This window comes from Phodopus roborovskii, unplaced genomic scaffold, assembly GCF_943737965.1.
Source record: "Phodopus roborovskii unplaced genomic scaffold, PHOROB, whole genome shotgun sequence".
NCBI classification, from domain to species: Eukaryota; Metazoa; Chordata; class Mammalia; order Rodentia; family Cricetidae; genus Phodopus; species Phodopus roborovskii.
In genome coordinates, this window is record NW_026126547.1 from 12722134 (window position 1) to 12866312 (window position 144179).

At 44.1% G+C, this 144179-nt stretch overlaps 3 protein-coding genes and 1 non-coding gene across 4 annotated transcripts in view; 1 reads left to right on the forward strand and 3 right to left on the reverse strand.

Annotated features, from left to right (window-relative positions):
• Positions 1-44731: 44731 nt before the first annotated feature.
• Positions 44732-74819, forward strand: Rab1a (RAB1A, member RAS oncogene family). The gene is made up of 6 exons (XM_051200485.1): positions 44732-44969; positions 59692-59764; positions 62357-62452; positions 70760-70855; positions 72096-72227; positions 72552-74819. Exons 1-6 carry the CDS (start codon positions 44947-44949, stop codon positions 72747-72749), a joined length of 618 nt encoding a protein of 205 aa, XP_051056442.1. The 5' UTR covers positions 44732-44946; the 3' UTR covers positions 72750-74819.
• A 2040-nt stretch (positions 74820-76859) lies between these two features.
• Cep68 (centrosomal protein 68) lies at positions 76860-104627 on the reverse strand. The gene is made up of 7 exons (XM_051200486.1): positions 104519-104627; positions 89877-90207; positions 86626-88101; positions 85945-86067; positions 83689-83785; positions 78304-78468; positions 76860-77397 (listed from the first exon to the last, which is right to left on the reverse strand). Exons 2-6 carry the CDS (start codon positions 90162-90164, stop codon positions 78308-78310), a joined length of 2145 nt encoding a protein of 714 aa, XP_051056443.1. The 5' UTR covers positions 90165-90207; positions 104519-104627; the 3' UTR covers positions 76860-77397; positions 78304-78307.
• Positions 104628-114515: 9888 nt separating this feature from the next.
• Positions 114516-114679, reverse strand: LOC127234004 (U1 spliceosomal RNA). The gene has a single exon (XR_007835546.1). It is a non-coding gene; the product is annotated as a U1 spliceosomal RNA (small nuclear RNA).
• Positions 114680-138460: 23781 nt separating this feature from the next.
• Slc1a4 (solute carrier family 1 member 4) overlaps positions 138461-144179 on the reverse strand; it is a 29166-nt gene continuing 23447 nt past the window's right edge. The window contains exons 7-8 of the mRNA XM_051200492.1: positions 143052-143186; positions 138461-140715 (exon numbers count right to left, since the gene is read on the reverse strand). Of these exons, the coding sequence (XP_051056449.1) occupies positions 140481-140715; positions 143052-143186 (370 nt within the window). The 3' untranslated portion in view covers positions 138461-140480. The remainder of the gene's footprint in view (positions 140716-143051; positions 143187-144179) is intronic.

The following is a 144179-nucleotide window of genomic DNA, read 5'->3' on the forward strand; positions in this document are numbered from 1 at the left end:
CTCAGCCACCCAGTCCTGCACTTCCCAGCCATCTATATAGAAGTCTACCCTGATTAAACATGGGCTTATGATCTTGGGAGGTACCAGAAAATGTAGATCACGGAAGGTGCTATGAGACAGTAATCATCAGTACTAGGGTAAGATTGTCCTGGGGGTTGGCTCTTTGGAGTGTCTAGTGCTTCAACAAGTGACCCCCAACCCATGATATGTAAGTTCTCCGAACTGGACTTTAGTGGAATCCTACTTTTGTTCCTCCTTGGTGTACTATGAGGGGTAGATGTTTACGTCTTAATAGAGAAAGTTCTCACAACATCCCTCACCACACACAAACACACACACATACACAAAAAGCTATGAATATCAGTAAGTTATAGCCAGATTAAATGTAGAACATTATTTTATCTATTTACATTTATGGTGCTGGATATCAAACCCAGGCACCAAGGATACTACACAAGTGTCCTACCACTGTACCACACCTCTCATCCCTCAGAATAAAAGAACCACATTTTAAGCAGAATTTCTGCTTCATCTTCTGTACTGTTCTCTGAGCCTCTTGAGAATGGATACAGATGTCCCATTTAGGACTGAACACTCAAAAGTCACTTATTCTAAACTCTCTGACCAGTTACAAGTCTCTGCATTAACTGATCCCCATAGCCAAAGAAGGTTCTCCAACATAAGTTGAGGACAGAACTAATCTATAGTATACACATAAATATCTGGAAAGCAGTTTGACAACCTGTCCATCTGGAAGATGGGAAGGGATGCTGTGAAACACTGTGTTCTGAATAGGACGTGGCTGCTGCACTTCTGAATTCACAGTACCTGTGGTTACCTCTTCAAGACCTGCACAAAGACCAGGTCAGTCAAAACTCCATCATGGCTCAGTATAGTGGTGCACGGAGATCTCTGTGAATTTGAGGCCAGCATGGTCTATATACTAACTTCCAGGCTATCTTGGGCTACATAGAAAGACCCTGGCTCAAAATAAGTAAATGTATAGAAGATAAATGATAGATCAATGGATGGATAGAAGATAGATAGATGATAGATAGATGAGAAAGGCAGACATCCAAGTGGCCAAAAAATAAAATGAACGATACACAATTTCATTTTCCCCAGTTATCAGGGGAAAGCATATTTAATGTATAATGTTAGACTAGAAAATCAGGATGCAATACATTCTGCACTGGCCAGAGTAACAACAGAAAAGAGCACGTGTTAGTGAACTAGGGGAACAAGAAGAACACTCCTGTGATGCTGGTGTTGAGCAGTAGCACTCACAAAGCAACTTTTTAATCATTTCATTTGTATAAAGTACAAAAACCAAACAAAACTAATCTGTGAGTTTGAAATTAACATAGAGGTTACTCTGTGAGAGAAAGAATAGTGATTAAAAGGGATAAGGAGGTTTTGAGACTACTGTGTCTAGATAAGGTATTCCTGACAGTTCATTTCATGGTAACCACCTGATAGTTTGTATATTTTCATGTTTCATGTGTGTATAATATACTTTAAAAAAAAAAAGCTTTTAGTGTAGCAAGTCTTTTCTGTCCTGGCAGCCAGCTCCCAAATCACACTATAAATTATGAAAGCTTGGCCAATAGCTTAGGCTTGTTTCTAACTAGCTCTTATAACTTAAATGAACTGAAATCAATCTACATTCTTTTATGTGTCATGGTTACCTTTGCTTTGCTTTGTAATGCCCATGCTGCTTGCTCTGCATCTCTGGCATCTCCTTGCTACTCACCCTTCTTCCCAGAGTTCTCTCTGCTCTGAAAATCCTGCCTACCTATTGGCTGTTTAACTTTTTATTAAACCCATCATAGTGACATATCTTCACACAGTGTAAAGGAATATTCCACAACATTTTAGTGCTTGTCTTATGGTTTCTATTGCTGTGAAGAGACACCATGACCACAGCAAATCTTAGAAAGGATAACATGTAATTGGGGTGGCTTAAATTTTCAGAATTTTTGCCCATTATAATTATGGTGCAACATAGCAGTGTGCAGGCAGACATGGTGTTGCAGAGGAGCTGAGATTCCTACATCTTGATCTAACAGGAAGTGGTCTGAAACACTGGGCATGGCTTGAGCATATGAGATCTCAAAGCCCACCTCCACAGTGACGCACTTCCTCCAACAAAGCCACACCTCCTGATAATGCCACTCTCCATAAGTTTATGGGATCAATTACATTCAGACTACCACAGGGCTAGAAACATGGTTTAGCAGTTCAGAATGTGTACTGCTCTTGCAGAGTACCCAAGTTCATTCCCAGGACCCACCCTGGGCAGCTTACAACTGCCAGTAATTCAAGCTGTGGGGGATGTGATTTCCTCTTCTGACCTCCAAGAACAGTGCACAAACCCACGCACATATGCACAGACTTAAAGAAAATTTAAATTTTTTTCTGGTCAGTGGTGGCACAACGTTTAATCTTGGCACTCAGGAGGCAGAGGCGGGTGGATCTCCCAGTTTCAGGCCTACCTAGTCTGCAGAGAAAATTCTATGTCAGCCAGGGCTACACAGAGAAGCCCTGTCTTGAAAAACCAGTAAATACATAAATAATAAAAACAACTTTTTAAAATATGTTAAAAAAACCAAAACACCAAAACCCAGGGTACTAGGCTTTCTTTGGGCCACCAACCAGAGACTTATTATTAGTTATGAATGCTCCCACTAACTCTTAAAACTTAATTTAACCTGCTTCTCTTGATCTATGTTTTACCTTAGGACTTTATGCCTTTCTTTCATTCTCTATGTCCTATTTCTCTTCTTCTTGCATATCTGGCTGGCTGATGGCTGCCTAGCTGGCTGGCCCTGGGTGTCTCCCTCTCTTTCTCCCTGGTTCTCTTCTCGTTTACATTCTCTCAAGTCTTAATTCCTCCTCCTACTTATTCTCTCTGCCTGCCAGTCCTGCCTATCCTCTGCCTAGCAACTGGCCGCTTGGCTTTTTGTTAGACCAATCAGGTGCCTTGGGCAGGCAAGGTAAAACAGCAACACATCTTTATATAATTAAAGTAATATTCTGCAACATAAACAAACGTAACACATCTTTACATAGTTCAAGGAATTTTCCACCACAACCCAGGGCTGGAGAATTGGCTTAACAGTTAAGAGCACTTGTTCTTGCAGAGGACCCAGGTTCAATTCCCAGTACCCACATGGCAGCTCACAACTGTAACTCTAGTCCCAGGGGATCCTATCCCCTCTTCTAACCTCTTTGGGCAAGCATGTGGTGCACACACACACATATGCAGGAAACACATTCAAACACATAAAATAAAAATAAACAAGGCATGGTGGCACACTGTTGACAGAGGTTTCCCTCCCGCCTGGTCCTGCAGCCCTTTAATCCCAAATAAACACATGGAGGCTAATGTTAATTATAAACTGTTTGGCCGATGGCTCAGACTTCTTATTGACTAGCTCTCTCTTAATTATTAACCCATTTCTATTAATCTGTGTATTCCCACATGGTCTTGTCTTACCAGTGATGCCCAGACCTCTGTCTTCCTCAGATGCTCCATAGCATCTCTATCATGACTCATTCCCAGAATATCCTAGTCAGGTAGCCCTGCCTATACCTGGCTACATCCTGCCTCTCCATTGGCCAAAACAGCTTTACTCATCAACCAATAAAAGAAACATATATTCGCAGCATACAGAAGGACGTCCTCCATCAGCACATTCCTGTTATTCCAGCATTTAGGAGGCAGAGACAGGCAAATCCATGAATTCAAGGCCAGCCTGGTCTATATAGTGAGTTCCTAGATAGCCAAAGCTAGGTACAGAGACCCTATCTCAAACACATACACACACACGCTAAAATTAATAAATCTTAAAAGCCTAAAAGTAAATAAATAATACTACATACAATGCATACAATGCTGACCTGGGCCTGCAGCTCAGAGGCAATGCACCTCCCTAGCATATAATGTGAGGGAAGAAATGGTTAGGAGCGTGTGATGGGGATGTGTCCAGAGAGCAGCCAGGCAGTGGTGTCATTCTGTTTCATGGCCTCTGAGCATTATGAACTGTGTATCTTTCAGAAACGCATCAAGCTGAACACTAGAAGTGGTATTTGTGGTCAACACAGCCCTCTCTGGCTGACTGCCTTAGAACTCACTCTGTTTTTGAATTTTTATTTTTGTTTTTTAAGACAGGGTCTCACTGTGTATCTCTGGCTAACATTCATTATGTAGACCAGCCTGGCCCCGAACTTGATGAGATTTACCTGTGCCTGTCTCCCAAGTGCTGGGATTAAATGTGTGTGCCAGCATGCCCAACCTCTACCATGTTCTTTTGAGTATCTACATACTTAGATAAAAATCCACTTTAAAATGGCCCAACCCCAGTGCTTGCCTAGCTTTCTTGGGGGCCTGGGTTCGATCCCTAGCCATGGGGAAGAAAAGCCTACATGAAAATCTCAGTTTTGAGATACATATAATCTGTCTAAACACCACTCGAGTATAACCTTGTCTCTTTGGGTCCCTTTCTTCTTTTTTCTAGTCAGGCCTATCAGAAAGATTATAGTGTTGTCCCCACAGAGGTTATCTGCTGCTGCCTGGAGCACTATGAACAACACACTTATTTTCTAGAATGATCTGGTGACACAGCATAGAGCCATATTATCGGTGTGCAATAACTAAGTCCTTTGCAAAAATAAAATAGGATGCATCGTGGCAAAGGAACATGGATTTTACCCTGGTCAGATCAATTATTAACCTGGGGACTATGCTGTACAAAGTATTTAGTTAACCTTGTAAGTGAAGCCACAAAACAGGGGTTGTGGTTGCCATTGTTCCTGGAGGAGCAGAGGACAGAGATTATTTGGTGGTGAGTTTCAGTCATCCTGTATTCCTGGTCCAGATTTTGGTTCTAGATATTAAAAATCTGTACAAGAAAAAACACCTTTAAAAAAACGATTTAAGCTGGGCAGTGGTGGTATATGCCTTTAATCTCAGCACTTGGGAAGCTGGTGCAGGTGGATCTCTGTGAATTGAGGCCAGTCTGGTCTACAAAGTGTTACAGGACAGCCAGGGCTACACAGAGAAACTCTGTCTCAAAAAACAAAACAAAACAAAACAAAAACCAAAAAGAAACTTTGGTCTTTTCTTCAAAATGTGCTCCTATCTACCACCATCACCATGGCCAGTGACAGAAATTTTTGCCCAAGTCTGCTTTTGGGCAGCTGTGAGTAATTAAATGGATAATTTAGTCATAAGCGCTCTCAGCTGGAAACAGGCAAGCTGAGCCAGAAACACAAGTTTCGTCTTGTTTCTAGTCCATTTGTGGCCACATCCACCCTAAGTACAAACTCTGTTCAGGAATGTAAGTTTAGGGTCTGTAGATGAACTCAGTGGCCTCATGTGCTTTCTGCCAAGCCTGAATGCCTGGTCCAAAGAACCAGCATGGTAGGAGAAAACCAGCACTTGCTAGCTATCCTCTGACCTCCACACTTGTGCCAGGACATGTACATCACACACACACACCCCAAAATCAGATTAGTTAAATGTTCTCTTTTAGTTTTTTTGACACTGGGTTTCTCTGTGTATCCCTGGCTGTCTTGGAACTTACCTTGTAGACCAGGCTGGCCTCAGACTCACGGTTTTTCCGCACGCAGCCTGGTCTTGTCCCGTCGCCACGCCAGCCCCAAATAACACACAGAGACTTTGTATTTGATATAATTCGGTTGGCCCATTACTAGTTTCTTATCGGCTAGCTCTGTCTTAAGTATTAACCCATTTCTATGTATTTCCACGTGGTCTTACCGAGAGCGGAGGAATGACGGTTCTGCTTTCTCCAGACTCTCCATCTTGACTCCTCCTTACTACTTCCTCTTTCCTCCTTGTCTCCTAGTCCCTCCTATCTTGCTTTCCTATTGGCCAACAGTACTTTATTCATTAACCAGTATGAGAAACATATACAGAATGACATCTCCCATCATGTTCTCTCTTAGTTTTTTTGACACTGGGTTTCTCTGTGTATCCCTGGCTGTCCTGGAGCTCGTCTTGTAGACCAGGCTGGCCTCAGACTCAGAGATCCACCAGTCTTTGCCACCTGAGCATTGGGATCAAAGGTGTGCACCACTGCTTCCCAGCTTAATTTTTTCTTTTCTTTTAAAACAATTTTCTTATTTTATACACCAAATTCAGTTCCCACCCCCTCCCTCCTCCTGCTCTCCCCACCCCACCCCCATAAATTTTTTTCTTAATTTAACAAAAAAGAATTCAGGCTTTGCTCAAAGGGACTTTCAGCCTAAGGATGATGGTGATGTTGGTCCTTGCAGGGAAACTTGGAAGTCAGGCACCCAAAACTGCAGGAGTGGGACATAGGAGCAGTGACAACTCTTGTCTTCCAAATCCTGGCCGCAGTCAGAGTACATGGCACTTCAGGGCATGCTTGGTGTTGTTCGGCCCAGAGGTGGGGTGGGGGGGTGGGGAGATGGAGGGGTGGGTGTGGGGGGGTGCTAAGAAGAACAAAGTAGGAAAGCAAAAAAGCTTTAACACCATGCACTGCTTTCATCTGTATTCTGTTTGATTTGATTCTGGATCCTAAGGCCTTACACATGCTAGACAAAACAAAACAAAACAAAACAAAACAAAACAAAAAAACAACCAAACAAATCAAACTCATCACAGAGCTACAGCCCTAGCCCGTTTTTATGCTTGTTGATTTTGAAACAGGATCTTACTTAGTAGCTCAAGATGGCCTGGAACTTTGTATATATCTCCGTGTGGCCTTGAACGGGTGATCTTCCAACTTCAGACTCCAGTGTGACATCATGGGTTTGGGCCACAATGCCTGGCTGCTCTCAGCTCTTCACCCCAGTTTCTAAGCCATGTCAACACGTGGGAAGATACAGGAATAATTTTTCAGGACTACATCTCTCTCTTTTTTTAAATTTATTAATTTTTATTTTTTATGCATTGGTGCTTTGCAATGGATGTCAGGTCCCTTGGAACTGGTCTTACAGACAGTTGGGAGCTGCCATATGGGTGGTAGGAATTGAACCCAGTTTCCTCTGAAAGAGCAGCCAATGCTCTTAACCACTGAGCCATCTCTCCAGACCCCAGGACTACATTTTTCAAGAAACATTGGGAAAAAAACCCACAGAATTAATTTTTTGTCTTGTTTTTTGTTTTTGAGACAGGGTCTCATGTAGTCCAGGTTGCCTCAAAATTACCATGTGCTAGAATGTTGTTGAACTTATGATCTGTCTTTTAATGCTGGGATTGTAGTCCTGTGCCACCACACCAGCCTTAAATGGGTTTTATAGCGTTCATTCTGGGCTGGGGATTGAACCTAGGACCTCATGTATACTTAGGTAGGTGCCACATACTCAGGTCTTTAAAAAAAAATTGTTCAACCCAATTTGTATTTTAAAATAGTTTATTTTTTAAAAGTGTCTGCTTCTTGCTAACTGCTGAACGTATCTTTGTTAGTTATATTATGTCAGCTTTTCCTGGGGAAGCATGAACAAACATCTATTCACTGCAGATAAGAACAAGTCAAGCTGGGTGGACACTTCCCTGTGGTTACTTACAGAAGCGTGAGTTCAAAGCAACCATATCACCAGAAAGCCCACCCCAGCATAGATGACAACTCACAAAAGCTGCCGCCCTGGAGGCTCCCACCTAGACGCTGTTCCCTGCTCACCCACCGCCCCTTTCCATGGGCCTTGTGGAGCTTGTAACTTTCTGAGCTGGAGCCTGTCAGTTTTGTTAGCGCCTTGAGTCTGTGAGCCTCCCTCCATCTTCAGGAAGGAATGTCCTCATTTGGAGGAAATAGCTACACAACACGCATTTATGTTTCTTTTTCATCAATTGTATAGACAAAATTGAAGTCAAAACAGTCTCCAGCCGGATGGTGGTAGTACACACCTTTAGTCCCAGCACTTGGGAAATGGAGCTAGACAGATATCTATGAGTTCAAGCCCAGACTGGACTACAGAGTGAGCTCTGGAATAGCCAGGGCTGTGATTATGCAGAGATTCTACCCAAGACAGAAAATCCAAACAAGTTGTAAAGTATAAAGTAGACAAGTTAGATACATGCAAAATATTTTTTCTTTTTCTCTTTCTTCCCTTTCTTTCTTTCTTCCTTTCTTTCATAAAAATCACCATAAAAGCCAAAGCAGTGGTACATGCCTGTAATTCTAGCACTTTGAAGACATGGGCAGGAGGATCAGAAGCTCAGGGCCAGCCTGGATTTTGCCAGACTCTGTCTCAAAAAACAACCAAACAAACAAACAAAAACATGGTTGCTGAGGGGAACAGATGATGAATATGTGAGGGCAGGTGTTGTTTGTTTGTTCATTTGCTTTGTTTTGTTTTGTTTTTTCCAGACAGGGTTTCTCTGTATAGCCTGGAACTAGCTCTGTAGACCAGGCTGGCCTTGAACTCACAGGGATATGCCTGCCTCTGTCTCCCAAGTGCTGCGATTAAAGGAGTGCACCACCACCACCCAGTCAGTTAGAGCAATTAATGGGATGGGGATGGGAAGGCAAAAGAAGCTTCAAGTTTAATTTAATACTTCATTTCTTTCATTAAAACATAGAGGGTGTGGCTGGAGAGATGGTTTATCTGTTAAGAGTACTGACTTCTCCTCTAGAGGACCCAGGTTCAGTTCCTAATACCCACATGGTCACTTACAACAATTTGTAACTCTTGTTCCAGGGGATCTGATGCCTTCTTCTGCTCTCCAAGGATACCAGGCATGCACACACAGTGCACAGACATACAGGGCAAGCAAAACACCGTATATACATGTGGTGGTTTGAAATAAAAATGGCCCTACAGGCTCATTCGTTTGACTGCTTAGTCATCTGAAAAGTGGCACCACTTGGGAGGGGTTAGGAGGTGTGGCCTTGTTAGAGTGGGTATGGCCTTGCTGGAGGAAGTGTGTTTGTTACTCAGGGTTGGGCTTTGAGGTTTGCAAAAGCCAAGCCAGTTCCAGTGTTTCTCTCTTCCTGTTGCCTTTGGATCTGGATGTAGAATCCTCAGCTACTTCTCCAGACCATGTCTTCCTGTGTGCTATCACGCTTTTCTGCCATGATGATAATGGACTAAACTTCTGAAATTGTAAGTGAGCCCTAATTAGATGCTTTTTTCATAAGAGTTGCAGTGGTCATGGTGTCTCTTCACAGCAATAGAACACTGATGACCAAGGCAGAAGTTAGTTCCAGGAGTTGGGTATTGGTATGACAGCCCTCACTATGCTGCTTGAACACTTTAAGTGTGTATGGGGGGGAGGTGCTTAATGAGCCAGACTAGTAGGAGAATGGAAAAGTGATGCTGAGAGTAATGGACATTATGATAGACTGGCTCAAAAGATTTCAGAGGAGAAGAATATTAGTAAGTGGCCTAGAGACATTTCTGGTAATATTTTGGCAAAACATGTGTCTGCTTTTTGCACTTGCCCCCCCAAAAAAATCTGCTTGAGGCTAAAGAATTTTGGTTTAATGACATTAGCATGGGAGGTTTCAAGGCAGTATTGTTATTTGATTTGTGTGATTGTGTTGTGTGATTATTAGTAATCACTCTTATGTAGATAATGAAAAGGAGCAAGCTGAGCAAGGAAAAAACAAAATGCACAGTTTGAGGAGAAAAGGAGCACCAGGAAGTGTAGTGGAGCTAAGTCCAACGTGCTGAGAGATAAAACGTTTAAGGAAAATCCTGATGCTGAATGGAATAAAGGCAGTGGTGGCCTCAGGACAAGACCCGATCCAGCCAAGCTTCCAACTTGTGAAGGCAATGAAGGAAACCATCAAAAACATGAAAATGTATTTGAATGAGGGGTCCATGTTCCAGCTCCAGTAAGCAGGAGAACTTGGCAGCTTCAGCTGTGGTTCTGACTTTAGAGTCAAGGATATAAGAAAGGGGCCGTGGACTCTTCCTCCAGGGCTGAGGAAAGCTGCTGAGGCCAGGTGTATGTCAAGGCCTAGAGAGGCCATTGTGTGAAGCTGCGAAGGTGAAGCCCAGCTGGTGTTGGAGATCCCAAGATATTGGAAGTTTGTGATCTGCTTTTTTATTTCAATTTTAAAAGGGTTATAGTTAAGAGATTGGCATGGGTGTCAGAAGAAATTATGAACTTTGGACTTTTAAACAGTTTTGAGAAAGACTGTGATAGACTATGGGGACTTTTGAAGTTGGACTGAATGCATTTTTGCATTATGATGGCTGCATGCCTGTGGGGGCCAGAACATGTAGTATGGTGGTTTGAATAAAATGGCCCTATAGGCTCATGTTTGAATGCTTAGTCATCAGGGAGTAGCACTGCCCAGGAGATATTAGGAGGTGTTTCCAGTTTCACCTAGGGTATGCAGATGTCCTTATAATAAACAAATGAACAAATACCCTCAACCTACCAATCCAGTGAAATCACAAACTCTTCAGTGATGGTTGAGATGCTGAGTCAGGAAATGCTGCCCAGGTTAGTGGGGAAAGACCAGAAAGAAAGAGCCTGTGTCAATCGCATTGTAGCTATGTCTTTGCAAGGATTCTCCCAAGGTGGATGTGTGAGCCTTCACAAGAAACAGACATTTCCCATCTATGTTGGAAGTTTTGCTACCAGGGAAAAGCTTCAGGAAAGGGAACCATCACCGTTGCAGCTACAAGGAGGACTCACTAGATGATGGCCAAAACAAGGGAAAACCAACACTGGGAAGGAACAGCCAGGTTCTCTTCTAACTGGTACCTCCGTTTCAAGGGAAGCATTGGGCTCAAGAGGGGGAGTGCCTTCTGAGCCCACATGCTTTCTGTTTGTTTTTGTGTGTGATATGCATGCGTGTACATATTTGGACATATGTGTGAGTGTATGGAAGCCCCAGGTTGATGTCAGGTATCTTTCTCAAAGTTTTTCCACCTCATTTATTGAGGAAGAGTCTCTCACTGAATCTGGAGCTTGCTATTTTGGCTAGTCTGGCTAGCCAACTTGATTTTAGGAGTCCCTGTCTCGGCCTTCCCACGGTGGGATTATAGGCAGGCTGCCACACCCACTATTTTTGTGGTTTGTGGAGATCCAAACTCTGATGTTCATGCTTTACACACTGGACCATGTCCTCAGCCAACTAACTATTTTATTTTCTTTGGTGCTGCAGACTGGAGGCAGTCTTTGTAGAGGCTAAGAAAATGCTGTGCCTTTGGGCTATAACCTCTGCCCGACTTTCTGAGAAAGGATTTCAGCTTTGCACTTTTGATGTTCCACCTCAGCCTCCTAGATGCTGGTTACAGGCCAAGGCATCAAGTCTGGTTCTTAGTTCTCAGCATCACCACTCTGCCTTCTGCTCCCAGGTTCTCAAAGCTGCTTGTCACCTTCTTTCCAGCTGCAAGGATGGTTTTCCACCTCCCTACAGGGTGGTAAATGCCTCTAATCCTAGTACTTGTGGGATTGAGGCAAGAGGATTACAAGTTTGAGTCCAGCCTGAGCTACATAGTGAGACTCTCTCTGGAAGTGAAAGCAAAGAAAGCAAGACAAACAAAACACAGCGATGCCAAGCAGTTGGCTTCTTCCTAGATTGAGTTTTTCCAGTACCCAGATGAAGTTAGGGCAGGCAGTCTGCAGGATAGGAAAGGCAGGGCCCTTCCACAGCTCTGTTCCTGGTGGCCCTGGGGGAGGTCCCTGAACAAAACCTAACATATGCAGTCTCCCAAGAGAGGCGGCAAAAGGAAGCTAGTGTCAAAGAAAGCAAATCTGCAAAGGTTTGCCTGGCCTCTGAGGTCATGCCTCTCCACAACTTCCTACTTCTGCACAGGCTGTAGACCCACCCTGCATAACCGGGCCCATTTGGTGTCCTTCCAGCAAGACGCATCCCTTGGCAGTCCTCCTGGAATGGAGGAAGCAGCTCATTTTAAAATCAGCCCTCCTTTCTCCTGTCCTGCAACCCTTAGGGTACACTGTGCTAAGGAAAGACAGTCCTGAGAGTCGGTGCCCCCCCCCCGCGTGTCCGTGTCCCCCACCCCCACCCCCTTTTCCTCTCTTTTTATTGTCTTCTTCCACTTAATTTTTAAGATCTCTCAGAATGGAACTGACCCTGTCCTGGACTTGATACTGACCTAAAAAAAAAGTAGAAATCTGGGGTGGAGGGGTAGGTGGAGGGGGCATAACTTTTGGGGGGTGGTTTCAGTTTTGAACTGAATGTTTGGCTGCAAAGTAAGAAAGGAGATCCCCACAGGGTAAGGAGATGACTGTAGGAAAGGCTTACAGACATTCCTCAAGCTAATTAGGTTTCTCACTGTGTTTTTTTTCCTTGATTTTTCAGACAAGAGTCTCATTGTACAGCCCCAGCTCAGTTGCCCTCCTGTCTCAGCCTCCCCAGCAGTGGGATCACAGGTACCTAAGAAAGAACTAGGTTCTTTCCCAGAGCAGCCCCTCTGCAGTGGCCAAGTGGCTAGACTCAGTTTCTCTCAGACTCAGACCAAAAACACACACTGCGTGAGCCAGACCTCTCTCCCTGGCCTGCTATCTGGAGTTTCTCATCTTTCTGTATCTGGCTGTGGTCAGGGCCAACTGTTTTATTACTTGTTGCAAAGTGCCCATCTGAACTTGGTTTCACACCTGCTTTGCTATGTGTGTTATTTCCTGAGGTATGAAGGGAGTTGTCCCAGTGTTCAGAAAGCCCAAGAACTTGACTGCCTAGCAACCTCCAGTTTAAAAGTTAGTCCCAAACTTAGGCTGTTGGAGCATGTTTGTAACCCCAGAACTTTGCAGGTGGAGGCAGAAGGATGCAAAGTTCAGGAGTAGCTCTGTCTGACCAGTGAGATTCTTTTTCAACAATTAATCTTTGAGTTTGGTCCAAGGAATAGACACAGGGTGTGAACTTTCTTGGAGTATGTAGACTCTGTTAGACTTGAAAGAGAAGGGGTGTGTGTGTGTGTGTGTGTGTGTGTGTGTGTGTGTGTGTGTGTGTGTGTGTTTTGAGATAGGGTCTCTCTGTACTGCTTTGGAGCCTGTCCTAGAACTCCCTCTATAGACCAGTCTGGTCTCGAACTCACAGAGATCCGCCTGCCTCTGCCTCCTGAGTGCTGGGATTAAAGGTGTGTGCTGCTGCCGCCACCACCTAGCTCTTTTTTCCCCCTTTGGTGGCACACACTCATAATCCCAGAACATAGGAAGACCACCAGATGTTCAAGGCTAGTCTCTGCTATCCTTTAAGGCTATCCTAGGCTATAGTATGAGACCCTGTTTGTTAGGTTTCTTTTTTTATTTTACTTTTAATGATTCTTTGTAGATTTCACATAATGCATCGGATCCCACTTATCTATCTCTCTGCCCCTCTGTCCTTACAACCCCCCCAAACAAAACCAAATTTAAAAGAAAGACCAAAGACCAAACAAAACAAAATAAAAACAAAAACAGCAACAAAGAAAAAAGAATCTTATCATGGAGTGTAGGCGAACCCATGATACCCATAAAAGGGTATGAAAGATTTATACCTTGATACACTCACAGATACACAACATAGATTGCTGCTATGGTCTTCCATTCTGCCCAGCAGGAGCCTGATCTCCAAGCACCTCATGAGACAGCAAACAACTGCCCCTGTCTTTCCTTTTAAGAGGTCACATCCACTTCTATCAGACCAGGCAGTCCAAGGTCATGGGCAGAGCAAATACCCACTATCCTTTCCCCCTTTGTCTAAATAAGAAGATTCTAACCCTAATACAACCCTATATACAATAAGAGCAATTACCAAGTATTGTCCAAGAGAAAGAAAGGGTAATAATATACACAGAAATAGAACTACAACCAACTAGAACAATGTCAAGCAAGAAACACATGTCTGTGCTATAGGTAATTGACAAATAAGAGAGATTATTCCAATAAGTGTTCTATCCTGAAGAGTCTAAGTTTTGTACCTAATATACCTTAGCAAAGATAAGAGATAATAATAACTCTGACAATCTAGTCTTTGACCCCATCAAAGACCTGAGAAAGAAATAATATTATCCAAATAATCAGGAAGTGCAAACAAGTGACTTCCAAAAGATGCAAGAAATGACAGAAACAGCTGTCTACCTGAACAGTCACCCTAAGTCTCTCTACAACATTGGCATAACCAGCTCTGGCTGTGGGCCTAGAATATCTGACAGACCATTTTCAGAAGCAGGAAAATTCGAAAGACTGTCCTACCCTGTCTTGGAAAGCTAAACAGGGTAGAGGCAGCAGCCAAAACTGCCACTTTAGTCCTAGCCATGTCTACTTAGCATTTTAAAAACTCTCCAGGTCAGAAAAGGATTACAGAAACATAATAAGGACATATTCAGGGGAAAAAAAAAAAGGCCTCTAAATGGGTCACATTGTGTTTGATAACTGCAACATAATATGGCATTCAAAATGTTTTAAAAACGTAGACTCTTCTCGACAGTGAGACATGTCTGCTCCTGGCAGTACCAATTACTTCAAGTGGATGATGGGAACAGAAGAAACTTCTTATGGAGTTTACTTTCAATGTGGCAAGAATAGCCATTTGAGCAAGAAATTGCTCTTGCCTGGACTGCTTGACTATATGCTGTATAAACTGGACATACAGACCCACAGGAAAATGATTGCTGACCTTGCCAAAATGACAGCCCTTCAGGGTTCCTGCTTCATAAAAGAGTCTGCCAGAAATTCTGCAGGACACAGTAGAAAGCAACTGATGAACTTTGCCAGTACAGGACAGAACAGTTCTTCAAATTTCCTGCTTCATCAAAAAGCCTGCCAGTTACTATGGGCCTGTAGGTTGAAGATGGTTGCCCCAATGTTACAGAAGAACTTTGGATGATTGTTCAGGCAGCCAGATATCTCTGTCAATTTTAGAATTTTGGAAGTTGCTTACAATGTACTTCTAATTTACTTAGGTAATATTATATCCTTCTGGGGTCTTTGATGGAGTTAAAGACAGATAGCTACAATTACAGTTTTCCTTAGTTATGATAAAAGAGAAATTAGATATAAAACTTTAGATTCACAAAGATAGCATAGATGATAGAGTATTTTCTTTAATTTTGCCAAGTGCAAATGGACTAAATAACTATAATTATTCCTTGATAACTGTCTTGCTATATATAATTTTATTATGTTAAAGTTAAAACCTTTTTAATTAGACAGAAAAAGGGAGATGACATGGGATGTCCTTCTGTATGCTGCAAATACGTGTTGCTTTTATTGGCTGATGAATAAAACTGTTTCGACCAACGGCCAGGCAGAATAGAGTCAAGTGAGAAATCCAAACAAAGATGCAGAGAGAAAGAAGGTGGAGTCAGGGGACACCATGTAGCTAAGTAAGATGCCTGAACATTACTGGTAAGCCATGGCCATGTGGTGATACACAGATTAGTAAAAATGAGTTCATTTAATTGTAAGAGCTAGTCAGTAATAAGCCTAAGCCATCGGTCAAACAATACAACTAATATTAAGCCTCTGCATGATTATTGGGGAACTGGCAGGTGCAACAGAAGACAGCCAACTACATGGAGGCTGCAGTGTGGCGTCTTGAGTCACACAGTTTATTTTTCAGGCCATTCATCTTTTCTTGGAAGTGTTCATTGCTATGAGCCATTGGTCTGTCTCCAGACCCCTGGTTTCTCCTGCATCACTGGTAATGGACCAAATTCCCAAATATCATTTATAAATGTTTGTTTTCCTTTAAAGGGTGTTGATTATAAATGGCTAATGATCCACATCACACACACTTACGAAAATAGTAGTGAAAATGGGATCAACAAGAAGAGCACTGAAGACAGCTTACAGGCTCATGTGATAGTTAAACATGTGCTAGGCAACCAATTGGGTACCTAATAGCCATTTGTCTCTGACTCAAGTTCCTGGAAGATAAGTCCCCGGCAACCCTGATTCCTTGACTCCTGCCCAGAAATGTGCAGCTGTGACCACTGTGCTACGACTAACTGCTGGTTTTGGCTTCTGTAATTTGCTTAGGCAGACATTTGAGTTCTTTGTTGAGGTCACCTTGACCATCTAATCTTAGCAGAGCAGAACCGGTCATGTGGTTTCTGCCTTTAAAAGCCCTTTCTTCACTCACCTCTAGGCGACAGTCTCTAATTCAGTCAGAGACTGTGGCCCTGCTAGCAGCTTTAATCAATTTGGCTGATTATAATCTGAATTGAGTCTGAGGGTCTTTTCCCAGTGGTCTCGAACTCTGTAACAGAGGATATGTGTTTGGTTCACAGACATGCATAGTGGCTCACAGCCATCTATAACTCTAGCTTTCGTGGGGAAATGGCACATGGTGACTATCCATACAAGCAGGCAAATATTCATGTTAGGGTTTGGGGGCAGGAGGAAGAGTACCTGGGCAGATTGGTTGGGGGCCAAGGGATGCTGAGAAGATCACTCCACACAACAGGCCTCTTGCATGGGGCAGGGGCCTTTGGACCCAGGAGTGAGTGAGTGAGAGTTAGACACTGAGATGGAGACGGAGAGGTGAATGGTGAGGACCTTTTAAAGGGATATAGAGCGTGTGCATAGGGAGGCTATAGGATTCCTGGGGACTGGGAAATGTGTTGAATTTGGCGGCGGTGGGTATGGGGATTCACATGTGATGACAGTGACTGCTGGCCCCGAGTGTCCGAAGGGAGGTTGCAGGGAACACCTGGTTTCTAACAATTCATGTGCATAAGTAAAAATAAAATTTTATGAAAAATAATAAATGGATAAATAAATAACAGAAGATGGGTCAGGCGCAGGAGACATGGTTTGTGAGTTATGAATATATGGATAATATTTGAGTATTTTAATTTTTTTTAAGGTCTCATTGCTCTTCATGGAGCTCCAGGGTCTTACTAAGTTACCTAGGCTGCTGTTGAACTCTGTAACTCAGACAAACTGTGAATTTACAATCCTCCTGCCTCAGCTTCCTGAGCAGTTGTGATTACAGGTTATGTCGCCAGACCTGGCTCCTATTTCTATTCTTTATGTTGGGTCCCAAAGAAACCCCAGGATAAATGGCCAACTGTGGTGCCTGTTAGCATGCCAAGTGCAAATGGCTCCTCCCGGCTCTACTCACAGCGCCCCCTACCTTGAATAACTCCAGCCCAAGAGCTTCCCTTCCCTCCCCCAGCTTCTGGTCCTGTGCGCACCCGCACCAGCCCCCCCCCCCCCCGCCGCCATTCTGGACCTCTTACACTCTTGGCTCCTTTCTTGGAGTGTGGCAGTGATGTCTCCCCACCCGTCTTCCTGTGTCTATTTCTGCATTGTCCCCTTCTGTTTATTCTCAGTAAAGAAGCAAGAGAGACTCTTAACATGTAAAATGAGGTGGGGTGGTGGAGATGCGCACCATCCCAGCACCGGGAGGCAGGGGCCGAGGATCTGTGAGTTCAAGGTCAGCCTGGTCGACAGAGCATGTTCCTGCAGCCAGGGCTACTACACCAAGAAACCCGTCCTTGTTTGTTTGTTTGTTTGAGACAGGGTTTCTTTGTGTAGCTTTGAGCCTGTTCTGGAACTTGCTCTGTGGACCAGGCTAGTCTCGAACTCACTGAGATCTGCCTATCTCTGCCTCCCCACGTGCTGGGATTAAAGGCATGTGCCCACTCTCCTCCCGTCTTGAAAAGAAAACAAAAGAAAAGAAAAAGGGAAAGTTAATTCTGAAACAAGGCCCTCGGGTAAGAAGGGAAAAAAGAAGCTGAAACCCTTCTACAGCCATATCCCCATCCCCACCTGCGTACCCTCGCCTACTCCCATTCCCCCTCCTACATACCCACCCCCTTCCCACCCTGCCCCAACCCCTCTTCCTTTCCGGCCTGGCTCACTGCTCCATCCATTCACTGTGGTCTCTGTATTTCTGGAATAAGCTAAGTTGTTCCTTGGAACTCGGTACCAAATGCTACCTCTTCCTCTTCCTGGAATGCTCTTCACACAAATAGTTACTTTTTTTCCCTAAAGATACTGTCACATGGCCTCTGCCACCACCTTGGACATGCTGCTATTACAGCCCTGCACCTTCAGCTGTGCCTAAATATTAGCATTTTTTTTTCAAAACTCCTCTCAGTCTCTTTGTAGAATTTTAAAACATAAATGAACTTTTTTTTTTTTTTTAGACTTATCTCTTTTCTATTTTGGGTATCAGTGTTTTGCTTGTATGTGCATATGTGTACCTCATGTGTGCCTGGTGCATGTGGCAGTTAGAAGAGACTGCCAGATCCCTTGGAACTGGAGTCACAAGTGGTTGTGAGCCACCATGGTGGTGCTGGGAATTGAACCTGGGTCCTCAAGAGCTAATAGGTGCTCTCAACTATAGAGCCTCCTCTCCAGTCCCTATCACTTATTTTTGAGATGGGGATCTTGCTGTGTTGTCTCAGCTGATCTTAAACTCCTGTGCTCAAGTGATCCTCCTGCCTTCGTCCGCGACATCAGGACAAGTCACTGTGCTCAGTGTCAAGTCTGGAAGTCACTTCTCAATAAAGCCTACCCTAGAGACTGCAGCTCTCCTCACATATTTGCTCCTGCTAACCGCTCTTTCTCCTGAATGTTCCTATCTCCTCCAACACATGACCTCACTTCCTTACAGGTGAGTTTGTCTTCTGTCTTCCTTACCTGAGCATCAGCAAGGATGGTGGGATCTTCTTCCTGTTATGTGCTCTGGGCTTACACCTGCACCTCGATGGGTTAATATATATTTGTGGAATGAATGAATGAAGTGAATGGTGACACTTCAGTTCCACCCCCACCCCACCCCCTTTTTTTTGTTTTTGCTGCAGCACTGAGGACTGAGAGACAAGATCAGGCACGCTCAGGGTGGTATGAGGATTGAATATACAACCTCACACACAGTAGGCAAGTACTCTAGCCCTGAACTACATATGCCCTCAGCTTCTTTTGTATAGTTATGGTTTTTTAAAAATTACTGACATTTATTTAGTATATGCCCATGAGCATGTGGGATGTCAGCAACAGAACTGCCTGGATACTTACTTTGAGACAAGAGTTTATGAAGTTGCCCAGGCTGGCTTTAAACTTACTTTGTAGCCAAGTTGTAAAGAACTTGCTATCACCCTGCCTCAACCTCCTAAGTAGCTGATATTCCAGGCTTCCAAACCAGCGAAGTGGTGTTTCTTTCCTTGTTCGTTTGTTTGTTGTTTTTTGAGACAGGGTTTCTCTTTATTGCTTTGGAGGCTGTCCTGGAACTAGCTCTGTAGACCAGGCTGTCCTGGAACTGAGATTAAAGTCAGGCGCCATTAACACCTGGCTTAAATGGTGTTTCCTCAGCAAAATAATCTAAAATGTGAACCTTTGTATTATTATTATTATTATTGTTATTATTATTATTATTAAAAATTAGCTGGGCATGGTGACATCATTAATCCTAGCATTTGGGAGGCAGAAGCAGGCAAATCTTTCTGAGTTCAAGCCTAGCCAAGTTGCATGGAGAGTTCCAAGACAATCAAGGCTACACAGTAAGACCCTGTCTGAAAAAACAAATAAACAAATCCACAAAAAACATAACATGACATAAAATGAAAAAGACATCATTGTTTATGTTATCACTTATTTATTGGGGGTGTGGTGTTAGTGTGTGTGTGGGCACAGTTGTGCTTTAACACACATGGAGGTCAGAGAACAAATTTCAGGTGTCAGATTTCTGCTATCATTGGGGATTCAGAGATAAACCCAGGCTGTTGGGCTTGGTAGTAACTACTGAGCCATCTGCCCTGCCACAAACCTTCCTTTTTTTTTTTTTTTTTTTTTTTTTTTTTTTTTTGTTTCTTTTCTTTTCTTTTTTGTTGTTGTTTTTGTTTTGTTGTTGTTGTTGTTGTTTTGTTTCTTTCTTCTTTCAGTTTTGTTTTTTGCCCCCTGAGACAGGACTTCTCTGTGTAACAGTCCTGGCTGTCTTAGGACTCTGCCAGGCCTCTCTCCCCAGCTTTCTCTCCCTCCCCTAGCCCTGCCTATCTTTCTGCCTGGCCAATCAGTGTTTTATTCATCAACCAATAAGAGAAACATATATACAGAAGAACATCCCCAACAGTTTCTGATTAATGAGAACTCATCCCTCAGCCTTCAAAATACTAGATGGGAAGACATAGAGTATCATGATAATTAACTGGGTTAATGAAATCAGGAGTCTGCATTAAGTCCAGGTCAGACTCCAAAGGCAGGAGCTGTGACTGTCAGAGGACCCGTATAGGATCTTTAATTCCATTCTGAATGTGTTCATGTGGTATTTGAGTAAAAATGACCCCATAGACTCATAAGGAGCAGCATTATTGGAGTGTGGCCTTGTTGGAGTAGGTGTGGAGTTGGAGGAAGTGTGTCACTGTGGGGGTGGGCTTTGAGGTTTCAGAAGCTCAAGCCAGGCCCAGTGTTGCTCTCTCTTCCTGCTGCCTGCTGACCCAGATGTAGAACTCTCAGCTACCTCTCCAGCACCATGTCTGCCTACACTCCTCCATGCTCTCTGACATGACAATTAATGGACAAAATCTCTGAACTGGAAGCCAGCCTCTATTAAATGTTTTCCCTTATAAGAATTGCTGTGGTCATGGTGTCTCTTCACAGCAATGGAAACACTAACTAAGACAGTCCACAACATCTCTTTCCATTCATATAATCTGTTATGAAAAGACAAAATAACAACAAATATGGTAGTGTAGACACAATATTTAGACTATTTCACCCCACCATTGGGGCAGGCGATATTAACAGCCTGAAGAAAAAATTATATGGCAGGAAAAAATGAGGAGCTGGGGAAAGAACTGGGTTGGTAATTGTGATAGAGATTATTACAGGAGTCAAAGTAACAAGTTCTTCAGTGAAGGGTTTAGCTTCATCATTAACTTGACCAGATTTAGAATAGCCTAGGAGACCAAGGAAGTATCTTCCGGTGTATCTGCGAAGTTATTCCAAAGGACTAATTGGGGTGGAGGAGGTAGGGTTGTGGGGACTGAGTGTTGGTGACATCACCTTGTGAACTGAGAGTCAAGGTGGAGTAAAAGAGGCAAAAAGAGCAAAGTAAAGAGAGAGCAGGTTCCCCCCTTGCTTCCGAGCCCCACCCCCATTACACAGCTACTCCACTCTGCCGGAATGATTTGAAACATGGGTCAAGACAAGTTTTTCTTCCTCAAGTTGTTTCTATTATGTATTTTGATCATAAGCTCAAAAAAGTAATGCACACAGTAACAACTGGTTTTTGTGAACCATTGTACTCATAAAAAAGAGTCACCCCCTTCTTCCAGAGTGAGCCCGTGTCACTATTGGGAGCAACAAAAGGCAAGGTGTCACAGGTGCCATCATGATGCCACCCCTGCATCTTCTCCAGATTGGCTCCCTTTGGAACACAACTGCTGCCTGTGGCCTAACCCCCTGCCTCCCAGCTGTCCAGCTGTAGTCTCTGAGTATTCTCACAAGAACAGAAGCAGAGGAAGAGAGCCTTTGCTTCCCACTCCAGCTGGCAGCTACCTCAAAGCTCCCCTTCAACAGTCCATCAAGTTCTGCTTCTAACTCATGCGGATGAGTTAAAACCGTTCGATGAATGAGAAGAATGTCTTGGTCCCTTCCATCTCCTTCCATTTTCTAAGTCCTTAGCCCCAACTAATTCTCTTTTCCCCCAAATAATCCTCTCTTCCATCTCAATTGCAATATAAATGTACAGATGAGTCCATGCTGATGCATTCTGGTCTGGTTTTAGCTCGCATGGTGCCAGAAGGGTTTCTGAGCTGTCCATAGCAACCAGACAGCAAATGCTCTTGTTCATTTGTATTGCTTGTATTTCATTTAGTTGCATAGTATAGTTATACAATGTATATTATGAACGGCAGATGTTGCTTTTATATTGTATTCCCAGGGATGAGAGAGAGAGAAAAAAAACATTCATTTCCACGTGTTTGTGATGGCATACACCTGTAATCCCAGCACTTGGAAGGTGGTGTCGGAAGGATCAGAAGTCATCCTCCACCACATATCAAGTTTGAGGCTGTATTAGTTTGCTTTTTGCTTATGAGATAAACACCATGACCTAAAGCAACTCAGAGATAAAGGGGTTCATTTCATCTTACAGTTTAAAGCCCATCATCCAGGGAAGTCAGGGCAGTACTCAAGGCAGGAACTGAAGCAAGGATTGTGAATGGGTGCTGCTTACTGGCTTGCTCCTGATGGCTTGCTCAACTTGCTTTCTTAAAGAACCCAGTACCACCTGCCAAGGTGTGCCACTGTTCACAGTGGGCTGGCCCTCCCACATCAACCATCAATCAAGGCTTGCCTGCAGGGCTAGCTGATGGAGGCAGTTCCTAAGTTGAGGTTCCCTTTCCCAGATAACTCTAGCTTGTGTCCAGTTGAGAAAAAAACTAGCCAGTATAGAAAAACAACCTGAGATACATGGAAACCCATCTGCAAAAAAAAAAAAAAAAAAAAAAAAAAAAATGAATGCATGAATAAATGCCTTGTGTATGTCTGATGACTTAAAGTTTTAACTATTTGTGGTATGTCTGATGACCATCTGATGGTGAATGCGGCTGTGCCTGTTCCCCTTGCTGGGTGTGGAAGCCACAGGACAACTTTTGGAGATCAGTTTTCTCATGGGACTTGGGTACCTAGTCTTACCAACGAGCCCATCTTATTAACAGGCCTAAATGAGTTTTGAGGCTAACGAACTGAATTCAAGGTTGGGGCTCTGAGAAGAAAATCATAGCTTGGTTATGTGCACTGATAATCACCATATTCTGGAGGTGGAGGCAGGGAATCAGATTAAGATTATCCTTCACTGTAACACCAAATTTGAAGCCAGTCTGGGCTGACAGAAATGCTGTCTCAAAAAACAAAACAAAACAAAACAAACAAACAAACAAACAAACAAAAACCAAAAACCAAAACGGAAGCCAAAAATCAGTCCAAGAAACCCTGAACTAGAAGAATAAATCAGAGTTTATTCAACCCAGAAAAATATTGGCATTTCATTTTTGTTTATTTGTTTTTTATTTTAAGACAGGGTCCCTCTATGTAGCCTTTGCTGTTTTGACCGTCGACACATGGATCACACTGGCCTTGAACTCAGAGACTCACTGGTTTCTGCCTAAAATATATTGGCAATTGTAGCCAGGCAGGGAAGCTTATGCCTGTAGTTCCAGCACTCTTGAAGGTATGATTGCCATGAGTTCAAGGCCAACCTGGGCTATAGCCTAAGAACCTGTCTAGAACAAATAAACACAAAATAACCATAACTAGAATTTGAAAACAGTTACTGATAATGGAGCTTCTTCCTCAACTTCATCCCTCACTTTTTCCTTTCTTTTCTTCTTGTTTTAATATGAAAAAAAAAAAAAAAAAAAAAAAAAAACTTCTCTTCTTATTCTGGAGTTGCATCTTTTTTACCTTTTGTTTTTCAAGGCAAGAATTTTCTGTGTAGTCCTGGCTGTCCTGAAACTTCCTCTGTACACCAGGCTGGTAAACCAGAGATGTGCCTGCCTCTGCCTCCCAAGTGCTGGGATTAAAGGCGTGCACCACGACTTCTTGGATGGAGTTACTTCATAGGTTACAGTGTGTAAAGGTCAGGCAGCCAGGACCGAGTCCCGCCACCTTGGTAGGAGAGAGTATTGACTAAAGGCCAAGAAGTCCCGCAGGGGCAGATTTCATCATGCACTCCGCTCCGGCTTCATTGGATTGCAGGGCGGGCACTGCTTGTTGTTGCACTTGGAATGGTTGGCGCCTAGGTCAAATTGTTGGTTCTCACTACGTGGCCCTGGCTGGCCTGGAACTCACTGACATCTGTTTGCCTCTGCTTTCCCAGTGCTGGTATTAGAGATATAGACCACCATGCCAGGCTCTATTTCCAAGCCAAATATTTGTTTGTGGTACCACGTAATTAGAGGGGAGGAAGAGTGGAACAAAGGCCATTATGTTCTTGAATTTTATGTACAAGCAGTTAAATCCTTTTGTAGTCACTGGAGAGCAGATTGTGATGGCAAAGAAAAATACCTAAATAATTGGATCATCTTCACTGGGACCCATGTGAAATCTTTTGGGACAAGTTTTAATGACTTCATAAATTGCCTGATTATTGTGTTATGCATTGAGATCCTCCATGTCTCATTAAACCCCAAATGCCACTTGGAAACTGGTTCCTTCTCTTGCCAGCCTGACTACATACTTGTCTTTGAAGTTGTGTCCTGGGCAACAGGAACACCTGGCTCAGTGTTCAGCTGGTGCCAGATCTCTAGAGCAGTGACATTGTCTGATCATATAATTTTGATAATCCATGCTCTAGACTAACTGATCAGTTAATAAAAAATACCCCACCGGAAAAAGAGCTTGGCTTCTGAGATTTGAGACAGCCCATTTTACTCTTATATAAGACAACAGTCTTAATTTATCCCACCAAAACCAAGGAAATATATTGACCTAGCATGAGCCAATCCTCTCTGATGAGTAATAGAAAATGAATCATAGGAGACGGATGGCTTTTCTTTTAATACTAAAGAATGGATTAAGTGTTGGGTCCCAGAGGAACTCAGGACAAATGACTAACTGTGGTGTCTATTGACATGTCACAGTGGACTCTGGCCACAGGGCTCTCTCAGTATTACAAGTACCTGGCCCTTTCCCTGGCTTCTGATCCCTATATAACCCAGCCGTTTGTGTCTGCACACTCTCTTGGTTCCTTTTCTCCTCTCCAGGCTCGCTTGCCCTCTCTCCTTTTCTTTCCCTCTTCTCTTCCTCTCTCTCTTCTCTCATGACCACATGTACTCTGTGGGGCATGTTCAGTCTGTGCTCTTCCAGAGGCCTCTCATATCTACAGTGGAAACTTCCTCCTCAACCACACGCAGGAGCAGTCATGTCCTCATTGGCATTCGATAAGGAATTCCTGCCTTTATGTCGCTGACATTTACAAAATACCCAAGCAGTAAGATGTTTGTTGCCTTCAGAGCCTCACAGGACAGCACTGCTCAAGGTGAATACACTAACTACCCCCACAAACAAGCTATAACTGGTCCCTGGCCATAAAGGCCCAGAAAGTGACAGTACCCTTCTGGGAAGCTCTATAGCAATTCAAACATGTGATTTTTTTCTAGCACTTTCTTTTCATTTCATTCAGCAATGATAGTTGATAGTTGCTGTTGGATTGGAAGTGAAAGAAGCTACCCCTGGCTGAGCTAGTTTGAGCCAGGCTGCTGAGGGGACAGCCATAGTGTCCTGTCTTCTAGTTCAGCTGTCCTGTCAGATGTTGTGAGCAGTAGATGGTGATGTAGTGCTCAGTTGCTCTGCTTCCAAATGTCAGGACGCCCAGAACTGCTCTGCCTGACTTCCTTCTGCTCTGTCAGTGTGCTGCGTTCTTTTCATGTCCATTGAGATCCATGCACTGTGTGAAGTCTCAGTCACACTCTGGCCGGTTCCTGCATTTAGAAGGCAGCTAAAGAGTATGTATCTTCCTTCTCTGGTGTTTCCACATTCCTGTCTCCCAATTCAGGCCATGCTGTGTTACTATCATTCTTGCATCAGAGGTGAGTCGGCTTAGTTGAGATATGATAGGAGGTAACCTTCCTGCTCCACAGTAAAGCCGAGCACTAACCCAGACACCTTCCTGACCTCTTGGATAATGCCCTTGCTCCTCAGATGCTCCTTCATTCTGACAAACACCCAGGAGTGCCTCTCACTCCTCCAGGGCCCCTCTAACCAACCAGAGGCATAGATCTGAACAATTGATTGGCTTAGAGTCCTTTTGATTAAAGACATTTGTCCATTTGGGGCTAGTATTTACAAAATTTCAAGCCCAGGCCAGACATAATAATAAATGCCTTTAGTCCTAGCTCTCTGGAGATTGAGTGGAAGCCTAGACTGTATAATGAATTCAAGGTCAATTTGGGCTATATCGTTAAACCTGTGTCAAAACAAAACAAAAATTCAAGGGCATAATCCACAGACGCTGGCTTTATCTCTTTCTTTCCTCCAATAGCTGTGTCAATGGAAAGAATTGGCACTTGGGCTAAAAATGTAACCCAGTGGTACAGCACTGGCCTGTGTACTTGAGGACCTAGTTTTAATCTCCAGTATCACAAAATGAGCAGCAATAGCCCATCTTAAATGGCCTTTACTGTCAGACTTTCAGGTCCTTTACTGTAATTGTCAGGGACAGTCCCTGATCTGTTTTCATTTAACAGCACTTAGAGCTGGGATGTAGCTCAGCTCTAAGCATCCCCAGTGTGCATAAAGATTTAGTGGCCCTTGTCTGTAATCCCAGCATTTGGGGAGGTGGAGGCAGGAGGATCAGAAATTTAAGGCCAGCCTGGGCTACACGTGACCCCATCTCAACTGAAAACAAAGTCTCTTTCTCTTGAATCTGGGAAGACCCTGTGACTGCTCTGAGCAATGTAACAGTGGAAGCTCCTCCTGACCCGACCCTCTTGCTGGCTGGGCACCTCCCCCTCCTATCTCTTGGAATGCTCACTTTCAGACGTTTCCTCTCCAAATTCAGCTTGCCTATGGAAAAGCCCAGAGTGCATAGTATGCGCCTAGTATGCGCCTTTGACCCACATTTAGCATGCATGGCAGGATTCTACAAGCCTTCTTTGATGTCTGATTCAGTTGAGCCTTCCATTAACTACAGTCCCAGCTAGCACATAACTGATGTTGCATTACACGTGCCAAGCAAAAGCCTCTGATTGATCCCAGGAAGCCTATAGAGACGCGAGAAGTAATAAAGTGTTGTTTTACATGACTGTATTTTGGGGTGGCTTTTTACATGATTATAGACAATCTGTACAAAGAGGCCCATGAGACGGTTTGGTGGTTAAGAGCGAAGAGGCCAGATCCTCACCCCCAGCCCTCTGCTTTAGCAGCCATGACAGGCTGAAGAAAAGACCCAGCTAGGAAAAAGGCCTCTGACTCAGCACTGTTACTTAGTTCTGACCTTGTAGGATCTGCAGTAGTCACTAGGTTACATACCCTCCAAATGGCAAGGAACCAATCAAAAGTTAGCTGGTAGGCTCTGGGCGTGCATTTCAGTGACCCTAAATACTCTGCCAGGGAACTCCTAAAGCTGATAAACACCTTCAGCAAAGTGGCAGGATACAAGATTAACTAAAAAAAAAAAAAAAAAAAAAAAAAATTCAGTAGCCCCACTATATACAGACTATAAATAGGCTGAAAAAGAAATCAGGGAAACATCACCCTTTACAATAGCCTCAAACAACATAAAATATCTTGGGGGTAATTAATGCTAACCAAAAAAGGAAAGACCAGTAAAACAAGAACTTTTAGTCTTTAAAGAAAGAAATTAAAGAAGATACCAGAAAATGGAAATATCTCCCATGCTCTTGGATAGGTAGGATCAACATAGTAAAAATGGCGATCTCGCCAAAGCAATCTACAGATTCAGTGCAATCCCATCAAAATCCCAGAACAATTCTTCACAGACCTTGAAAGTACAATACTCAACTTTATATGGAAAAACAAAAAACCCAGCATTGCCAAAACAACCCTGTATGATAAAGGAACTTCTGGGGCATCACTATCCCTGACTTCAAGCTCTACTATAGAACTACAGCCCTGAACAGCTTGGTATTGGCACAAAAATAGACAGGAAAACCAATGGAATGGAATTGAAAACCCTGATATTAACCCACACAACTACAAACACCTGATCTTTAACAAAGAAGCTAAATTTATACAATGGAAAAAAAGAAAGAATCTTCAACAAATTTTGCTGGCATAACTGGATGATGGTGTGTAGAAGACTGCAGATAGACCCATGTCTATCACCATGCACAAAACTCAAGTCCAAATGGATCAAAGACCTCAACATAAATCCAGCTACACTGAACCTCTTAGAAGAGAAAGTGGGAGGTACTCTTGACCAAATTGGTACAGGAGACTGCTTCCTGAACATAACACCAGTAGCACAGACAGAGATCGACAATTAATAAATGGGACCTCCTCAAACTGAGAAGCTTCTGTAAGGCAAATGACACAGTCAACAAGAAAAAAGGGCAGCCCACAGACTGGGAAAAGATCTTCACCAATCCTACATCTGACAGAGGGTTGATCTCCAAAATATGCAAAGAACTCAAGAAGCTAGTCACCAAAACACCAAACAATCCAATTAAGAAAGTGTTCAACATCCTAAGCCATCAGGGAAATGCAAATGAAAACAACTCTGAGATACCATCTTTATTCCTGTCAGAATGGCTAAAATCAAAAACACCAATTACAGCTTATGCTGGAGAGAATGTGGAGAAAGGGGAACTCCTGCACTGCTGGTGGAAATGCAAACTCGAACAATCACTTTGGAGATCAGTATGGCGGTTCCTCAGGAAAATGAGAATCAGTCTACCTCAAGATCCAGCAATACCAATCTTAGGCATATACCCAAAGGATGCACATTCATACAACTAGGACATCTGTTCAACTATGTTCATAGCAGCATTATTTGTAATAGCCAGAACTGGAAGTAACCTAGATGCCCCTCAACTGAAGAATGGATAAAGAAAATGTAGTACATTTTCTACTGAGTATTACTCAGTAGAAAAAAAAAAAACAAAACAATGGAATCTTGAAATTCACAGGTAAATGGATGGAACTAGAAGAAACCATCCTGAGTGAGGTAACACAATCACAAAAAGACAAACATGGTATGTACTCACTCATCTATGAGTGTTAGACATAGAGCAAAGGATTACAAGCCTATAATTCATACCTCCAGAGAAACTAGGAAACAAGGAGGACTATTGTGGTTTAATAAGGATAAGGAGAAACAAAAAGGCCAAATAGATGTTTATTCAGGGATAAATAACTTATAACATAACAGATGAACACCAGCAGGTTCCTCCGGACACTCTTCTGTCTGTGTCCACCAGCAAGAGAGTGCTCCCTGGGCTCCTCCTGAGATCTAGTTCCCCAGGTCACTTCCACCCCTGTCTCCACCCCCCAATGGGCGTGGTCAGTGCAACAGATCAGATGCAGACAAAGTGAATATCTCACTACAGAGGACCCTAAGAGAGACAAGCGTGGTCCCCCAGAGAAGGGGAAAGGGACAAGATCTCCTGAGCAAATTGGGAGCAGGGGGAGAGGAAAGGGAGGCAGGAGGAAGAGAAGGGGAGAAGGGAAGGGAGGGAGGAGAACATGAGGGAGCAGAAAGATTGAGTCGGGGAAGAATAGAGGAGAGCAAGAGAAGAGATACCATAATAGAGGAAGCCATTATAGGTTTAAAGAGAAATCTGGCACTAGGGAAATGTGCAGAGATACACTACGATGACCCCCAATTAAGAATCTAAGCAATAGGGGAGAGGCTACCTTAAATGCCCTTCCCCTATAAAGAGATGGAGCCTCATGGTGGTCGGCTTCCCTTACGCCCCTCATGACCTCAGGGCAGCTGCTAAGGCTCAGGCTTACAGCATGGCCTTCTGTTGTAGCCTCATGTGTGGGGAGGCCTCGGCTGCCTCTCCTTGGCCATTGAAAACTTTAAAAGCCATCATTACCAATGCCTATGTGGGAAATTGGGGGCCCTCCTCAGTCTTTTTCATTTCTTTCTAATATCTGGCACTGACAAAGAAATACAATGGGCGGCTAGGACTGTGGCTCCTGTTGGGGAGGCTAGGTCATGTGCAGGCCAATGTGTAGAGGGGCACAAGGAGGAGTCATGGAAGGACAGAGAGGGGCAGTAGGGGGGAGGGGAAAGAGGAGGCTGGGTAGGGAGTAGGAAGTTGTTACTCCACTGACCTTTGTCCTGGAGGGGAAGGAGGGGGTGAGAGGCGGATGGGAAGGGATGAGAGGAATGTGGGCCCAAAGGAGAGGGTTGGGCAGCCAGGAGTAGGGGAGGGGCCAGTGTCTTGGGCAGTGAGGTCAGGGGGGAATTTTCAGGGTCCCAGTTCCCTGATAGGGGATATCTGGAGGCGCCTTGAGCTTAGCCAACAAGACCAGTTCTGTAAGACACTGGCTACCGAGGGAAGGGCAGGAGCACAGTATCCAGAAACCGCACACATATGGGGGTTCTGTTCACTTGTCCCCATGCCGGCAAAAAATTTCAAGATCTCAGACGATGGGAAGTTTAAAAGTTCCCCCTGGTGGCCATCATGTCCCATTGTCAAGAGCATATTGAGGCCAGGCCATAGAGTACAGAGAAACCAGGCCTTCGGGACATACGGTGTCAGATAAAAAGATTTTGTAAAAAGCAGCCCGTGGCATTTGGGATCTGGCTTTGAAGGGCAGGTGCCCATTTCACAGTCTATGCCTGAACCCAAAGCCTAACACAATTGGTCCTTTGTGGTAGGCTTTGGGTCAAAAACAGAAGGGGTATGGGAGAATTCCTTGAGCAGAATGTCTTCTGAAGAAGGCTTCCCACTGGACAAGGCAAAGCTGGGGGCTTTGTCTTTGGCAGGGTATCTGAAAATTGCAGGAGGCCCTGGGCCTCTAAGGCAATGACTTAGAACGGACAACTTACCCAGTCAAAAGCCAATGGGGGACAGCAGGTGTCAGGGAGAAGGGTGTTTTCCCATCACTTAACCCTGGACTGGTGTGAGCGTGTGTGTGCGCGCGTGCGTGCGTGCATGCGTGTGGGGGGGGGGGCGGGGGAGTAGCCATCTTGGTGGGCCCTCCAGATGAAAAGTTTCTACACCAATAAGCCTCTGCAAGGATGCAGCAATACAAATCAGACCAAATGAAACCAAATTAGAAAAGGCCCACGTTTAATGGATACAATTCTCCCAGATGGCCTTCCAGTCCCCCAGAGAGGAGATGGGGGAGACTGGAAAAACCATGAGTCTGTTTTCTGGGGGGCAGTTTAAGTATCCCACGAGAGCTGGCCAAACGATGACTCCACCCCTAGAGATGCTCAAGAGCACTCCCACAGGGTATTTCAACTGTCCCCCCAGAAATCAAAGGTGTGGTTTTTCCAGTCTCTCTTTCCCAGCTCCTCTCTGGGGACTGGAAGGCTATCCAGGAGCATTGTACCCATTAAGACTGGGCTTTTTCTAATTCAGTTTGATTTGGTCTGATTTGGATTGCTGCCATCGGTGGAGACAATTGGGAAAAACTGCCCCCTGCCTCACCTGATGCCTGGCCCTTGCCCAAACCACGGGCACTATTGGGTTGACTGCTCTAGTCTGCCTTACCACAGTAGGTCAGTTTTCCTCATCCACAGGAAAATCTCTCAGACCTTTTGGGTCTGGCAGTCAGAGGCCTATGATGCCTCGGACAGCAGCTAAAGATGTAATGGTTCCCTGTGTTACAGTTGAAGACCAATCTCTGCCCCAGTGAAATCATCTAGGAGCCTAGGGTAACTGTCCAGGTAGCAGTAAGTCTCTGTCATTTTAATTCATACATAGGCCATTTGGATTATACTTCCTGATATAATTTATCCTTCTCAGATCTCTGATGGTGTTGATGGCTAACAGTAGTTTTGTCAGTCTGGCAAGTGGCAGGCAGACACAGAGGCCTGGCCAGTTCATTTCATATGTAAAATCAGGCTTCACCTTTCTAGAGCACTAGGTCTCCTGCTGAGAAAGGAAACACAGTTTACCTGGCTGACTGGTTTAACATTGAAAGAGATAAAATAACAAAATAAGTTTCAATGTAACTTTTTACTATTCCTTTATTCAAAGGGTGTCTCATGGTAAATAATTAGAAAAAAGAAAAAGGTTTGTCCTGGCTTTGGTAGCCCACGCCTTTAGTCCCAGCACTAAGGCAGAGGAAGGTGGATCTCTGTGAGTTCAAGGACACCCTGGTCTTCAGAGGTAGTTACAGGACAGGCTCCAAAGTAATACAGAGAAACCCTGCCTCAAAAAAGAAAAAGGTTTGAAGTTTCTCTAAGCTGTGATGGTCTAAGAAAGTAATTTAAGGTATGTAAATGCTAGTTGTAGAGTCACAGGATGTGAAAGCTTAAAACTTAAGGAAGTAATGAGGGTCTAAAAAAGTGATTTAAGGTATGTAAATGCAAGTTGTAAAACTCTAAGAAAGTGAGTTAAAGTATGTGAAAAATTAAAAATGTTTCAGATTTCTTACCCTCTCTCTGCTATTATTATAGTAAGATTTCAAAGTTTAGAGTTTTTTGTTTTCTGGTTTTTTTTTTTTTTTTTTTTTAACATCAATCAATGGATTTCTGGTAAAGCACTGACTACTATTATCTTAGTCATAAACTTTTGAGTGTTTTATTTCCTTTGGTTGTCTTCTAAGTATAGATTTAAAATTGCTTCTCATCATGCTGAAAACCTTCCTGTTCAATCTATACATCTAGCCCTCTGGACAGAGGAAAGAGTGTTCATGCGGTAAACCCCATGACTCTAAGGCACAAGTCTATTGCATTTTCAACAGTGTGGATTTCAGTGCCGATTACAAACAGGTATCTAAAACTTTTATCTCTTTTTGTAAACTTATGCTTCAGGGAGTTTCGACTTGTATCCAGCTGTTAAAGTTCAAACAGAATCCAGATAAGTATTCCTGTCAATCAACAACTTAAGCTTTCCCTCTACTGCCTACCCCTGATGTGTGGACTCCATCTTCCCTGCCTTGGGACTCTTCCCCTCCCCTAATTACCAAGACCATCACCCAAGTGTACACCCAAGGTAAAGATTTTCCCTTGTTCTGTAACTTCACCTTCTGTTCCTAGTCTATTCTGTCCCAGTAGGTGCCTACAACATGCCAACCTCAAGCACCTTCAGAACCTGCATCCCAGATTGCTCCAAAGCAACCTGTTCTTCACTAGCCCCAGGTGGTCCCACAGAACTTGGGCAATGAGCAAAACAGACGACCCCCAGCCTGCACTCCTACCTCCCTTCTCACCTTTGGTCAACGTTCCAGCCCTCCTGCCCTACCCTACACACAAGAATGCCCTAATTTCAGCTAAGAAGCAGTTACAGAAGGGATTAGTTGACCCTTATGAACACAAAAGCTGGCATGTCAAGTTGCAAAGAAACCCAGGACAAATGGCTAACTGTGGTATCTATCAGTATATCAAGACCATTGCTGCAGAGCAATCTTTGCTTTCATTGTTAATAAAAAGCTGATTGGCCAGTGGGTGGGCAGGATTTTCAGGGCAGAAAGAATGCTGGGCAGAAGAAGGGCAGAGTCTCAGGAGTTGAGAGCATATGCAGAGAAACAAGATGAATTCAATGTGTTGAAAGAAGGTATCAAGCCGGGTTTGGTGGCACATGCCTTTAATCTCAGTATTCAGGAAGCAGAGGCAGGCAGATCTCTGTGCGCTTGGGGCCAGCCTGGAACTACAGAGCTAGTTCCAGGACTGGATCCAAAACAATACAGAGAAACCCTGTCTGGAAAAACAAACAAACAAACAAAAAGAAAGAAAGAAAAAGAAAAAAAAGAAAGTACCAAAGATAACACATGACAGAGGGGAGATAAGGGGTATGGGTTAATTTAAAATGAAAGTTAGCTAGTAACAATCCTGAGTTGTCAGCTAAGCTTTAATAGTTAATAGTAAGTCTTGGGCTCAGCGGTTGAGAGCACTGGTGTTCCAACAGTGGACCTGGGTTTAATTCCCAGCACCCACATGGCAGCTCACAACTGTCTGTAACTCCAAGATTTGACATGCTCACACAGACATGCAGGGCAGTCAAAGCACCAATGCACATTGACCGAAGTACCAACAAGAAACTCTGCCTACAGAATGTGCTCAGCTCTAGGCTTACTCAGTGCCTGTGGGTTTTCTCTCATCACTTCTCACCACTCCCTTCCCAAAACCTCTCCAGCCCAGGGGCTTCCTTCCCTCCCCCCAGCTTCTCTTTCTAATTAATCCTGTCAGTGCTCTCTTGGTTCATCTCTTTGTCCTTTTGTGTCCTCTGCCCTTAGCTCCTGGTCCCCCCATTGACCCTCTCTCTTCATCCCCCCCCCCAGTTCTGCCCAGTCTTTTCTGCTGACCATGTTCAATTCCCCATTTTCTCTCTGCTCTAGACTATTCTAAATACCTCTGGCTGACTTCTCTATTATATCATATCTACAATAAAAATCTTCTACTCAACCATACATGAGTGATGTGCTCATTTTCATTCAGGAGGCAGATGTGGGCAGATCTCTGTGATGTCAAGGCCAGCCTAGACTGTCTACATACCCAGTTCTGAAGGGACCAGACCATCACCCAGCCCCCTGCTTCAGCAGCCATGACAGGCTGCAGAAAAGACCCAGCAAGATGTAGGTCTCTGACTCAGCGCATGCTGTTGAGTTTCTGGCCTTCTGACCTTCCTGGACCTGCCCCAGTCACTAGGAGGTCAGATACCCTTCATAAGGCAAGAAACCCATCAGAAGTTAGCTGGCAGGCTCTGGATGTGATTTATGATAACAGTGGCTAGCATGCAGAGCACAGCAACTGCCCTGGGCGGGCCTACAGACCATAGCAACTAGATCACCAATCAACACAAGACAGGTCGTCCAAGCCCAAAAGTGCACCAATCCTGAAACTATTGCAGACCCCTAAACAATATATTCCCTGCCTCACCCCAATATATTCCCTTGCTCACCCCAATATATTCCCTGCCTCACAGCTCCTTTGGGTCCTTCTCGAGTTAACCACTGTGTTGGTCGGTCGGAGGAACTGAGTTAATACAGTTAACTTGCTAAATAATAAAAGACTCTTTGCTTTTGCATTGAAACAGGTCTCTTGGTGATTTGGGAGTTCAAAACTTGGGCACAACAGCTCCAGGGGCTGTGTCAAAGTAAATTAAGAATAATGATAAATTATTTAAATAATAAAAAAGAGGCCTTTGAATGAAGCATTTCACTTGATCATACAGTACTAGACCCATCTATTTCTGCTTAGAATATTTCAAGATAGGAAACATGTTAAATAAAATTTATAGAAGACTGCTGTTTGTGCTAATTCCTGTACTAGGTCTTAACTGATTTAGAAAATCCAAGTAGTATCCTTCAAGTTGTAGTTCCTGCTTCCAACTGGATCTCCTTATCTGAGAAATCAACCAGATAACTGAATTTCCAGTACAAACTCACTTTAATTGGCATGATAATGAATTACACCTTTGCCCCAATCTAGCTCTAATCTCTCCCAAGAAGGCAACACCTGAAAAGAAGTTTCTCCCTGCCCTGGGCAGGCAGGGAGAGTCAGTTCTTTGTCTCTTGTATTTGTCTTCATCCCTTTTCTATCTATAAAAACCAACAATTCTGCTCACCAGGTGTGTGTGTGTGTGTGTGTGTATGGTTGTGGGTAGGTGTGTGGGTGGTGGTGGTGGGTGGTGGGATGTCTCCTTCCAGTTTACTGGATGAAGCATGCTTGTTTACAAAGAACATAAAGGCAGCCAAGATTAAACTTAGCTGTAATCATGGCCTTAGACACAGTTTTACCCAAAGTTCCATCAGAGAAGCTTGAACCTCAGAGACATCAGGGAGGTGCTGGCTGGCAGGAGCTAATGAATGACTATGTGTCAAACTCATCAAAGCACGTATTAAACCCAAACAGTTAAATCTCTGACTTGCCCTTTTCCAGCTAAAGAATTGCTGTGGCTTCTTTTCGTTTCCTTTTGGGCACAGCCACATTTCCAAACCAGAATCCAGACAACCTGTTTGACCACAGCTGAGCTCAGGCAGGAGGATATTCTAGAACTGGTTTTGCTGTTGTTAGGCAAGAATTTTAATCTGATATTGTAAAGGCTGCTGGACATGGATGCTTATTCATCCTGCTTTTTAAAAATTTATGTATTTAAGAAGAAAACAGGTTTGTAGGAAGAATACTGTGTCTATTACCAATTTTTAGGGTTTTAGTCATGATTCTGAGAGTGAAATATTTAGATCTTAGAGCAGAATATATAGGTGTGTGTGTTGTTGTTGTTGTTGCTGTTTTGTTTTGTTTATTTTGTTTGTTTTTGTTTTTGAGACAAGGTCTTGCTATGTAGTCCTGGCTTGTTTTGAACCTGTGGCAATCCTGCCTCAGTCCTGGTGGTGAACACTTGTAATGCCAGTACTCAAGAGGCAGAGGCAGGAGGATCAGGAGATCAAGGCTAGCTTCAGCTACATGAGAACCTGTGAAGAAAGAGGAAAAAAAAAAAAAAAAAAAAAAAGAAGGAAGGAAGGAAGACAGGAGGAATGGAGGGAGAGAGGGAGATCATGGTAAATCACAGCAGTAATTAACAATAAGGTTCTGCCCTCCATTAACCCTCATAGTATCTGTTCCCTTTCCTCTTTCTTTCTTTCTTTTGTTTGTTTTTCAAAACAGGGTTTCTCTGTGTAGTCCTTACTGTCCTGGAACTAGCTCTGTTCCAGACAAGCCTGGAACTCACAGAGATCTGCCTGCTTCTGCCTTCCAAGTGCTGGGATTAAAGGGGTATGCCACCACTGCCAGCCTCCCTTTCCTATCTTGCTGATCCTCAACAAGTTCTCAAACATTCTAACAAGATTCCTTTCTGCCCCAGGATCTTTGCACATACTCTTTTGTCCTCCCACCCCCACTGCTCCATTCCTTCATCTAAGCAAACTTGTTTCTGCCTCAGTTCTAACACAAGTTCTTCACAGATGTTGTTGACCTCTGCAGAGGACATGAGGTGTCCAGTTGTATATTTCCATAGCTCCTTACTTACTTCATAATTTTGTAATCATAATTGCGTACCTTCAGTTGGGCAGTTACGTCATTTCTCTCAAGGAGGGCATTTTTCATGTGCTCATGGGGCCATCTTCATGGTTAGTTTAACACAGATCTATTATCTGTTGCTTTCATCAAGATAAACACTGTTCTAGGAAACTCCAACCCAGGTAGATAAAAGTTATGAATAACTTTATTGTTGATTCCAAGGACTTATAGGAAGACCTACCAACTCTTCAAAATAAGGCATCAAGATGACAATTTGTTTACCAAGATTCTTAGAATCTCCTTATTTAGTTTCTTCCCAGTCCTACCAGTCCATAAGCGATCCTTAACCAAGGCTTCTCTGGCCTCTCTCTTTTCCTGTGTGTGTGTGTGTGTGTGTGTGTGTGTGTGTGTGTGTGTGTGTGTGTGAGTGAGTGAGTGCATGTTTGTGATATGCTTTCCCTCATAGCCTAGGCCAAGCCAGTCTTACACTGACTGTGAGGCCAGGCTGGTCTTTAACTCATCATGATCCTTCTATCTCCACTTTCCAAGTACTGAGATTAGAAACATGCACTACCATGCCACACCATTCTGTACCCTCATTAGAACGCTTAACCTTAAACTCTAGTTTTGAAGAATAGCCCAAGCTTGCCTTTACCTGTTCTGAGCTGCTGCAAAGACTGTCTAGACAACGTTCTATCTTGACACATAAGCAATAAACTGAATCCTAGCCAACAAACTGCGTTGGTGAAATCTAAGGAACTAGCTAACTTTCTTTCTTTCTTTTTTGATGCAGGGTCTAACCAGGTTTCCCTGGCTGTTCTGGAACTCACTCTGCAGACCAGACTGGCCTTGAACTCAGAGATTCACTTGCCTCTGCCTACCAACTGCTAGGGTTAAGGCACACACCATCACACCCAGGCCATAGGGGAAGATATTTTTACTACTAACATCTAACCACTATGCATATTTAGTGTTCCTCCTTGGCCTCCTTTTTTTGCCCTTCCTGGAAAGTTATAATTGAGCCCATGGTGGAGGTCAGTGACACTCTGGGTTTGAAGAAATAATTGAAACTTATAGACAATTCTTTGTCATCAATTTATGTTCTCCAGGAGAACATAGACCTGGTCAGCTTTGATCGCTGGTACATGTCAATGTCTGGGAAGAACAGACACTTATGGTAGGGTGGATGAATGAATAGGTGAGCAAATTCTTGGGTGATGCAAACAGAAGCTCTTCCTGATAATGTTTCTGGCTGAGGCTCTTGAAGCCAAGTAGAGGAGTGGGACATTAATACCAACACTTAGGAGCCAGAGGCAGGCCAAGCTCTGTGAGTCTGAGTCCAGCCTAGTGAGTTCTAGGTCAATCAGGGTTACTTAGTGAGATCTTGTCTTAACAAAAAACAAAACAAACAAACAAACAAAACAAAAAAAAATGGGGGTGGGGTGGGGCTGAAGAGATGGCTCAGTGGTTAAGAGCACTGGCTGCTCTTCCAGAGGACCTGGGTTCAGCTCCCAGCACCCACATGTCAGCTAACAACTGTCTGTAACTCCAAGATCTGACTCTTTCACACAGACATACATGCAGGCAAAACACAAATTAAAAAAAAAAGAATAGGAAAAACAATTTCTGCCTTTGTCATGTAGTCCAGATTGGCCTTGAACTCACCTTGTAGCTAAGAATGGCTTTGCATTCTGATCCTCTTGCCTTTGTGTCCCAAGTGCTAGAATCACAGAAATGTGTTAGTAAGCCTGGCTGACACTTGTTCAGCACACACCTTAACCACTGAGATGAGATATCTATCTACTCAGCCCCTGGTTGTTTTTATTTGAGACAAGGTCTCAAGATGTAGTCTTGACTGGCCTGGAACACTTTGTGGTCCATACTGGCCTCAAACTTGCAGTGGTACCCCTACCTCAGTCTCCCAGGTATTGGTTCCAGGCATGGCCACCACGTCTGGCAAATTCTCTCTCCTCAGTGCCTTGGGATACTTCCTTTATAAAGCAATGGGAAGAGCATGGGAGCCAGGACACAAGACCATTAACTCCCATTGGGGTCGGTTTCCTGTCTGGATGCTTTCCAAGTTACTGTGCTGCACCTGTGTTCTGTTCTGTCTTGGGCATTTGAGGGTACAGGCTAGTGCAGCCCCACCTTGCTCCATGTGCAGGGGTCTCTGCTGAAGGGATCCAGGGATGGCAGAGCCACAGGGGCTCTACCTTACTGTCTTTAGGAAGCAGAAGTGAAGCACACTTCACCTCCCTAGGGCAACAGAAGAGTGCCTGCGAGTTTGGAGAGGTGAAAGGCAGTCCAGTGTGGAGAAGAGAGTGGAGTGTGTAAAGGTGGTTCAGAGTGTATGGTTGGGGTAAGGCTGGGGATGGGAGGGGCGATGTGCAGAAACTGGGTGGTGGTGACTAGGACATTTGAGTCCTGAGAACATCTTTCAGCTTCCATGCCCTGACAGGGTTTTTCCTATTATTTACTAGTCACAAATCAAATATTGTATCTTAGAGTTATTGACATAAAAATAACTTGATTTGTAACCATTACTACGAGCTAGAAGAGGAAGGGGTTGCCTCTCCTCAAATGACATTTATTTTTTATCTGGACACATTTTATTTTTTAATTTTTAAAATTAAATTTCTATATTTTATTTTATGTAAAGTTTTATCTATATGTGTGTATGTGTAACATGTGTGTGCCCGATGCCCATGGAAGTCAGAAGAGGGCATCAGATCCCCTGGAACTGGAATTATGAATGGCTGTGAACTACCTTGTGGGTGCTGGGAATCAAACTGGCCTTTGCAAGAGCAATATGTGTTCTTACCAGTGAGCCATATCTCCTGACACAGTTTTTCATGGTGGCAGAAATAACTTAAGTGGTGGGAATGGGTACCATGTATGCATTTATATATGTATATATATATAAATATATGTTCTGATATGATATCAGCAACAGCTTTCCCAGGTTTCACAGTTATCCGAGCAAAATTGCACAGACAAAAGTATATGGAACACTTTCCAGATTTTCATGTCATCCCTGTGCAAGGACCTTGCTAATCTCTGTAATTTTATGTGCTGCCAAAGCAAGTCTGTGACGTGGAACCTGATCCTCTTGAATCAACCTCTCAAGTTGGGAGATTTACATACTTATGAGCTGGCTACCAACCCTTCTCACTGAGCTGTCAATCCTATCACACTGAGGCTTGGACTCCAAGGCCTCTCCCAAGTGGGGCAAGCTCTTCACACTGCTGCATCCCCAGCCTGAGAGCTTCTCTCTGAAACACAACTAGACATTTAGGAATGAACTCTTGTTCTCACTCCCAGCTCAGTGTGTGCTTAACTTCTATCAGTGGCTGCAGTTGCAGAGATTCAAAGAGTTTGTTTAGGGGGTGGAGAGGTGGCTCAGCAAGCAGTTAAGAGCACTTCTGCTCTTCCACAGGACTTAAATTTGGTCCCGAGCACCCATGATCAGCAGCTTATAGCTCCAGTTCCCGGGGATCCAAAACTCTCTTCCGGCGGCTGTAACACCCAAATACACAAATAATACACTCATAAACACATACAGAAAATTACAAAGAAAAGCATTAGTAATAAAAAGTTTGCTTCTCCTCCAAATAAACCCAGACGAACAAACTTAGTTGGCCTGGTTAGATGAGCCAACCCTAGCTCACCACAAAGTAATCCCCAAGACCCTAAGTTAGCTTGAAAGTATGTCCTACCTCATGCTTCCAGGCAGGTAGGTTCAACACCCAAGTGTAGCTTTGTTCACCTTTGACAGACTTCTTTTTTGTCAGGCTTTTATTTTGGGGGGAGGGGTGGTGTAAGGTGGGGGTGGTATTGAGCAGGCCCTTGCACATGCTAGTAAGAGTTTTCTCTCCCATTGAATCACATCCCTAGCATCCAGGGTTTTTTGTTTGCTTGCTTTTGATAGTTTCTAGTACTCCTGATGTCCCAAAGCAGCCAGCTCTAAGTCTAACCTCAGAGAACAAAGCACATAGCCTTCCTTCTCTACTCCATTTCTTTCCTGGGGCCTTGCTTCCCTGTTGGCAGGTAACGCTGGCTACTTCTGTTATCTTTAGTTCCTCCCTCCCCTCCAAACTTGCAGAGTCTATCTTAGGAATCTCTTGTCCTTTCTATTCCTGGGAGATTGCCCTTTGACTGGACACACAAGCTCTTACCTTAAGGAGTCTAATTACTTTTTAACAGTTAAACTTATCTTCCTACCTGCAGGCTCCGATCAGCTAAGTGCTGAGCTCACCAACTCACATTCCTCCACTTGGCATTGCTTGTTGCTGCCTACTGAGTAGTCATTTTAGCAGGCACCCAGGGGCTCCCCATGATCTCATCTAAGCCCAGACGTCTCCCACTTTAGCTCCCAAACAGCCCATAGCCAGTAATCCTCAAATCGGTGTGCATGTTCCATGCTAAGTGGATTCTCTCCAATTTCTGTCAAGGTTCGAAATGTCAGCCCGGGCCTCGTTTGTAATAGTGACCTAGCTGAGAATACTAAGACTGTTTTCTTTTGTACCTTAACTCACCTCTCACCATTGTCTAAATGCCTGAATTAGTATTGGAATTCTTCCTGTGGGGAAACTAGGCAGTGTCCACCCCTACTCTATCTCTAAGGCCCCACTGACAAACAGAAGTTAGATTCTGTTTCCTGGATTTAGTGAGCATGGGTGAGTGGTTATTGACAGGAGAGCAGATGCAAAGCTACACTGTAATGTCTTCAGCTAACATGGATGATGGCTCCCCACTAGCCACATGGATGGAACCCTACTCTACTCTTTCCCAGCTTATGCACTTTAGGCCCTCCCTGAGGTCACCCAGGTCATGTGCAATTGCATTCAAGTAGCTGAAAAGTGTCTGGATAGTTAGGCTAGAGTCCCATGATCCTCTCCACCCACTCCTATGAAGGAATGTCAGTCAACAACGCCAGCTGTGATGATCTTTTGCAAACAGGCCCAGCTGAACTCATGGAGATGGCTTTTTGGCTTTGAGGTTAATGCTATACAATACATATAATTTATATATAAATAATGATTTTAATTAATCTTGGTTTTGTTGTAGTAGTAGTTGTGTGTGTGTGTGTGTGTGTGTGTGTGTGTGTGTGTGTGTGTGTCACAGCACACCTATGGCAGTCAGGATAACTCTGAGGAGCCAGATCTTTCTTCCCAGCTTTAGATGGTTTGGGAGAACAAACTCAGGATATCAGGCTTTCACAGCAACTGCCTTTACCCTGAGCCATCTTGCTGGTCCTAATTTATATCTTTTGGATGTATAGGACTGTGAGTCTTTTGGCAATGGTGGGACTCAAACCCAAGAGACCGGAGTTTTGACAAACACGGATGGTCATGTAACTGGCCACCAGCACAAAGAAGATTCAGGATATTTCCATCAAATCAAAGACACAGCCTTTGTGTCTCTTTTCAGAAAATCCCTTCCTCCCATCCCTGGTTTCTGACAATCAGTGTACAAGTGACAACTTTTAAAAGTATTTTTACATTTCCCCCTGTGGGCCTTGTCTATATTCTCAGATCTTTCCAGCTTAAAGAAAAATAATTGTCTTTTTTATATTCATTTTTTTCCCTTCAATTTTGTGTTGCTTAAGCTTAAGTTCCAAGTGTGGCTGGGCATGGAAAGGTATGCTAGAAATCACAGCACAGGGAAGCTAAGACAGGAGGACCAGAGGAGTTCAAAACCATCCTCAAGTACATAGTGAATTTGAGCCCTGCCAGGGTTATATGAAACTATCTCAAAACAGCAAAACGCACCTACCCCTCCCGCAAACCCAGAACAAGTTCCACAGACATGTACTAAGTGTCAGGTCATTTGTATCTGAAAAACAGAATGGAAAGAAGGGAGGAAAAAAGAAAAGGAAAGAGCGGGAATAACAAAAGATGGGAGGGTCCGGGGGCTCAGCAGGGAAAGGGGGCTGCTGCCAAGCCTGGCACCCTGAGTTAAATCCCAGACCCACTCAGTGAGATAACTGAGTCCTGAAAATTGTTCTCTGCCCTCACGTGTGCCCTGACATGTGTCCCATGCATGTGTGTGTCCTGACATGTACCATCCCTATTCACCCACATACAAAATATAACACATGTAAAGGAGGACGAGGAGGGTCAGGGGAGCTGGAGAGACAGTTCAGTGGTTAAAAGTAATCCTTGCCCTTGCAGAGGGCCTTTCTTATACTCGAATCCTTGTCAGGCAGCTCACAACCCCTCTGGGTCTACAGCTCCCCTATAGGGGATTCAATGCCTTTCTGGTCTCCTCTAGGTATCTGCACACATGTGCAAATACCCCCACACACAGACAGAGACTCACATATGTAAAAATAAGTCTTTTTTCTTTTCCTTTCTTTTTTAAAGAAAAAGCTAACAGCCTAGAAGAGCCATTTTGTTGTCTCTGGCAGAGAATAACCAACCCCCAAGCTCACTCATGGTGTGTCTGCTACTGATCCTACCTCCACCCTCTAGAAAGGTTCTGATTCAACAATAGGGCAGCCTAGAAGAGGACATGGCATTTTAATGATTTATTCTGTTTTAAAAGGATTTTTTGTTTGAGTCAGTTTCATATGTAGCTTAAGTTAGAACTCACTATGTAGCTCAGACTGTCCTCAGATTTTCACCAATCCACCTGTCTCAGCCTTTCCCGTGTAGGGGAGCCACCAATGCTTGGTTTATTTTGAGTTATTAATCTGAACCATTGGTAAACATTAACATGAACTATATTAAAGTTTGAGCCAGCAAAACTTGTTAAAGGTATGGTTACGGGGCTGGAGAGACAGCTCAGTGGGCAAAGAGTTGCATGAACATTAGGACCTGAGGTTTCTTAGTCCCATGTAAAAACACGTGATGAACTTCCATAACATCTCATAGGACTACAGGCAGAAGGACCCAGGAGTGAGTTCCAGGATAGCCAGAGCTACACAGAAGAATCCCTGTCTCAAAAAAACAAAAACCAACAACAATAAAAACAATATATAATCTGATGAGGTTGTCAATCAAGGTACATGAAGGAACTGTGTGTGTGTGTGGGGGGCTTTAAAGAGGTACTGAGTATCTGGTTAGAAATGAGAACAGCCTCTTTTGCATATTCTGATGTCACAGAAATTTAAAGTGGCTTCAGGAGATAATATGCTTGCTCAGAACAAGTTGGAAGATAAACTTTGGACAGTGTATTATTATACTGTGCCCTTTGTAATAAATAACCGAAGATAATGTGTTAAAGTTTAGTCCCCATTTAAATTCCTGAGCTGATTAAAGTTAAGACCATAAGGTCTAAAAATGTATTAATATTAGTTCTGGAATCTGTAGTGAAGAAATGCATGGCTTGAAAAAAATCACTTATTATTGTCCAATTTTGCAGACCGATGCAGAATTAAGTACTAACTAATAAAATAAGCAAAAACAACAGCAAAAACCAAAAACAAAACCTCCAACAATTCAACTTTAAGCCTAGGCCTCAAGTAGGCAGACTGGTTTAGGCTGTTTTAGCCTGTGTCTCAACCTCACAATGCTGAGCCTCTGAAGGTGGGGAGGTCACGATGGAGGTGCAGTTTCAGAAAGATAAATCTGGCTGCGTGTGCAAGTGCCCCCGGCCGGGGCAGAAAAGAGAATGAAGCAGGGTCCATTTGTAGCTACTGCAATTTCAAGTTGCTGGAGTAAAATGGTTATAAAAAATGAGAAAAGAACGGGAGGGGTCGGGAGAATGAGAAGCGCAAGGTCTTCAGAGGCGTCCTGACGTTCCTTCTGTTGGCAGAGCTGTCGGGAGGCTCGTGTGGATGCCCCCACCCCGGGTCGCACCTGAGCAGGGGGGCTGTGGTTAAACCTCCCTTCCAGCCCCAATGGCCCCTCCTCACTCTGTCCTGGAGTCCCGAGGAGCCCCCACCCCTTCGGATGCGGCACCGCCCTCGCCGGGTTCCTTCCCCTCCCCTTCCCGTGGGACGCCGACTCGCCCAGCTGCCACGTCTCACTGATGACATCAACACAGCCCGCTCGGCCTTAGCCAATCCGCTAGGGGGAGTCCGAGCGAAGTCCTGGCCAGCAAGCCAGCGGGGAGGGGAGCAGGAAGGGCGGGGTGTGGGGTGAGGGAATCGGGACGGGGCGGGCGACAAGCTCGCGGGTGCGCATGCGTGCGGGGCGCGGGGCCTAGTGGGAAGTTGAGTGCAAGCTGTCCTCGGCCCCGTCAGGCTGCCCTGAGTGCGGCGCGCTCTCGACTCTGTTTCCCGGCGTGCCGCGCGACGCGGCCGCCCTCTGGGCCGCGACAGGCCCCTTGGCCTAGGCTTCCCTAGTTCCTGGTTCGCCGGCGGCCATTTTGGGTGGAAGCGATCCCTGAGTGGCGGCGGCTGCTGATTGTGTTCTAAGGGTCGGAGTGGGGTCGACGTTTGCTCTACCGGAACAGCTTAGCTCATTCCTTCCCTTCCATTACCCGTGGCGCGGAGAGTCGGGGCGGCGGCTGCGTCAGCAAGGGCGGTGGCGGCGGCGGCAGCTGCAGTGACATGTCCAGCATGAATCCCGAATAGTGAGTGCAGGAGAGCCGGGGGTGAGGGCGTCCGGCCGGGGGGTGAAGGCCGCCGGGAGGCTCGCTGCGCGGCAGTGGGAAGGTCGGCCGGGCGAGCGAGGCGGAGCGGCCCCAGGGCCCCATTGTCTGACGGCCGAGGGCCGCGGCGGGGCGGGGAGGGGTCGGGCCTCCGGGGCAGGGGCCGGGAGCCGGCGGGGAGCTGTGTGCCGCGGCCGGGCGTTGGGGAGTCGGCCTCGGACGGCGGCCAGGAGGGCGCGTCTCTGGAAGGCAGTGACGGCTGGAGGAGGACTTGTTTTTAAGGGAGGTAGGTGGGAGAGCTCTGCTAGAGGGCACTGTCAGACCCTGCGCCGGCTCTGCGGAGCTGTCAGCCTGGGCAGGGAGGAAACCAGCTTTCCTTGTAAATCCCGAGCTTGATAGTGCTCTCTCCCCGGCGGGTTTCAGGTAATATGGATGCTTCTCGGGACTGCGTGGGCTTGAGGGGAATGAGGAGATGGTGAGGAGCTATTTACAATGTTTAGTTTCCTTTTTGGGCTTGTCTCCTGAAGAGTTCTTTAAGGACTGTGAGCCATGGTCCTTCTTCTATAATCCTGGGCATTTGTGAAATTTTTGTGTTAGAGGACACCTAAGTCTCCAAGTCACCTTTTGTCTTCAGTAGGTCAACAACAACAACAACTAAAATGAAAAATATCTTCCTGGTGCCATCAACTTAAAGTACGAGTTTGCTCACAAATTGGAAAAGAAACGGATGGGACCTTTGATAGAGCTGTAGGTTTTAGATTACCTAGTTGAAAGCCTGTAGATAGGGAATGAGGTTCCATGACGTGTCATGAAAAGTTAATGCATTCCTTTTTCTTGCTTACTCAAGAAGTCACTATAGCAGATCTGACACACCTGGCACCTTTCATGGGAACTGGTGATCTCTTTTCTTGTTGGGATCTTTTGAATGGCACATAAAATCATCCTATAGTTTTCATATATGATAGTCGATAACTTGAAGAGATGTCATTTTTTTTTCCTCTTTAGTATCAGAAATCTTTAAGGGAAGGGGATTTTTTATTTTTTGATAAGAGAAGCCAGTATTGCCTTAAAGCTGAATTTATTCGTTGCTTGATCAATTACCGCTAAGTGTTTCCCCATGAAAGGTCCATCCATCAATTTAGCTGACTTGTCGTCATGTGTGTGTCACATGGCTCTTGCAAAATGCATTCTAAGTTCCAAGTTTTGTAAGACTGTGGTTTTGTGCTGAGATGTTCTTTTTTATTTATGCTAAGCAGAAGTCATAGTAATTTTACATTAATTTTGTTGTGTGTGTGTAGTGTCTGGGATTGCAGGTGCACAGGTGCTACAGTACTTGTGTGATAAAGATCAGGGGACAAATTTTAGGTTCTACCTTCCTTTGTGGCTTCTGGAAATTGAACTTGGACAAGATCTCTAACCGTAGTGCCATCTCACTGGCCCAGACTTTTGTACTTCTTAAAGAAGTTGGGAACAGGTTCATAAGGTGACATGCTTGCTGTGTTGGCAGCTCCTCCCCCAAGTCACAACTCTGTAGGACAAAATTGGTTTAGTTGAGCAAGGTTGAATTAGGTTCCTAGTTAGTTTTCCTGGGATCAGTAAAGACCATGGATTTGGTAGAGTAGGGAGGTTTGTAAACCTGCATTATTTGAGGAATTTCCTTTATTTGTTATATATACTTAAATATTATTTATTTGTTTGTGTGCTTGAGATTAGAGCAGTGGTTCTCAATCTTCCTAATGCTGTGACCCTTTAATACAATTCCTCATGTTGTGGTGACCCCCAGCTGTAGAATTATTTTTGTTGCCTCTTCATAACTGAACTACTGTTATGAACGGTAGGGTTGTGACCCACAGAGTGAGAACCACTGGGTTAGAGCCATTGCCTGGAGCTGAAGTTACAAAAAGGCGTGAGCCACTGATGTGGGTGCTGGGAATTGAACTCCAGTTTTCTGCAAAAATGATACATGTTCTTAACTACTAATCAATCTCTCCAGCCAGTGTAGCTTATATTTTTTAATTCTGTGAGGAGACCTTGAAGATTAATTAGATGACAAAAGTTTGATGTTTCTCAGACTTTTAATTTGTTTCTCCTTTTGTCAGTAGTTTAAAAAGCAGTCATTTTTACTACCTATTAAGGTAGTAGTTTGGCTCATGAGTGTGTAAAAAAACTCGGACAGCTAACCAGAGAACATGCAGATGTTGTAAATCATTTTTAAGTAAGCATTTTAGTTATGCTGGGACTTGGGAATGTAAGCCTTAACCTCAAGGGGCCTGTGATATAATATACAAAATGAATTTTATTCATGTCAAATGCTAGTAGATGCAGCTGCATGGGTCAGAACAGTGCGATCGATTTCAGGGGAGAGCCACTTGTTGTGGCTGTTGTGGATTACTACTATAGAAGAGACATGTAAAAAAGTGACAGTGCACCAGTGAGGTGGCGCGGCTGCCCCCTTGATGATGAGTTCCATCCCTGAGACCTACATATTCTTAGGTCTGCACACGTGTGACCCTCAGAATCTAAATGAGTATTATAAAAAAGAGAGTTATTAGCACAGAAGAGAGCCAGAGAAGACTTCAGAAGGGAGAAGGAAGGGAGAGGAATGGCTAGTAAATGGCAAGGAAAATAATTTTTTAAATCCATTTTCTTGACTGGTGTTGGTGGTACGCCTTTAATCTAGGCAGAGGCAGGAGGGTCTTTGAGTTTGAGGCCAGCCTGGTCTACAGAACTAGTTCCAGGATAGGCTTCAAAGCAATACAGAGAAACCCTGCCTTGAGAAACAAAAAACAAACAAACAAACTCCCTTTTCTTAGTTTTTATTTTTTCCCCTTTTCTTAGTTTTAAGACAAGATTTCTCTGTGATGTAATCCTGGCTATCCTGAAACACACTTGTGTAGATGAGGCTGGCCTTGTATTTGCCCCAGTATTCCTGTTTCTGCCTCCCAAGTGCTGACGTTACAGATTCAATTCACCATGGTCCTGTATGGACAATTATTTATTCATTCTTTTTTTTTTTTTTTGAGGTCTCCAGTATGCCAATATCCGGCCTATATTTGCATTCTAGATTGTATAATAAAATAGTCCAGGAGTTTGGGGAAAGGATTTATGAAATTTTAAGATGAGAGGTGATGATATCTTATTAGTGAATATCACAAGTATAACTACTATATCAATAATGATTAAGTTATAATCTCTCTCATTGCTCTCAATCTCTGTGTGTGTGTGTGTGTGTCTTTATGATCTAAATAAAAAATAATTATTAGGCTGATTTGAGAGAAACAAAATCCTGTATCTTAAAGCAGGAATTAAGGGTAATGACTGAGTCACTTGGATTCAGCTACCAACAAAGACCACTGAAAGTGTGACTTGACATGGGAAAGTAGGTGGAAAGGGTCAAAGCTGCCTTTTTTCTGCCTGTAAGCACTGAGCTGTGGCCAAGATTTGATTTCTCAGAGTTAGGTATTGAAGCAGGCAGTGATTATTCCAGCACACTGATTGAAAATACTACACAGTACTGGGGTGAAGGGGCCATACTCTGAGCTCTTGAGGCAGGGGCAAGAGGGTCACTGAAGATTCTAGGCCACCTTGGCCTACATTAATGAATGCCATACTATCTAGGGCTACATAGGGACCGTGTGTGTGTGTGTGTGTGTGTGTGTGTGTGTGTGTGTGTGTATCTCACACACAATTAACATTATCCTCATACAAGAAATAGTTGTCATAATCTATTAGCTTTATTTTTGTTCTGAGACAGGGTCTCAAGGATTCCAAGCTGGCCTCAGGCTCACTTTACAACTGAGGATGACCTTCAGCTTCCCATCCTTCTCTGTCTCTGCCTGATGAGTGCAAAGATGTGAGGTGCTGGGGATTGAACCCATAGCTCACTACCACCTGAGAGCTCTATTACTAGCCTTGAACTTTTTGTGTGCATGAAGGTCTGTGAGTTTTGGGTCTGTGCATATATGTGTGCATGCATTTGGTGCTAAAGGTCAACCTCGGGTTTCATGCCTTGGGAGCTATCCACTTTCTTACATGTTTTTCTTCTTAGCCTGATTTTATGTGTTTGCCTGTATTGTGCCTGTGCACCATGTTCATGTTGCATGCAGTGACCTCAGAGGTCAGAAGAGTCTCTCTGCATTACAAATGGTTGAGGGCTGTCAGTCCCTATTTGTTTGTTTGTTTATTTATTTATTTATTCTTTTTGAGACAAGGTTTCTTATGGGAACCTGGGTTTCACAGAAATGGCTAGGTTGCTGGCCAGCTATCCCAGGGGTCTTTCTGGTTCTATTTTCATGGTGCTGAGATTACAAGTATGGGACAGGACATCAATTTTGTTTTTGTTGCTGTTTTGGTTTGATTTTTACTTTTTGGTGGGTTCTTGGGATCTAACTCTGGTCCCCGTGATTATCAGATAAGAACATTTCATATGTGTGTGTGTGTTAAAGAGAGAGAGAACGTGCATGTGTGTGTGTGTGTGTGTGTGTGTGTGTGTGTGTGTGTGAGTGTGTCAGAGAGAGAGAGAGGGAGGGAATCCATGGATGTATGTGTGTATGTGTGATAACATGTGGTATGTGGAGGATAGCCTGTGAGAGTAAGTTCTTTCCTTCTACCATGTGGGTCCCAGGGATTGACTGAAGTCATCAGACTTATTTGGCTATTAAAGTGACAAAAAAGCATGGTGGCTCATGCTTGTAATTCCAGCACTTGGGAGGTGGAGGTGGGAAGACTGCCTGAAGTTTGAGGCCACCCTGGGTTATAGTGAATTCCAGACCAGCCTGGGCTATGTAAGGCTTTATTTCAAAAAGCTAAAGCAAACCAAACCTCACTGTGTAGATGGGGATGATTGAATTGCCTATCTTCCAGCTTCCATTTCCTAGATGCTCAGATTACAAACGAGCAGCATCTTTCCTGGCTTCTTCAGAGCAGTCAGTGATGTTCTCTCCCTCCCTCCTTCACAATTAAAACAAGACTCTAGACTCTCTGAACATGTTGGCAGTCTTTCATACTTTGCTTTTCTGTAATGGTCAGAGCTGTTTCAAGTAAGTGTCCCCACCCCCAGCTTAAGTGTTTGAAAATAAAAGTGAGTTAATCAATTGTCTGTCTGACAGTATATTATTAATATCATTCTTGGCTTTCATTTAGTTTGCCATTAGAATTTTTGGGGTGTGTGTGTGTTGGTAATCAAATCCAGAATTTGGCACATGCCAGGCAGAAGTCCTCTGTCACGCTATACTCCAACCGTTCTAGAAAACTTGGAGGAGGAAAATAATTAGTTCTCTTAGTGTATAGAATATTATTTTTAATATTCTTGGAGAATCAGATTTGTTATTGTCAGATTGAAGGTAACTGTGTAGAATAGCCATAAAATGATTAGGCTTGCAAATCCAAGTACCCAAGAAGTGGAAGCTGGAACATCAGAAGTGTAAGGCAGTCTTGGCTCCAGGCAGCCTGGCAGACTTGTCTCAGAGAAAGGGTAGAAGGGAGAAGGCACTTAAAACAGCAAAAACCTGGTGTCATCCCATGAGCTATTTTAGATTTGACATAACTTTTTATCACCCTCTGTCTGAATTTTACTTTCTAGTTTTTGTAAGAGATACTGGCAGATTGCCTCTCCCTTTGGAGGAGAAGGGAGTGGTTAGGGAGTGCTCATTCCTGTTTTCCTGTAGAAGTTGGGGCTGAAATTGCCGCTTTAATACCTAGAATATGACTAAAAATTTTAAAATTAGTGTTTTGTGTTTATGGGTGTTTTGCCTTCATGTATGTCGTGTACCTGATGCATGCCTGGTGCCAGAGGAAGCCAGAAGAGGGATCCGAATCCTCTAGAACTGGAGTTAGGGGAACTGAACCTGGATCCTCTGGAACATTTTGCTGTTAACTGCAGCTGTCTCTCCATCCCCTTAGTATAGAAATGAAGGAAGAAAACTTAAATCTTATTTTTTCCTTTGTAACCAGCCTAGATTCTGCAACAAGCAACAAGCGGACCAATAAAAGCAACAAAGCAAACTCAGACCCAGAGGAGCCAGAGAATGTGTTTGCTGTGTTATTTGCTGACTTAACCATGTCAGAGATACAGCACCAAAGTAGGCAAGAAAACTTGTTCGTGGTGTTTTTAACTTGCTATTGTGTATGTGAACTTTTCTTCCATTTTTATGTGGATTTTGGCTTTTAACTCACATTTTCAGGTTTTTGTAGCAAGTGCTTTCACCTGCTGAGCTTTCTTGTTGCCTAACTTAGTGAGTTTTTTAAGGAACTAGTGTTCATAATTGAATCTTTTTAAGAACAGTGATAGATGTAATTTCGGATTGATTGAATTTCTTGTATATAGCAGTAGCTTGCTTATTTATTTATTTATTTATTTATTTATTTATTTATTTATTTATTTGTGAGGTGGATTCTCTGTGGCTTTGGAGGCTGTCCTGTAACTAGGAAGGTGTACGCTACCAACGCCCGGCTTAGTAGTAGCTCTTAAAAGTAGAATTATTCCCTGTTCCTTCTACTCTGGATATTCTTATATTCCTTTTTTATTTATTTATTTATTTTTTTAACTTAGGACAACTGTTTTGTGTTGTTTTTGATACATTGTCTCACACACACTGTGTACATGCTTTCCCTTTGCATTCCTTTGGCACATGTGTGTGCTGGCCCCTCTCATGGGAATGTCTATGGAGGCCTATAGAGAGGCTTTGGATCCCCTGGAGCTGGAGTTACAGGGATTTGTAAGGCTCTTGGCTTAGGTTCTGGGAACTAAATTCCTGACTTCTGGAAAGGTAGTTAGCACTTAGCCGGCCCCTCACTCAGGTGAAACAACAAAACTGCCCCCATGGCCCTGACTTGTTTTTACAGAAAACTTTAATTAAAGTTGACTATTAACTGGAGAAAACTAGAACATTGAGGAACACACTTTAGAACTCATCTTGGGATGAGATAAATAATGGGTAATTCAGATTTGTGCCACCTGCCCTAAAATTAATTAATGTATAGACATTTATAGTTCCCTTAATCCTTCTAGTAATTCTATAAAGAAAGAATCCTAGTTTTGTTTATGTTTGTTTGGCTGTTGGGGGTTGAACTCTTGGCCTCACTCCCAGCATAGAAGTCTTGGTTTTAAAGACTAAGAAAACACACAGGGAAGAGTTAAATGGCTTGCACAGGGTGTTTAGAGTAAGCAGCATAACTGGAATTGTAACTAAAGGGCTTCTGATTTTCATTCACTGGATACATACCACCATGCACCTGTGGAGCTCACAGGATGGCTTAGAGGATGGGCAAGTTCAGCTCTTCAGGCTTGGCACCAGGGGCCTTTACTTCTGAGCCATCTTGCTGGCTATCTCTTAAAATTTTTTTATTGCCGGAAGGTGGTGGCACAGGCCTTTAATCCCAGCACGCAGGAGGCAGAGACAGGTGGATCTCTATGAGTTCGAGGCCACAGAGTTCTGGTCTACAGAGCAAGTGCCAGGACTGGCTCCAAAGCTACACAGAGAAACCCTATCTCGAGAAACAAAAAAACAAAACAAAAAAATCTATTATTATTGTGTTGTATGGTGTGTGTGTGTATGAGTGAGTGTGTGATCCATCATTCATTTGTGGAGTTGATTTTCTTTTTCCACTTTTCCATGGGTCCCAGGGATCAAACTCGGGTTCTCAGGCTTATGAAGCCAGTGCTTTACCTGGTAAACCATATGGCTAGGCAGGACTTGTATTTTGACCTCCCAGGTATGTTACCACTTTCTATATGTGGTTACTGATTTTTGTGCCACTTGGGCTTGAATTTATGGCCTCTAGGTGAATCCCCCTCAAAATTTAAAATTTAAATTTAAGCCAGATAACATTTGGATGTACAGCTACTTTAGACATTTATGGAGAGATTTTTTTTTTCATACATGCATGCATGCATGCACACGCACCTGCACATACACACACACACACACACACACACACCACACACTTTTTTGTTTTGTTTTGTTTTTTGAGACAGGGTTTCTCTGGCTTTGGAGACTGTCTTAGAACTAGCTCTTGTACACCAGGCTGGCCTGGAACTCAGAGATCCACCTGCCTCTGCCTCCCAAGTGTTGGGATTAAAGGCATGAGCCACCACTGCCTGGCCCACACACTTTTTGTACTGGCGATATTTGTTTAGGTCATTTTTCATGCTAGGCATATACTTTACCACTGAGCTTTCTCTAAGTTTGACACAGGATTAAAAGGAGAGTTGAGGCTGACCTTGAGCTCCCTCTGAATTTGGGTAGGCCTTGAACTTGTAGTCCTCCTGCCTCAGCTTTCTGAGTGATTAGAGATTAAAGGCCTGCCTCCAGGCTCCAGTGGAGAGACTTCGAAACAGCAGAGTGGGTGTGTTGAGCAGGGAATAGTGTGTTCCTGTACTCATGGGAGTTGAGGCTAGTCTCAGCTACATAGTGAGTTGTTAACAAGAAGTGTTTATGAAGTTTGCATGGTGGTCCATGCCTGTTATTGTCCCAGCTCAGAAGGCTGAGGCAGGAGAATCAAAAGTTTCAGTTCTAAGTCTTAAAATTTAGAGACACCCTTCTTCAGCAGCAACAAACTAACAAGTATATAGTTAGGTCTTGTGGGCTTTTGATTCCTGTTTTAAGTACTTTATTGGGTTGATCTTTAAAAGCTTCTCAAATGTTGAAATTAAACATATCTATTCAGTTTTTATCTTTCTTGGCTATTCTTGGATATTATTGCTGAGGCTTTAGAAGTTGTGAACATCTTTCTGAGAATGAGAAGGCATCGAAGGAAGAAAGCTGTTACAGTCCTGAGCTCAGAGCAGCTGTGTGCACTTGCACAAGACCTTCACAAGATGGGCTGGTAGACATCGTGCCGTGGGGGAGGGAGACACATTTTCCTCAGTGGTGTAGCCACTGGTAAGGTGCCCATGCTCCTGTAAATAACCCTAAAGAACTTCATTGTCACCTCCCACCTGCCCTCGTGAAAGTAGAAGGGGAATTGCATGAAGAGGAAAGAGATCGGTGATGGTTGGGAGTAGACAAGAGAGGGCACTGTGAGTGTGACCACAATACATTCATGTAGGAAATGCTATGCTTAAACCCAGTTTCAGTCTCACAGACCTAATGTCACCTTAGTATTCCGAGAGTTCTTTAAAGAAAAGAATGATTTGATTAGACTGGCTGGCAGGAAGTGCTAGAATCCTGTTTGTCTTCCCATTGCTGGGATTACAATATTTTTGTGCTGTGTCCAGCTTTTTGTTTCTTTGTCTTTTTTTTTTTTTTTTTTCCCCAAGACTGGTTTCTCTGTGTGGAATTCACTGTGTAGACCAGGCTGGCCTTGAACTCAGATCCGCCTGCCTCTGCCTCTGCCTCCAGAATGCTGGGACTAAAGGTGTGCGCCACCATCACCTGTCTATTTTTTGTAATTTAAAATTGAATTTTTTTTTCATAAAATACATTCTGATTGCTCATTTCCCCTCAGTCCAACTCTTCGCACATCCATGTCCTCTCCAACTCCATGTCCTCTCTCTCTAAAAAGCAAGCAAACAAAAAAGCCCAAGAAACCCTCTCTTTCTGTCCCTGTCCTGTGTCCCCTGTCCCCCTCCCCACAGGAAACCAAAACATAGAAGAAACAAAAGACCAGTAAGACAGAAATGCCCAAACAAAGCACTTTGAGACAAAGTCTACAAAAACCCCCATTGGGTTGGTTTTGTGTTGTGACCAGCTTTTTATGTGAGTGCTGGGAATCTGAACTCAGTGTCCCATGTTTGCACAGCAAGCACTTTACTGACTGAGCCATCCCCCTAGTACAAGCTTAAGTCACTATTTTCTGGCATACTCAGGATGACTGCAGTGTGCTAAGCAGACAGTGTGTCCTTGAGCAATAGCTCCATCCTTGGTGTGTGTTTTGTTGTTGTTGTTGTTGGTTTTTTTTTTTTTTTTTTCCTGGCTGGCTCAGTGCTTACTGCTGTTGTTCAGTTCCCGGCCCCCACATGGCAGCTTACAACCCAGCACCTGAAACTCTAGCTCCTCCCCTTCCCTCCTCTCTGTCCTCTTCTCTCCTCAAGATAGCCTTAAATGCTTGATTCTCCTGCCTTAGCTTCCTGGATGCTGGATTATAGTTATAGTTGTGCGCTACTATACCTAACTAGGATTTAGTTTTTTAATTTTTTAAAATTCAATTTTTGTCTTGGCATTTTGCTTGCGTGAATGTGTGTGCATCAAGTGCTTGCCTGGAGCCAGAAGATCTCTTGCAACTAGAATTACAGATGAGCTGCCATGTAAATGTTGGAATTTGAACCCTGATCCTTTGAAAAAGCAATAGTTTTTTTTTTAACTCCTGAGCCATCTCTCCTGAAATGATATTTTATTATTATTTTTATGTGTCCTGAAAGCCTTTTTTTTTTCATTAATTTTTTTAAAGGATTAATCTCTGCCATTTTGCTGATTTCTTCTTCATTAGTTTTTCTTTAAACCATTTTTTGGTCCAGATTTTGTTGTTGCTTTGATTTTTTTTTTTTTTTTGGAGACATCTCTCTTTGTGGTCCTACCTATCCTGGAACTCACTCTGTAGACCAGGTTGGTCTTGAACTCACAAGAGATCCACCTACCTCTGACTCCTGACTGCTAAACCTTTTTTTAAAATAAAATTTGAACTACATTTAGATTTACTGAAGAGTTAGAAAAATAGTGTACAGAATCCTAGTGCACTCTTCATTCAGCTTTCTCAAATATTAGCACCTTGAATTCATGACATTTATCACATTAAAACATGGAAGCTTCTCAGTCCTCCAAAAGAGCAGTCTTTTTGTCTTAATTGTCAGGCCACCTTCCAGCCTTGCCACCCCCCTTTTTTTTTTTTTTTTTTTTTTTTTTTTTTTGAGACAGGGTCTTACTGTGTAGTCCTTGCTGATCTGGAGCTAATTTTGTAGATCAGGTTGCCTTTAACTTACACTCATCTTTGTCTCTGCCTCTCAAGTGCTAAAAATACACGTGTAATTCATCTACTTAGTTCATTATTACATTAGGGGATAGATTTGGGGAAAGTGCCACAAAAACCACAGAAGTCAGTGGTCTATTCATTGCTTTGTGTCAGAAGGCATATAATACCCTATATGATATTTTACTCATCATTCTGGTTTCTCTTTGCTTGTTGCTGGATTTATAACTGGCCCTTCTTGTGGTGGGAGAATTACTAGTCCCTTTTAACATTAGTGTCTTTCTGACGTTGCCTTTTCCCTCTTTCTCTGCTTTATTAGACATTAACCACCAGATTCTTAATGTTCAGCCCACACTCAAGGGCAAGATGGAAATTTAAGACTTAAAACAATTACTGGATGCATTTTAAAACCACCAGGTTTGGTGCATGGCTCCAACACTGGCTGGGTGATCAAAAGTTCTTGGGCAGGCTTTGCTGCATAGAGACCAGCCTAGGCTACATGAGATCCTGTTTCATAGACGTTCCTCCCAAACAACAACAGAACTTACCTATGCAATAAATACTGGGGAAATGATAAATTGAGACCACACAGAGAGCTTATTTTTCTCTTGAAGTTCATCTGCAGTTTTTCCTCACTTGGTGATCTGTACCTTTTATGTTTTTCTTCTATATGTACTTGGAAATACTATAAGGAAAAATTATTTCTCTAATTTACCTAACCATCTATACCAGAATGCAATAATTTATATATTTATTGTTTGAGTTCTAGTCTAAAATGTGGTTATTTGTGGCTCAAATTTTCCGGCTTTGCCTTTGAGAGAACCTTAAGGTTGACTCTTTGAATTTTTTTTTTTCTTCTTCATCTTCTTCCCCTTTTCTCTTCTTTTAAAACCAGAGTAAAGATGATTGTAAATTTTATTACTCATTGCCACTGTTTGGCTAGTAAAGCTGATCGCATAGCATAGGAGCTAGGCTCTTTATTTAGTATTACCTCCAGTTTTGGTTGGTTGGCTGATTGGTTTTTGTTTTGTTTTCTTGAGAAGGCAGTCTCCAAGGTAACTCAAACTGGCCTTAAATTGGTGACAGTCTTGCTACCGAAGTCTCCGGAGGGCAAGATTATGGGCATATATCACCAATCCTAGCTTCTGTAATGATTTTGAATTACTTGAAACTCCATGCTCAAAAATAACATTTGCAAAACTTTAGAAAATGTTAAATTTCTTAAAAGGTTGACTTTTAATTTCTTTTTTAAAAATTATTTTTATTTATGTGCCTTGGGGTTTTGCCTACATGTGTGTCTGTGTGAGGATGTCAGATCCCCTGGAACAGGAGTTACAGGCAGTTGTGAACTGCCATGTAGGTGCTGGGAATTGAACCCAGGTCCTCTAGAAGAGCAGCCAGCACTCTTAACCGCTGAGCTGTTATTTCTCCAGTCCAATTCTTAAATTCTTGGTACTACAACTAAAACCCCAGTTAGGAGGGTTTATGTATGTTCCATTCTTATGATTGTGTTGAAATAAACCAGAGTAGCTGACCTTTAAGGCAGTGATAACTCAGTTCATCTGTGGCCTAGTTGAGTCCTTTATGGTCACAGCACTCAGAACAGCTGGGGGAGGGTGTGCTTATTCACAGATCTCAAATTGGAAATTTCAACTTAGCAACTTGTGTTTCTTTTTCTTTTGTAAAAGGCCTGGACATGAAACTTATCGTCTGGCATGTGCCAGGCAAGTACTCTCTTTATTGGGTAGTACATATCCAGCCCTCCTTTACTGGTGAAAACAATCTATTATTTTTATGTATGTTGGTGTTTTGTTTGCATGAATGCCTGTGTACCATGTGCATGCAGTACCCAGAAGTCCAGAAGACAGTGTCAGATCCCCTGGGTCTGCAGTCACAGAGGGCTGTGAGCTGCCATGTGGGTGCTGGGAACTAGTGCTCTTAATCACTGAGCTATCTCCAGCCCTGGATTTTTTTGACTTTTCTTTTTTTTCTTTCTTTCTTTTTTTTTTTTTTCTTTAAATCTTCTTACCTCCACCTCAAAAGTGCAGGGATTATAGGCATGTGCAACTATGTATGCTTGCTGGGGATTGAACACAGGATATATTATATGTGCTAGACATGTGCTCTGCCAACTGAACTATAATGCCCGCAGTCCTGATTTATTTGTTTAAAAAACTGTTTTGTTCTGTGACTTTTCTAATGCTGACTAGTAGTTTGAATAGTTTGGATGTATCTTATTTTTTTGGGGGGGTGAGCTTTTCCAGACAGGGTTTCTCTATGTGTAGCCTTGGCTGTTCTGGACTGGAGCTCACTCTGTAGACCAGGATGACTTCAAACTCACAAAGATCCTCCTGCCTCTGCCTCCTGAGTCTGGGATAAAAGGTGTGCACCACCACTGCCTGGCTGGATTTATTTTTTTTAATTCTTTTGTTCAGATACATTTACGAGTGATTAATTTGGTAAAACAAAAAAGGTGTTTTAAGTAATGCCACTGCAAATAGAGATAGGTAGTAACAAATTATAGTCACAAAGATAACTATCTCTAAAAGTCTTGCTTACATTTAAATTATACCTTCTGTAATAAAAAATTTAATAGATTAGTAGATACTTGATTTTGAAATTAAATCACTAAGTTAAAAAATTAATTGTGCCTTCAAGAAGTATATGTAAAGTCTTGATGGGGAGCACTTAGATTATGGAAGTAGTCAGAATAGGCAGGACTGAGAGAGTCCTTTACGAAACAGTGGGCAGATTATCTGTTGTCTTCAGATGGTTGAAGACATCTTTTAGTGATGGGTTTTGAGTTAGTGCTAGTAGAGGTGGTGCTGGAATCAGAGTCAGAATCTGTCCTGGGTAGATCCAACAAGCCAGGTTCAGCCATTCATCTTTGGTAAGCCAGTTAAAGGAGCCAAATTAATAGCAAAAGCATAAAGGGAGACATTTATTCAATGTGACCACATTGGGAAGAGGGTCAGATATCCAGCAACACTTTTAGATGCCTGTACACCATGTGATACAGTGCCCTAAAAGGCCATTAGAGGGCATCAGATCTCCTGAGACTGAATGGAGTACAGTGGTTGTGAGCCTCTTGGCAGTGTTGGGAATCAAACCTGGATCCTCTGCCCAAGAAGTCAGTGCTTTTCACCTTTGAGCCATTTTTCTAGCCCACAGTGCTTTTGTGTTAAAAAGAGGGGATGTTAGACTTCGATTCTAGGAAAGGATCATAGAAATTATTTCCCTGAAGGATTGCTCTGCATAGTGAATAATTAGGTCTGAATTTGAAGGAGAGGCTTTTGCTGTTGTTGAGAGAGGGCCACATGTATTTCAGGCTGGCCCTGTCATGTAGCTGAGTCTAGCCTTAAACTCAAGATTTTTTTGCCTCCACTTCTCAAGAGCTTGCTGAGATTACAGGCATGGACCACTAAGCCAGGAAGGCTAATTCTACTACTGGCTGGAGCATAACCTTCTCTAGTCTCATAGGGTAGAGGACTGGGATTTAATTAGCACAAGTCTTCTCAGCCCTCAGGATAGGAATCACATGTTTGCTGTCACTCTTTCCTTAGAAGAGGGAGTTCACTCCTGAGAGCTCTTGGTTGGCACTGCCTGCCTTACTTGAGTGGGTAATTAACATGTTGCGTTCTGCACTCAAGGGCTGCTGTTGGATCTAGTTTTGGCTCTGCTAAGCCACACAGGCCTTTTCAGGAGCTGTAGTCTTCATAACACGCTGTTAGCTGTTTCTTGAAGAACCTAACAGTACAATGTACTTTTTACTAATGTGATTTTCCTTCTCTCTTTACAGTGATTATTTATTCAAGTTACTTCTGATTGGCGATTCTGGGGTTGGAAAGTCTTGCCTCCTCCTTAGGTTTGCAGTAAGTTGAAATCAAAATACTTCTTTTCAGTCAATGATGCACTTAGTTGTACAATTAGTAGTGTGTTTTCTGGTTAGATAAAAATCAAACAGTTTTATGTAGAATGAGTTAATTCTTTCAGAATTTATGCATCTAAGGCCTCCCAAACCTCACCCCCAGTGGTATCTTGGACTGTTAAATAAATGTTCTTAAAAGAAATTCGTGGGGAAACTGGGTGTGGTACTGCATGCTTGTGAAAGAGGATTGATCACTCTGGGCTTGAAGTCAGGCAGTCCAAAAAAAATAAGAAGAAAGAAAAGAGGAAAGAAACTGAGTGAGGCATTGGAGTTGGTTGGTAAAGTTAGTGTTTATTGCTTGCTTAGAATGCTGATGGACTCTTACAGAGGTAGAGAGGCAATGTGGGTTACTCGGCTTTATTGACATGAAAAGAAATCCTCATCACATTTTAATAGAAACATCACCAGCCACAGCGCATGTTGTCATGTGTGCTGACGGTCTCATGTACATCCTGTAACTCAAACTAAGCTCTACAGTTCTCTGGTTTTTGTTTTGCTTTAATTGAAATTTGAAAATGATCTTTACATTTTAGTTCCTCATTCACAAGCTACTTGGGCTAGCAGTTTGTGTCATAGAAAGTTGTTAGATTCCCCTCCACTACACCAAGGTTTACCTTTTTGGCAGAAGACTTCCCAGGGGTGGCTTTGCAGTTCAGGGGTGGCTAGTGTCCATTCCTATGTTTTTTTTTTTTTTTTTTTTTTTTCATGAAAGTTTTTTTTAAAAGTTACTTGTTTCTATGTGTTTGTATACATGGGTTGGGTGTGCACTCAAGCACAACAGCAGAGGTGGGTCCCAGAGGACAAAGTGCATGACTTGGTCCCTCCTTGCACCATGTGGGTCCTAGAGGCTGGACTCAAGTCTACTTATTAGCTTGAGGGCAGGCACTTTTATTCTCTGAGCCATCTTAAGAGCCCTCATGAGTTCGTTCCTTTATTTGTTTTGTTTTGTTTGTTTGAGACAGGGTTTCTCTCTATTGATTTGGAGCCTGTCCTGGAACTCGCTTTGTAGACCAGGCTGGCCTGGAACTCACAGAGATCCATCTGCTTCTGGCTTCCAGTACTGGGATTAAAGGTGTATACCACCACCCCTCGAGTTCTTTCTTTTGGGACAGAGCCTCACTATGTGTCTATGGCTAGCCATTAATTCCCCAGACCAGGCTCACCTCAGCCCCCCAAGTACCAAAAGAGGGAAACATTGGGTTAAAAAAATTGTCAAGTAACATAATGATAAGGAAAAGATCATGCATTATTATAATGACCCCCAAATGTAAACTACCCAATTCCCTCATAAATAAAATACATAAATGGGATTTTATTCAGCTGCAAAAAAAAATAATGTAGTTTAAAAAAAAAAAAAAGAAAAAAAGAAGTAGGGCTGGTGTAATGAATCAGTAGGTAAAAATGCCTACTGCCAAGCTTGATGACCTGAGTTTGATCCCCAGGACCAACTTGGTGGAAGGAGAAAAAGCTGACTGTCAGATTGTCCTATAACCTCTTTATGCACATACGTGGCATGCACATGTCCACACACATACATACAGTAAATTTTAAAAAAAATGATACAGAATCTCACTATGTGGCTGACCTCACTGTTATAGATCAGGCTGGCCTTGAATTTATATAGATCTGCCTACCCCTGCCTCCTGAGTGCTGGGATTAAAAGTGTGTGCCGCCATGCCCAACCTAATAAAGTAATTAAAAACAAAATAAGTATTTATCTGAGTAAGGTGGAGCCTGCCTATAATCCCAGCATTCCAAAGCCTGAACAGGCTCATGTTTGAGGCCAGCCTGAGCTACATAGCAAGACCCTGTCTAAAAGAAAAGAATGAAGTGCTCATTCATGCTCCAGTGTGGAAGAGCATTGAAAACATAAGCGAGAGAGGCCACTTGTAGTGGTTTTGTCTATGAAATGTTCCCATAGGCAAAGCTTCAGGGAGAGTAACTAGATTGATGGTTGCCATGATCTGCAGGAGAAAAGGGAGTAGTGACTGCAAGGGAGTACAGAGTTCCTTTGGGATAATGAAACACTGGAATTCAGTAGTGGTGGTAGTTCTATGACCTTACGTGTTTACTAAAAACCACTGAGTTGCACACTGAAAGAGGGACTCTTATGTGTATTTTATTTCAATTAAAAACTTCAACCAGGGTGTAAAACAGACGTTGGAATACATCCCTAAGAGGAAAATGAAATGAGCACTGTTTGGTGGTAATGGATTGGGTGTATGAGGAGCAAGAGTTTTACTTATTGGAGGTTAGGAAAATGCATGTATTCGGGTGGGGGAGCTCTGACAATTACACACAATCTTCCTGACATATGTAAAGAATTTACCAAGAGATGTATACCCAAAAGAAAAAAAAAAAAAAAATTAAAGAACACTTGAAAAATAGCTCAAGAAAAAAGAAACTCTTTTGCTTTAGAACACAAAGCAAGATGGAGTCAGATGTTGAAAAACTTCGTTTACAAACTTTGACTATAATGTGAGCAAAATTGAAATCCTTTCTCTGTTGAACATTGACATCATTACTCTTCCCTCAGGATGACACGTACACGGAAAGCTACATCAGCACAATTGGTGTGGATTTCAAGATCCGAACTATAGAGTTAGATGGGAAGACAATCAAGCTTCAAATAGTAAGTGGTCAACGCACAGTGTATTTATATATATTTATTGTGCTGACAAAGTTGAATATGAAGTTTAAGAGTCATGCATTGCCGAGTTTTTAGATGAGAGGGTATTTCCTAGGTTCATTTTTTTCAATGAAATGCCTGCCTTCTTCCTCTTTATGTGCATTGGTGTTTTGCCTGCATGCATATCTGTGAGGGTGTCAGATCCCCTAGAACTGGAGTTATAGACAGTTATGAGCTGCCATGTGTGTGCTGGGAATTGAACCTGGGTACTCTGGAAGAGCAGCCAGTGTTCTTAACCACTGAGCCAGCCCTCAGAGCCCCCTCCTCCTTCCCCTTGTTTGTCACCTGTGTTGAGGATTGAGCCCAAGGTCTCCTATTTGCTAAGTCTGCACTATTTGTATGGAGCTATGTTCCAGGTCCTCCTTGTTGAAATTCTATTGTAAAGCAGAGATACTAACATTGTCAGCCTTGGGCCTGGCTTTCTCCTCCAGTAGAGGGTCAGTAGTTTGGAGGGTCAGAAGTTTGAATTTCCTTGCATCACAGTGGCTGTTTACTTGGCATCTTCTGTCTTTGACTGCTGAGCGCTATAGCATGTTAGAAAGGACCTAGGATAGGCTCTTCACACATGCATTAAATGAAGGCAACTATTTACTCAGTTCTCTGGGTGTTTTTCCTTTAAGATCATATATTTCAACTCTGTAGAGACACAGAATTTTATTGGAAAGAAACTTAATTTTTTATAATATTTTTCTTTTACTCTCAGAACATAGGTGCTAAGAGAATTGATTTGCCTAAAGTTACTGGCAGAACCAAGTGATCTCCATCTTCAACATGTGTCTTTGTGTTAACTACCTTATCCATTCTTAACCCCTACCTCAAATTAAATGTTTATTTCTTTAATATGGGTCTGGGTACTGTCGGCTTTTTGTGGTCTTTTGTTGTTGTTGTTTTTTGTTTTGTTTTTGTTTTTCTTTTTTTAATTTATTTAATATTTCTTATTTTACATGTCAATCCCAATTCCCTCTCCCGCCCATCTTCCCATGCCCCCCCTCACAGCCCTCCCCATCCCATCCCCTATCCACTCCCCAAGGAGGATGAGGCCTTCCATGAGGGATCATCAAAGTCTGTCAGGTCATTTGGGGTAGGGCCTAGGCCCTTCCCCATGTCTCTAGGATAAGGGAGTAACTCTCCATGGGAAATGGGCTCCCAAAGTTCATTTGCACTAGGGCTACATCCTGGTTCCACTGCCAAAAGTCCCATAGCCTGCCCTAGCTGACACCCGTGTTCAGGGGGCCTGGTATGATCCTGTGTTGGTTCCTCAGCTGTCAGACTGGGGTCCATGAGTTCCTACTTGTTCAGATCAGCTGTTTCTGTGGGTTTCTGTGCATGGTCTTGACCCATTTGTTCGTCACTGCTCCCTCTCTGAAACTGGATTCCAGGAGTTTGGCTCAGTGTTTAGCTGTGGGTGTGTGCTTATGCTCCCGTCAGCTACTGGATAAGATAGTCATCAATCTCATTATAGGGGAAGGGCATTTAAGGCAGCCTCGCCACTGTTGCTTAGATTCCTAGTTGGGGTCATCCTTGTGGATCTCTGTACAATTCCCTAGTGCCAGATTTCTCTTTAAACCTATAATGGCTCCCTTTATTGATGTGTCTCTTTTCTTGCTCTCCTCTTTCATCTCCCCATTCAATCTTCCTGATTCTTCATGTTCTCCTCCCCATCCTCTTCTCCCTCCTCTTTCTCTTGGTTTTGATTTTTCAAAACAGGGTTTCTCTAGCTTTGGAACCTGTTCTGGACCCTTTGTAGACCAGGCTGGCCTGGAACACACAGAGATCCGCCTGTCTGCCACCCAAGTGCTGGGATTAAAGGTGTGTGCCACCAAGACCCAGCTTTTGTGTGATCTTAAAAAAGAAAAAAATTCATGGGGTCAGCAAGATCGTTTAGCAGGTAAAGGTGTTTAATGTCAATCAAGCCTGATGACCTAAATTCCATCTCCAGGATCTATGTGGTGGTAGGAGATGACTAACTCCTGCAAGCTGTTCTCTGACCTCCATGCATGTGCTATGACAAGGGTGTCCTTGGTGTGATTGTCACCGCACGGGGGGGGGGGGGGGACACGGACATGGAAGGACGGACAGAGAAAGTAAATTGTTTTTTAAGTTGGGTTTTAGTTTTTAAAAGTCAGTATGTTGTAGAGTAGGCTTAGAATGAAGTAACACTGAAGACTAGTCATTGCTTTTTTCATGGAATTGTGTGTTGCTCTGAGCTAAAGTCCTGAATTTTGATTCAAAATTACTATTTTGATTCTGGTATTTTTTTCTTTTCCTCTTCTTTTTTGCTTTTCTTTTTTTGAGGCAGGGATTTCTCTATGTATTCCTGGCTGTCTTGGAAATTGTTCTATAAACCAAGCTGGCTTTCAACTCAAGAGATCAACCTACATCAGCCTGCCAGGGTAAAAGGTTGTAGACAGAGTTTCTTTTCCACCTGGTCTTGTTTAGCCCCAAATAAACACACAATGATTGATAATAATTATAAACTGTTTGGCCAATGGCTCAGGATTCTTAATGGCTACTTTCTCTTAATTATTAACCCATAACTATTAACCTATATATTTCTACATATATTTCTACATAGTCTTGCCAGAGAACGTTCGGTGCGTCCTATCTTCCCCATAGCTACATGGCATCTCCTTGCGGCCTCTCTGTCTGTCCCCAGCGTTCTCATTCTCGCCTATACGTACTTCCTGTCTGGCTACTAGCCAATCAGTGTTTTATTCATCAACCAATAAGAGAAACATATATATAGAAGGATATCCCCCATCATGTCCTCTTTTTTGTCTAAAGAAGAAGAAAGGTTGTTGGGCGTTGGTGGCACACGCCTTTAATCCTAGCACTCGGGAGGCAGAGGCAAGTGGATTTCTGTGAGTTAGAGGCCAGTCTGGTCTACAGAGCTAGTTCCAGGACAGGCTCCAAAGCAATACAGAGAAACTCTGTCTTGAAAAACAACAACAAAAACTTACCTTTTATCATAATTAAGGAAAACCATAACTATTTGTCTTCAATTCTTTTAAAGACCTCAGAAAGCTAATATATAAACTATAGAATTGACAGTCGTCTGGTTGCCTAGACAGTCATCCAAAGTTCCTCTGTAATGTTGGGGCATTCATCTTCAGCCCATAGGCCATATTGTGTCTGGCAGACTTCTGAGCGAAGCAGAAAATATGAAACTGTCCCACCTGTATTAACAGTTTGACAGTCATTTTTCTCTTTGTCCTAAAGAATGTCTTGCAGACCCTCCTTGAAGCAGGAAGCTGCAGGACTATCCCATCTTGTTTTGGCAAGTTCAGCAGTCACTTTTCCTGTGGGTCTTTCATGTCCAGTTTATACTGTCAATCAATCCAGGCAAGAGCAGTTTCTTGCCCAAATGGCTAGTCCCGCCATGTTGAAGGCAACTCCATAACGAGTTTCTTCGATGCCCATTTTCCTCTCTGACATAATAAGTGTTGACAGGAGCGGTTTTGTCTTACTGTCTTGAAAACCCTAAAGCATTTAAATGCCATATTCTTTAGGTCTTTGAAAGGTTTGAAGAATATCCATTTGAAATATATCTCTGTATATCTAGAAAATCTAACATAACTAAGTTTTGGCTATTATAGGTGACTATAATCTGTTTTAATTATACATTTTTAATGAGCTGTGTAAACACAATATCTAAACAAGAACATAAATATATCTCTAATAAAATTGAGCCTTTTGATGTTCACTTAGAGGAATAACAAGTTTGCTCAGCCCCAACCCCAGCACTGTTCCTGGTTTCCTAGTTTATGAGGTGGTTTTTGAGGATCACATGACACTTGCTATATGTTTCCCTTTGTGACTTTGGAGACAGCATATTAGTGGGTTCTGTGATGTGTCCTATGCAGGCAACAAGTCAACCCTGTTGTGAAAAGACCCACTCAAGCCTGCAGCCTGGGTACCCAGTTGCATAGGTGGTGATTACTCTCTACAGGGTTTAGATACTTGAAACATTTAAATTTGTCACTTCCTTTGTCTGGAAAGGATCTTGCAAATAAATTGCTCTCGGTTGGCCTTTCATTTTCAGTAGGAATTTTCTGATGCTGTTAATGTAAACGTATTTGGGGAACTCACCAATTTCAAAAGCAGCTGCTTCCATTTACAGTGGCTCTAGCTATCCTTTCTTTATACTGGGCTGGAGTCATTGTCCCTTAACTTCTCTGGAATGCCTTTGCGTTTTGAAGCTGTGTGAATCAGAGTAATTCCTTTCTGATGGCATGTGCCCTTCAGATTGATATGATCATACCCTTCTTTCTGCTCAGTTGCTCTTTTCCTTTTTGGAGTTATTTTTAGAAACTTTTGAATTTGGGTTACTCTTGCATTTTAAAGTGCATTTTCTGAAATGAGATTCCTAAAATAAAATATGATACAGGGTATGAGATAAACTTTGGAATTAATTTCTTCAAAATTTTCTCCTTTCGTGTGTGGGGAGATGGCTCAGTGCAGTGGTTAAGAGACTGGGTGCTCAATTCCCAGCTCACCATACCACACAGCTCTGTTGATTTCAGCCACATGAGATCCAATGCCACCTTCTTGCTTCTGTGGCCAACAGGCACGCATGTAGTACAGGCATTTGTGCAGGCAAAACACTCAGATACATAAAATAAAATTTCTCCCTTGGACTTTAGGAACTGGTGCATATTGTTAATCTTCAGAGAATACAAAAGCAAAGCATGAGTTCACATTTGCTGTTGCAATAACCACATTATCTAGCAGTATATTTACTAAGGCTGAGGTTTGCTTGTTTTTAATTTTGGGAATGTGTGTAAAAAGGTACATATGGGCCGGGGAGATGGTTCAGAAGATAAAGTACTTGTAAATGTGAGGACCACAATTCAATCAAAATGCCATGTAGTCTCGGGGACCCACCTCTAATTCCAGTTCATGGAAGGCAGAGCCAGTGGATCACTGAAGCTCATAAGACATATCAATGAGCTCTGGGTTCAAGTGAGAGATCTTGCCTCAATGAATAAGGTGAATAGTGATCTAGGGAGACTTTACTTCAGCCTCAGATCTCCACAGACACATCCCCATACTCACACACAAAGAAAAGGTGCACATGTGTGTGTGTGTGTGTGAGAGAGAGAGAGAGGGGGGGGGGGAGGGAGGGAGGGAGGGAAGGAGGAGGGAAAGAGGGAGGGAGGGGAGAAGGGAGGGAGGGGAAGTTGGGGGGAAGAGACTTCTGTGAATTGATGTTTTAAAATTTTAAATGCAAAATTGTGCTTTTAAGCCATTGCATTTCAACTTGCTGGGCTTTGTTTTTTTCCTTCCAGGTGTTGTAAGTCTTTTCCTCTCACTTTTTATGTTTAGTGGTGATGGTCAGGTCTTCATTAAAGTTAGTGATTATAACACTGAGTAAGAGAGGTGCATTGATAGGAATCATGTCAGAACAGTAGATCGTCATAGTCTTTGGAGTCCCAGTCTAGTTTGGACCAGAAAGGAAGGAATGAAGCCTGCATTGGTTCTGTTTCTGGTTTTAGATAAGCAGCTGCCATTGTATTTTTTAAAAAAAATTTTTAAAGACTGAATTTCTCTGTGTAACATCCCTGGCTGTCCTAGAACTCTCTTGAACTCAGATCTGCCTGCCTCTCTCTCCAAATGCTGGAGTTAAAGATAAACACTACCATCATGCCTGGCTGCTTGCTTTTTCATCTGTAAGAATGTTAATGTTAGAGCCTTTGGGGGTATTTTGAGACAAAGCTAACTGTGTAGCTTCCTGACTGCTGTTGGGACTACAAGTGTATACCACCATGCCCAGTTTTAACCAAAAAAAAAAAAAAAAAAAAAAAAAAAAAAAACATGACTTGCTACAGAATAATTCATTGCATCTACATTTTATTATCTATTAAACCATTGTCATATTTAACAGAACTAACATTAATGACTTATGTCTAGTCCTTACATTTCCTCAACAGAGAAGAGAGGGAGAGAGAGTGAATGTTTTGCTGGGGATTGAACTCATGACCTTGGAGTGCAAGATAATCTACTATTACTACCACTGAGCTATGCACACAGCCCTACCATTATCTTTTAGTGGAATAATTAAGTCATCTAGTTAGACAAACTTTTCTTAGCAAGAGGTCATTGGGGGCTAGAGAGATGGCTCAGAGGCTGCTCGCTGGCATTTATTTTAATTAATTAATTATGTATACAGTGTTCTTTCTGTGTGTATGAAGGCTGGAAGAGGCCACAAGATCTCGTTACAGATGTTTGTGAGCCATCATGTGGTTGCTGGGTATTGGGCTGCTCTTTGAGAGGACACTGATTTAATTCCCAGCACCCGTGTGGCGACTCACTAATGTCCAACTCTAGTTCTAGGGGATCCAGCATCCTCTTCTGACCTCCAAGGGTAGTGCACATACATGGTACTCAGATACATGTACAGGCAAAACACCCATATACATAAAGTGTAGTGTAGTGTGTGTGTATGTGTGTGAGAGAGAGACAGACCATTGCTTAGGAAAAATTAAATGTAATTGTCATCCTCTCTTTTCTTGAGCTATGTTCTCAGCTCTAGTTGTCTTTATTAAAACTAAGTTTATTTTAAAATTAATTTGACTCTTGATATTTAATAGTTTTTTAAAACTCAACAATAATATAGTGATGTAAGTATTTTTTTTGGTATTAGAACCTAAGTGGTAAGGTGTCCTTAAAATGAGTTAGCTTTTAAAAAAGTATTACTATTATCAGCCAGGCATGGTGGAGCACCCCTTTAATCCCAGCACTTGGGAGGCAGTGGCAGGTGGATCTCTTTGAGTTTGAGGCCAGCCTGGTCTACAGGACAGACTCTGAAGCTACACAGAGAACTCGAAAAACAAAAACAAACAAAAGTGGGTTTCTTACTGCCTTAGCTGGATTTCTTGTGTAGATAAGGCTAACTTGAACCCACAGAGCTGCACCTGCTTTTACCTCCTCGGTGCTGGGATTATAGGCATGAATTACCATACCTGTCCAGCGGACAACTTTTGATAATCTTTTTCCTTTTATGTGTTCCAAGGATTGATTTCAGGTTGTCAGGTTTGCAAATCTTTTGCTGAACTTTCTTGCCTGCCTTTTCCCACTTAAAAAAAAATATTTTTATTGTTATTAACTATGTATGTATGAATTCATGTGCCTAAAGGACCCACAGACATTGGATGCCCCTGAAACTGGAGTTAAAGGCAGTTGTGAACCACTTAATGTGGGTGATGGGAATTGAATTCAGGTTGTTGGAAGACTATTGTGTGCTCTTAACCATTAAGCCATCTGTCCAGGCTCCTTCCCCACTTTAAAAAAGTGACTTTTATTTTAGAGATGTTTAGAAACATCTTCCTTACATTACTTTTGCTCAGATTAAGATAGTACTTACTTGAAGTGGGTAAGTGTCATTCTGACTGGTAGTTAACATTAGATTTTTCTGGTATTGTAAACTACATTATCGATGAATAACACTCTTAATGGAGGAATCTCCTCTGTCATATTTGGGACACTTTTCCCAAACCTGACAACTGGTCTTTTATTCTCTCTCTCTCTCTCTCTCTTTCTCTCTCTCTCTCTTTCTCTCTCTCTCTCTTTGTGTGTGTGTGTGTGTGTGTGTGTGTGTGTGTGTGTGTGTGTGTGTGTGTGTGTGTTGGGGGCGTTTGGAGGCTTCCAAAGGTAGTTCAGGTTTGAGGACCTAAAGGGCTCCTGGGGGACCCTGGTGGGGTAAGGCCTGGCATGTGCCCTGTAGGTGGGGAGGTTTCCACAACCTGGTGTAATTGAAAATGTGGCTTGCAGCTTTACCTTTCCCAAAGTCTTTGGGGTCAAACATAGCAGCAGTAGGACTTGCCTGCCTGCTCAGCATGGCCCCTGCAAGTCGTCATCTTTTCACATTCCCAGGGTCAGTGCCATGCTCATTAGCTCTCATTTAGTGAAGTACAGTCCTTGACCCACTAGGGCATGGCAGAACAACCTGGTTTGGAATGAGTGGCTGCAGCCAGGAAGGAGTAGGCTGTGGACTCTGAATTCTAATTTCTACCAACTGCCTAGCACAGCTTCTGTTCCTAAAGAATTTAGAATTTGTTATCAGTACCACCAGCCAAATTGTAGACATTGTCTTCTGTTCTGGGTTTTAACGTATTTGATACTTGCAATGCAGTTTAATAATGTAAGCATTATATACTGTTGTGTCAAATCCTAATAATCTATGTTTCCTCTTGAACTTTCCCAAGTCTGTTTTAATGGAATTGTTTGCCTTTTCTGATTGTTTTGTAATAGTGGGACACAGCAGGCCAGGAAAGATTTCGAACAATCACCTCCAGTTACTACAGAGGAGCCCATGGCATCATAGTTGTGTATGATGTGACAGATCAGGTGAGTTCCTAGAGAATATTGTATGTGTGTACATTTTCGACATAGGCTCACTGTTCGATTACCTGGAACTCAATCTGTAAACAGAATGCCCTTGAATACTTTTGATCAGAAATTTGTTTTTGCCATTTGAGAAATATAAAAAAATGAATTAGAACTCATTTTTGTTGCAAGTGTTAACTCTCAACTATGACTTACTGACAATTTGGAAACAACTGAAGACTAGAAGCAAAAGATGGGTGAATATGAGTAGAAAAAAAATGCCACGTTAGCATGATGTTGTCATATGCCTGAGTTCTTGCTCCTTGGGAGGCTGGGTTAGGCTTTCAGGAGCTCAGAAAGCTGAGACCAGCCTAGACAGCACAACACAGCTTAACAAGATTACATCTCAAAAAAAAGACCAACACCCAGAGCAAACAGTACTTGTTACTTTTAAACATGTCTAGTCTATCACCATTATTTTGTTTGTTTTTTGAGACAGGGTTTCTCTGAGTAGCCTAGGCTGTCCTGGAACTCTATAGACAAAACTGACCTTAAACTCAGAGATCTGCCTACCTCCGCCCTCCAAGCACTGGGAACAAAGGCATGGGCCACCACTCCTGGCCTACTATAAAATATTTTTGAGAAAATAAAAGGGAAAGTCTCACCAAAAGTTTTTTTTTTTTTTTTTAAACTAGTTTTCTCCTCCTCGACCACTATCTTGTAGTGGGGTTTTAGCTCAGGGATTTCTGCATGCCAGGCAAGTTGTCAGTCCCTGAATTGTACCCCCAGGCCAAACAGTATGGTAGTAAGATTGCTGTTATTTATAACCAGGTTTTGTTTTTAATTTTTGTTTGTTTTTGTTCTGAGACAGGATCTCACTTAAGGTAGTCCTAACTGACCTGCAACTAACTGGCTTTGTAGCCTGGACAGGCCTAAAACTCAGAGATCTACCTGCCTCTGCCTCCCTAGTTCTGGGATTTAAGCTGTGTCTACTAGATTTCAGAAACTAGGTTTTGTTAATACTTAAATTTCAATATAAAGTTGGATTTGCCTGTCATTAAATATTAAACGATTTCTCTTCCAAATAAGCTGTTTTCACTTTAAGCTTGTCAGTCCTCCTTATCATTCACAGGTGAGAACATTGTCTGTGTAATAGATTTCTTTCCTTTCATTATAGCTATAGCTAGAGTTGCCACACAAGCTGTTTATCAGTTGATCATTGGTTGCATCCAAAGCTGTATCATCATTCTTGTCTTTTTAGGAGTCCTTCAATAATGTTAAACAATGGCTGCAGGAGATAGATCGCTATGCCAGTGAAAATGTCAACAAGTTGTTGGTAGGGAACAAATGTGATTTGACCACAAAGAAAGTAGTAGACTACACAACAGCGAAGGTATGTATGAGGTTTTTTTTTTTTTTTTTTTTTTTAAGGGTTTCTCTGTGTAACAGCCCTGGAACTCACTCTGTAGACTAGGCTGGCCCCAAACTCACAGAGATCCTCCTGCCTCTGTCTCCCGAGTGCTGGGATTAAAGGCGTGTGCCACCAGCGCCTGTCAAGGTTTGATTCAAATTGAATTTTAATTGTGGGGACAGGAGTCATACAGTGGCTAAGTCTTTAAAAGCTAGTAAATTAGTCCTTCATTCCCATTTCAGAAAGCATTAACAGAGCAAGTTAGAAAGATTTTCCAGTGTTCATTGTTCCTTATTACTCTTTCAGGAATTTGCAGATTCCCTTGGAATTCCATTTTTGGAAACCAGTGCTAAGAATGCAACGAATGTAGAACAGTCTTTCATGACGATGGCAGCTGAGATTAAAAAGCGAATGGGCCCTGGAGCAACAGCTGGTGGTGCAGAGAAGTCCAATGTTAAAATCCAGAGCACTCCAGTCAAGCAGTCAGGTGGAGGTTGCTGCTAAAATTTGCCTCCGTCCTTTTCTCACAGCAATGAATTCGCAATCTGAACCCAAGTGAAAAAACAAAATTGCCTGAATTGTACTGTATGTAGCTGCACTACAACAGATTCTTACCGTTTCCACAAGGTCAGAGATTGTAAATGGTCAATACTGACTTTTTTTTTATTCCCTTGACTCAAGACAGCTAACTTCATTTTCAGAACTGTTTTAAACCTTTGTGTGCTGGTTTATAAAATAATGTGTGTAATCCTTGTTGCTTTCCTGATACCAGATTGTTTCCCGTGGTTGGTTAGAATATATTTTGTTTTGATGTTTATATTGGCATGTTTAGATGTTGGGTTTAGTCTTCTGAAGATGAAGTTCAGCCATTTTGTATCAAACAGCACAACCAGTGTCTGTCAATTTCCATGCATAAAGTTTAGTGAGACGTTATATGTAAGATCTGATTTGCTAGTTCTTCCTTGTAGAGTTATAAATGGAAAGATTACACTATCTGATTAATAGTTTCTTCATACTCTGCATATAATTTGTGGCTGCAGAATATTGTAATTTGTTGCACACTATGTAACAAAACTGAAGATATGTTTAATAAATATTGTACTTATTGGAAGTAATATCAAACTGTATGGTGATAAGTATTGTTTTAATTCTTATGGTTAAAGGGAAATAGAGATTTGCATTATACTCAACAACCAATTTATGTGTGCAACAAGAGCACTGTAGACCTATCTAATAGCACAGCATCCAGTATTTGCTTTCTAGTAATAGACCTGCTAAGTGACCTAGAGAAGCTTCTGTGCTGTGTAGACTGAACCAAACTCATTGGTTCAAGGAGCTCAAACTGTATGGAAAAGAAGTTTAGAATGTATGCTTCCTAGTGCTTCATCTCAAATTCTAAAACTGTTGTCTGAAGTGGCTTCACTCAAACTTTCTTCATGCATCTGTCTGTGGTAGAGAATGGAGAGCAGCACATGCTTCCTCCCAGGCAGTGATCTGGTAACATACATGTGCTGGTGCTTCCTCCGTGCTCTTTAGATGCTGTACACCCACCCCACCCTGCCTACCCCCAGTTTGGGGATTTTTTGGAGATTGCTTTTGGAGACAGGGTTTCTCTGTGTAGTCCTGGCTGTCCTGGAACTTGCTCTGTGGACCAGACTGGCCTCCAACTCAGGGATCCACCTGTCTCTGCCTCCAAGTGCTAGGATTAAAGGCATGCACCACCATGCCTGCTTAAAACTTTTTTCTTTTTCTTTTTTGAGACAGGGTCTCACTATGTAACCCTGGCTGGTCTGCAACTTAGTATGTACAGCAGGCTGGCCCCTCAGAGATCCACCTGCCTTTTCCTCCCACGTGGTGGAATTAAAGGCGTGCACCACAATACTGAGACTGCAACGTTTTTTTTTGAGACAGTGTCTCATGTAGCTCAAGAGGCCTCAAATTCACTTGTAACCAAGGATGGCCTTGAACTCCTGATCCCCCTGCATCCACTTCCAGGTGTCAACTTTTTATTCTTTCCAGTGTATAACTCATGTTGGAGGAGAGGTCAAGCATTAGAATAGAAAGCAGGAAATGTTGATTGCCCTAATTGTAGGAATTATATCCCCCCCCCCCAAATTAACTAAAAACACGAACGCTAGATGGGAATGATGAGAGAAATAATATATTTCGGTGAAATTTTTGCATGTGTGGAAGTTTTGTTAACTAGGACCTTCAAGGTCCTAGACTGCTTTTGTCTCACTGTGAGAAAGTCTCTTGCGGACACTAGCATTTAAGGTGACAGAGGTCAGAGATTGTTTCCTTTGGTTTAAGCAGCAGCCAAACATTCTTTAATTGGGGGCTTAGGATGTTGCTGCTGACAACACATTTTATTATGGGGTCTTTAATGATAAAATATTAAACTAAAAGTAAGCCAAAAATTACAGGTTTCTTTATTTTTCACTAAACAGACGATTGAAATACATGGTACAAAAATAAGTGGTAAGATTATTGTAAAATGAAAATGAACAGAATATTCAATTTAATTTTCCATCTATGAGAATTTCACAATAAAATCATAGTTTACTTTGTATTATAGATGTGCTTGTTGGGTCTATTCGTCCTTATATAAGATAAGGCAACTGGAAATTCTTGAAGTCACTAATAATTATATGGGTCAATATATAGTCACTGTATATATTTCTTGTCAATACAAAGGGAGAAAGTTCATAAACTTTTCTATAATAACTAAATGACAAAAGAACAATAGAAGACAAAGTGATGCCAAACACTATAATTTTACAGAAAAAGTTGTTCAGACTGTTGGCTTATTCTTTATTAGCAGAAAACATTTATAATATAAACATATTTACAGACTTTGTAAATTCTAGTGTTCCTTCACCATTTCAGCATACTTCAGCTATTTGCTTTTATATATGTGCCAATAAATGCATTTTTTGGGGGGGGATATCCCATTTTTCAAGTATAAACATTTCAAGACTATTGGGGACTTTAATTTGTTCACATAATAAAAAAATACCGCATTATATTAAAAATAAAAAGTATACAGTAACTTGCATCATATGAAGAGCATTCTACTCAGTGGCCATCGCTGGGAACCCTTACCCAACAATACATTGGGCTCATGCTAACTTCCTGTGCTTAACATGGGTAGAAGTTCCCTTAAGCACATATTTGGCCATTCAGCATACCTTGCACCACCACTCCTCTTGAGTTCCATTTAAGTTTCAGAACAGCCCTATCTTTGAAGCCTCTTTGTTTTGTGTTAGAGTTTAGCTGTAGACTGACATGAACATGATTGAGATGTTACTTTATTGTGAACTCAAATGAATTTTAAGGAACCGTGTATAAATTCTAACATGTCCATGTGCATCTACCCTGGTCACATTTGCACTTGGAAAGATGGCACCATCCTAGGCTGAAAACAATTTCAGTTCAAAGTTCTTAACACACAGCAGAAGATATAATTAATGTTTATGTTGCTATTCTATTCCTAAGTGGCATTTACAGCATCTACCCTTTAGTTACAAAAAAAGTCTGTCTTTTTTTTTTTTTTTTTACAAAGAGGATGAACAAAAGCATAGATCATCTTCAAGAAAGTGGTACTTTGTTGGGAAACAGTATATTCCAAAATAGACATTGTCAGTTGAGGCTGATTGTAATTACACAGTAAGAGAACATTCAGTTAGTACAACTGGCTAGCTCTTTTTTCTCTAAGGTTCTCTTACGTTGTATGACTTCCATCGGCTGTCAAATGGGTTTAATTTCTGAGGGCTGCTCTAACTTCCTGATGGAAGGGCAGTTTAAAGACACATCAAAGATGTAACAGTTTAGTGATTTTTAACCAATTCTCATTTGCTAGAAAAGCATTCTTTTTGACCTTTGAAAGTACATTACTCACCATGTACAATGTAAGAAATAAGCTTGACTTAGAGATGACAGCCTCAAAACAGTTTAATACGGATCACACCCATAAACATTATGGTAAGCCATTCTGTGTAGCAGCAGCCATGTGAAAATACTGTACTTTATGTGTAGCTTACCAAGTAGGTAATCTTTCTCATTCTATAGCCCTGGCCAGCCTGGAACTCTAATTAACACAGACCAGGCTGGCCTCAAACTAAAAAATCTTCCCAAGTGCTAGGATTAAAGTGCACAACCATGTTTGTCCCACACAACTAATCTTTTAAGTCCTTTTTGTTGTTGTTGTTCAAGCTGAAAACCCCATCTTTGATACTCTGTGGAATTTGTGGTAACCAGCATACAATCACTTTGCTTCAAAAGCTGTAATTGATGCTCTGAACAACTGATCCATGGATTTTTCTTATTTCTTCCTGACAAGGCACTACCTGTTGACTCTCATGAAACAAAGAATGTCCCTTTTTTCATCAGCACAGGCTGCTTTAGTTTCTGTAAGGACCAGACTGTGTGGCTGTACCCATCCCCTTCCTTGGACTAGTCTTCCAGGGGAAAGAGAAGTAGAGGACCGAATGCCCCAGAGGTAAGCAAAAACTTAAGGATTGGCTTCGGTGTTCCCTTCAGAAGCATGACACAGGCCTCCAACTCCCTGATGCATAAAAGTTAAGGAAGAAGGTGGAGACTAAGCACTAAAGATGGCAACTAATGTCATGTTGTCAAAGGACTCTGTAGAGGGTCCACTGCCCTATTTTTCTGTGGCAGACTTAAGGGCTAACAGGTCTGCTGAGAGTCTTCAGAGTTTACAAAATTCAACTTTATGAAAAGATCACAGTTTTGGCCACTATTCTTCACTCTAGAGCCTATCCCCTCGTACATGTGAAAATTCCAAGTACTTGGAACCTTCTTGAGCAGCTTTCTGTAAATGGCCTCAATATATTTTATCTGCTGGTTTTTAAACAGAAGGGGAACATGAGACCCTAGTATTTATAATCTGAGTATTCTATAAAACCCTAGTATTTCATCAAAATTGTAAAGCCACATATTTTTGGTAGAGAAACACCAAAAAGAGAAGCCTATGTCTGGAGGGATTCATTGTGATGAGAAGTCAAGAATCCTTCAGAGTTGGCAAAGGCATCTTAAAGCAATAGGATTCAGTCTCCCAGCTCTTCTAAGTTCTTGAGTTTTCTTCCCCAGAGCCAACTTAATGATGATGACTCCATCTCTGCCTGGATGACACCTGGAAAGGAAAGAGCAAGGGTTACAGGCGTGCTGCCGAGGGAGAGAGTCTATACTGCCACATCTGCCCACATTGCTTTGAGGCAAATATGAGCCCCTATTACTCTTGTTATTCTTTAAAGATGTCTTGGTACGTAGCCCAGGCTGGCTTTATCTTTGAAGCCTCTTGCTTTAGCCTCCAAAGGGCTGAGATTACAGGTCTGTGCCCCCTCCTCCACTGGGGTCTCTGCTCTTTACATGTTTCCAGCATGTGCTCACTGAGAATCTTCATTGACAAACATTTTGTAAAAGAGGAGGTTCCAGAAAAAGTACAATAGAATTGTGGGATTCTGAAGTGCTAGACAGTAGAGATCCTCGGACAGGCATCAGGTGCCCTGTTTTCTATCATTCATTCCTAAGAGGGAAGATGAAAGTTGTACTTAACAAGTAGTATTATTCAGGTTTATGATCTGCCATCCCCACAGTCTTGGGGAGGATGTAGTGTGAGAGATTTGTGACGGTCCTTTGTGGGAATGGAGTAGGATGGAGGGCTGGTGGTTAACTGATTTTTGTGTTACAAGTGCCTGGGCGAGGGGCAATCTGATCACAGTCCCAACTGGAGATGGGAAAACAGCACTGGGAAGGGTTACTGCTGTTGCTGTCGGAGGGTGGAGTAGTGCTAAAGAGAGCACACGGAAATGGGAATGTGGGGTGTTCCTCAGCAAGCCCATGAAAATAGTGGAACCAAAGTGAGTTCTGCCACAGGAGACCCACGTTCTTGGAAGTGTAGTGACCCCTTCAGCACTACATTTGTTTCAATGACTATCACCCCAACTGAGCTTCTTCTAAGAAGTAATTTACCAGGACAGCCCTGTGTCCTAGTGAGCAGTGCTTGAACAGCAGGTCCTCTTTAGGTTTTTCTACTTACTGAGTTAAAGTGGGTGTTCTTTAGCTGCTGCTGGCCTATCGTCAGGGATGAGGGTGCAGCCAGCCAACATGTCCAGAGAGGCCAAGATAGAGTCATAAAGGTGATCTGCATGGCTCTCCAGCTCACCAGACTGCTTTGCGATCTTCCCAAGGGCATCCTTTAAAACTAATGGTCAGGTAATAAAAAGGTACAGCAATTTGCTCAGACAGGATTATATAGTTCACAGTACCTCCTCCCCTGCCCCAACAAGGGTGACCTCTAACCTGCTTTCTAGCTGAGTATGACCTCGGACTTTTGTATACACCATTACACTGATGCAGTTCTGGAGATTGAACCCAAGGTTGCATGCAAGCTTGTCAAGCACTACCAATGGAACCACATTCCTAGCCCACCTTCCCTCTTTTAAACAATGATGCTCCAAGGCCTTAAGTAACATATTAGGGAAGTGTATTGATTTGGGGGGGGGGGGGACATAGGAATCAGTGATCAAAACTGGAGCAATGGTCTGAGAATAGGCTAAATTCACTCTTAGTGTCAGAAGGAGAGGAGGGATACACTAGGGCAGAGTATGCAAATAGGCTGGTTTTTGTTAAACACAAAAGCTGCTTGCTTCCTGTGCTTTATCAGCATTGTTAAATGCTTCCTGCTACAGGGCAACATCTGCCAGCAGAGGATAAGAAAGCGGAAGCCTTTGTTCTGCATACAATGTAGACTCCAAGGGGCAGGAAGGGAAGGGAGAGGAGGCTGGGGTGTGTTGAGGTCAGCCCCTTAGGAAGCCACATGAGGGCAAAGTGCTGTCCTAACAACTCCTGAGAGCTGGTGCCAGAGGAATGCTGTCAGGGTGGCTGAGCCACACTCTGTTCAGGCTTCCTGTGTCATCAGTGGAAATCTAGGGACCTTTTCTTTGAAACTTTACTGTAAACAGGTCATGGAAGAAAGGCTAGAAAGGGAACTAAACAGGTATGTTTTCCTGATGTGTTTTTTTTTTTATGTTGCTTTCATTTAACACATACATATTGGGCCTCATTTGGCTTAATTCTTATGGCTTCCAGTCATGTGACTCAAGGAGTTTAAGACAAAATGTCAGCCTTTGGTGGGGCACTGACAAAGGGGCCTCTTGGTGGTAGATAAGCCACAGTCACACTCCTAAGGTGGTATTTGTAGCCAAGTAAAAAAGCAGGCTCTGAAAAGCTGTTTGTGTGTGTGTGTGTGTGTGTGTGTGTGTGTGTGTGTGTGTGTGTGTGTGTGTTGTGTGTGTGGTACACTGACAGGATGCTGCTTCTGGGAGGAGGAAGTAGGAAGTCAAGAGGAACTTGAGGCTTGAACAAAACAGCTCAGTGCTCCAGGCAGAGGAATGGGAAGTTAGAGTACTAATCTGGAGGAGCCTTTCTGGCTGGTAAAACACCTGAGTTTTTTCTCAGAATAGGACAAAGTGGAACGTTAATGGATTTATTTCCAAGTGAAAGTCAGAACCATCAGTTTTAGGAGGCCTTCTATTAAACATGGTCTCCATGAAGAGAAGACTAATACTGAGCTCTCCCTGCTCCCTAGTCAGACCCTAGGACCCTAGGACAACAGCTGGAAACTTCTTCAGGCCCATGCTAAGTGTCTGGCAAAACACCAGCACAGGCAGAAGCAGTAAAGCTTGCTGCACCAAGTTCCTGCCCAAGTATAAAACCTAAAACTTGGGCTCAGGGAGTGGTGGCATTTACCATGTAAGCCCAGCAACCTGAGTCCAATCTTTAAAACCTGTGTAAGAGCAGGAGAGAAGTAACCACAAGGTTACCACCTGATCCATACATTCGGTAAGGGGCATGGACACACACACACACCCCATTCATATACCCATTAGAACAAACTGTTCAGTCTTAGCCACAAAAACACCTAAAGATCGTGTCAGACTACGTAGTAGAGAGGCAGGGGAGGCTAAGGGCTCACTGGGTCACACTGCTGGAGACCTGCCAGTGGTGGCTTTCCATGTAAACCTCTCCACGTGTTCACTTTCCCCAGGGTACAACTGACACTGGAAATGTTTTAGGGGCACTGTGGGGATGTGAGGGCTTCGGTGCTGCAAAACATCTTGCAATGCATGCGAACCCCTACAACAAAGAGTTGGGCAGCGGCACCAAGCCTGAAAGCTTGTTTTGTAACCCTTGTCCAGTAAGTGATGCCTGGCCAATTATTTCACACAAGGTTCATCATGGCTGTGTTTATGCCATTGGATTCTCCTGTAAATACTACCTCTCTCTGGAACTGCAGCATAATATAGACGGGCTCTGTGTAGTACTACAGGATATTAGGGACCATCAGTTCAAGGCTTTTGAAGACACAGATGGGTGTCAGTTCTTACAATCAAGCAGTTAGAAATGTTCGTGAAGTTCTCACTGTGCTAAATTTGGAACCTATGCTGCAAATGGGTTTGAGTCTGGTTTGTAAGCAACTGCAACCCTTCAGTTTCATTCTTTTTGTTCTTGTTTCTCTGTGTAGCCCTGCCATCCTGGAACTAACTCTGTAGACCAGGCTAGCCTCAAATTCAGAGATTGTGTCTGCCTCTGCCTCCCAAGTGCTGGGCTTAAAGATATATGTCACCATTTAATTCTTAAAAAAAAAAAAAGTATATATATATGTGTGTATATATATATATATATATATATATATATATATATATTCTTTGTGAATTTCACATAATGTATTCTGATTATATGATCCCCATTCCTTCCCCTAATAAATTGATTCTTTTACCCAGTCTGTCCCCAAAAACAGACTTCACACCCTCCCCTCTCCCCCCTCACGAGCCCAGGCTGATCTCCAGCTTTCTGAGTTCTGGGTAGCAGGCTGAGCAATAACTGTCTGTAGCTGATACAATAGATGCTTGACAGAAACCCTCCCCTAAAGTAGAACATTTTGAGAAACTCACCAGTTAAATTTGAGCTAGGTAGGAAATCTGAGGGTTTCTACCAACTACCTTAACTACAACTAAGGACTGCTACATCAGATTCTGGATTCCCAGGCCAGTGAAATGGCTCAGAGAGTAAACCACCTGCTTTTAGAGAACCAGCTCTCAGAAAGTTGCCCTCTGACCTCTACATATGTGCCATGCACACATACCTGAAGTTATAATACACACTTAATTCAGAACATCACTAGAGACTTTGAAAAGCAAAAGCAGGCATTTCTTGCAGGCTGGCACAACAGCTTAGAGGAGTAAGTGCTTGCTGAGCAACATGATAATCCCATTTGATACTCAAGCCGTGTAAAAAAGTTGAAAAAGTGGTGGTTCATCAAGATGGCAGGCAGAGGGGAGGAATCCAGGGGAAGCATGTGTATGCTGTTGCCTCAAACCCAAGGTGGAAAGGGCCTCACATGCTACATAAAACAATGAATCTTTCTTGTAGGCTTGGTGCTTAGTCTATGCACTTGGTGCATAATTTACTTCTATGCCTCTAACACTCCCAGGGCTGCAGAGGCTGGAGGGACAATGATACAAGCAACCAGCAGGTGTTCTTTGTGGGCCTCTTTTAGGCAGCATGCATGTTTTCTTCCTACAGAAGAGCAAACCTCTGGCTAAGTTTGAAACTTGAAGCAAAAGGCTATAGATGCAGCTCAGTGGTAGCATCTATCTTGCATCCTCCAGGCCCTGGATTTGATCTCTCAGCAATGGATTCAAATGAACAAACAAAAGAGCAAAAACAACACTCAAGCTGGAGAGATGGCTAAGAACTCTTACTGCTATTGGAGAAGGCCCAGGTTTGGTTCCTAACACCTACTTGGAAGCTCACAATAAACCTTTTGCCTCCAATTCCAGAGGATCCAACACCCTCTCCTGATCTCCACATGTTCTGGCATGCATATGGTACACATATACATACTCAGGCACACACACATGTTTAAAAACAAAATACCTCAAGCAAATATACACAGGAATGCAGGGGGCTGGAGGTTTCTCAGTGATTAGAATCACATATGGCCGGCTGTTCCTGAGGACTTGAGTTCCTGTGTTAGGCTGCTCAAATCCAGCTGTAGTGTAAGGGCATCTATGTCCTGGCCACTAAGGGCACCTGTACTCATATTCATTACCCTCACACTGATACATAATTAAAAAATAAAATCAATCTTTTTAAAAAAGGGCCCCACACTGGTTGGTGGTGGTACACACCTTTAATCCCAGCACTCAGGAGGCAGAGCTAGGCAGATATTTGTAAGTTCAAAGCTAGCCTCGTCTACTTAGTAAATTCCAGAACAGCCAGGGCTACATAGTGAGACCAGGTCTCAAAAATCAAACAAGCAAGAAGCACTATAGGCCCATTGAGACAGCACAGCAAGTGGGTCTTAAAGGTGTCTGTGAGCCTGATGATCTGACTTTCATATCTGGAATTCACATAATATATAAGAATTTAAACACACACACACACACACACACCAGTGTGATCAAGAGTTAGGAGACCTAGTCTTACAAAATCAAATTGTAGGCTCCAGCCTGTAATCCCAGGACTCAAGGCACAGGTCAGCGAATCCTTGCAGGTTCAAGGCCGGCCTGACCTGTACAGTATTAGTAGTCAGAACTATATAGAGAAACTCAAAAACTAAGCAACAACAAACAAAGCAATTATTAGTGTTACTATTAATAGGTATCTGATTTTAAAAAAATGGATGAATGACCTAGATACTTCAAAAGAGGATATTAGGAAAGACCAACAAACCTATGAAAAAGGAACAGTATTATTAATCATGAGGGAAACTATATTGATATATAATCTTCAGTTAAAATGGCCAGTATGAAGTAGACAAAATGACAGCAAGGATGACAGCAAAGGGAACTCTTACACATTACTGGTGGGAAGCAGCAATACGGAGGCCTTCACAAGACTAGATACGGCAGCAGGGTCTGGGAACCCACTACTGACTACTGTACATCTAGGAGAACGAAAGCTACGCTCTCCCCTTACTGTGCTCTAATCACATCTCTGGATGACCTGGAACTGGCGTGGAAAATGGGAACAATCTGAAAATCACTGTCAGATGAAACTGTTAAGATGTCCTCCCTCCTTCCCTTTCTCCATCCAGATAGGGCCTCACTATGTAGCCCAGCCTGTCCTGAAACTATCGAATCAGGCTAGCCAAAATTTAAGAGGCAGCTCTGCCTCCCAAGTTTGGGAGCCACAATGCCCGGCTCTTCATCTTTAATTTTATGTTGACTAATTCAGACATATATATATATTAAAATTCACTAATAGGTAAGTGGGCTGAATTCCTAAGGGCAGCTCTAACACAGTGGAAAGGCATGTTCCAATTTATAAGCACACACAGTGCAATGTGAGTCACACCAGACCCATAGATAAGTACATTATGTCAGTAAACAACCAGACACAGTTCTTGGTTACCCACCTGGGGTGTTGTCCATCAGGCACTGAAGAAGAGTCTCCCCCTTCTCCAAGACACTCTCTGTCAGGGACTGATGCTTGTCTATGTCTTTCTTAAATTGCTTAAGACATAGGGAAAGAAAAAAGTTTCAACGCTATTGCTTGTAAAAGTCGTCTAGAATGAACACTACCCAATACGTGACTTCTCTAAATGGAAGGCAGCCACACATAGTCAAGAATCCCTCTGTGGACTAATCTAGTGGCAGCTTCTTTGAGTCCATGGAGATATATTCACTGATTTTGTTTGTCGAGATTTAGCTCAGGCTGGTCTACAGAGTCCTCCATCTTACCCTCCCCAGGATTATAACCCTGTGCCATCAAGCCCAGCTCCACAGAAGTTTTCCCCAGAAGAGGATGGCTCTTGGACAGGCTGGAGTAGGGATTCCATTCTGTACACTACTGTATGGTCTTCTCTAACTCAGGTATGGGATTGACCCTTAGGATGAACATGGTAGGTGAGAACTATAAGCAGCAGCTTGTCACTACACTGACCACACAGACCTGTGGCCCCCACTTTTACACCTCTCAGGCCTCTATAGTAACACCTTGGCATTAGGGAAGCTGCTATTTTCCCAAAAACTCATCCCAAGCAGATCATTCCTCACAGCTAGAAAGCATTGTTGCTGATTTTCATTTTTGTTAAAGGAAGTCCTGGCTACCCTAAACTATGTAAACTGGACTGGCCTGCTTCTGTCTCCTGACCACTCAGATTAAAGGCATGCACCACCATTAGCTGTAGCTAATTTTTAAAAATCTCTTTAGACAGTAAGAATTATATAAAATTAAACCCATGCTATGGGACAGACCTCACTGCTTAATATTTTGAGGATGTTAACTTTACTCTTGGATTTGTTCTCCTGCCCTCAGTATTCCTTTGCCCCCAAACTTTATCCTTCTATGCTCTAGGGAGTTTAGATGTTGCCTCAACCCCATTGGTATGCAGTACAGGGGAGGATGAGTGATGGTTAAAATCTGAGTATACATAAATCCGAGCACTCGGTCTTGGTCCAAGCAAGAGCCAAGAGAGCACATTTGCAAGCCATGTTCCATTCTGAGGAAGGTGTGAGCAGTGTCATCTCACTGACATAGCTGTGTACATACAAGAGGCATAAGCTTGACTAATGCAGGAATAACTCCCGACTCAATTCACAAGACTGCTGTAGCTGGCTAACTGGAAGTTGAGTCATAAGAGGGTTAGGAGGGCTCAAATGGAGAATGGAGTAAACCTATTTATACTTGCTGAGCCAGGCCAGGAAAGGATACTGAGATAAGTCTGATAGAGCAATCCCTCTCCCTGGGACTCCCCAGGGGTACTCTTCAGGCACAGACACTGTGTTTGAACAGAAAGAACCTTCAGGTTCAGCCTTCCTCTAGTTTCTCTATCTCTGCACTGTATCTAACAGCATTCCTGCCATGGCAGGACAGCTGGCTAGCCCACGCTAGATTTCAGTAGATTGCAAGAGAGAAGACAAAGGCTCCCGTCCAGATGAGCTGAGTCAGAGCTTGGTGGTAAATCTCACCCTCTTCTGCTGACTCCGTGTTAGGTTACATGATCAGATCTGGGTTCCCCTTCCCTGCAAGGCTAGCAGCAGTCCTGGGCCACAAACACTGCCACCATGTGATCAAAGTCAGCCAAGTTTACCTGAGGCAGCAGTTATAGGAATTACCCTCCATTTCAATATGCTTTTTATCTAGTACCGTTAACTAAAATTAATAGGTGTGAAATAACAGACCTTAAAAACAGACATAAAACAAAACCCTAAGTCCCAAACTGGTGTCAGAGTTGGGGGAAATCTGGCTTAAATCTATCCTATCACACAGCTTCAGCTGAGTTCCATAGACATCAATACAGCCTGCAAGAACTCTGGTGACATTGATGTGTCTGTGTTTGCACTGCCCATGTGGCAGCCACACATAGCTGTGGTACATGTTGGAGTTAACTGTCATACGTGACTACTGTCTGTAAATCCCAGGCTCTAACCCTGAGACATCTGCCAAAGTACCATGTAAACCCCTCAAAAGTATTTCTGACTCAAATTTTCCTCTATCTGGCCTGGGAGTTCAAAATTTAGACTTTGAAAAAGGTGTCTTGATTGGATTTATTCAGATAAAATAGTCAATTGAGCTACAAGGTTCCAGTTACTTAAGATTTTATTTTGTAAGAAATGATTTAACCACTAATCTCAAGGTTGAGCAAGTCAGGAGCCAGGACCACACATACCCGGTAAAGCTGCAGAGAAGACTTGAGACCTGTAAGAGTGGACCTGGGTGGAGTACTGAGGTCAGCAACATCTGTGATGTTATACAACCAGCATATCAACTCTTCCAGCTGACAGCAAAATGTCTGTGGAGACAAGAACACATGGAGGCCGGAGAGAACTCAGGGCCCAGTACCACAAAAGCCAAGCCCACATGGGCCACCCGAGTGCACTGCTGTGTACCTTATCCCAAGGCTAAAAATAGCATTTTGGCATACTGCTATCTTCATCTGTCTCCACCCTACCCCATGACTTCAGACTTCCCCATGCCAGGACAATGAATGCCATCCTGGTTGTGTCTTCCTTAGCCAGATGCGACATCAAAAACAACAGACTCAGAATACACAGTCCCGACAGTGACGGTGAGAATGGAGCTATGGAGGAACAGGGACAAGGAGCCCAGCAGAGCAAGCTCGTCACTCCAGCCAGTTCTTGGATCTAAACTTTCTATTCAAAAAAGCATAAGTGAATGAGCGAACACAATGAAGCAGTGTATCAACTTCAATTACCAAGGCACACATAACATTGGTGTTTCATGTTACCTAACTTCTCTGCCATTTTCTTACGACCATTAAAGGAGAACACCACCTATATTTGGGGGGCATATCTCTGGGGTGCTAAGACATGCTGTTGAGCATCTTTACCTGCACACATTGCACCAGCGATGCTTTCTCCTGTCCTCTGTCCTTGGGAAGCTTCTTTCCAGCAACTGGTTCTGAGAACGGCCACCTGTCTGATGTAGCTTGCAAGGTGGGGTGAGTTTTCATCAGTCCAGAAGAGACCCCGAGGGCCTGGCTGCTCACCTTACTTTTGCCTGTGGAGTCCTTAGCATGGATAGAGTCTACAAAGCAAGGGTTCTGGACCACAGACCCTTGGAAAGCAGCACCAGAAGGATGCTGCCTTTGGCTAGAGTCCAATGTGGGGGACTCATCACTGTCTGAGACCATCAGTGAACTGTGCTCCTCAGCAGCCCCAGTGGGTAGGTTCACAGATGTGGGAATGACACTTAAGTAGGACATCATAGAAACTGGAGTCAGCCTCGTGGGCAGGGCAAGGTACTCATCTTCACTTTCCATTTCCTCTTCTGATGTCCACCCAGGCTTCACACAGGTGGGATGACCAACATTCTGGCAGGCTCTCTTCTCCCTCTCTAGTCTTGGAAAGGGCAGCCCCCTCTCCTTCGTCTTCAGCTGGGGAGAGCCCACACTGAGGTTCTTGCCTATAGGCAGATAGCCTTTTGTGTCCCTCAGGGCTGCCTCTCTGTTCTTGGAAGAAGCATCCTCAGTGCCTGGGGTTCTAGGGGTTGATGCAAGCTGGTTCCAAGATGGCAGGTTTATGCCATCCTGTTTCTGGGATACTCCCAAGGGCCAATGCTTAAGGGTTCCAGAAAATGGCAGGGAAGGTACTTCTGCTGATAAGCAATTGTGGGAGACATCAATGGGTGACTTGAGAGTACTTGCTGGGGAGACAGAGAAACTGTCCAAATCTACACCTGAATCCTGCATGACAGGGTCAGCCAGCACATGACTCTCAAATTGCTTTGGGAGCTGAGGCCCAGGCCTCAGTGGGTAAGTGTAGTCAAGCAAATCTTCGTACTCTTTATTTGGGTTCCAGAGTGGGGAGTGGCGGTCAGGAGAGGGAGGCAGAGAATTTGGCAGCACACAGGCCCAGTACTCTGCCTGAAAGGAGAGTTGTCTCTTACCCAGGCTAGTAGCATCACCACCAGGGGCCACAGACTGTGGTGACCACAGGGGCTGAGGCCCTGTCCCCACCAATGAGGGGGCTCCCTGGGGTACAATCAACTCCCGAGAAGAGAACTTGGCAAAGGAGCTACTTTGAGGCTCTACCTTCTCTTGGTGGCCCTGGAGACTGCTGCCCATGGAAGAGGCAGAGAAGCTTCTGCTAGAGAGCTGAGGAGCACCTGGGCTCACTGTGAACTCCCCCTGGGACAGGAGAGGGCACCCTGAGATGTGAGGTTGCTGGCTGAGGCCCAGCACCTGAGGAGAATCAGATGGGGGCTGGCTGTCTTCACTGGCAGCATCGTGTCCTGAGCAAACAGTTACAGTTCCAAGGACTTTAACCCTTTGAACCTGGGAGGCAGGATTCTTGTTTTCCTCCATCTACAGTAACAAGGGAAAAAAGACACTAGATGAAAATAAACTTTTTTGTTGGTGGTGTTTGTTTTTTGGTTTTTCAGTTTTTTAAAACAGGGTTTTCTCTGTGTAGCCCTAGCTGCCCTGGAACTTGCTCTGTAGACCCGACTGGCCTAGAACTCACAGAAACTCACACCTACCTCTGTCTCTTGTGTGCTGGGATTAAAGGCATGAGCCACCACCGGCCAGCGGTTGCCTTCTTTTTTTAAAAATTATAAAAATACCTACAAATCTCAGGGTATGGACATCCTTCACTGTTATCCATAAACTTTTTTAAGAACAGTTTTCTTCTTTAAGGTTAAGGGAGGAGAGTGGGAGGGTTATCAATGAAACAAAGTAAGTCTAAGGATCCTATGGTAAAACCTACTTAGTATAGTTATCTAAGAAAACAAAATAAACAAACAAAAAAAAAAAAAAAAAAAAAAAAAAAAAAGGAAAGAAAGGAAGACAGGTACGTAGACTGTCTTTCCAGAACAGTATTCAAGATTCCTGCTGCTTGTGATTAGTACTAAAACTCATCCTACCCTGGGGAAGTCTCTTGCAACTGATCCTGAACCCACCTGAGGGCAGAACTCAAGACAGTTCCATATGCAGAAGCTGGGAACCAATGCCTCTCCTGACCATAGGTCCCAGCAAGTGAAACAAGCCCTCCTTCATCGTCACTCACAGGAGATGCAGCAGGCTCCACCAGGGGGTGCCCTGTTCACATGCCAGTGCACTCTGGCAAAATGACTCCCTCAGCTTCTTTACCTTGGATTTTTAACTCACCCCAGAGGAAGACAATAACTATCATAAGAACTTCAGAACCAGACTGACCCGATGTTAATGAACTCCTATTTGTCCCACCTTCCAGAGGTACACCTGAGAGTCTCCCCTCCCGCCCTGCCTCCCCAAGGACTCATTAAGAAAATACTAAGAGCCCCTCCTTAGCAGGCATAAGAACAGAAGCCACAGCCTTTCTTTGAACACACAGTCACTTCTGGGCTTGCTGATTTGCTTCTTGACCCAACAAACAGGATTTACAGTGGCAGAGCCCTCCCAGACCCTTGCTTTCAACAGGTAGGCCCAGGTACTACTCCCAGTCATACTCAGAATCTTCTCACAGGATAGGCTCCGAGGAGAGAGCAAGCAGCAGCCAAAACCACAATGTACAAATTAGAGCTGCACCTAGGCCTTGGTAGCCTGAACACGATGTTGCCAGAGCCAGGAGGAGCAAATCATTGGTCATTCTTCCTCTACAGGGTTTAAAAGAGTCAGAGACTGCCTTTGGCCTTAGAGCATGGGAGGATTTCCTGCCCTGTGTGGCTCTTACTGGAGGGAGACACTAACTGCCTTGTGGTCTCCAGTCATGGAGGCCAAAGACCCTGCTGTCCATGAAAGCAGCTTCAGGATTCTGACCAGTCTCAAGAACATTTGGTCTGGGAACTCACAGGGTCCCCTAGAAGCTTTCAGATCACAAATCAGAAGTGGGATAAGGGTCCCCCTCATTAAGAGACCCCTGATCCTAGTCCTCTGAACAGTAGACTCCTGATGAACCTCTCACTGCCCTTAAGAGGTTCCCAGTGACTCTGGGAACAGGAGATACTGCATAGAGCCCCCTGCTGACTCCACAGCCCAGTTTGTACCCAGGATCCCACAATTCCCACCTTGCAGTGATGGGCAGGTTGTAACAGTCAAGGAGATGCAGCACACACCCAAAGGATACCCTGGCTCAGCTCCAGCCTCAACTCCTCAGTACTTACATGGTTTCCCACAGAGTGAAGGTCTCCAGTTCCCATGCTGACGCTGAGGGTAGGCTTAGACGCATCTGCTACAGGTTCTTCACTGGCAGTGTGGGCCTGTGACAAGAAAACTCTAGAGATGCAGTCAGGGTCAGCCTCAGCCCTTCCCTTGACTTGTAGATGCAGGGGCTGCTGTGGTTCAAGCCCTGGGGGCAGCAGTTCCTGTCCCACAGAGTTCCAGCTGCCACAGGACGGGGCCTTTGTGTTGACAGATGTGTCTGCCTCAGCAACATCTTCACCCAGAGCCATTGAGTCTTCCCTAAATTGGGTTTCCCTTGAAGCCTTCAGGAACCTACAAAACAAAGGAAGGAGAGAAATATATATATATATTCTTCATGTGTTCAGAAAAACCTTGATTTTTAAGTGAAGACAAATTTTTCTGGCCAAAGGGACAGTGACCACTTCCTTAGCGCCAAGGTCTGGCTTTTCTTCAGCCCAGATCCTTTCAAAGGGGATGCCTTAGTACATGACTTTGTCCTCTGTCAATTGTGGTATTGTCTCCTTTGAGTCAGGACAGGTGTGACCAAGCAAAAGGCTTGGCCAGCTTACTGCAAAGGTCATAAAACAAGGCAATAGAAGAAAAAAGGTATTATAAGCCATCTGATCCAGGTGGAAGACAAACATTCCAAGGCCATCTTCCTTGCCTGGAAGCTGAAGGAAGAGGTTTACCTAGGAGAAGGGTGAGTGCAGGCTAGCAGGGGCCTTCTCACAGGTTGTGATTAGAGACACATCTGATCCTAACTGCCTGCTCATGGGATGTTTTTCAGTTCTGCAAATCTCACAACGGGTCATTATTTTCTAGGGCCCTTCTCGCTGATTACTTTCCCATGTGCTGGACATTACACATGGGCAGACTAGAAGGAGGGGTAGCTACACAAAGCCCTCTTGTGATTACCAAACTCCCTCAGGTGAAGTGAAACGGGCTTGAGCACAAGGCTTTGCCTCAGTGTACAGCACAGATGCAATTCAGAGACAGGACTTGGACCCATGTATGTCGCCTCTTTCCCCAACCTCATTGATATGTCCAGCTGGCCTTTGCCATGCACAGCCCCACAGTAGTTCTCTTATGTCAAGGGCTTGTGGGTTAGCAACTTGAGTTGTCCCTTCTACCCTAGAGGAGAGCAAGTTCAGGTATGCTTGGGCTTCCACTGGGCTCAGGAGGATGCTTCTAACTATTCTTGGTGGGAGGAGACTGAGGGACTAGGAACCACTCCCAGACTGGACCAAGTGGAGCTTCTGATCCAATGATGACCAATGACCAGAAATAGATTGGCACCCCTATTGCGGTTAAATAAGGATCAGCATAAACAAATAGGCCGAATAGATGTTTATTCAGGGAGAAATAACTTACAACCTAGACAGATGAACACCAGGGAATTCCACCCGATGCTCTCCTGTCCGAGTCACACCAGCAAGAGAGCTTTTCCCGGCTCTCCCTCCTACCTCCTTCCACAGGTCACTTCCGCCCATGGCTCCACCCCCAAAGGGTGTGGTCAGTGCCACAGAAGGACTATCTCACTACAATTCCCCTTTTAGTCTAAAGAAAAGATTTAGGCTTAATACAAAACTATATACAAAACAGTGAATAACAAGTGTGCTCTAAGAAAAGGAAAATCGAGAACAAAATGACCTACACATCTAGTCCTAGGGTGAAGGCATAACGGAGTTTACAATAGAGTTGTCCTAAGCTGGAAAATGTAAGTCTAGTACCTAATATATCTAACTAGGAAGAGAGAATAATAGTTGTGATAGTTTAATCTTCAACCTCGTCAAGACCTGAGAAGGAAAATAACAATACTAGAGTAAACAGGAAGTGTGGGTGGACAACTTCCAAAAGGTGCAGCAAGGACAGAAACAGCAAGCCACCTGGACAGTCACCCTAGGTCTCACAGCAACGTTGGTACACCCAGTTTTGGCTAAGGCCAAGAGAACTTGACAGACCACAACAACAGCAGGGAGGTAGAATGGCTGTCTTACCCTGACTTGGCAAGGTCAAGCAGTCTTCTATATTTGTCTCCTGCAAGCACATAGGACTGCATGTCCAAATCAGTGGTCAAGGTGGGGGCAATTCTTTGCCCAACAGGCCATTAGCTGAGGTGAGAATGAACTCCAACAGGAGCAACAACAGTGTCCAACATATTTTCGGGAAAGTGCACGGTGCTGTCAGGAGCAACAGTGTCTCATGTCAATGGAGTACTAATACTAAAACATTTAAATGCCATGTTCTGCATGTCTATGAAGTGATTGAAGATTAAGCATCTATATCTGACTAATCTCATAGGTACAGGAAACGTGAGTGAAGATAATCTGTAAACACCCCTTCTCAGGCTGCCTTGGTGTGAGCTGACCTTAGCAGCCTTAGAAAGCCGCCATGGAAAGCTGGGTGGTGATGGGTGAGCTGATGTGAGGAAGGAGAGCACCCCAGGCAGTGATGGTGAGCGCACTGTTGGGGGAAGTCAGGAAAGAACTGGCTGGATCTACAGGAGCACACCAGGACAACAGAGGGACACCAGGCTGGCATCAGCAGGCCTGGGCACTGCTGAGATGACACGGGCAAGTCTAACCGGAAGGACACAGAAGGGGACAGTGAGCTACCTGCAGAGAACTGGACCAACCTCAAGACTCAAACCTGGACAGGAACAGCCTTATTTTCCCCAGAGACTAGAGGCAAAGTGTAGAAGAGGAGGTTGCTGGTGGTAACACTGGAAGCTGCCAAGGGGCAGGGCTCATCCTGCTGGGCTTCAGTACCAGGAAATGCAACCCCTACTCTTCCTAACCGGCATATGGAGCTCCAGGCTATTCTGGGGTGACTTCAGAGAAAAGTCAATCAACTCACTCTTGTAAGCACTGGATCCTTCAGAGGTTGATCAGACCCTGCCCTGTTTTCTTTTTCTGGTAGAAACCTAACCTTCACGTAACAAAGTAGTTACCACTGAACAGTCCCACAAACACAGGTAAGCAGTACTGTTATTTCGTGTATGACTTGTATCACATGATATATATGCAAACACAAACATTCCACATATACCTTTATTATAAAAGTGCTGAACAGGGCAGGACATACCATTCAAAACCTTGCCCCTCACCCCCCCCCCCAAAAATAGAACAGTACTAGGGATTGGACCTAGAACCCTAGAGCAGGCCTGGAGATCTAAGGGCAGCCCAATAGCTACTGGTATAACCCCAACCAAGGAGCAGCTCTCCTGTTAAGAGTCATCCTCTTCAGCCACGATGAACACACATGGGCGGTGAAGAACGAAGAGGAAACATGCCTCACCAGCCACATCCACTAAATCACTCTGGCTATGAATGGGGTGACAGATAAAGCCAGATTGTCCTCACATCCCAAATCTAGAATCTTGTGCATGCTATGGAGTCAAGTTCAGAGCTGTGTGACTCCAGAACCTAAGCTCTTGATAAGCCAAACAAGGATCAAGAAAGAAAACAAACCAAAAGGCACCCAAACAGCAGAGGGTGGAGAATGGGAGAGGGAGAATGGTCAAGCTCAGATCAGATATTTTCATGGCGCCACATCCTCGCCTTGTGGCTCTTTAAAGAACTGCACATATTACTTATTTTTGTGTATGTACATGTGTGTCTGTGTGTGTGCACACATATGGGCTCACAGAAGCCAGAAGACATCTCCTGGAGGAGCTCGAGTTGGGGGCTGCTTGCCAGAACTTGGGTCCTCTGGAAGAACAGCAGGCATTAACCGTTGAACCATCTGTCCAGCCCCTGCACCAGTTTTTGATTACTACAGCTGACCCTATCAGCTGGAGAATTTAGGGTGAGGAAAACCTATATATCACTTTCTGGTTGCTTCTCCCACCACTTCTAGACACTCTCAATGGTTACAGCTTCTTATGCCCCTAACAAAGCACTCACTTATTTCTGCATGTATGCAGATGCACATGCCATGCCATGCCATGCCATTCACAGAGGTCAGAGGACAATTTCTAAGAGTCTGTTCTTTACCTGATGAGCCATCTCAAAGAGAGAAACATCTATGTTTCAAAGACAAGTTTTTAAAAATTCTGTCTTGCCTGGAGGTCATTATCCACAAAAGGTTTCAAACTTGTCCTAGGGAGGGCAGCATAAAGAGCTATTGTAGCTCTCAAAGGCTGCAGACTGACCCTCCTAAATAGCCAGCAAGGAGGCTGTATCCTGAGCTAGGTTACTTAGTGGCCAGAGGCCCTTATTTGTCCAGGTGTGGTGGTCTGAATAAGAATGGCCCTCATAGATGTATCCCTAGTTGGTGTAACTGTTTGGGGAAGGATTAGGAGGTGTGGCCTTGTTAAGGAGGAAGAGTGTCCTTGGAGGTGGCTTTGAGGTTTCAAAAGCCCATGCCAGGCCCACTCTTTCTCTGCCTCCAATTTGTGGTTCAAAAAAAAAAGTGAGCTCCAATGCCTGCCTGCCTGCTACCATGCCTCTCACCATGATAGTCATGGACACACCCTCAGAAACAGTAAATAAGTCACCAATCAGATGCGTTCTTTTCTAAGTTGCCTTGGTCATAGTGTCTCTTCATAGCAATACAACAGTAACTAAGACACCAGGTCAAGTCTGAAATTCACAGCTGAGTTCAAGCCCTAAGCACATGATGGAAGGAAAAGAACCAATTGCAAACTGTCTTCTGGCCCACACACCCACACCCACCCACCCACCCACACACCATGGCACAGTGAGTGCCCACACTTACAATACACATATACCCACTTCAGCAGTGCAGTCTGGTCTTCCAGCACCCATGTCAAGCAGCTCACAACTACCTGTAACTCGAACTCCAGGAGATCTGATGTCTTCTGGCTTCTGTGAGCCCATGTGTGCACACACATAGACACACATGCACATGCACAAAAATAAGTAATATGTGCAGTTCTTTAAAGAGCCACAAGGCGAGGATGTGGCGCCATGAAAATATCTGATCTGAGCTTGACCATTCTCCCTCTCCCATTCTCCACCCTCTGCTGTTTGGGTGCCTTTTGGTTTGTTTTCTTTCTTGATCCTTGTTTGGCTTATCAAGAGCTTAGGTTCTGGAGTCACACAGCTCTGAACTTGACTCCATAGCAAGCACAAGATTCTAGATTCAGAATGTGAGAGTGATCTGGCTGCAGAAAAATTAATGTAATAAAAAGTTTTTCTTTAGCCAGGCGGTGGTGGCGCACACCTTTAATCCCAGCACTCGGGAGGCAGGCGGATCTTTATGAGTTCAAGACCAGCCTGGTCTACAAGAGCTAGTTCCAGGATAGCCTCCAAAACCACAGAGAATCCCTGTCTCAAAAAAAACAAACAACAAAAAACAAACAAACAAACAAACAAAAAACAAAAAAAAAGTTTTTCTTTCTTTTTAAAAATGCCTGGTATTCAATGATTTTCACTGAAGTAGTAGTACTTTACAGGTGGCCATTCTCCCAGTCTGGAGACTCAAATCCTTTACAACCTGATTTATCAATCAGCCTGGTAAACATGTTCTCTTCTGCATTAGTCATCTGTGTTGCTGCTGTGACAAAATGTCTGGCAACAGTAGCCTAGGAAGCTGGGGTTTATTTTGGCTCAGAGTCCAAGAGTATGATCCATCACAGCGGGTGGTCTCTGCAGGAGAAACCTGGGGCTGTGGTTATACTGCATGTGCAGTAGGAAGCAGGAAGTGAGGAGGGACAGCGATAAGCACTCTTCCTTCTCATCCATCTGAGACCCTCACCACAGTTAAGGGGGGCATCCCACCTCAATTAACCTAATCTAATGACACATTATAGGCACACACATTATGCAAACTACATTCAGTCCAACATAAAAATTTCACATTCTTTAACAATTCCAACAGAGTTTAAACATGTAAGTGCCTGGGGCTAGAGAGATGGCTCTGTGGTGAAGAGCACTGACTACTCTTCCTGAGGACCCAGCATCTCCACGATGGCTCACAACCATCTGTAACTCCAGTCCCAGGGATGTGATTATTATCTTTTTTGACCTCTGCATGCATCACACAAGCATGCAGAACACAGACAAACATTCAAGCAAAACACCCTCACTAAAAAAAAAAAAAATAAAAAAAAAAAAATGTGTAACCACTGATTCTCTTCTGAAACTCAGCAAATCTCTGAACTGTGAGCTCCTGTACAACAAAAAGCAAAATTATATACTTCCAGGACACAATGATATAGAATATGCACTCATACTCCCAAAGAGAAGACTTGGGGACAGGAAGGGATAAGAAAGAAAGCAAGAGCAAGCACAGCAGGGCAAACAGCAACTCTTGCAGCTCCATGGGACCTGGTATCCGAGACTCTGAGTTCCAAAGGCTTGGGCAGCTCTGTCCCTCCAGAGCCTGCACAGCCTCTCTCTCTCCCTCCCCCTCCCCCTCTCTGAGGCTCATCCACACATGCAGCTTTCCTTTGCAGATGTACCACGATCTTGGCCATTGCCAGCACAGAAAATAAACAATGAAGTCTGCCCCCTTCTGAGAAAGGCCTGTACAACACAAAACTGCCAATCCAGGACTACCCATGCTTTAGCATGTTCCAGGACCCACAAAATAAACAAACAAACAAACAAATAAATAAATAAGTCGCTCTTAGCCCCTTAATTTAGAGTTCCCAGAACCCACAGAGGCTATATGATCCACTAGATATCATTAGGAGTGACCAGGTGGCTTTCTCTTGTCCCACAGTAAAATTATATTCAGCACCATATACATGTTGACACCAGGGACACCTGATCATTCCTGGTATCTGCTGCATCAGCTGCCTGGCTCCTTCCCATACATTCCTGTTTAGAGCAGACAGGAGAGGGCTGGCAAGTGGGAGGGGCACTGTTTCACTTCTGTCTGACTCATTCAAATAGATGAGTGACTCACCAAGGGCAATTCTCTAAGCAACAGCGACAAAAATTTCCTGCAATGATTCTTTAAATCACAATTCCCTTGGAAACAACTGCATTTATCCTAACTGTGAGCAGTTCCATTCTGACAAGTGTTGTCCCTGTACATACAGTCACTGAAAGCCACCCATGCTGACACTGACACCCCTTTCAGTCTGAGGCATCAAAAATGAAATTTCACAGCACTCGTAGGTACAGAGAGAAATGCCACAAATACTGATCTGCCATCCATGTTTAACAAGCAAGAGAGAGGAAAAGAGTAAGTGGGAAAATTGAACTTGGCAGTTCAAGGTTTCTGTAAGAGTCAAAGCAGAGGCCAAGCTAGGCAGGATGGCGACATGAAAGAGGGTGAATCTGAGATGACAAAGCAGTAGACAGGCTTAAGATGGCCCCAAGACTGGCTGCATCCAGGAAAATTGTGGCCATAGATTGAAAACAAACAAACAAACAAAAAACCAAAAACAAAAATCAGGAGAGGCAGGTGACCAGTGGTCAAAGGCAGCTGCTATTCCAGCTGTTCCCTCCCTGGCTGCAGGTCCTAGAACCTCCAGGTCTCTAGCTTGGCTATCATTCCCCAAGATGACCTGGGGCCCTACAGATAAGATCAAAGCATGGTTAAGGTGGCTCCTGTGGCATGTTAATGGGTCGCTCTTCTCCATCATATTTACTCCCTCCTTCCTTCTGCGACTGCATCTTTACATTTTCATTAAAGAAGATGGAATGGAAGTTTCCCGGGTCAATGCGTGGGGAAAGGCCAGGGGTCAGGCTACTCGAGTGCTTGGCCTCACTTTCTCACTTACTTGCATGTTGGCTGGCAGACTAGAATTACCAAACAGTCGCATAGCAAGGTCTTATCTTATTAGGACTCAGAAGATGGCTTTGGAGATATGAAACTATCAATCTGTAAGGACCTTGGCTGAGCTCAGGACAACCCCTTAAGCCTAAGCTCTTCAGCCTCAACAGTCAGCAGACTGTCACTGTCCAGCAAGGCTCAAACACATAGATGGTGAGGGCTGACCATCTGATCAGTTCAAGTTCTGCCACGGGAGAGGAGCAGAAGAACTGATGTGCTAGAATGCAAGTTGCTTGTGCTGTTAGCTGAACGTTCCCACAGGCTGTACTATCACAGGACTTGCTCCAACTCCATCAGGGTTCTGTAATCACAGCACTAAGTCACAGGTCCCCAGGACACAAGCGGAAGGAGAAATGCTCTCACAGATTGTCCTCTTGCCACCACATGCATGTGTACCAACTCCCAGCCCACACAAAATAAATGGCTGATGTGATGGCAGTTCCTGGGGTAAGCTTGAGTGAGGGATGGGTATGACCAACATTCATTGCATACACATATGGAATTTCCTTTTCCAAAATTTACTTTATAAGGTTGACTTTTGTTTTATGAGTATTTAGCTTGCATGTATGTCTGTGCATCACATGTATGTACTACCTACAGAAACCATGTGCCAGTGCATGTAACTACTAAGCCATCTCTCCAGCCCCTCTATAAAATTTCCAAAGGAATTAAAAACTTAAAGAAGCTTCAACCTTGTGATTCCCTTTGGGTGGATGGTGGTGGTGTCCTGACGCGGGCAGGCAGTGGTGATGCAGGGCCTGGTGCATACTTTCAGAGCCTCTTCATGCTGTGACAGAGGACCCCAGCACTCTCTTGCTTCCGGTCTGGTGACAGAGCAGCCTGGGTGGATCCCTGGAGTGGGAACTCGTAGCAGTCATCTATTTCTTGTTGAAGTGACTTCTCCCCATAAAATTATATTAACCTACATTGAACTTGGTCCTGTGAATCTTGGTCTGCACATCAATACAACACACAAGGAAAGTGCAGGGTAAGATGGCAAGGGAAGTTGACTATCATGTGCTATCACTATAGAAGCAGGGCTGAAGCTTGGAGCAGTTCACATGCCCCTACCCTTGCAACGAGAGGAGATTGTAGAGCGGGAGACTGCTGTGGATGAGTGATGGGCTGCCAGGGTCATGGGGCTGTTGAAAACCTATTGAGGCCTTCGTCTTCATCTGGGCCTACTAGACAAGATCTGGGGCATGCAGGAGCTGACAGAGCACACCCAGATGGGTCCTGATCCAGGCGACCAGTGGCTCCCATAGGACTACTCCTGCACAACAATCTCACTGTAGGAGCAATAGTGGGGACCCTATGGCCAGACCTAAGCAGGGCTTCCCATGTCCCTTTACTTAACCCCTTTGTTTTCCTTTTTTAAAAACAGTTATTAAAGTGGCAGGGCTTTTAATTTTCATATTGACTTGATGGGAGATGTCATTCTGTAAATATGTTTCTCTTATTGGTTAATGAATAAAGCCCTGTTGGCAAATGGGAAAGCAAGATAAGTGGGACTAGGAGACAAGGAGGATTCTGGGAGAGGTAATAAAGAGGAGTAAAGATGTAGGATGTGAGAGAAGAGGTCTGGACCCTCTCGCTAGTAAGGTAAGACCATGTGGAAACAGTTAGATGGATAGAAATGAGTTAATATTTAAAACAGAGCTAGCCAATAAGAAGCTCTAGCCATTGGCCAACAGCTTTATAACTAATAAGAGTTTCTGTGTGTTATTTGGGGATTGACATGGCTGTGGGACCAGGCTGGCAGGAAAGTGCTTGTAACACTGACTCAGTGACATTATCCCCCGCCGCCTTGTTTTTCAAGACAGGGTCTCACTATATAGCCTAAGACGGCCTAGAACTTACTATGTAGATCCACCTACCTCTGCCTGATGGGATTAAAGACAGGCACTTTCTAATAAATATAAGAAATGCCTTTGAAGCAAAAAAAAAAAAAAAAAAAAAAAAAAAAAAAAATTGTGAAGCGATACTATTAAGAATGGCACTCACGGGCTGGAGAAATGGCTCAGAGGTTTGTTTAGAGCACTGGCTGCTCTTTCAGAGGCCCTGGGTTAATTCCCAGACCCCTCATGGCATCTCATGATTGTAACTCCAGTCCAAAGGATCTGGCACCTTCACACAGATAAGTATTCAGGTAAAATACCAATGCACACAAAATAAAACTTAAAAAGCAAAACAAACAAACAAACAAACAAAAACAAATGGCACCACAGTATCTCACATCCTGTTTGTGGATTCTACAAGAGATTGCCAACAGGAGCGTTGTTTCTCCTGAGCAGCAGCTATTTCCTATTTTTTTTTTTTTTTTTTTTGTAAAGGTTTGTTTTCATTTTAAGTATATGGGTATTTCTGTGTAAGTAGTACCCACATAGTCAAAAGAGAGTATCAGCTGTCCTCTAACTGGAGTTACAGATGGCTGTGAGCACCCAATGGTGCTCGGAATCTGGGTCCTCTAGTACAATCAGCACTCTTAACCTCTGAGCCATCTCTTTAGCCCCAATTCCTTTTTAAATTTCTTTTATTTTTTTGAGATTATAATATTACCCTCAGTTCAGTTCTCAGCATTTACTGGCTCACAACCATCCAGCTGTGGACTGGAACCAGTACCAGGAGATCCAATGCCCGCTTCTGGCCTCCTTGAGCACACTGCATATACATGGCAAACTTAACAAACACGAAGACAAAACACTTATGTATATAAAATCTTCTAAATGGAATCTTGTTACAGGGGCTAGAGAGGTGGCTCAGCTGTTAAAAGAATTTGCTGCTCTTGCAAGAGGACCTAGGTTTGGTTTCCAGCACTCACCTTGGGCATCTCATAGTAATTTAATTCCAGTTCCAGAGAATCTGATGCCTTCTCTGACCTCAGTGGGCACCCGAACCTACATAATGTCCACACAGACAAGGAGGCACACACATAAGAGTATTACAATAAAAATATATTAGCAGGCCAGAGAACTAGCTCAGTAAAGTACTTGCTATACAGCCTGGTCACTAGAGACTGGGCACTGGAGCCCACATAAACACAAGACATGGGGTGCATGTCATTCTAGCACTCCTATGACAATGGGAAGAACAGACAGGAGAGCCCCTGGGATCTTATGGGCAAGTAAGCCTGGAGTAGGCATGCATCAGAGAAGCAAACAAGAGAGATGTCTTAGAAGCCACGTGGAAGGTGAGGAGACCCATCCAAGGATGACTGTCCTCTGACCTCCACATGGATACCATGGCATGTACCCCCCACACACACACACAGAGCACAAGCATAAATAAATACATATTTGAACTTTATTCATGTGTCTGTATGCACACAAATGTGTGCCTGCCTACAAAAGCCAGAAGATCCCCTGGAGGGGAGTTAAGGAGATTGTGTGAGTCACCTGACATGGGTCCTGGGAACCAAACACCAGTCTTCTAAAAGCGCGCTTAATTACCCAGACATCTCTCCAGCACATACATGAGTGGAAGTGCACACCTATAATCCAAGTACTCAGGGTGCTCATGCAGGAGGATAGAGACTTCAAGGTCAACCTAGCCAGTACCTTAGACTTCTCAAAAAAATTTTTGTAATACGACAAAGAACCTAGCAGAGCTTGGTGGCACAAGCTGTTAATCCCAGAACTAAGGAACCAGAGGCAGCCAGATCTCTGTGAGTTTGAAACTAGACTAGCCTGGTCTACACACTGATTTCCAGATCAGCCAGGGCTACATAAAGAACCATAAATAAACAGACAAACAAACAACGAACAGAAGCTAAGTATGAAGCCATACACATTTCCCCAGAATTAAATAAACTAAGGTCAGAGAAGTGGCTGAAACTCAAGGCTAGCCTGGGCTACATAGTACCAGACTAGCCAGGACTACAAAGACAAATCAACAATAGCAAGATGGCTTGGTGGGTAATGGCACTTGCCATGCAGGCCTGAATCCCAGAGTTTGATCCCAGTGGAGGGAGACCTGACTCTCAAAACTGTCTTCTCCCCTCCACACGCACTGTGGCACACATTGTCACACACATAATAAAATAAACGTTTAGTCTGGCTCAGTGGTAGAACACAGGATTGATATACACAAGGGAACTGGGTTCAAGCCCCAACAATAATAAATAAATAACCTGCTTCTAAGTAATTCTAAAAGTTAAACATAAAAGGAATATATTTTATGGAATGAAGCATTGTTCAATCCTAGAATTGTAAATAACTAAATAAAACCAATCTATGGCTTTAAATAAAAAAATAAATAAAAGCAAAGCAAATGCAGACCCTCAGGTTAGTATCTGCTGCTCAAGTGTGACCTATAGCCAGACACAAGGCTCCTGTTTATAGCTTTGGTGTCTGCAGGCTTAGGTAGGACCACTATGAGGTCAGCTGTAAAAAAACAAACTAAAAAGAGTGACCTAGGACCAGCCAGCCCATCACCTCAGAATATAGTTGAGAATATAGTCCTAAGCCCTCAGAGCCTCTACTCAGAATCCATAGCAGGGTCTTTAGATAAACTGCTACGCACTGATGTTTCTCAAACACCAGGGTAGCGAGTAGGACTGTTTCAACCTTCTAGGAAGGGTCAACTACAATGGCTTTAAAAATGCCCGCTGACTGTACTCTTAGCACAGAACAGAACACAGAAATTTATTTATGCCCTATGCAACAGACACCTGAAAAAGCTCCCCTTAATAGCTAACTAAAGAATGTCAAAGTCAGAGGGAATCCCCACAAAGAGTAAGAGTCCTTAGAAGGATTCAAGATAAATTTTGGAACAGTAAAACCAGAATTGCACACTTGAATTTTTCTTCTGAGTTACAAGTAAGAAGTGGAAAGATAATTTAAAGACAAACAGGCATGTCAAAGGGAATTACAGCTGGAGGGAAATACATGTTTCAGTTTGTTTCCTGTGACACAAGAGAACCAAAGTGAGGCAGTATTCCCCAGGGGTGAAGTTCCACATCTGTGTACCTGGCAAACAAAAAGGTTTCCTCCATTAGTCACGTTATCTATGAGAAACTTTGAAGACAATATGACAGTTTCTCCAAGAGAACATATTAATAAAAGGCAAGAAGCTATTTACAGATCAATTTCATATGTTGCTTCTAAATCTTCAAGATTGTTTTCAGCACATTAGGCTCTCTATACATTCACTTCTATAATCAAACTTAGCCAGAAGGCAGACAAGCAACATAGCTGTCCCTCTTCTCTTACATTATGATCAAGTCAGAGGCCAAATGTATCAAGGCAAGCATCAGGCCTATAATCCAACACTTTGGGATGCTGAGGCAGGACCAATTCCAGTTCCACACAAGCCTAGGCACATGATTCACCAGACCAGGCATGATGTCTCTGCTTAAAACCCAAACACTAGGGAGGCTGAGCCAGGAGGGTGCCAAACCAGGACAGCTGGAGCTACACGGGAAGACTGCCTCAAAAATAAATAGCACTACTGTAAAGCTTAACCAACCCAAGTATGTCCCTTAACTCACCTGGAATGGATGTTAAGACTTTAGAAGCATAAATCTATGAATACTTGGCAGGCTGGTACTTTTTGGGGGGTGGAGTTTTTATTTTGAGACAGGTCTCTAGGTTATATAGCCCTGGCTATCCTGGATTAACTCTGTAGACCAGGCTGGCCTCAAACTCGAGATTTACTCTCTCTGCCTCCTGGATGCTCTGATAGGTCTCTTCAAATACCTCTTTTTATCTTAGTATTTATATTTTATAAGCCACGGAATTGATACTATTATTCAACGTACCTACTTTTTTGGTTTTGTTTGTGCTGGGGCCTGAATTCCACTTTATAGATGAGGAAACTAGGGGACTGATAAGTTAACCCTTCTACAGTTAGTAGCATGGAAGGCTGAAGTCTGATTCGATCCAGAGAGCTTTGCTGCTCCCCTAACCTGTAAAAATGATCCAACAACTTAAAGGCTTTTAAAAGTTCCTGTTTTCTCAACTTTTGGCTTCACTTGATGTTCTTGTTTTCTTCTGGCTTCCTTCCCTTACAGACCTTTCATCCTGCTAGGGGCTGAGGTAACCACAATACAATGCCATGTGTGGAAACAGAGGCCCATAAAGGCTGCCCCAGAGAAGGGGATGCTTTTTAGTTGTGGGGGTAGGGAAAACTTTTTAAAAGATCGGATGTGAAGCTGAATTCATCCCACTATCCCTAAGTGATCCAGAATGTAACCCAGACCATTGGGAGAGAATAAAATGAGAAGTGACTTGTATTCACTTTAACCAAGTCCAAATGTGTCCCAAGTTGTCGGGAGCTATTTCCTTTCACGTCTCCAACCCCATCAATTCCCAGTGAGGTCTACCTTGCTCTGACACTGACCGTTTTCCGCTCGTTTTTTATTATAAACAACACACTGAATTAAACCTGGGCTTATAATTATAAAGGGCTTCTATTAGGTTTGGAGCGTGTGCCCCCGGGCTGCAGAGAAGACTGGTTTACAGGTGACAACTGACAAGGGCAGATCTTCGAGATAAAAAAAAAAAAACCAGACGCCTTGCTTTCCTCCTCGGCTGTGTTCGCTGTGCCAGAGAAGCAGTGGCCGCCAGACTGCGAGCGCCTGTGACCTGCCGATTCCCCGCCACCAAGGTCGACGCGCGCACAGCTGCGCGCCGCCAGATGTGCGGCCCCGCTGTCTGCAGGGCGCGCCGGCCCTCCACCGCCTGCCCCGCCGCTCGCCTGCAACCCGCACGGTCCGCAAGATGGAGGCGCAGGCACGAGGCGCCCCCACCCCGGCCAGCCTTTGTGCCCTCCAGGCCGCGGGCCTCGCACAGGGCCCCGCGCCGAGTCCCAGGCACGCGGGGGCCGCCCGGGTCTCGGGTCGCGATACTCGCGCCGGCTACCGCCTATTTACCTCACTTCGAACCGAAGGGTCGCGTCCCGAGCGGCCCGGGCAGCCGGGCCGGTGTCCCAAGCGGCAACTGCCAGCCTCCCGCGGGCGCCCGCACTCTAGCGGGAGGGAGGACCCAAGCGCCCGCCACGCCCTCCGTCCGCACCGCCCCTCCGCGGAGGACGCCCGAGGCAGCCGCCAATCCGAACCTTCGGCGGGGAGACTCCACCAATCGTCAGCCAGCTTCTGCTACGAGAGCCCGCCCCCTGAGTGGCCCTGGCCTATGGGAGGCCGGACCTTCTTTCGTTGCCGCTACGATGCTCGCCCGGGCGAGGTGGTTCGCGGTCTGGGCGCCCACGCGGGTGGCCGGGCGGGCGGCGGGCGGCGCGGCGGGTGCAGTCGCGCGCTTGGACCGACGCGCACACGGAGGCAGGGAGGGCGCTGCCAGGCCTCGTGCTCTCCCGTGTTCGCGTGGAAGCCGCGGGGGCGTGGCCGGGGCCCGAGCGGGAAGCCGAGAACCCGGTGCGGCGCGTGGGATTGAGGCGAGGACGAGTGTGAGGTGTAGCGAGAGGCCCAGCCGGTCACACCGGAGGTTGGAGAGGAGCTTTCCCGGTGGCCTGCCGGTTCCCAAAATGGTCCGTGGGTGCCCTGACTGCGGTTAGAGAACGAGCCGGGCCGATCCTGCCAAGACAGCCCAGAGACTTTGTCCAACCTAAGGGTCACAAACTTGACAGCCAGGCTCGCCTCGAACTCACGATGTTTTCTCCTGCCTCAGCCTCCCCAGTACTAAGTACAGGCAAACCCCATGACACCCAGCTTTTTATTGGCTTTGGTTTTTGGGAAAGTAAATCTTACTGAGGCCCAGGCTGATTTTGAATTCCTGGATATTTTAAAGTAAAAGTGCATTACCATATGAAGTCCTTGAGTTCACTCCTCAGCCCAGAAGGAAAAAAGTAAAAAGGGATTCATGACAGAAATAGGTCAAGTGGGGTAGTTAGCATTTAACAACGGACCTATGGAATCATTTAGCAGTAAATGGAGTAAATGCTATTGAGCATCAGAATAGCTTCAACTAGGTGTGTCCTTATCTTCTCCCCAGTATGCATACATGCTTCCTTCCTTCTTTATTATTAATATTGTCATTATTATTGTTGTTGTTGTTATTGAGACAAGGTCTCATGTATCTTAGGCTAATCTGGAATCACTTTTAGCCAAGGATGACCTTGCCTGAGATCCTGCCACTTTGTCCCCAGTGCTGGGCTGGGATTGGAGATATGTGCCACCACACCTGGTTAATTTGCTGGTAGACAGTGAGGCCAGGGCCTCGTGTATGCTCAGCAAGTACTCAACCAACTGAGCTGCACCATCAGACCCTCTTCTTTTTAATCCTCGGTGTAAAAAGAACCTATTAGTTTCATTATTGTCTTAATATAAGGTAAGTTGGTTTGAATGGGAAAGTGTTAATGATTATCAGGATTTACAAATGATCACAACCAAAACAATAAAGTGAACCAATGAATGAATGTTTAACATTCAAACAGGAAGTCGCAATTTCTAGTGAAACGTTTATTCCTATGCTATATTCATCTTGATGTCTTCTGTCTATTCATTGGAGCTTTCTGAATATGGGTGCAAATGATATTTTGCATTGTCTTGTGAGTCTTTTAAAGTTTTGTTATTTTTTGAGTCTTTTAAAGTTTTATTTGTGTGTGGGGGGGGTGGGGAAGCACACATATCACATACCACAGTGTGAATGTAGATGGCAGAGGACGTCACATGGGTTGTCACCCAGATTGGAGCAATGGCCTTCATTCTCGGAACCACCTTGTTGACCCTAACTTCCAAGTCTCAATCCCACAATCACTATTTTTATTTCAATTATATGTTTGTCTTTGTTGTTTGGTTGTTGAGACAGGGTCTCACTGTGTAGCCCTGGCTGGCCTGGAACTCACTGTTTACCAAACTGAACAGTTACATTTTTATCATGTCGGTTAGGATTAGTGCTTGCTCCAATCGCTTTGCAGATTTAACCTCTGCAAAGCAACCCATGTTAGGAACTTTTGCAAATACCCCAAAGCCTCAAAAGGAGAACAGTGTAGAGGAGTACACTTGGCATGTACTTCTGTCCTGCTATCTCACTGACAAGGAAATGTGCATGGAGAGAGCTGTCTGAGTGAGAGATGGTTTAGGGTACGAAGTGACAGTGAGATGCTCAGATGGCACTGTCTTGTGACCTTCTGCACACAGACAAAGGTGAAATTAGAAGATTGAGTGATCTATAGATACCATAGGACAGAAAGGAGATTTCCGTAGGTGCACAAACGAACGTAAAGCCAAGAGCAGGTGCTGCATGTGATGTCTGTTCAGCCATCTTGTTTTCTAAAATGTTATCACATTTTACTTAGTGTGTGAGAGAGTTGTGCTGTTGTTGGCCGTATTTTCACTCTCAGCTCTTTTGGCTCTTTGCTCCTTACTCTTTTGGGGGGCCCGCCACCCAGCTCCCAAATCAACCCACACAGATGCTTATTCTTATTTATACCTGGTCTTAGCTTGGCTTGTTTCTTGCCAGCTCTTCTTAAATTATTACAAGGTTCTTTTGCCTTTGACTGCTTCCTTTTCTTACTTCCTGATATCTTACTTTCATTCTCACTCCACGGTGGCTGGGTGGCAGGCCCTGCCATCCTCTCCTTGTTCTAGTGTGCTCCTTCTCCCTTCTCAGATTTCTTCTTCTATCTATTCTCTCTGCCTGCCAGCCCTGCCTATCCTTTCTCCTGCTTAACTGTTGGCCGTTCAGCTTTTTATTAGACCATCAGGTGTTTTAGACAGGCAAAGAATCATAGCTTCACAGAATTAAACAAATGTAGCATAAAGAAAGCAACACATCTTTACATCATTAAACAAATGTTCCAGAGCATAAACAGATGCAACACACCTTAAAATAATATTCTACAAGAGTTGTGCCATGACGTGTGGAGATAAGAGTTGGCTTCCTCCTATCATGTGGGTCCAAGGGACTGAACTCTAGTCATCAGACAGCAAGCACCTTTACCCATTGAATTGCCCTTATTCAACCATTTTTTATAATAACTTTAGAGATTTAAGTCTGGAACAAATTGAATTGGGTTTTTTCCCCCAAATGTATGGTGTCAGACTGTCGGAATTCATGTACAGGCCACAGAGGGCATGCCTTAACGTCCATGTTTCACAATACCATGTTATTAAGCTCCTTGAGGTTGGGCGATGTTTTTAAGCTACAAATGTGGAATTCTCCCATTTTGAAGTTTCTCCCTTCCTTCTCCTCAAGCAGGTAGCACGTTTGTTTACTTTCCTCAAGGGATCTTTATAGCAGCCTGAAAGCTAAGGGTACCTGCAAAACACATTCCTTCCTGGCTCTCCTCCCTCCCTCCCTCCCTCTCTCCCTCCCTTCCACCCCCCTCCCTCCCTCCCTTCCACCCTCCCTCTCTCCCTCTCTTTCTCCCTCCTTCCTCCCTCCCTCCCTTCCACCCTCCCTCTCTCCCTCTCTTTCTCCCTCCTTCCTCCCTCTCTCCCTTCCTCCCTCTCTCCCTCCCTCCTTCCTCCCTCTCTCCCTTCCTCCCTTCCACCATTCCTCCTTACCTCCCTCCCTCCCAGTTTATTTTGGCTCTTGGTTTTAGAAATGTCAGTGGTGTGAAGGGTGTGTCAGAACAGGACAGTTGACACCCTGGCAGCCAGGAAGGAGAAAGGGAATGGTGGTGCCCAGTGACTTTCTGCTCCCCCCCCCATTCAGCAGGGGCCCCCATCCCATGGGACAGTGTGACCCACATTCAAGGTCTTTCCCCTCAGTCAATCCTCTCTGGAAATCCCTTACAGACAACCCTAAAAGTCTGTGTTTCTAAAGCCAGCCAGGTTTATAATAAAGATTAACCAATGTAGGCTCAGTTGGTAAAGTGCATACTATGCACACATCAGGACCTGGGTACAACCCCCACAAACCTACATTCTAAAAAAGCTAAAATAGAGCAGGGCAGTGGTAGCACTCTGGAGGCAGAGGCAGGTGGGTCTCTGTGAGTTCGAGGCTAGCCTGGTATACAAAGTGAGTTCCAGGACAGCCAGGACTGTTTCACAGAGAAACACTGTCTTGAAAAATAAATAAATAAAAGCCAAACTTGGTGCTACATGCTTGCAATCTCAGCATTGGGGAGACAGAGAGAGGCAGTTCCCTAGAACTCTGCGGCCAGCCAGCCTAGCATAATCAGTAAGCCCTAAGCCAGTGAAGGACGTTGTCACAAAATAACAAAGTGGGTGACTCTTAAGGAGTGACACTTGAGGTTGATCTACACATGTACACACACATGCCCATAGACTCATATACAAATGAACATGCATTTAAACACACACTCAAAATGCTATAATGAAATCCATTTTAAAAAATTATCATCACACTTGGGTATCACACATTCAACTAATACCTAAAATACTAGGATTCTAAGAGGCAAGAGGTTTGCTGCAGTTTGAGGCCAGCCTGGCCTATGTAGTAGGTTCCTGACCATCCTGGTTGTATTGTGCCTTGCAGATGTAAATTTTAAAACTAGAATCCTCTCAAGAGTCTGAAGAAAAGCTGGAGTTAAGACAAGCCTAAACTACAGAATATGATCCAGTCTCCAAAAGCTAATATAAATATCTTCAGTTGGGATAGTGGCAGGCAGAGGAAGAGTCAGGGAAGCTGTCAAGAACTATTTAATGTTCTGGAGTAGCAGCACTTGCCTGTAATTCCAGTACTGGGAGGGAAAGGCAAGAGGATTAGGAAGGAGTTCAAGGCTAGCCTCAGCTGTGTAGTGAGTTTTGTATCAATCTGGGCTCTATGTCTCAAAAATGTTTTCAACAGGTGTGATGGCAAGATGGTGTACACCTCAAGGGTTACACTTCCTATTTCACCCCTGGGGCCTGAGTCTACTTATAGGTCAGGGGTGATGACAGGTGGTACCTGAGGACATCAGCACCGTTGTGTCTGATATCTTTAGGGAAAGCTGTTGCCTGCTCTACACAGGAAACAGGGTTGATTATCATAGGCAAAGGCAGAGAGGGCACACAGCACTGCTGAGGTTGGGAGACAGGGTATTAGCATCTTCTGCTAATGGTGGAGAGACTGTTTCATCAGGCAGAGTGGACGCACCAGAATCTGAGGCATCAACACTTTCAACCTCATTAGCCCCCATCTCTATCAGGAGGACATAATTCTTTTAAAAGCCAGTACCCGTACTTTAACTGCTGACATTCAATGAAGCTGGGAACTAAATTTGTGTTGTAACTGTATAATGAGGACTTGGGTTTAGTGTTCTGAAACCTGAGCTCTATGACTGCAAGGGGAAAGATTCTCCCAGTATACACTTAGAAACCTTTGATTGCTATGTGCATCTGGAGTGAATCAATTTTATTAGGGTTCAGAGTCTTTTGTAATTTTGTTTGAAGATGCTAAAAGGAGCCAACTGGTATTTTCCACAGATGTTTAAAGTTTCCATATATAGAGCCACTAAATGCCTTACACTTCACAAGAGGTGAATTGGGGTCAGATGCATTTATCTCAAGTTCTTTAATAGGACACATTGATGGGGATATATTAACCTTCTGTGTCTTTGGTGGAGTTGAAGACATAGTTATGATTATGGCCTTCCTTAGTTAAGATAAAAGATAACTTACACATAAAACTTTAGACTCACAAAGATAAGATAGATGATAAAATATTTTCTTTAAATTTTGCCAAATGTTAATGGACTAAATATGTTAACTATAGTTATTGCTAGATAACTGGTTTGTTGTATATAATTTTACTGTGTTAAAGTTAAAACCTTTTAGCTAGGCATTGGTGGTGCATGCCTTTAATCCCAGCCCTCGGGAGGCAGAGGCAGAGGCAGGTGGATCTCTGTATGTTCAAGGCCAGCCTGATCTACAGAGCGAGTTCCAGGACAGGTTCCGAAACAATACAGAGAAACCCTGTCTTGAAAAACCAAAAAAAAAAAAAAAAAAAAAAAAAAAAAAAAAAAAGTTAGGCAGAAAAAAGGAGGTGATAGGGAATGTTGATGAGGATGTCCTTTTGTATATGTTTCTCTTATTGGTTAATGAATAAAACACTGATTGACCAGACAGGAAGTGACATAGCTGGACAGAAACTTGCTGCTAGCTAGCCATAGAGGTCTGGAGGTCTATGCAGACAGACAGGAAGTCATGTGGCTGGACAAAATCAGGATATAAGCAGGGACAAACAGGAAATTGCTCTCATCTCTGAGGAGATGCTGAGCAGTCATCATGTAGCAGGCAGGAATTGCAGGTCCAGCATTCCCCAGTAAGCCAAGACATCATGGAAATACATGGATTAGTAGTTATGGGTTAATAGTTAAGACAGAGCTAGCCAATAAGAAGCTCTAGTCATCGGCCAACAGTTTTATAATTAATAACACTGTTCAGTAGCCAGGCAGGAAGTATAGGCGAGACTAGGAGATGAGGAGGATGCAGGGGAGAGAGACGAAGAGAGAGGCCACAAGGAGACTCCATGTAGCCACTGAAAGAGTAACATGCTGGAGCATTCTCTGGTAAGATAAGACCACATGGAAATACTTAGATTAATAAAAATGGGTTAATAATTGAGAGAGCTAGCCATCAGCCAAACGGTTTATAATTAATATAAGGGTCAGTGTGTTTATTTGGGGCTGAAGGGTGGAGGGACCAGACTGTACAGAAACTCCCACCATGGATTTCAGTTCTCCAAATACTACCTGAGGAGTCTTTAGTTACCACAGGTTCTATCCAGCTGAGGATCTAGCTCTTAGCCCACTAAGCCCACTAGAGAATCTCACCCTTAAAATTCTGTTTCTCCAGAATCACTTTGTTATCGATTTGTTTAGTCAGGTCTTCTAGAGGAACAGAACTAAGGGAATGAATATGTATGTATATGTGCATGTTTGTACATGCAAGTGTGTATGTATGTGTTTGTGTAATTAAATGTGTGTATGTTGTGTATATGTTTGTGTATATATTTTTGCATGCATGTATGTGGTATATATATTTACACTTGTATATATGTGTGTATGCTTGTGTATATATATATATATATATGTATACATACATATATAAATTTATTAAGAGAACTTTAAAATCATAATGAGTCACACCTGAAATGCTGAGAAACTGATACTCAATCCTTGAGATTGGATGCCTCAACACTCTTGAGTAGTTCCAGAATTGCTGTCTAGGGTTGGGGTGACAACAGCCAGGAGTCACCTAATCCACAAGGCTTTAGTAGTCCCAACCTGATGCTGAAATCCCACACAGCTCCTGGAGAGCGAAGGGTCCCTATTCCACAATGAAAACTTGCAAATGCTGCCCCTTCTGTTAGCTCAGGGATCCCTGGTGACGTCAACAACAGGGTGAATCGAATCAGGCAGCAGGAGGAAAGACAGAACCAGCAAAAGTCAAGAATAAACCCTGAAATGCCCTCTTTTGATTTGGGTTGCTAGCTCAAGGTGCCAGCCACTATCAGGGTGGGTCGTCCCATGTCAGTTAAGGCAATCAGGACAGGTCTTCAGGTGACACTCCCTATTCATGATTCTAATTTGTGGCCAGTGACATTAAAACCAACCGCAGGAATCTCCAGGAATCACATGGAAGAGTAGAGAGCTCACTTCCCACAAGTTTCCTCTGGCCTATACTCACACATATACTCAAATACAAACAACAAAATTAATGTAATTTTTAATTTAAAAAGTCCACAAGGCACACACACTCCCCATTTCATATGAGATAGGAGGCAGGGCCAAAGTGAGGTTATGGCTGTGGGGGAAGAGGGACATTCCACTGTCCTCCAGGAGATGACACCAAGAAGCTGTTTTTTCTGCGGATGGATGAAACAGGCAACAATCAAGGCCCCTTTTATAATTCCCCATGTGCAAATCAGAGTAGAGGAAAATCCTATTAGTGAGGCAGTGTGGTTTGGTAGAGCCTATTTTAGGGCTCTAATTGAGAGAGAGATGGCTCAGCAAATAACGGCCCTTGATGTCCAGCCTGATGACCTGAGTTCTATTGTAGGGACTTAAATAGTGGAAAGAGAGAACTCTTTCCTCATCTCACACACAGGTAGCCCCGCCCCCTATATAAATAAATGTAGTTTAAAAATACTGACACTACTCAGACTGCAGCCTCCCCACTAAATGGATCTGTGGCCATGACCCTGATGCTGAAACTCTGAGATGGATGCACACCTTCTTGTTTGGGAGGTAAGGATGGTTACCTTGTCTCCCCTGGTAACAGAGAGAATTACGTTGAAAACGTGTTCAAGAAACTGGCTGTGCAGGTTGGCTTTTGTCCACTCAACACCAACTAGAGTCAAGTGGAGTTGCCACCATCAGATTGGCCTGTGAGGCAATTTCTTGACTAATGATTGTAGGAAGGCCCAGCCCACTGTGGGCGGTGCCCCACGGCTGGTCAGGTGGGCCTTGGTTGTATAATGACGGTCTCTGAGCAAGCCAGTAAACAGCAGCATGATTTCTTCTGTTCTGCCTCCAGGTCCTGGCTTCCCTCAGACAGGGACTGTAGCCTGTGAGCCCAAAAAAGCCCTTTCCTCCACAAGTTGCTTCTGGTCATGGTGTATATCACAACAACAGAGAATAAAACTAGGGCAGTGGACCATGGTGCTGAAGAAATTAATACAAATGTAATATTAGGAGAGGTGTGAGCTTAGAATAGGGTAGATGCCTATAATCCCTACACCAAGGAGGCTGAGGCATGAAGATTGGTAAAAGTTTGTGGCTAGCCTGGGATATATAGCAGGACCATCCATCCATTCATGTGTACACACGTTTGGATCAGCAAATAGGGCATCTAGAACCTGCTGCTCTTTGGGATATGTGGCTGTGATAGACAGTGGTGGTGCAGTCCTACAATACGACCACAAAATGGAGTACATTATATTCTAAAGAGCATACATAGGCAACTCATTTCAATACAGGAGTGCAAAATCCCTGGGCCTCAGAGAGTCTCTGCACTACACTCAGAATGTTGTGGAGGTATTCCTCAGAGAAGATGGCTCAGACATGGATTTACACCAATAGGAAGTCTTAATTAGGCAGCCAACAATTATATTGGTTGTTTGGGAACCTTGAGCCTTTCTCGAGGTGAGCTTTTAGCACAAAAACCAAGTTCAGGATTGACACACTTCAGTTAACAAGGACAGTTATAGAATTGCAGCCGCTGGTGGAACTGTCTGCATACTGAACGTTTACAGCATGAACAGCACTTCCATCATGGAGCTGGTTGCACTCGGGTCTGGTGCCCTGTTTGTTACACTTCCCACTGGTTTTCGTGAATGCGTCAAACCATGGGCTCATTCTGGTTTAGTATATTTAAGATGCAGGCTCCATGTTATGTAATCAGAATGAGAACCAAGGCCTAGTTAGTGCTCACAACAGAGTAGTTTCTCCAAAGTTTGTTTCCCAAAACTCTTTCGAAATCTGAGAAAACATCTCTATTAAATCCCATAGTTTCGACTGTAAGGCTTTTCCCTTTATTTTTCAAAATGACTTATTCAACCCCCTTCTCCGCAGTGTAGACCCACTTGCCTTGGATTCACAGAGATACCTTCTCCCTCTGCTTCCTGTTAAGGCATTCCCAGTCCACTAGAAATGGGGCCTTCCTGGGTTCTATACATCCTGGGTTCTATAACAAAGAAAGTTGAGCAAGTCATGTAATACCCTCTTTACAGCGATGACTCCCGTTCTGTTACTTTAGGGCTCTCAATATTGAGACGTGAATTCATAGCCAAAAAAGTCAAAGAAAAAAAAAACCTAGGAATTGTCACTGGAAGAAAACCAGGACATTAACTCAAGTGGGAAAAAAATTTCATAATGGTGTGACTTCAGAACCACCAGTTTAGAAAGACACAAAGCAGTCACTGTTTACAAGCTAAACATCTTCTGCCGTTAAGTTAGTTTCCCAAAGGAAACGCCTATCAGTGTTATGGCTGTCAGCCTTTCTGATTTTGAACAGCAAAAACCAGGGGAGAGCGCGAACGCAGTCCCCCACTACCACAAATTATGCAGTCGAGTTTCCCGCATTTGGGGAAATCGCAGGGGTCAGCACATCCGGAGTGCAATGGATAAGCCTCGCCCTGGGAAAACCACCTTCGTGATCATGGTATCTCCCCTGCCAGGTAAGTATGAGTTGCTTGGCCCGTTCCCACCCTCTCCCTCAGTGCTCACACACTTCTAACACACGGTGATCACTCCCGTGCGACTGTCTCACCTTCACGCCATCGAGAATGTTGTTGTTCTCCTTGCCTCTAATGGAAATCAACACATAACTCACGGATTATTCACACGCGGGACGTGGCCCTGCGAGCTCGGCGGAACCGGCAGCCCTTGCGCTCATTCTCATTTGCATACGCCCCGCCTCACGCGGTTTTTTTTACTTTTTATTTTGACAGGCGACCGCATTGCTGACAGCGTCCACATTGCTGGGCTCTCCTCGAACGCACTCTGCAGCCTAGGATGACCCTAAATTTCTGATCCCGGGTGTGTGCTATTGTCCACTACTGGGGATCACACACACCCTGCCATTTTTAATACCTCTAGGCTCTGACTTAGTTTGGAAAGCATCAGAAGACGCATATTTAGGAGCTCGGTAATATTATTGTCGAGATGAATTAGCATATAAGGCAGGATATCAGGCATCAAAATAAGGGAAGTGCCTAGGCTAAACGTTTTAGATAATAGACAAGTTTCAGCCCTTTGTTAAGTCCTCTAGTGTTAATTTAGGATGCCCCCAGTCACAGTGAGTTTTGCCATTCAATGGGCTGACAGTCTTATTAGTTCCCGCCCCGTGTAGTATGGGGGCTGAATGTCTAAGTATAACCAGCAATCCTGGCTGACTTTTGGCTGTGAGTGATTAATTCTATTCCCAGGGTCCCTTCTTGTGGCATAGAGTCTGATTTCCCAGGTTTTTCCTGTTTCCCAAAGGCCAGGATCTTTAAAAGGATTTTTTTCAGGAACCCTCAGTTTTACAACTCTAATTTTTGTCATAAAAATCCCTTGTTTCTGACAACGAGGGGGCTTGCACAGTACTGTAAAATTTGCATTTTTATTTCAAAAGATACATTCCCATATCCTTTTCTTTCATATAACCAGACACTTAAAGCGGGCATTAATAAGTAAAGGTCAAGATGAAATATGGGTTGTTATACTAGCTAATACCTCCCTTTGTTTTCCTCAGTTTTCTGTCCAGCTCTGAGCAAAACACAAGACTCAGGAAGAGGCAGAGGTTCAGCCAGTGGAAGGGTCTGGGGCCCAGTAAACCGTTAGTTTGAGCAGGCCCAGAGACAGTCTATTTGGCAGCAGTGTCTATGGCTTCTATTTTCTTGACCTGGGGGGGGGGGTATGGTGGATCCATGATGTAATGCCAGCTACCTTCACAGCCATAGGAGTGGAGAGAATCACTATTTAAGTCCTTTCCAAGTTGTTTCCAGTGCCCCTTTGACTACCTGTGTGACCCAGAAAGTAATCACCAGATTTGAACAAGCTGAAGCTGGTGGTGGACTTGGAGGTCAGCTGGGTCTCTCAGATAGGTCTGTATGGAGATCTGCAGCGTTTTGAGAAAGGAATGGTTCTTCCAACGGCTGGTCTCTGGGCCTGGGAAGCAAGGTGGGGGGAGTGGAAGAATGGGGGTGTGTGGAGGGGTGGTGATGGAGAAGGTGGGAGGTGGGGGGCTGGGGGTGGGAGTGGTTTATCATATCGGATAAACCCTTCCCGATATGGGGTCCATCCGGCAGAAGCAAAACAAAAGAAGGCGGTCTGTCCATCCACTCTGCTGCACTTTGAGTTCTGTTAGAGTTTTTGTTGGTTTATTGTTATTTAATTCCCTGTTTATTCTTTTTTGCCTGGCCAGAACTCTGGGGTCTGTATGCATAATGAACTTTTTGTTTGTTTTTTGTTTTGTTTTTCCAGATTTCTCTATGTACCCTGGCTGTCCTGTAACTCACTCTGTAGACCAGGCTGGCCTCAAACTCACAGAGATCTGCTTGCCTCTGCCTCCCAATTGCTGGTATTAAAGTGGTATGCCACCACTGCCCAGCCTGGGTAAACTTTTTAATCTATGGCTAAAGCTTTAGCTATTAATTGATGGGTTTTGACTATGAAAGCCAGCCCTTTGTCCGACGCCATTGCTAGGGGGCAGGTAAATCAGGGCACTAGTTCCAGGAGGAGGTTTTTAGCTTCTATTTGAGCAGCTTCAGTCCAGGTGGAGAATGCTTCTACCCACCAAGAAAAGCTACCTACAAAAACTAGCAAGTACTTTTCTCCTCCCCAAGCAGGCCGGATCTTGGTGAAGTCAGATTTCCCACAGTGTCTGGGGAAGAGATCTTTCCTTCTGGTGTCATCCATAAACCTGTGGCTTTGAGCTGTCCATTTCTTCTTTACCAGGGAGTCTCTGGTCTTGGTGTGTCATCAGAATATCAATAGACTCTCCTGCTCTTAGGGGCATTTGTTGGGCAGCCAGGTCAGCAGTGGAGAACAGTGATTTGTAGGGAAAGCCAAATAGTCTCTAGGAGGGCACAGTTTCTTAATGTCCTTCTCCCCAGTAGTGAGCAGCCCTCTTTTTCTGTAGATCATACTGTGGACATGTCTGGTAGTGAAAAGCATACCAAATGATGGCCCATGTATATATTGATGGACTTCCCTTCTGAGAGCCTGGGTCAGATCAATCAGTTCTGCTCTCCAGGCTGAGGTACCTGGCTTGGGCCCAAATCACTTTGGTTAGTTACTACAGCTGCCATGTACGTGGTTTCGTCTTTCATCTCCTGGCAGTCATGGATGAACACCTGTGTCATCAGGTAAGAGGGCAGCGGAATTGATGGTAGTGAGTTTCCCAAACGAGACTTAGAGGTGAGCCAGGAGTGGGGCCTGGTACTGGGCATTAGACAGCAGTGTTCTGGTGTTCCTCGGAGGTGGGCCTCAACCACGCTGTGGGGCGCTGTGATTATGTTATGCCCAGAGCATGGAGTTCCCCAAAGACCAAGGAGACAGAGTCCTGTATGTAAAAGCAAAGAGCCTTTATTCAAGCTTGAGCTTGGACTGGCTGTCTGTCGACAAAGTGTTTGAGAATAGAGTTCCCAGGTGGGGTAGGGTTTTTGTCATAGCAGAGGTTGGGGGTGAGAGGATTTTTAGTGTTCAAGACCCTGATTGACCGGCATTTGTCTAGGGGTATCTTAGTGAAAGAGGTTGGGTGTGTGTTGGCTGAGGGACAACGGGTGGTCCTATCTATAATGGTTAGAACATTGAAATTTCCTTCGTAACTGTAGATACTTTTCCCTTGGGTGGTCTGTTCCGGTGGTGCCCAGGTGGTCCCAGCTTGTGGTCTCTCCTGGATTCAGGTGTTGCCCCAGTGTACACTGAAACTTTAGGACTACTTTCTGGTTGGTCTCCACTGAGCCTTGGCATGGCTGTGCAGCCGGGCAGCAGGAGTGTACCAAGTTGTTCTGGGCCCCACTAGTATATGATCTTAACCCAGAGTTAAGTTGTTTGCTTTTTTTTTTTTTCCATTAAACTAGCAGTAGCAACCATAACTCTTAGATAGGTGGGCCATCCTGTGGCTACAGGGTCCAATCAAGTATGGCACAGGGTGTTTCCATGGCCCCAAAGTTTGGGTTAATAACCCTATTGTAATGCCTTTTGTTTCATCTCGGTCCAGATAGGGGCTTAGTGCCCTTTTGTGCTGCTGTACAGAGGCCTTGCTATTTTCGCACACTCTGGTCTCCAGAGGTAGCACTACCAGCTGCACCTAGGAACTCTTGACCTGTCTTTTAGTCTTCGTCATTGGGATCTGAAGGATGAATGCAGCAATCCTACTCTGAGACAGAATCCTTGTGCTTCCCTTCAGCTCTTACCAAGATCAGTAGCCTTCTACTAAGCTGAGCTTTCTTAGCCAACATTTTGTAGCTCAAGGTCTGTAACTCTTGCAGTAGTCCCCCAGTGGCTCTTTTACAATCTATTTTCCCAGAAACCCTCTGATGGAAGGACAGGAAGTCTTTAAATTCTGGGGCAACCTGGACCAGGAGTGTTGCCTGCTGTAACTTCCCAGTGGGTCTGTCCATTTGAAAGATGGACCTGGCAGTGGTGGCCACACTTTTAATCCTAGCACTTGGGAGGCAGAGGCAGGAGGATCTCTATGAGTTCAATGCCAGCATTGTCTACAGAGGAAGTTCCTGGACCGCCAAGACTACCCAGAGAAACTCTGTGTCAGAAAGAAAAAAGAAAAGCAAATATGGGTTGGTTGACCTCTGCCAATAGGAGACTGAAGAAGGAGGGCATCTTTCAGGTCCAAAACAGTGCACACCTGTTTCTCTGGAAGAGTCAGACTCATGACAATTCAGGTCCCAGGTTTCTTCCTAGGCAGGCGAGTGGAGTCAGACTTTCTTTAGGTTGTCCGCTCACAAATAACTACATGGAGACTTATTAATTATGAAAGCTTGGCCTGAGCTTAGGCTTTTCCACAACTAGCTCTTATGACTTAATCTGTTTTTATTAATCTCTGTCCTGCCACTTGGCTCAGTTACCTCTCTTCTGTACCATATGAACAACTTCTTCAGTGTCTTGTCTCTCCCTGAGCCTAGATTCATCCCAAGATCCTCTCTCTGCCTGGAAGCCTTGCCTATTCTCTCCTGCCTACCTATTGGCCATTTAGCTCTTTATTAAACCAATCAGAAGGTGCCTTAGACAGAGACACATCTTCACAGTGTACAAAAAGATTATTCCACAACAGGAGAGGAGTGTTCCAGGGTAACTGGCAGGGACCCGGGACACCTGTCTCTTTAAGCCAGGTGATATGGACTGCCATTTCCCCTTTTGTTTCTATGGCCATTGAGTATTGTTTAATCTGCACAGAGGTAGCTGGACTAGTTAGTTGAAAAACTATAGTATCTTGGTGTTGGGCCGGTCCTGGGCAGCTGGTTTCTTCTGCCCATATCCCTGGGAATCTTCCTTGTCAATCTGAGAATAGTTCAACTGTGTCCTCTGAGGCAGAACTTTCAGCTAGGAGATATTCTTCTCACAGAGGGTTAGACACCAACATTTTTCTGGCTATCTGTAAGTGCAACTGCATCTCATCGTCAGAGAAGGTGATGGTAGTGTTTTGGTTTATGTAAAAGGTCTTGTCCCAAGCAGTTCTCTGATGTTAAACACCTTTTAAACTGCCTCCAGCAACTGTGACATATGTTACCTTTAATTTTTAAAAACATTTATAACTTTTTCTCTAATATCTGAGGCTAACTGGGTGACAAAGGAAATCTTTTTAGCAGCTAGCTGTCTTTAATCTTTTAAAAAGGACCTAGCAACCAGCACTCGGGAGGCAGAAGCAGGCAGATCTCTGTGAGTTGGAGGCCAGTTTGCTGAGTTCCAGGACAGCCAGAGCTACAGAGAAACTCTGTCGCAAAAGTTGTTTAAAGTCTCCTTGGTCAGTGTTGAACAGAAGGGAAAAATCACCTGGCAGAAATTCCCCTGTACAGCCCAGGGGCGGGGTTTCCACCCACCCCCTTTGGAGAGTGGTGGGTTTTATATATCACTGGTTAAAGAGGAGATATAAATCATGAAAGAGAAGGAAATGGAACCTTCTCCTCTCCTTTGGGCTCAGCCCAGGGGAGCTTTCCCCTTCCCTGGCGTGCTCAGAGCAGGCATGGAATACAGCAGAGGGAATGCTCACCTGGGAAAGCTGTGTCCCCTTCCCTGTGTGCATTCCGCTTAGATGAGAGGCCTGGAGCCATCGCCACCTCCACACACGGACTAACCCTGACCATGAGCAGGCATCAGTCAACAAAACACGCAAGTGTTCCTGCTCCTGGGATAGGGCCAGGTGAAGGGTTTCTGGGTTTCTTTGGGTGACATAGCAGAGCCAAAAGGATTCAGGTCCCAGGAGGGGACACTGGTCTAAAGCTGGGTTGTGGGAGGGTCTCACACCACAGAAAGCCACTGGTCAATACGGAGAAACAAAACTAACAGAAACACATAGAAAGAACACACACACAACAACAACAACAACAACAATCAGGGGAGGTCACCACACACTCATACACCTGAACAGACTGAAGGATCCAGTGATGTCTCACATGGATTCCAGACACTGGGTCAGCAACTGTGTCTGACCTTTCCTGTGTCCACACAGAAGTTGCCTTAACCAGACTTAATCTCTGGAGGTGACATACCAGATGACTTTCCTTTTGGGGTGGAGGTATCAGGCCCTCTGAACTGTTAGTGACTAATCAAAGGGCCCCTTAGGGATCGGGAACAACTCAGATTGTTCTTCCTTCAGGAGTCCCCTGACCACCACACTCTTACTCGCTCCAAGGGGCTCTAAGACTCCAGTGTCTCAAGCTCTGGTCTCTGGGATCTCCCTGGGGCCTCCAGAAATGTTGTGGGGTGTTCACCCGAGAAGATGGCTCAGCCATGGATTTAAGTCAATAGGAACTCTTTGTTACCCAGCCAAAGACTACACTGGGTGTTTAGGATCCCATTGTAGCCCTGAGCCTTTCTCGGGGTGAGCTTTTAAGCACAAAAGCCATGTCCAGTGTTGACACACCTCAGTTAACAAGAACAGTTAGTCAGAAGCAGAAGTACAGAAGCCAAAAAAGCAAGGTTAGTACATTTAGAGACTTTCCCTTATCTATGGACTTTGATGGATTAGGTCTTTGTTTTCATTTTTGGCTGCTGCCTATGTGCTGAGTTTTACAGCCAGAATGACACTTCCATCATGGAGTCGACTGTGCTGAGTGAGGCCTGGGCCCTGGTACACAGGGCACCCTGACTTGGCTGGGACTGCAGCTTGGTTGGATTCAGAGATTTATTTTTCTTTTCTTTTTGTTTGTTTGTTGGTTGGTTGGTTGGTTGGGACAGGATCTTGAATAGCTCCTGTCCCAAAAGGAGGGCTGTTGGACAGGGCTGGCCTCTATTTGCTAAATATTGGGATTATAGGTATGCATTACCACACCCAACCTGAAGCAGGTATTTTTAGACATTTCCTTTTGTTATCCTTTTATACTGTTTAGCCCAGCAGACAAGAGTAAATAACCATCAATCCAAATGGCCAAACTGGAGCAAGTTTTTTTTTTATTGTGTACAGCAGAATACGGCAGCCCAGAGGCCAGCTCCCTAATGCAGGTTTCAGCAGTGGCTCTGGACATGGGGAATATAAGGTTTTTATAGCTCTGGAGCACTGGGTTTCCAAATGGGGGATTTTGCAGGCAAATAAGTAGGGATCACAGAATCTGTGCATAGCACAAGTGGGTTATAACAACCTCAGCCAACAAACGCATGGTTGCAAGGCGATCATTACACGGTGGCCATAACACAGTGCTTATAATAATGTCTTGAAACAAACACATGATTGCCACAGTACAGAACTATTTGTACTTACGGTTACATGTAGGGGGTAGTTCAATCCTTAAGAAAAAGAGATTTAATCATAAATAGGAAGGAACTAATTTGTCATAAGATGGCTTTCAATCCCAAGATGGAGGCAGTCTGGTTTATCAATTCCCAAGAAGTTTTTATGGACCCTGGGTATATGGATGTATAAGCTATGTATACAATTGATCATTTACTGATAAACCATAAATTTATTTTAAAACAATTCTTTGGTATGCATAATTTTACCATCTACTAAAAATGAAGGCTGGTTTTCACACTGATGAGATGGGTATGTGTGTTTATTTTTATTTCTCATAAAGAATGAAGTATTGGCTGAATAACTGATACTGAGGATATCAAGCATCTTCAGCATTTTCACTATATTTCTAAAATAGAAAACTATGGACAGTGAAATAATGCAATTTTTTTGGGGGGGGGGGGTTGAGACAGGGTTTCTCTGTGTAGCTTTGGAGCCTGTCCTGGAACTTGCTCTGAAGACCACGATGGTCTCGAACTCATAGAGATCTGCCTGCCTCTGCCTTCTGAGTGCTGGGATTAAGGGCGTGCACCACCATCACCCAGCTTCTTCTTCTTCTTCTTCTTCTTCTTCTTCTTCTTCTTCTTCTTCTTCTTCTTCTTCTTCTCCTTTTTTTTTTTTTTTTTTTTTTTTGTTTTGTTTTCTTGAGTCAGGGTAGCCCTGGAACTACACTATACACACCAGACTGGCCTCAAACTTACGGAGATCCACTTGCTTCTCAAGCACTAAAATTAAAGGTATGTGCCACCGTTCCCAGGCATACTGTAGTTCTTCAAGCACAGTAGTCTAGAATCTGAGCCAGGGTTTCTCAGGCAGTGTTAGCAGGATGGCATGCACAGTAGTACCAAGTGTGCATGCTGTGTGTTCAGAGGCAAGGCTGCAGTGGTGTCCATGACATAACACCTCTGAGCACTGTTCCCAACAGCCCCCTCCGTTCATCACGTTTCTGACAGTGGAGTTGGGTCATTTTGTTTCAGAAACCCTTCACTGTTGCCAAAGTTTTCACAATCTCCACATTCACTCAACTGTGTGGAACCACAACCCACAATTTAAGAAGCTACGGACTGAGTGGGGCATGGCAGTTCTGGGGAAGCCGAGACAGGAGTTCAAGGACAGCCTCACTATGTAGTGAGTTCCAGGCCAGTCTGATTACATGAAACTTTTTTTTTTTTTTTTTTTAAGGAACCTGTGGTTGGAAGACAGTTTCTGTTTTCATCATTGCAATTTTAGCCTGTCACTTGGCCTACTACAACAGGGTAGGTACAATTACACAGACAAATAAAAAATAAGTACACGTTTTATATGTTAGGAAGGCAACAAATGAGGTTCCAAGGGGTATTTCGATCTTGTGGCCTGGGGGGGTGGGGGCTCTTTGAAGAGACCACATTTAGAAAGAGGAGAAGGGATCCACAGGTTAAGAGGAAGGCAGGGATTCCAGGCATCCTGACGCACAGAGGCTCAAGAATGAGCCCAACTCAAGACAGTGGTGCCTGGTCCGAGGTGAGCAAAAGAAAGAGCACCTCAATGAGGCAGAGTGGGAAGGCGGGGCTTCCTGAAGCGGGATTTGTTGCTCCCTTCCTGTGCAGAGGAAACACCCCTCACCCTCCTACCCCCTACACCGTCAAGATCTGAACAGCGATGGGATAATCTGGTTTCTGTCGCCCTGGAGGGAAGGCTCAGTGGTTAAGATCCCGTACTACTCTTTTGCAGGATTCAAGTTCAGGTCCCATATAGAGCGGTTCACAGCTGCCTAAAACTCCAACTCCAGGGGAGTCTATGCTCCAGTTTCCGCTCTCACTGCTCCCGGCAGCCCCCCTCCACACACCATAGGTTCTTTTTTAATCAAAAAATAAAAACATATTAAGATCAATTTGGGCATATGGGCTCTCATTAGGAAGACATGGTGCTGTCCCGGTAACAGGTGGCAGGAACCCAGCCACGGCACCAGCTGTGGAGAGGGAGAGGACCTCAAAATCTGAGAGACACTGTGGAGGCGGGCGGGGGGGGGGGTTGTTGAAATAGTGGTGAGCAGGCGTCAGAGGTGAAAGGAGAGAGACCGACTCCTCAGTTGCAGGCCTGCGCACTAGGTTACAGGAAAGGGACTAGTGGCCAGAAAGACCACCCAGTGTCTGAGAGGTTCCCCTTGGGTTAGAGGCCGCCTGTCCATTAACTGCATGAGGTGGTAAGAGGTAGGTAGCTAGAAAGCAAAACATGAAGCCTGGGATTCTACCTGCCATTCCCTCTCTCTAGAAATGGTTCCGTGCACCCTGCAGGCTTGCTGGCTGGCTGACCATTCCAAACCAAAACAGAGAAGGAAGCAGAACATATGGTTCAGGTCCCAACATATGGGACGGTCCCAAAACAGCTGCATTTGCGCTGCTCTCAACCCAAGGCTTTACCTGTATAACCCACCTGTGTAACCTCACTAGAAGAGCTTCGAAAAATACTTTTCCAGGCTATTTTCTGCGTCTATTTAAACTTTCGGCCTGTTTGCTATATAGTCTGCATCCACGGAAACTTCATCATGGGTCTCTCTGAACAGCCAGGCCTCCTGAGCAGTCCGTAACCCTAATGTTCCAGAATGACTCACTATTTACCAATGTCTTCATACGCCTGACTAGAGATAAAGAAACACATTGATGACTCTGGACAAACTACAAAACCATCACTTTCCCATTTGTAAGATGGTAATTACAAGAGTGGCTGCCTCATTTATTAGTTTTGGGATTAGGTGGAATCATCTGTATAAGCTACTTAGCACCATCTCTGGCACCTGGCAAACCCAACACTTGGTCACAGTTGGCAGCTACCTAAGTAAAAAGGCATAAAGCATGTCTCTAAATACTACTGGGGTGATTTCCAAAGTTTATTATGAAATTTAAAAAATAACAAAGTGCTGGGCAGTGGTGTTGCAAGACTTTAATCCTAGCACTCGGAAGGCAGAGATGGGTGGATCTGTGAGTTTGAGGCCAGGTTTTCTTTTATTCTGAGCATTATATGGGTTGTATTCTTTACCTACTCTACTTACCAAGTTTTTTAACCTATAGTCACCAATTTTTAACTAAATTGTGGTTTTTAAGAAGCAAAATGGCTAGGGGCAGTTGTGGCGCACAAATACCAACACTTTGGAGGCAGAGGCAGAGGCAGGCAATGTGAGTTGGAGGCCAGCCTGGTCTATAGAGCAAGTTCCAGGATAGCCAGGGCTACCTGTTTTGAAAAACCAAAAATAAAATAAAATAAAATAAAATAAAATGGCAGTGGTTAGCATTAAAAAATAACACAGAGAAGAGTATTAGAAAAATTTTAAAAAAATAAATCATTTGAAGAAACAATTATAATTTTGCTAGCAGAATGGTCATTTTGTGTTTGTTAGCTATTTGTTATGGTATGATAAAGCAACGTGATATGTAACCATATAATCCTGCCACCCCCAAAGCAATGAAAACTAGATTTCTGAGGCTAAAGAAGTATGGACTTCACCTGATATTGTGCTTGTCCAGCACCTAGAAGTTCATAGTTCAATTCCAGAACCACATCGAAACCAGGCGTGGTGACAAATATCTGTAACCTTTCCACCCAGGAGGTGAAGGAAGGAGAATTGGGAGTTCAGAACCATCCTGGACCACATGACACCCTGTCTCCAAAACAGAAAGGAAGCAAGAAAGAGAAAGAAAAGAAGAAAAGGATCAAAGCAATGGCCACCCTAGCCTCCAGATCATGGTCTGAAATGACCGTTTTCCACCAAAGGGAGCCAGGAATTTTGGAGATATCACTACATCTAGATCTTGGGAAGAAGGGTTTGAGACGAGTCTGGAGGAGTCTTGTTAGACCAGAGCGTGGAAGCTTGCAAAGATGACAGAGGCCATCCAAAAAGGACTTAGGAGCCAATATGAAAATCTTCCTTGGGGCTGAGGAGATACTTAGCTCAATAACATGCCTGCTATGCAAGCATGACAACTCAAGTTGAGATCCCCAGACCCACGTGAAAAAAGTGGGGTGTGGTGATACATGCCTGTAATTCTATACTAGGGAAGACAGAGACAGGCAGAGCGCCCTGGCCAACCAGTTGAGTCAATAGACGAGTTTCAGGTTCAGTAAGAGACCTTGTCTCAAAAAACAAAGAGGAAGCTGGGCAGCGGTGGCACACATCTTAATCCCAGTACTTAGGAGGCAGAGGCAGGTGATCGCTATGAGTTCAAGGCCAGCCTGGTCTATAGGGAGAGTTCCAGGACAGTCAGGGCTACACAGAGAAACCTGTCTCAAAAAAACCAACCCACCCACTCAAACAAATAAAACCCTGTCAGAATTGGATTAGTAGCTCATTAAAACTTTATTGATTAATGTTAAGACTATGACTAGTAGCATAATAAGAGAGAGAGAGAGAGAGAGAGAGAGAGAAATCTGGAACATGTTTCATTCATGTGAATGTCTCAAATCACTTTTCTGTCATCACTTAAGCCTTTTTCTCCCCAGACCTTCATAACTTGAATTCATATACCTTACTTAATCACCTTAGACCTTTCCATCCTCAGATCTTCACAACTTGCATTTATTCACCTTATGTTAGTCCTTTCCACTCTCAGACCTTCATAACGTACATTCTTAGACCTTCATACACCTTACACTTTCCTATCTTCACATAACCCTTAAAATACCTGTCCCAGAAATCTGTTTTGTAACGTTGGAGCTTTGCTGTTCCTTTAAGCTGGCAAAGCTACCAGTCGTCAAAAGCATCAGAGTTCTTGAGAAGGATAAAATTTTACCTGAATTAATGACTGGAGAGTAACAGAGACTTACTAGTTGGCAGCTTAGACAGCCACCTTGAATTCATATACCTTATTCCCTCTGCCACGGTCACCCTCACCGCTATGTAACCCGCTATGCTCTCCCACTCGGTCCCTTACCTTGGGACTGTAACAAAGGAACAACATCAGTAACTCTAACTAGAACAAATATATTGTTCTTTTTAGAGAATGCTAAGAAACCAAGCCATTATTTAGAAAGCTGGTAGATAAAGATGTAAGCACCTATTTTGGCTGGGTATTGTGTTTTGTTTCCTTTCCTTTTCTTTTTCCCTTTTTAGTGTCTTTGAGACAGGATTTCTCTGTGAAGCAGTCCTGGCTGTCCTGGAACTCACTCTGTAGACCAGGCTGGCTTCGAACTCACAGAGATCTGCCTGCTGGGATTAAAGGCATGTGCCATCACCACCTGCTTCTTTTTTTTCCTTTTAAGACAGGTTCACACTATGTAGCCTAGGCTGGCCTGGAACTTTGAAGCCTCCTCCTGCAGCTTTTGATTTGCTGAGATTGCAGAGACTTGCCAGCACCCCGGTTCTTTCTCCTGTTTTTCTATGTGAAACGCACACCCCATGCATTTAGTTGATTGTGTTTCTACTTGATGATGCATAAGGAATGATGTTGGTCATTCTGTTTTAGACTATTATGTATTATAGGCATTTGTTTTGTCATAGTAAGAAGTAAAGGACACTGCCAGACATGACAATCTCTGATAGAACACACACTACTCATGAAGTACCTTTACAAAAACACCAAGCCCGAATCTAAAGGAGCGTTTCATTCTCACTGGTTTATAGCGATTGAAGGCAAGGAGAAGGGAATATACAGATGTTGCCCCCAAGGAGCTGAGATGTGCCAAATGCAGGCTGCAGGAAGCTCTCTACCAAACAGGAAGACATGGACTGGAAGATGCAGCAACCACTGGCAAATCTCAGCCTGGGTCTCACTACGTAGCCCAGGCTGGCCTTAAACTTGAGATCTTCCTGCCATGGCATCTTGGGTGCTGCAAATTGCTGTTATTGAGACTCTATAGCGTAGGGTCTCACTCTATAGCTTAGGTTGCCTTTGGACCCATATTGATCTTCCTCTCTCAGATTCCCAATTGCTGTGAGCCACCACAATGAGCTAGGTGATTGAGGATGATACCCGAATTCCACTGCTTGTTTTTGTTGTTGTTTGGTTGATTGGCAGGGCTGACTTAGGATCAGGCCTTGAATGTTGTGCACGCTAAGCAAGCATGCTACCATGACCCCCCTCACCTCCCCTGTTATTTTGAGACAGGGTCTCATTATGTATCTGTGGCTAGCCTGGAACTCACAGAGGTCCATCTATCTACCTTTGTTTCCTGAGTGCTGGGATTTAAAGGTATGCACCCCAAGATTCAGCTTCTGAGCCATATTTTGTAGAATTTTCTAGACACATTTACAATAACATCCTATTGGAAATGAGATAGTTTAGATGTAAGTAATCATTTAGGTCACTAAAAATGCTCTCCTTAGGTTAAATGTTAATTGTTTTGATCGCTTTTCCTAAAATGTCTTATAGCTCCCTGCTGTAGAAAACTGAGCCTCTAACATCTTCATTTTTTTTTAAATGTTACTTATTTCATTTATTAATTGTGGTGTGTGTCCATGTGTATATGTGTGTAGGCAAGGGGGCACCTTTCCAGAGTTGGTTTCTTTCTCCATAGAAGGCATTGTGGGTAGAACTCAGGTGGTCAGGCTTGGGTGGCATGACAGGTGACAGCCACTTTTACCAGTCATCTCGCTGGCTCTTTTTCCTTTTTTTTTTTTTACTACTCTGTCATTGTTGTGAAACCTCAGGCACCATTCCGATGTGACCCAGTAGAGGGAGCCATTTCATTAGCTCAGCCACCACTGCCTGGCTTAAACGTTTATTTTCAATGATGTGTGTGTCTGTGTATGGGTATATGCTGGAGGCCAGAGACATCAGGTCCCCTGAAACTGGAGTTGCAGGTGGTTGTGAGCCACCTACTCGGGTGCTAGGAACCCAACTCCAGTCTGGTTGTTTGGTGTGGAACCTCACCTTCTTCTTGTATCTTTTAAGATAACCGATTTTACCTGGCTCCAGAGAAATGACCCTCGAGGGGTTCTTAGGCAAAATTGACTGTCACTATGGTCGTCACAAATGGATGAGCTCCTTCTCCAGACTGGAATGGAAGCCCCCCAGGCTTTTTCTGTTTCAACCCAACCTCAAGGTTCTTATGGTATTTACCAGCAGGGGGAGTCTGGGGACCTTCTTGGTCATTTTCCCACCTTTCAAGCAGGGTGAGGAACCAGTATCTATAGAATCAACTGTGGAGGGATCCCACAGTACAAGGAGTTGCTTGCTGTTGTTATGGCGTTAGATGCCAACCTGTTCCCTGACAGCGTTTATGTTGTTAGCCTGTTAACCCACCTATTTAGGCTCATGTTAAACTTGATTCCAACCCTATTTCTCCACTGATGATTCAGGCTGGCACCCTTCTCAAACAATGAACCAACCTCATCTTCCCTCTTCACCTCAGGGGTTATCAAAACCTACCAGGATTTCTCTCTCAAGGAAACAACCTAGCTGACCAAATGGCTTCCATGCCTCGTTGCAATACTTTCACGGAAGCTACACACTTCCACCTATTAGCCCATGTTAACTGGAGGGTTTAAACACAAGTTCCCACAGGTATCAGTTAAAGACCTCAAAAAGATTGTTCGGACCTGTTAAGTACTGCCAGCCTTTCCTCCAGATTCCTTCCCTCCACAAATATGGGGGGCACTCCTCAGGGGCTCTGCCCCAATCATGTTTGGCAAATTGATGTCATATACTATTCCTCGTTTGGAAAACTTAAATATATTTTCTCTCTATAGACACCTTTTCCAACCCTGTTGGTCTTCAGAACATGCCAGAGAAAATTCCAAACATGCTGTGAGCCACATGCCCCATTTGCCAATCTCGGATTACCTAAAAAATTAAGACAGACAATGGCCCATGTTTTATAAGCAAAGCCTTTGTAGACTTTCTTCAGACCTGGAAGATTTCATATCCCACGGGCATCCCACATAATCCCCGGGGCCAGGACATTGTTGAAAGATATAATCAAGTTCTTACATCTCCCCTCACGATCAATTAAAAAAGGCATTGTTTACTTTACTTTAATATTTTAAACTTTTCAAAAGGACAGTTATCCCCCTTCCAGAAACTCTGGTCCTCATCTGTCATCTATAGTTCTGTTTGGGTCAGATGGAGGGACACATTGACTGGAGTCTGGAGAGGACCAGACACTCCTCACAGCAGGGATAGGGTTCAGATGTGTCTTTCCCCAGAATGAAAAAAGGCCCATCTGGGTACTAGCCAGAGATACCATATATTTACCCCAACAAGGGGATGATGATAATGATGTTTCCAGGGAGTGTCCCACCCCTAAGAATTGTCCCTCTGTTTCTCCCCTAGGAGTAATAGGAGATGTGGATGCTACCATCTTTTCCTGATGCTGACAATGCTTGCCCTGCTTGGTGATGGAGGATTTGAAAACCAGAGGATGCCAGAGCTATCCTTGGCAATGCGAGTCTGTGTTCAGATGGAAGTCTCTACTGTCAGTTGGAAACAATATGTAAGCCAGATATAGTACCTCAGCTTTCCTGGTAATTCCAAAAGTGGTTCCATGCACAGGGCAAGCATCCACCCACAAGTAGTCCATGGTGCTGTTTGCACAGTGGGCACTCTATAAGCACCGATCACTCTCTTGCTAGGATAATGTGAGCAAACCCACATCGATGAGGAACCTTCCTTCAGCTTCTAGCTGCCCTTCTTTAGTATGTTCTGCACTCCCAGCCAGACAGGGGTGAACAAGGAAGGAAACTAGCTGTCCTCAAGTGCCACCCTCCGGGGCTATCACACTGTTGTGTTGGTGCCAAGAAGGTGGAGTTGAGTTGCTGAGTCCAAATGGTGAGAGCCAGTGAAGCAACAGAAATCAACCCAAGATCCAGGTCTCTCCCTCCCTACCCTGCGACTGTTCTGTTTTCTCTTGTTGCAGAGCAGAGCAGAGCACACTCTCATGCAATAATGAAACCTGGAAAATGCCATCCAAGTGAAAATATGCAAAAGTTAAAAATAGCTTTCCACTCCTAGAAGACGCCTCAGGGCACTGTGTCCAGCAACAGTCAGAGCAGCTCATTCTTGGCTTGTGAAGAAACCCTTTTCCAGTATCAGTCCATTGAGGCTGTGGCTCAACCATGTTAGGCGCTGCGGATAGTACCTTTGTTGAAGCTTGTTAAATTTATGGGACCTATGCTCTTTATTGCAAATGTTATTACTTTAAATTCTCTGTTCCTCATTCATTGATGGGGTGGGGGTGCACAAGTAATAAGATATCCAGAGAGCTGTAGTACAAGTGTTCTCAGCAAAGATGGTGTCAACACAGTAGCAGCAACGTGACAGAGGCTGAAACATTCAGGACCCATTCGAGAAAACCTGCATTCGTCATGCGGCAGATGCCCAGGGGAGCCCAGAGCTTGACTGGAAAAGGGAATGTCCCCTAAGAGAGAGTGATGGCAGATACTGCAGAGTAGAGCACAAGCCCCATTCCGGGACCACCAGATGGATGAACTGGGAGATGGATGGCACTAGAGGATGCTGCTGCATAGCTTTTCGTTCTTCTTAAATCTTTGAGCTGTGATGAGCCTCCTGGTGCAGTGCCTTCTGGTTCTAGCTCGCAGATGTGACCCCTGCCCCCTTGCCCAGATATCAGTTTCCTGGATTCCTTCTGACTGCTCGTTCTTATCCTGTTTCTTTTCTTCTTCTTTGTTTGTTTGCTGTTTATTTTATTTTTATTTTACATATCGATCCCAGTTCCCTCTCCCTCCCTTTTTCCCTCTCTCCCACCCTCCCTTCCCATCCCCCCACCCACTCCACATGTAGGATGATGCCCTCCAGGAGGGGTCATCTACTTCTGTCAAGTCATTTGGAGTAGGGACTAGGACTTCTCTCCTGTCTCTAGATTAAGGGAGTATCCCTCCATGGGGGATGTGCCCACAAAGTCCTTTTGTGCACCAGGAATACATACCTGTTCCACTGTCTGAGGTCCCTTAGACAGCCCAGGCCTTCTAACTGAGACCCATGTTCAGGGGGTCTGAGTGGATCCCATGCTGGATTCCCAGCTATCAGTCTGGGGGCCTGTTAGCTCCTCCTTGTTCAGCTCAGCTATCTCTATGTGTTTCTGTAGCCTGGTCTTGTCCTCCCTCTCAGCATCTGGATTCCAGTTTGGCTCAGTGTTAAGTTGTGGGCGTTTGCTTCTGTTTCCATCAGCTAATAGATGAGGGCTCTATGATGGTGGATAAGTTAGTCATCAATCTCATCATCAGGGAATGGCATTTACGGTAGCCTTTCCACTGTTGCTCAAATTGTTAGTTGGGATCAGTCTTGTAGGTCTCTGGATATTTCTCTAGGTTCAGTTTTTTTCTTCAAATCTCTAATGGCTCCCTCTTTTATGGTCTCTCTCTCTCTCTCTCTCTCTCTCTCTCTCTCTCCTCTCGTCTATTCCTCCTCTGACTCAATCTTCCTAGTCCCACATGCTTTCCTCTCCTCCTCTCCTCCCCTTCTCTTTCTCCTAGCTCCCTCTCCACTCACTGCCGCCCCCCCCCCCATGTGCTCTGGAGATCTTGTCCCTTTCCCCTTCTGTGAGGGACCTTATATGAATCTCTTAGAATACACTTTGTATCCTAGTTTCTCTGGCGATGTGAATTATAGGCTGGTGATCCTTTGCTCTATGTCTAAAATCCATCTATGAATGAGTACATGCCATGTTCCTCTTTTTGTGACTGGGTTACCTCATTCAGGATAGTTTCTTCAAGTTCTATCCACTCGCCTGCGAATTTGTAATAGCAAAAACCTGGAAGCAACCTAGATGTCCCTCAACTGAAGAATGGATAAAGAAGATGTGGCACATCTACACAAGGGAATACTACTCTGCAGGAAAAAAAAAAAAAAAAAAAAACAAAAAAAACAATGGGATCTTATCCTGTTTCTTATGCAGTACTTTGGAGGCTTCTATCCTGACATTTGCCTGACAAGTCTACTTGACACTTCATGGAACTATCACTTGTATGGTTGTTGAGGTTTGTTTTTGTTTTGTTTGTGGTTGTTGTTTTATAATTATTACCACAGAAATGCAAAGAAACGGCATTTTGTCAAGTTGCATGATTCACAATGAAATCACCTATGAGTGAGGCTTGATCAGCACCCTCTGGGATGCTTGCTGGACTGGCTGATGAGTAGTATTATAAAAAATCACACCAAGCTTGCTCAATACTGCTGTCAGCTTTGCATAGAACAATCAGAAATGCAACTGTAGCAGTGCTGAAAGGTAACGGGAGCTTCTGTGTGTGAGAGGCACTCACTAGACTGTGGGAGAGGGCACCTGGGCGTGCTTCAAGGCAGCATTTAAGTGGCCTGCCCCATGGTTTGCAATGTTAGAATCATCTAGAACATTGTCATGGGATGATATGATAGCATTCAGCCCCAAGCCTAGCTCAATTGGATTGGAATCTTTGTGTGTGTGTGTGTGTGTGTGTGTGTGTGTGTGTGTGTGTGTGTGTACACACTGCAGCTGTTGAGCCTGGGTGATTCTAATGGGTTGGTCAGGGCTGAACACTGCTGGTTGGAGCTTTCTCCCTATTCTGTTTTCTTTTTCTTTTTAATCTCTATAAATGTGGCCTTTTCTTTTCTCCTCACAGGTATGCTTTGAGGCTTTCAGATGAAGCCAACACATGAATTTTTCTAGCTAGTACCACCTGGAGCAAGGGGCCGGCTTCTTAGCCAAATATTGTTTCTCTGGAAACAAGTCAGGTGGCTGGGGACCCTCTGACCTTGATGGGACCATAGGCAGTCATCATGATGAAAAGTGAAAACCTGTCTATAACTATCCAGTGATTAAGAATCAGGGTAGAAAGCTGGGTGTGGTGGCGCACACCTTTAATCTCAGCACTCATGAGGCAGGGACAGGAAGGTCTCTGAGTTGGGGGCCAGCCTGGTCTGCAGATCGAGTTCTGGGATAGCCAGGGCTACACAGAGAGACCCTGTCTTGAAAAACAACAGGGTAGAAGTGCACTATAGTCCTGTGTCCCATCTACAGCTGGTTCTCGTGCATAGCAACCAGATCCAAAACAGGCTGTGTCTCCACAAATGAGCCCATTTCTGGCCACCCTAGTTAGAAGCTCTTGGAGAATTACACGGAATAGAAATTTCTAGCAAAGACCATGAACCAGGAGGACCCAAGGGCACTGAAGCTGCTGGGTCTGTAGTGCCCAAACAGTTGCATGCCCAAGAATCAGGGGCGAATGTGTCAAATGAAGAACCCATCAGCCTACCCACAGGCTGTGCAGCCAGCAGTTTTCTGCCTTAGATACACACTGGAATCCTGGCAGCTTGAAAAATGCTAGGGCTTGGGTCAAACTTCCAGAGAACTTATGATTTGGTTTGACTGCATATTAGTCATTTTTACTATAGCTGTGAGTGATAGTTTGAATGAGAAATGTCCCTCATAGGCTCATGTATTTGAACACTTGGCCCCTGGTGATGGCTCTCTTTAGGGGAGATCATGGCTCTAGTCGAAATGGTTTTCACTTATTTGATTGGTTTGAGGACAGTCTATGTGGAAAAGGAAGACGAGCTGGCTGATCACCCACGCGGTTCACTTTTCACGGGAACTGATTTTGTCATTTTTGTTTTCATTTTTAAGTTAACAAAAAGGAAAACAAGCAAGAAAGGAACTATTCTTACAGGATGGACATACTCAGTATGCTTTATATTAATAATGTCATCACGTCATTTAACTGTTACTCACCTTTACAGTCCAGACCGCCATGCCCAACTAAGAGGACTGCACATCACTGGGAGAGGCATTCACACAGCACATATCATGCCTTAGAGGAGCCTGACCGTGCTGCAGCCTGGCCAGTGTTAGCTGAATCAGTTCCCAGGGTCCCCCCACTTTACATGTGGTCTCGATGCACGGATCAACAACAGTTATGATGGGCCACAAGGCTCTTTTAACCGGTTTGTGTCCTGTTTAATCTATTAGTCCAGATATCCATCCCCACCCTCACCCCAGATGGTAAAAGTCCTTCGAGAAGGTGTGGAAGGAACCACATTGCTCTACGCTGTACTTGGTAACTTAGGAATCGGCTCTTGTAAGGCCGCCCTCTGCTATGTGAGCAAAGTGCAGGGGTCCTGGGCAGGGGTCACATCTAACATCCATCACCCATACCTGGGCCTCTCTATAAAAGATTACATCCAAGGCATATGAAATATCAGAACAGGTGTTGTAATTTAAGAAAAGCAGCACTCAAGAGAAAGATACCATGAGACAGGATTCCAGGATTCAAGCAGAGGTTTGTTTTTTGTTTTTTTTTTAAATTAGGGAAAGGTATCATTAAAAAGGGGAGAGGGGGAGACTGGCTTCCAGAGACAGGAGCTGCAGGAGAGAGGAAAGGGGAGAGAGGGGGAGAGCAAGAGTAGACCAGAGAGAGGGAGAGAACGAAAGAGAGAGGGAGGTGGACAGGGCCCTTTTAAAAGGGAACATAGGGAATAGGGGCAGGTGACTTCAGCTGAGGGCGTATCCTGTCAGAACCCCAAGGACAGGTCACTACAGATGCCTGAATACTAACAGCAGGTGTATCCATGGAGACAGGAAGCAGTGTCAGCCTTTTGGTGACGATGAGGATCTTTTGGAAGCACGTAACTGTTGTGATGTTTTCTCCATGTCTTGAATATACTATAAAGTGCTGAGTGGTACTCTCTCTCTCTTTATATTTTAAAGATTTATTTTTATTTTTTAAAAAAATAATGTGCATCTCTGTGTGTGTGTGTGTGTGTGTGTGTGTGTGTGTGTGTGTGTGTGTGTGTGTGTGCAGGTGGCCAGAGGTGCTGGGCCCTTGGAGCTGGGGTTACAGGCAGTTGTAACCTGATCAACATAAGTTCTAGGAGACAGACTTGGATCTTGTGCAAAAACAGTGCACACTCTTAAATGCTAAGCTTTCTCTCCAGCCTGAGTTTTAGGGGAGTGTTCAGGCCTGTGGATTGTATCCCAGCCATTCACGAGATAAAACATCGAGACAGCCATTCTTCACTGAGCTCATAACGTCTCTGAAACTAGTTTTTGAAGACAGAATACACAGTTTCCCTCTCTGCTACATCAGAGCTGGAGCCCAGTTGTACAGTGGGTCCCGTGACAAGTTATCTGTAACAACCATTTGAACCTGTTGAAATTTAATGCCTATGGTGAAATAAGAGGTAGAGAATTCTGCTGGGCTATGGTGGCACACACCTTTAATCCCAGCACTCGGGAGGCAGAAACAGGCAGATCCCTTAAATTTTAGGCCTGCTCTACAGTCTACAGAGTAAGTTTCAGGACAGCCAGTGCTAGGTACACAGAGTAATGCTGTCTTAAAAAACCAAAAGCCAAAAACCAAAAACCAAACAACAACAACAAAAAGAAGGAGGTAGATAATTATGTTTGTAGGTGAGTCCTTCCCAGAGTGACTAGTATTAAAGCCTTCATTATTGAATCCTGGCAGCTGGCTCAGCAGAGGGAGAGACTGACTGGAGTGACATGCATCTGCTGTGTTGTCCTGTTCCACTCCAGACATGGAGGATCTCACCTGATTTGAGCCTTTAACCTCGGCCGTCCAGACTCATGGGATAAAAATCAACCTTTTCTTTTTTTAACTCTCCTATTCTGTAGTATTGTGTTATTAGCGGCAGGAAGTGGGCCGATGACACCTATAACAGATAATTCAAGTTTGAGCATCTGACTAGAGAAATTCTAGGAGATTCTTAGATCTCCTTCACACACTGGGAACCTGAGTCCAAAGTCCTGCAGACCAAAGGCCTTGGGACTAGTCGGCACATCAGGGCAGGACATGCATGCCCATCTCACCATCCCACAGAGATAGACTTGGGGGGGGGGTGTCTGTCTTTCTCTTTCTTTTAAGACAGGGTCTCACTGTATGTTTCTGACTGGCCTGAGACTCACTAAGTGGACCAGGCTGGCCTTGAACTCAAACACAGAGACTTTCCTGTTCTGCCTTCCGAGTGCTGATATTAAAGGTGTGCCCCTCCTGTTTTTCTTCATTGGCACAACTGCCTGTAAGTTGCCCATGCTCCTATAAATAACCCTAATTAAATTCATTGTTTCACCATGCCACACTTGAATGGAATTATTTCTTTGGTCTGTTGTTGATGCCCTATCTGGAGTGAATAAACATTTATTTGTCTCCCCAGGAAATGTTCACACAAAACTTGGTACCAGTGCTGGTTGATTTTGGGTGGGTGGGTGGGGTCAGGTTGAGACAAGCTGGAGTTATCTGTGATCTTCATTGAGAAACGCTTCTGTCAGAGATTGCCTACTGACAAGTCTATAGGGCAGTTCTTGACTAATGATTGGTGTAAGAGGTCCTGGGTGGTATAAGAAAGCAGGCTGAGGAAGACAGGAAGCAACGGCTCCTCCACAGCCTCTGCGTTGGTTTCCACTTCCAGGTTCCTGCCCCACCGTCCTTTCATGATGGACAACAATTGTAAACAGAAACAAGCCCTTTCCTCCCCAAGCTGCTTTTGGTCATGGTAGTAACCTAAATAGGACAATCTCCAAACATGGGGTCCAACAGAACCAAAGATGAATTTGGCAAGATTTGTGTTGAGCCAGAATTTCTAAGGGGAGAAAAGAAAGGACAGAAAACCAAATTCAGTGCTTGTGAGACTCTGGATGCCTTTAAATACCGAGAAAAGTGGCTCAGGACAAAAAATACAAGCTTGGCCCCCACCCGCTGCCACATGGCATCAGGCAGGGCCAAAGACACTGAGACATCCCCCACCGCATCCCCACCCCTGCTGCCAGGCATCTTAGGAGGGGTTTAAGACTCTGGAGAGCCCCACCCCCACCCCAAGGTAGGCCAGGCACCATTGGGACGACCAAGTATTCGGCGGAGACATGGGAGAGAAGGAGAAGCAGAATGGCTTGTGCACCAGGCAGAACTGGACAACGGGGTGGTGAAGAACAGCCTGACCAGTAGTAGCCTGTACTGCCCCCTGAGGCCATAATGACATCCTGGGAAAGTTGACCCCGCCCCCTGCCTGGGCAGCAAGAGTAAGTAAGGATGCTGGAGAAGTTAAAAAGAGTCTTTCTCACCAGTTCAAGGCCAACTTAGACTACACTGTAATGTATCTCAGAAAACAAAAATAGCTTTTTTTCAAAAAAATGAAGACAAGATTATGTAAGAGAGTAAGTTGGGTGTGGTGGTGACCGTAGTACAAGCATGGGCAACTTTCCTAACAGGGACGTGCCCAGTGATGGATGGCCTGGGGCTCGTTCTTGCTCTGATGCTTGGCTTACCATGATCGTTAATTAACTCCTGTCAACTAGTTGTTCAGACAACACTTAATGTTAGAGGTTTGTGGCAAACACATTCCTGCCAGAGCCCTAACTGTGTGTGGCAGGAAGCCAACATATGGCTTGACTCTCACGAGTGGCAGGCAGGCAGTCACAGAGGACTAGTGTCACCAGATATCAGAGAGGCTTAAGCATCCCCCTACCCCAGGGGCTCATGTTGGCTGAGACGGGAAAGGAAAACTGTATTCAGGTCATCCCCTAGAAGAGTGACAGCTCCATCAAATACGTCAAATACAAGACAAGACTGAAGGACAGGCAGTACCAGTAAAAATACGGCACTCATTTCTGATGGCTGTGCTATATTTTAAGGCAAGTGTCACACATACACAAAACATCAAGAGATGAACATGTTAGAAAGATAGCAAGGAGACATTTCAGACAGTTGTAGTGGAATCCTTTCTCATTACACAATTCCTTCAACTCCTCCGGGAGCCAAACTCAGGGAGGCACTGCCTCCTCTTGTGGCCTTCAAGAGGAAGGTGCATGTCCGTCACAAAGAAACCCCTTCCTCCAGACCACAGTAGCATTCTTCACCGTAAGTCAGGTTGGAACCCCAGTGTCCAGCCAGTTCACTGTCCAGCCCCAATCACCACTTAATAAGATTCTTTAGAAACAGGAACATTGGGATATCAAAGTCATAATATGTAGTTTAGTTTCCCCTTACCCAAACTCAAACTTGCTTGGAGTTAAAAAACCACACAACACACATACACACACCCTGTACATAAAATATATGTAAATACTCGAGGAAAAGATTCACTGAAACTTAAAAAATACCAAATGCTCATTCGTAATCAACCAGTGGGATTGATGTCCCATTAAAAACAGTGTTGGCAACAAGGTCTGGCCACTCTCTACTCGGTACATGGTTGCCCTTGGCCCTGTAACAGAGTGGAGTGGTTTAAAGAGCTGGGCCTTCACACTTTGGGCTCTGTTCCTCATGGATCTTCCCTAGCCCCTCAGCACAGGCCTCATTTTAACATGGCCTCTGTCCCAAGTGTGCCGGACCCAGTGACATAAACAACACCAGGAAAGCAAGCGGACAGGTAGGGCCAGAGACTCAGGGGCTTAGTCGCCTATTATAGGTGGGTCGCACACCAGGGAAGAGACTGCATGGAATGTCATTCTGACTCTTCAGAATACAAGCTCTGTCCTGTTCGGGGCAGCTGCTCATACCAGCAGGCAGCCTCCACGGAGAAAGCTGTCTCCTGCATAAACTGGACGCTTACAGATGTTCGAACTTGGCTTCCAAGAAGCAAAATGGTAATTTTCCACAGATTTACAGTTTGCCCCACCAGATTGCAACGAAGCAGGTAAGAGGCAGGTAACATCAGACCTAGGACTTACCCACAGGTCACACACTGTGAAACCCGGCCTGCACAGAGCTCCCTGCACCCGGTTAGTGCACAGGTTTATTGGGGGAGTATATGATTTTGCTGCTCTGCAGCGCGTTAGGGAGGACCTAATTAAGCTTTAGTAACACACTGAGCAGACAATATGGGTCAGCAATGCAGGGACCACATTGCCCCTCTCAGAGAAAGAGGGCCTATGCCTACGGCCTGTGCCAAATCAGAATGGAAATAGACAGGAAGTGCTGGCTGAGGCCCCAGCCTCAGAAGGAGGCAGAGAAGTGCCTTGGGTCTTTAATGAGAACAATCCCATCTTGTCCTAATTAGGGTGCTCCCTCGTCCGTCATTCCCCTGACCTCAGAGTTGAAAGGGCATACTCAAGCTGTGCTCACCACCACTTGGAGTAAATCCTACAGTCCCTTGGAAGCCACCCAGACAGGTGGAGTACAGTTGTTTAACTTGAGTGCTGGCTTATCAGATTCCAGCCCAGTCTAAGAATCTGGGAACTTCTTCAATGTCTACTGTTGGTGAGACAGTGTGAATAACAATTATAAACCGCTCCAGTTGACCCAGAAAGCACCAGACGCAGAGTTAGTTGGGGACAATGGAGAATACGCCTGCATTCCCCTGACCTTTACCCCCAGGCCTCCAAGAACCTGGAGCCCTCCCACCAGGCCTGGCAGCTCAAGGGGGTTTCCAAATAGAGTAAGGATGTATCTATAGCTCCGTTGAGACATGGATGAAGACAAACGTCAGAGTGTTCTAGTCCTCAGTCATCAGTCCTGGCCCGGGAGCCCAATGGCTGTGCTCAGGGATCACCTCAAATCGGTGACTGGGCCAAAGCTTTGCTTGGGAGAAGTCTGTGAGGGCCATGCCCATGTCTAAATGATACGGCAGGCTACCGGCGTGGGTTGCTGGTAACTAGCAGGCTGGCCCAAGACCCAGCCCCATCACAGCACCGACTCCTTGGATTCTAGTTCTGGGGCAATGGCCGCAGAGCCTGCCGGATTCTGGTGTGTCACCAGAGGCGATGTCTCCTCCTCACACTTGCAATTGGGGATGACTTCCACCTTCACCTCTTGCAGCTCCTGCTCGCCTTTCTTCATCACCTTCTGATTCAGATGGTTGAGGATTCCGGCTCCCAGGGCATCCCCTTCGACATTCACCACAGTGGTAGTCCGGTCCCTGGTGGAAACAGGAAAGAAAAAGAACCGGTGTAATACCCAGAGTCATCAATGGGGGGCCCTATCGCAGGCAGGCTGGCAGCCACAGGGAGTCTTGTAGGGAGCGAATGAAGTCCTGAGCGGATGTGTATTGTCTGAACGGGCACAGCTGTGTCAAGGACTCCAATGGCTCAGACCATAGGAGTGGAAAAGCCTTCTCCATGTGAGGCCTCAGTAAGGATGGCAAAGCCTTCTCCTGGTTCATGTGAGGATGTTGACAGTATGTACAGAAAATACACACTGTAGCATACCACACACACACACACACACACAGAAAACACACTGTAGTGCAACACACACACACATACACATAACACACTTATGGCCTGGAGTCTGTTCTCTTGGAGACTACTGAGATTAGCTAAACTTGTCTCCTATTCAGCTGTGTACCATGAACTTGCCTCCCTGATCAACGGACTCTGGCTGACACGCTGAACTTCCTGGGTGCTGTGGCTTCTCCACCCAAGAGCATTGCTGTGCCTGTCTGCCTGTCCTTTCTTCATTTCCTCAGGACTCTCATCAGGCTACTCCCCGGAGCCCTGCTGGAAGTGGCTGTGCTCCTGGAGGGCACACCCCTAACAGATCTGCTCTAAATTGCTCCTCTTTGAGCAGCATTTACTCCTGGGAAAGTAACAGACTCTCGCTGTAGAAAATATTGGAAAAGAGAAGTTGAAGGCAGCAGACAAGCCACTTGTGCATATCCCACAGCTCTGGGAGTTGATCTGAGCAATGCAGTCTAGTTCCTTCCAGCCATGTTCCCGCACAGTTCTGTTACATGTCACAGGCCCCACTACAGAGAATACTGCATGCAACCGGGAGAAGAGAGTAGACATGGTTCTGAGTTAATTTTTCTTCCCATCGGTGTTACAGTACACTAGAACTTCAATCCTTGATGCCAACAGCATGTGTATTCCACGGTTGTGGGCAAGCATGTCATAGAAAATAACACCAGCTTTCCCGCGGCCTACTTAGCACAGGTTAGCTCAACATCTACTCCAGTCATTAGAGCTCAGAGAAGGTCCTATAGCAGGCCATTCTGAAGACAGGACAATATGATCTTCCCCAAAGCACTGGAGGACTGAAGTCGCAACCGCGCCTGGCTTGGGCACTCAGAGGCCTCTGCTGGGCATCCAGCAGGGTGCTATTTCCCTCCCCAGGTGAGCAGCTCTGACACACCTTCTCCAGACACAGGAGGCAGCTGGAAGGACAAGACAGGTGATCCCTACCATCGCTCTGTTCTTGCCCAGCCCAGGGATGGAGCTTCCTCTGATGAGATGTGTGGAGCACAGGAGCCTCTATTGGCGATTTCACCCCATCTCCACGAGAGCGCTCAGAACTCAGCACAGCTATTTTAAGTTGGAAAGCTTACCATTTCCAAGTACCACTGCAGACGGAGTGTCAGTCAGGTACCTGGAGTTAGCGTCTCTCAAACTGGCTGTGACCAGCCCAGCAGGACTGTTGTCCCATCTGCCCCATGTTCTGTGCACTGTACATATGCTCACTCATTTAGTCCTCACCCCAACCGGTGTGGCTTTAACCGTGACTACAAGAGCAGGCATGCAAAAGGGCCTGGGCGAGCTCTGCCTTTTCAGTATCATACCTTAGTCAACTTTTCTATAGAACAGTAGATTCATACCTGCCAAAGGTATCACAAGGCTCAAGCCATCAATATCCAGACACTCTTGTCTGTAAGGAACCCGAGGGTCAGCAGCCTGGTCATCTGCTTACCTAACATCTCCTGAGTTCATGCACAAGATGTTTTTGCATGCTCCCCTTGCATAGAAACCATTCCGGATATTTGCAGGCCAGGGCCAACCACTGCTCCGATCACATTACTTTACTCTGTTATCACCTGCATAGCCAATGGCACCTACTGAATACTACAAGCAAGTTCTGAATGGTCGTGTCTAATGTCATTCATGGATGTTCACAGGCTCTTAACTATTATATTGTTTACTTCCTTTTCTTTCTTACTTTTGCTTTTTTCGAGACAAGACTTCTCTGTGAAGCTTTGGAGCCTGTCCTGGAACTCACTCTGTAGTCCAAGCTGGCCTTGAACTCACAGAGATCTGCCTGCTTGTGCCTCCCAAGTGCTGGGATTAAAGGCATGTGCCACCATCTCCTGGTAACTGTTGACTTCTTATAGTTCTAAATATGGTTTTGCCTGCTTAACTATAAACTCTGTCCAAAGCAGGGATGGTTTTAAGTTTCTGCATGCTATATGCCTAGTAAAGCATCAAGTTCCCAGGGGCCTCAAGAGACTTCCTTTATTCCTGGATCTTGGTATCAGCTACTTACACAATCCAGTCCACAGCCAGGATCAGAGAGAGATAATCCGTGGACAATCCAATGGCCTCTAGGATAATGGCAATGGTGAGGACCCCTCCAGCTGGCACACCTGCTGCTCCAACACTGGATGCTGTGGCAGTCACTCTAGGGTACAGCAAAGCAAAGTCAGCCATGAATACAGAGCATGGAGGAGGTTCAGAGAATCACACAGCTTTGCAGCCAGGACTTATAAATAATAACTCTCTAGGTTAGTGGTTCTCAACCATCCTAACGCTGTGACCCTTTAATACAGTTCCTCATGTTGTTGTGATCCCCAACCATAAAATTATTTTTGTTACTACTTCATAACTGTAATTTCATTAGTATCATGAATCATAATGTAAGTATATGATAGACAGAACATTGGATAAATGACTCCTGTGAAAGGGTCATTTGTGACCCTCAGGTTGAGAACCACTGCTCTAGGTGTTTAAGCGATGATACATTTTTCAAGTACACTCAGACCTCATACCCTTTGTGTTCACAAATTAAACCAATCACAGATCCAAAACAGTAAAAACACACTGCTGCTACTCAACATCTATAAATCATTTTCTTCTTATTTTCTTAATGATGCGGTATTAACAACCACTTACATAGCACTTACATCATACTGAGTATATAAGTCATCTAGAAGTGATAAAGTATAGAGGAAAACACATACAAATTATAGATAAGACACTACTGATATGATTTGAACCTGAAATGTCCCCTACCTGCTCATGTTTTAACACTTGTTTCCCAGCTGATGGCTGTACTTTGAAGGCTGTAGAGTCTTTGGGAGGTGCGGCTTGGCTGGCCAAAGTAGTTAACTAGGAATCAGCCTTGACAGTTATACCTGCCCCCTGACCTGACATATATATATATATATATATATATATATATATATATATATATATATATATCCTTCCTGTCTGTCACCATGTAAACAAGTCCATCTCTACCACAATGGACTAAAATCTCTGTAAGCCAAGAGCCTTTTAAGATTTAAGTCTTTTAAGTCATTTCTGACAAATATTTTGTCATAGCAATGCAAAAACCAACTACTACAACTACCTCCTTGGAAAGGAGGTCCTTTGACCAACACTCCTGTGACAG

Bases quoted from the DNA above. Each gene is read 5' to 3' on its own strand.
- Rab1a (XM_051200485.1), top strand. From the start codon at position 44,947: ATGTCCAGCATGAATCCCGAATA. The intron at 44,970-59,691 runs GTGAGTGCAGGA...CTCTCTTTACAG, and splicing joins TCCAGCATGAATCCCGAATA to TGATTATTTATTCAAGTTAC. The intron at 72,228-72,551 runs GTATGTATGAGG...TTACTCTTTCAG, and splicing joins TAGACTACACAACAGCGAAG to GAATTTGCAGATTCCCTTGG.
- Cep68 (XM_051200486.1), bottom strand. From the start codon at position 90,164: ATGGCTCTGGGTGAAGATGTTGCTGAGGCAGACACATCTGTCAACACA. The intron at 86,068-86,625 runs GTAAAGATGCTC...TTGTCTCCACAG, and splicing joins CGCTGGTGCAATGTGTGCAG to ACATTTTGCTGTCAGCTGGA. The intron at 78,469-83,688 runs GTGGGTAACCAA...CCTGACCATTAG, and splicing joins CCTGATGGACAACACCCCAG to TTTTAAAGGATGCCCTTGGG.